Raw genomic sequence first — 144,179 nt, 5'->3', positions numbered from 1 at the left:
TTAGTAGGCATGCACAATACATGCCAATTTCGACCCTTCTCCCTTCTTATTTTTTATTTTCCTTCTGCAACATATCCTAGATTTCGGTAAGGACTTAAATCAGTTTCCATCGGAAATTTTAGTAAAGATATAGTTTCCATTTCTACTTAATAATTTTTGTTCTTGTAGACAAATGTCTTTCGGAATAATCAAACCATTAAGATTTGGTAGACATTTCGAACCAACCAATATGGTTCATCCTATTCCTAGCTTTCCTAATGCCTGCCTCTAAAATTTAAGTATCTCGGCAAAATTTTCCCTTATTCATTTTCTTATTTTCTTTACTTGGATAATGTATTGACAATTAAGTCATCATGGATGTAGGTGAGCATCAACACGTTCTCTGTCACATGAAGATTAACTTATCTTGCATTTGAGGTTTTCTGTCTTTCCTACCTTTTTTATGAACTCGTTGTTACCGAGGAAATTTTCTTAATCGTTCTTACACAAGAAATTGCTATTCATAGATGGGATGTTTCCACTGTTTCCAAGTGTATAACCTAATACTTGAAATTATATAAAAACTATTTCTTATACGTGAGTGAATTGAATTCTCACCCAATACCCATTACAACTAGTACACCTATGAGATATTGTTTGTTTAATTCTTAGAGTCTCCTGAGCGAGTACTCTTAATCCTAAATATATTCATTTTAGTATTGTAAAGAAAAACCCTGTTTGTTGATTCATTTATTGTTAATATTTGACTGTCCCTTCCCTCCACTAGGACTTGTACAGTAAAACAATTCATCATGGTAGTTAATAGGATAACTTGTTGTAATTCAAAATTACAAATTCATTACGATCATAACTATTGTATCCAATCTTTCTTATCTACTCAACTCATGCAAATAAATATCTCTATCCTACCCATATATAAAAGGAAACTGAACACATATAAAATTCATTTATAAAACTTATATGTACACAGATAACTAATATACATGTTTGTTATTTAACACGTATAAAAACCATAGTGACAGTACATTCATTAAGTTATTAATTTTACCCATCACTGAATATCGTATTCATCGACAGATCTAAGTCAACGAAAAATAGATCTAATTCTTTTTCCAGAATTTCCCAGAATTTCCCATAGATAAAAAAACGGGTACTATGAGATGACAGTAGTTAAAAACCTCAAACCGAAATCCTGGATGGAAAATTCCCTTAGGAAAATACTCTTCCACCCAACCTTGAACCCAATCCTCTGTTTCCCCCCGAGCCAAGAAATCCTTGGTTGGAATCTGAAACCTCTTGAAAATTCCCAATCATGTATTATATACATTGATTCTCAACATATGCTTCTTTGATAGCGTCCTGCCTTCCAAGGTTCTTCTTATCCCTTAGCCTAGGCTGTTTTTTGTTTTTTTTTTTTAAGAATCTGTTTTTCTCTCCCATAGATCTTTTCCCTTAATGTTTATCTTGAACTCAATGTTTTTTCCTTCTTTTTTATTTAAGAAAAAAGAGTTTATAATAATCTTAATATTTTTGCAGATTTGGAAGGCTTCTCTTTCCCATCATTTTCTAGCTTTAACTCCTAATTTTATTTATTCAAAATATGATTTGAACATCCAATTTTTTCCCTATGGTTTACTGGCCACCTACTAAAATAGTCTAATAATAACCAAAAAAGAAAATATTTACATAACAATGGAGGGGTTTTACAGGCATAAATCTAGCATTGAAACCTCAACATCAAAAGTAATGGTGGTCAAAGTTCAATCAAGAGAAATGATAAAATTCGAGAGACTCGTCAAGACAGAAGTCAAGAGGCAAGTAAAGTATGCTAAAGTGTTTTTATTGTAACAAATGAGAGCATCTTAACAAGGATTGTTGGAAAAGAAAGGAGCAAGCTACCAAAAAGGACTCTACAAAGGAAGCTAATTCAACTTAAACAAGTGTAGGTATTGTTGACAAGGTATTTTCCACTTCTACTATTTCTCAACTTCATCGAACTTGGTTGTTAGATTCAAGTGCTTCCCATCATATCTTCCTTCATAGGATATTTTTTTTCTTCATACCAATCTATTGATGATGGTGTGATTTTCATGGGTAATGATGTGATCCATTTGACTCCAGACACATGCAAAGGTCCCAGAGGACTCAGAAAAGATCAAAATTCAAAGTGGTTAGATTGCTCCCAAAGTAGAACTAGATGAAAGTGCCCGTCGCCCTCATTCCAATGGTGTGAATGGCACTCAAATCCAAGATCATATGAGGGAGAAAGAGCCAGTCAAATTTTTGGTCAAAGTTCGGTTGTGGGCTAGGTTTAAGTGTCCTACAAATTCAACGTCAATAGGTGTGGCAACCTAGATCCCAAAAAAGGGCGAAATCGTGGCCTCTTTAAGTTGCCCAATATCCCTTATTTTCAAAAGATTTGAAAATGACTATTGTTATTAAAAAAATTAAAAAATATATAAAAATATGGGTGGCAGGCCAACACCCCCACCACCCACCGATCTATTATTATATATAAAACTAAATTTTAAAAACTAAATATGGCCAAGGGGCCATGACCCCCATCAGCCCCCCAGCAACCACACATATTAATTAAATGGGGTGCGGGCCATCCCTGGTGGACCCGCCACCCAACCTCCGCATGCAACATAAACCATTACATATTTGGGTCAATGAGAATCGAACCCGCCTGGCCACATGGTTGGCCTGCTCCGCGGGTGGCCCAACCAAACCTAACAACCTTCCACCATTTAATACAAAACCAAAACACAACCAAAAAACTCGTCGAACTTAACCGCATGTTGTTTAAAATATTGCGTTGTGTGTATTTTTGGGAGAGGCGGGATTTAATCCCTCGACCTCTCCGCCTCTAGTGTTCTTCCTAACAGCCATGCCACGAGTGGAGGCTTTGTAAAGTCTGCCACCCCAACACCATATAAACCTTCTTTTCATTGCAACAAGGGAGAGGTGGCAGAATGGAGAGAGGAAGAACCATGAGCGATGAGACAGATGGCGAGGCAGAATGCGGCATGGAAATCAAGAGAAGATATTTTAAATATTTTTTGTAGGTGGAACCATTAGCTTGGAAAGGAGCAGGCAGAACCTTGATTGAGCCGAATTTTCAGGGGAGCAAAATTGTTCTAGTGTCAAAGGGTGAAATTGTTCGAGTGTTGAAATTGGAAAAATTTTATGTCTATCCTACACCTCTAAGTGACATGAACCTGATGACATGGATAGAATTTTGATCGGACTAGCAGATCTCTAGACATCCCAGAGGATGGAATCTTTGAGGAATCTAGGGGGAATCTAAAAGATTCTTGTAGCCCCATATTCTCACTTTGTCAAAATTCAGAAATTTGACAGTCGATTTTACACTTTTCGACGCCACACATCTAATGTTGTAATCAGACTTTCCATTTTTATCATACCATTTTTCGGCCACTTTTCAAAGTGGAGTGCAAGTGTCAGAATTCAATGTGCAAGTAGTCATTTCAATTATATTCGATGCCGCGAGATTCATGATGCAACCAGATCCAACATTTTATCATCCTCATCTTCAGATAACTCCTTGATGTGAGGTATATGCAGTGTGATCATCTACTTCTTTATCTCTTTTCTTGAGATGCATTGTGATGTATAGATCCTTGTTTGATGTTTGATGTGGGACTTTGTTTTGTTCTTGGTGTGAGATGTACTTATTGTCATGTTTTGATTGAGATCGCTTTGTCGCCATGTTGACGGGATACTCATGTGTCACCATGTATGTTTGAGTTCAGATCCCTTTCATGCCATGTGGGTGGGATGCTCATTATTAACATGCATGAAATTATGTCATGCTGATAGGAGTCCTTTTTGAATGAGAGTTCCTGTAGCGGAACATCTCTTGGAGCCACTCCTACATGAGGGAATATTCCTTGTACAATAGAGAAAACACATGCATGTACATCATTACTCTCTCCATCACTTAATGCAGCGGCCTACACCATCTTGACATCGGGTCGGAAGACGTAGTCCCTCCTCGACGAACTCCACTATCAACATCTTGAGTTATATGTTTATGATTCTTGCCATGTTATCTCTTCTTTATAGCATGAATATTTGTTCCTTTATGCTCTTTTAAATTCAATTTTAGTCACATCACAAAAGAAAAAGATCTTGGATTTAAGTGTGTTCTTCCTTAAATTTCTTCCTCATTAGTATTTATTCTGCCTTATTGCTCTTCTTTTATCATCATTCTTCAACCCTGATGATGGATCCCACTTGGGATTTGAAACGTTGGTGTAAAAATGTTCATACTGTGGATTCTCCGATCACTGATTCAAAAAGAAAAAGATCTTGGTTAAATCTGGGAGTTGAGTCAACTCGGATCAAGTTTGGTATCATAGTGGTCTTTGCGTGGATGTGAATTGCGAGCGTTAACAATGGAACGTGCAGTGATGGACGATGACAAAGTGATGTACAAGACCATGCTCATAATTTCCCAAAAGGTCGAAATAATATATGAAGGTCTACAAAAAGAGACAGAGGAAAAGGAGCTAGTGCATCTTCAGTTGCAAGCCACAAAAGAGGCCCTTAAAGAACTGAAGCACAACATCCAAAATATTCAAATAGATAACGTTGAATTGAAAATGCATCTACAAGAAGAGAAAAAGGAGAAACATAGATTGCCACAAAAGTTGCAAGCTAAGGATGAGGCCTTGGAAACGTTGTAGCGTGACCCATGTGAGGTAAAAAATAATTCTCTGAATTCATGTATGTTTATTGATTATGATTTCATTGTTTTTGAAAATCATACCAGAGGAATTGGCTCCAAACTATTGAAGAAAATGGGGTATGAAGGAAAAGGCTTGGGCATTAATGGCCAAGGCATTGTCAATCCCATCAAAGTAGAAGAATTACCCTATCGAACATGACTTGGGTATGTTGGAAAGGAAGTTGGGAATGTGCCACGACAGCGAGTGAACCACCAAAAATAGATGACGAGAAGCCCTCATCAGTTCTTTCCAACTCAACAGTGGAAGTAAAATATGTTGATTTCCCTTCAGTTTCATCTTCACATAGTATGATTTCTATTGGAAATGTGGAGATATGAATTACAGGGACAAACATGAGGCTCCTTACCAGAATGTGGTACAAGGAGGAAAAAGAACTTGGTGTTAATAACCAAGGCATAACTCAACCTTTGGAGGTTGTGCAGAGACCTCGATTTGCGGGCTTGGGATACGCTGAAGGAGAATGCTCAAAGGTGTAAGATTTTTCTGAGACATCGTTGAAGTCGTCGAGGGAAGAGAATGATGGGAACATATCACCATCATCCCATGGAAGTGCCCATTACAATGAAAGAGATGAGGCAAGCTCTCATCACCATAATGACACCAGAGATAGCAAGGAATGGTATAACCAGTCTCGATATTTGAACGTTCATTTTGATTACAATCATGAACGTAAAACATCGAACTGAAAAACATGTACCTTCTGTGGATTACATAACCATACATTTGTTAAGTGTTGGAAAATAATAGTAGTAGACAAAAGGATGAGGTGTGAAAGACCCTCTCAACAACAGGCAAAGAAGAAGGTAAAGCAGATCTGTTAGAAGAAGACGTATCATAGTCATTGAAACAGAAGTGGCCATCAAAAAGCTACTTGTTGGAGGCTCCATCCAGAGTAGCACCTTAAAGACAAAGCATCCATAAATGAACCAGATGAAATGGATATTCGACCAACAGATGCGCCACAAGGAGGCGACCAACGAATGCACCACAAGGAGGCGACCCATTCACCTTGATAAGTGATAAATGGTTTCTAGATATGTTAGCTTGTCATGGTCGTACTTTTGTAAATCATTTGTAGCATTTCAAAGTGTAAAAGTGATGATGTGTTTTCGATCACTTGTTAACAAACAATGATGTCTGGTCTTATTCTGTGTTGCATTTTACACTCTAAAAGTGATGTTGTGTTTCCGTCACTTGTCAAAACAAAAATAGTGTTTCGCATTATTTTTGTAAATCATGTGTTGCAGTGTTGATGTGTTTGCCATCACATGTTGAAGCAACAATGATATGTTGGCCTTGTTTTGATAGTTGGGGTATTGTTTCCATTTTGATGTAAACTTGACCACCGATTATGTGTTATAAACTTGTGGCATGGGATGCTTGGTTCATTAGTTGGTCATGTGAATTAAACATAGGTTTGCAAAGAGTGCAGGTTTTGGCTCATCACTTATGGCTCTGAAGGACAAAGGTGAAGTAGAAGGAAGGCTGACATATCAGATACTTGTAAGTGCAGACAGGGTACAAAGAACTGGCATATTATTTTCATGCTTTTGGAGGACCAAAAGCTCCTCAGTGGGGAGGATTGATCCAAGTGGCTCTAGACACATGCAGAAGTCCCAGAGGACTCAAAAAGGGTCAAAATTCAAAGTGGTCATATTGCTCCAAAACTAGCACTAGATTGAAGTGCTCGTCACTCTGATTCCAACAGTATGGACGACACTCAAATCCAAGCTCGTATGAGGGAGAAAGAGTGAGTCAAAGTTTTGGTCAAAGTTGGGTTATGGACCAGGTTTAAGTGTCCTACAAATTCACCTTCAACCAACGTGGGAACTCAGATCCTGAAAATGGGCGAAATTGTGGCCTCTTTAAATTTCCCAATATCCCTTACTTTCAAAATATTTGAAAATGACTATTGTTATTAAAAAAATAAAAAATATATAAAATTATGGGTGGAGGGCCACCACCCCGGCCACTCACTAATCTGTTATTATATATAAAACTAAATTTTAAAAACTGAATATGGCTAACTGGCTGTGACCCCCGCTGGCCCCCCAACAACCACACATATTAATTAAGTAGGGTACAAGCCACCCCTGGCAGACCCACCACCCAACCTCTGCATTCAACATAAACCATTACATATTTAGGCCGACGGGAATTGAACCTGCCCAGCCACGTGGCCAGCCCGCTCCACCGGCGGCCCAATCAAACCTCACAACCTTCCGCCATTTAATACAACACCTAAATACAACCAAAAAATGCGCCACACTTAACTGCATGCTATTTAAAAAATTGCGTTGTGTGTATTTTTGGGAGAGGGGGATTGATCCCCTGACCTCTCTGCCTCCAGTCTTCTACCAAACTGCCATGCCACGGGTGGCGGCTTTGTAAAGTTTGCCACCCCACCACCATATAAACCTTCTTTTCAGTGCAACAAGCGAGAGGTGGCAGAATGGAGAGAGACAGAACCATGAGCGATGACACATATTCCGAGGAAGTACGTGACATGGAAATCGAGACAACGTTTTTTAATTAATTTTTGCAGGTGGAACCATGAGCTTAAAAAGGAGCAAGCAGAACCTTGATTGAGCCAAATTTTCAAGAGGGCGAAATTTTGCCAGTGTCCAAATTGGACAAATTTTATGTCCATCATACACCACTTAGCGACACGAACCTAATGAAGTAAATAGAATTTTGATCTGAGTAGCAGATTTCCATATGACACGGAGGAGGGAATATTTGAGGAATCTAGGGGGAAACTAAACGATTCCTGTAGCCCAATATTCTCACTTTGTGAGAATTCATAAATTTGACAGTCAATTCTACACTATTCAATGCCACAAATATGATGGTGTAATCAGATTTTCCATTTGATCATTCCATTTTTCGATCACTTTTCAAAGTGGAGTGCAAATGTCAGGATTCAATGTGTGAGTAGTCATTTCCATTATATTCGATGCCACGAGATTGATGGTGTAGCCAGATCCAACATTTTATTATCCTCTTCTTTAGATAACTCCTTGATGTGAGGTATATGTAGTGTGATCATGTACTTCTTTATCTCTTTGCTTGAGATGCATTGTGTTGTATAGATCCCTGTTTGATGTTTGATGTGGGATCTTCTTTTGTTCTTGATGTGATATTTACTTATTGTCATGTTTTGATTGAGATCCCTTTGTCACCATGTTGATGGGATACTCATGTGTCGCCATGTATGTTTGAGTTGAGATCCCTTTGATGCCATGTTGGTGGGATGCTCATTATTAACATGCATGAAATTATGTCATGCTGATAGGAGTACTTTCTGAATGAGAGTTCTTGCAACAAAACATATCTTGGAGCCACTCCTGCATGAGGGATTATTCCTTGTATGATAGAGAAAACACATGCATGTACATCATCACTCTCTCCATCACTTAATGTAGTGGCCTACACCATCTTGACACTGGGCCCAAAGATGTAGTCCCTCCTCGACGAACTCCATTATCAACGTCTTGTCTTATATGTTTATGATTCTTGTCACGTTATCTCTTCTTTACAGCATGCATCTTTGTTCATTTATGCTCTTTTAAATGCAATTCTAATCACATCACAAAAGCAAAAGATCTTGATTAAATCCGAGAGTTGTGTCAACTCAGATCATGATGTTACATGCAAAATTGTTTGGATTGGTGATATTAGGATTAAAGTGTATCATGGTATTGTTAGAATGTTAACAGGGGCGAGGCATGTGCCTGAGCTAACAGAGAACTTAATATCTTTGGGAGTGCTAAATTATGTTGATTATAAATGTATAGTTCAATGTCGAGTGATGAAGGTATCAAAAGGAATCTTGATTGTCATGAAAGATAAGAGGTTTGGGAACTATCATAAGCTTAAAGAAAAGACATAAACTTATCATGCAATATTAGCATCTGAAGGTGCATGTGACTCTACTCATTTATGGCATCAAGGCTTGAGTGATATGAGTGAGAAAGAGTTGAAGGTACTTGTTGATCGTAAGTTACTTTCGAGCTTGGAATCTCTAAATTTGAAATTTTGCAAACATTTTACTTATGGAAAACACTATATATTGTAGGCTTTAACCTCGTACGGAAATTATTTGCATACGAATTCTAAAATGCAGAAGATAAACAATAGCAAGAGCATAACACATAAAACAAATATACACAAATATTTTCCTGTGAATACCATAACCGGGACTACCATCTTGATTTTTCATTATGTTCCTTTAAATGTTAAAATACATATATATACATGACGAAGCATCCAATACCATGGACCAAAAACCATCGCGTCCAAAACCATGTGCGAAAACCATGAACAAAACCATAGGTAGGTCCACCCACCTAATATAGGGTCTAAAAAAAAAAATTCCCTGGAGCGCTACCCCGTACCCCATAGAGGGGGGCTAACCACCCCCCTCAAACCCCTCATAAAAGGTGGCATAGCTCCTCCCCTATGACCTCCCTGCTGTGCAATCGACGCAACGATGTGTGGGCTCTGCCCCCCATCTAAGCCCCAGGTTAACTAGGGTAGCTAGTCGTGGAAAGAATATAACACAACCCAACATTCTCCCACTTATTGTTTTCTTTCCACAGGAGATCTTAGACATTTATCCAACACTACAACACCCATTGATTCTCTAAACCAAGAGAAACTCTTAGAGCTCACAGATTTTTTCAATGCATCTGCAGTATTCTTCAAAGTGTCCACCTTTACCAGAAACACCTTTTTGTCTTCTACCATATCCCTCACAAAGTGATACTAAACATCAATTTGCTTTATATTTGAATGATAAGCAGGGTTCTTTGCCAAGAAAATTTCACTTTGGCTATCACAGTCTATCCTTATAGCTCCCTGTACTAACCCCATACTTGAACACAATCTCTACAACCAAACTACTTCCTTTCTTGCATGAGTGGCTGCCATGTATTCTACCTATGTAGTTGATAATTCCATTACAGATTGTTTCTTACTCATACAACTGACTACACCTCCAAATAGGTTAAACACATACCCACTTGTAGATCTTCTCTGATCCAGATCTCCAGTCTAGTATGCATCAACAAAGCCATGAATGTCCAAAAATCTATTCAATCCTGGTCTTCCCTGGTAGCACAAACCATAATCACTAGTGCCATGCAAATACTTGAAAACCTGCTTCACTGCTATCCAATGCTCCTTCCATGGTTTTGACATAAACCTACTCAATACTCCCACTGCATGTGCAATGTCTGGTCTAGTACAGGCTATTGCATACATCATGTTACTGACTGCACTTGCATATGGAACACGGGACATGTGCTCTTCCTCTTCTTGTGTCTCGGGACACTGTTCAATAGATAACTTTACACCTACACGAATAGGAACCTTCACCGGTTTACTATCCAGCATATTAAACCGCTACAATATTTTCTCGACATACTTCCTCTGGTTTAACTAGATCTTCCTCTTTACCCGATCTCTTTTAATTTCCATGCCCAAAATATAATTTGCAGCACCAAGATCTTTCATGTCGAATTTGGAGGACAATTGGGTCTTCAAATCCTCGATAATTTCTTTGTCATTTCCAACTAGCAACCTATCATCCACATACAAGACCAAATAAATAACATGGTCACCAATTAATTTAAAATACACACAGTGATCTGCTTTGCTTCTAGTGAAGCCAAGTCCTGGTATAAATGTATCAAATTGCTGATACCACATCCTTCGTGACTGTTTTAACCCATACAAAGACTTCTTTAACTTGCATACCAATTATTTCTTACCCTTCACCGCAAAGTCTTCAGGTTGCTTCATGTAGATCTCTTCTTCTAGATCCCCGTGAAGAAATGTTGTCTTCACATCCATCTGTTCTACCTCAAAATCAAAAGCAACAACAATAGATAAAGTGATCTAATACAAGATACCTTAGCAACAAGAGAAAAAATATCACCAAAATCAATTCCCGGCACCTGGGAATAACCTTTTGCTACCAACCGAGCTTTCTATTTCTCCACCTGTCCTTTTGCATTTTTCTTCTTCATGAACACCCATTTGCTGGCAATGGGTTTCGTTCCAGCTAGAAATTCCACCAGATCCCAAGCCTTATTTTTGTGCAAAGGTGCCATTTCATCAACCATGGCCTCTTTCCAGAGTTTTCCATCCTTTGAATCTCCTGCCTCCTTCACAGTTCTAGTATCATCATCAGTAATAGATAAAGCAAAATTTGAACAGAAAGCAAATGGACTATACTTTTCTGGTTGTCTTCTTTCTCGAACTGATATTCTCACAACCAGAGTTTGTGGATGTTCATCTTCTGATTCCTTTTCTGCTATACAGTCTGATTCTTCCTCGTTTAGCTCAAACTCTATCTTCTCAGGTTCCTTTGGCTGGACTTCGTGTTTAATAACATATTTCACCTCTCTGAACACCACATCTCGGCTGTACACAACCTTCCTTGTTACTCGGTTCCAAAGTTTTCAACCCTTTAAACCATCCTTATACCCAATAAATATGCACTTTTCATATTTACTATCCAACTTTGTTCTTTTCTCCTTTGGAACACGTACATATGCATCACATCCAAATACTCTCAGATATGAGAGAGAGGGTTTCTTACCAGACCATACCTCTTGTGGATTCTCATGTTCCAATGTTGATGAAGGTGATCTGTTGACCAAGTTACATGTAGTCTCCATCGCCTCTGCCCAGAATACTTGTCCTAACCTAGCACCACTCAGCATGCTTCTTTCCTTTTCCATCAACGTCTTGTTCATTCCTTCCGCAACTCCATTTTTCTCAGGTGTGTATGGAGTAGTCTTCTACCGTGCTATGCCACACTTCTTACAGAATTATTCAAATTCCTTCTTGTAAAGCTCTCCACCATTATCTGTCCTCAGCACCTTTATCTTCTTCTCTATGTAGTTTTCTACCAGAGCCTTAAATTCTTTAAACTTGTCAAAGACTTTAGATTTCTTATTAAGGAAATATTTCCATGTATTCCTTGAGAAGTCATCTATAAATGATACATACTACATAGACTTACCATGTGATGGAACTTTCACAAGTTCAAACACATCACTGTGCACAAGCTCTAATATCTGTTTCGCCCTCTTACCACTAGAGGGGAAACTCACCTGATTCTGCTTCCCATATACACAATTTTCACGAAAATCAAAATCCAGAGAGCTATTAGTCATACTTTTTACCATACCTTTACGATGAAGTATTCGAACGCCCTTCTCTCCAATATGTCCAAGCCTTTGATGCCATAGCATGGTCTTTTCTCCAGAGACCACTAGATTTTCTACTCCACTTTCAGGAACCACAGAACTGTTGCACCCATCAACAATAGTGTTTCCTTGTAGCTTGTACAGAGTTCGAATCCGAACTCCTTGCATCAATACCAGTGCTCCCCGAACCATCTTGTAGGTATCTTTCTTGAACACTGTTTTTACACTCGCATCATCCAGCTTGATTACATAAATCCAATTTCTAGCCATTCCAGGAATATTCATAACACCCAGAAGTGTTCTAATCCTTACACCTTGCAAATTCAACTTAACTTTTCCACGAAAACGATTTTAGCCTTCCTGTCATCCCCCAAGAATACATCACCACCATCATATTTTTCATACTCGCAGAACCACTCTCTATGGGGAGTGAAGTGAAAGTATGCACCTGAGTCACTCAACCATGCCTCATGATCTACATGTGTACTTGAAGAATCCAAGTACACATCCCCACCTTCATCTGAGGTGGTTTTCACCTCTGCAGAAGGAGCATCATTAGATCCCTTTCCTTTGTCAGGTGCTTTGGATTTACAGTCCCTTTTGTAGTTCCCTTCCTTTCTGCATTTCCAGCACACCTTTATAGGTTTTCCTGGAGATTTAGATCTCCCTCTAGATTTACATCTCCCACTCAATGACTTATTTTTGTTTCTATTCTGGGACCTTCGTCGTACAAACAAGGCATCGCCATTCTGGCTCTCCATATTTTTCTATCTCCTCTCCTCCGTCAGCAAGGATGAGACTATTTCAACAAACTGCAAGGCAGTTGCATTGCTACCTATTGCAATAACTAGACTATCCTATGAATCTGGTAGAGAACACAACAAACTGATGCACTTATCTTCATCTGAAATTTTAATATCAATAGATAATAACTAACTTACCACAGTATTAAATGCATTCAGATGCTCTGTCACCTAGTCTCCATCTTTCATCCTCAGGTTATACAACTCTTTCCGTAGGAACAATTTATTCAATAGAGACTTAGATTGGTGCAAAGTCCCTAACTTGTCCCACAAATCCTTCATCGTAGCTTCCCCTAATACATTCAGCAATACTGAATTTGAGACACACAATCGTATTGTGCTATTTTCCTTTCGATCCAACTATTTCCATTCTTCATCGGACACTCCCATTGGTTTAGTACTTGGATCTACTGCAATCCACTGATCTTTATCCACCAACAGATCCTCCATATTTATTTTCCACTACTAAAAACTCTGACCACTAAATTTCTTGATTTCTATCTTTCCACTGCTCGCCATCTTCTTTCACCACCAGAATCGATCCCGCAGATCTCCCACTTAACAGGGTCTACCACAGGGCGGAGTGAAATCCTTGAGCAACAAAGGTGTCCCCTTGAAGCCAAAAAACAACTCTAATACTAAATGTAGGTTTTAACCCTATACAAAAGCTACCTACATACGAATTCTAAAACACAGAAAATAAACAATAGGGAGAGCATAACACATAAAACAAATATACCTAAAGATTTTCCCCTGGATCCCAAAACCGGGACTACCAGCTTGATTTTTCATTATGTTCCTTTCAATGTTACAATACATATATATACATGCCAAACCATCCAATACCATGGAACGAAAATCATCGCGCCTAAAACCATGTGCAAAAGCCATGCACAAAACCATAGGTATGTCCGCCCACCTAATACAGGGTCCAAAAACATTTTCCTTGGGGTGCTACCTCGAACCCCGTGGAGGGCGGCTAATCACCCCGCTCAAACCCCCCGTACAGGGGGGCCTTCCACCCCCTGCTACACAATCGACGCAACGAAGGTGGGGCTCCGCCCCCTCTCTAACCCCTTGGTTAACTAGGGTAGCTAGTCGTCAAAAGAATATAACACAACCCAACATATACGAAGGTTTAAAATATGAAAGCATGCTAGTAAAGGTATCCTTGATTACATCCATTCAGATATTTGGGGACCATCTCCTAAAGTCTCTTTTGGAGGTTATTCATAGTTTCTAATATTTATAGATGATTACTCTAGAACGGTGTGGCTCTATTTACTAAAAATAAAAGTTAATGTATTTGATACTTTTAAGAAGTATATACCTTTGGTTGAAAGAATACTCACATGTCAATTAAATATTTGAGAACTGACATTGGAACTAAGTTTACTTCAAAGGAATTCAAAAATTATTGAAAGGAAGGTGGTATCGAAAGACATAAAACCACGATATATAGTCCTCATAAAAATGATCTTGTTGAATGCATGAATAGGACTCTTCTAAAGAGAGAAAGAATTATGCCTGGTAATAGTGGGTAACACCAAGTTGCAACAAGAATTGTGGGATAATTTGTTCTTACAACATTCTATCAGGTAAACCATTCACCACTAACGGCAATTTAATATAAGACTTTAGAAGAGGTATGGATAGGTCAAACTTGTGATTATTCAAATCTTAAATCTTTTGGTTTTGATGCCTATGCTCATATTAAAAATCAATAATGTTCTAAGTGAGATCCAACATAAAAAAGACTCATCTTTGTTGTATATGGTGATGTAATAATAGATAGATACAGTGGGGACCCACTACCCACAAAATCATCATTAACAAAGATTTTATATTTGATGAATCACCATTCATAAAATCATATGTACATGGTGAAATTAAATAGGCAAAAGTACCACAAGCTTAGCAATTTTAATTGGAAAACAAATCATCTTCTATGAAGGAGGCTCACGAATATGTTCATGAAGAAACCCTTGTAGAAGCATATGAGTATACAAAAATTTCTCAAGAAACTGAGGAAGTAATGCAACAAATTCTACAAATATCTACACAGATCAGATCTTTTTCTAAAGATTATGATGATTTTTCTACATCTATTTCTTTAGCTTCTAATGATGGAAAACCTGGTAATATTAAAAAGTAATGGAAGTATCCAATAGTGATAGATAGGAGGTAGAAATGAAAGAGGAAATTGATTCCTTACAACAAAATATGACATGGGATCCGGTGTAACTTCATAAGGACAGGAAGGTTGTAGGTTACAAGTGGGTTTACAAGTTCAAGAAAGGTGTCTATGATACTATTTAGAAGTACAAAAAAGTCTAGTTGAATTAAAAGGATATTCTTAGAAGGAAGTTATTTATTTCCATAATATTTTTTCACCAGTTGTTAAGATTGTTTCAATTTGATTTATGTTAGCATTAGTTGCATTACTTGACCTGGAGTGGGAGCAACTAGATGTTAAAACAACACTCTTACAAGGAGATTTGAATGAGGATATATATATGGAGCAACTAGAAGGATTTGTTCAAACTCACAACAAGAGTTTAGTTTACAAACTCAAGAAATCATTGAATGGCATGAAGCATTCTCCCAAGAAATGGTACAAGAAGTTTGATTCCTTCATGATGAGACACAATTTTACCATAAGTGAGTATGATAATGGTGTTTACTTTCAAAATTAGGAAAATAGAATATTTATTATTTTGGTGTTATATGTTGACGATATTCTTATAGATATGTGGGTAACTTGGTCTTGGTGGAAATCGGGTTTTGGGTCTTAAGTATTGGAAGTATCATTTGAAAGTTATTCTATAAGAAGAGAATTTTGGTTGGGTTTTCCCCTAAGAGGGGATTTTCCCTAGCTGAGTTCCTACATCTTATGTTCTTTCCTATGTGATCTTCATAGCTTTTGGAAGTTGTTTGATGATGAAACCATACACATTAATAATACATAATCACAAATAATTGCCATGTAAAGAGAATTCAAGTTAACAAATGTTCTAACACTTCTCTAAGGATTTCTCAACATGGTATCACAACAAAGGAAAATGGCATAAGGGAACTAGAAGATCATTTTTTGAAGGATAAAGGATTTTGAAATATATCATAAGAGTATTCTTCATTCTTTCCTCAAAGACCAAGCCATATAATAGAATTATTGAGCTTAATAACGTAATTTTGGGTTTGATTACAAACCAAAATTATAGTGTATAAGCCAAAGACCTGGGCTAGAAGGCTGAACATAGTGAAGATGCCAAGAAGCATTATCTAAACATCAATTGTCATCACTTTCAAAGAACACGAGAAGCCTAGACAAAGGCTAAGCATCTTGTAAAGAAGTATGAATTCATGAACATAGAAGCAAGTGTCTTGAGATCAGTATTAGAAATTTGAACATATAAGTTCCTATGCATGCTTGTATAAGGAAGATTGAGATATTATAGTTACATAAAAGCCTACCTTAATCCAAGGATAAAAGTCTTCTAGAAATTTGAAAATAATAGGAGTCTTTGAAAAGTGGATAAGGCTTATTTGCAAGATTTACCCCAGTGCCAAACAAAGAAACACTATTAAAGTGGAAATATTAGCTTGAAGAAAAAAGTAGCAAAAAAAGGCTATATCTGTCTCTGATATTTAGTAGGTAACATACATATTAAGAAATTTTATTAACACTTGAAACCATAGAGAAACAAGGCTTGAAAACATGTACTAGTATCTACAAGTAAGCCTAACCTTATTTGGAAAAGAATAGTAGATATTCTTGTTTGGAATTGGAAGGTGTTGATGATATTAGAACCCACCAAGAAGCAAGGCAGTCTCCTCGATGTGAAGCCCCAATCAAAATTTGCACCGTTTGGTGTAGGAGCACTTCCATAAATAAGGCGCGACTACCATTTTTCGTAGAGATTTTCCTTGGCTGTAATAGTTATCATAAGAGAGTAATCTACAGATACTTTTGAATGAACAAGTGAGTATGCCTTGTAGAATGTTCAATTGTAGAATGTATCGAGGTTATTTCAGTGGAGGGGCTCGAAAGTGACCCTTTAAGAGAAGAGTAATAGTACTAACTTAATAAAGACACAAAAGCATATATATTGAAGAATCATTAATCAACTAGAGAAATAGTTTGCATACAAGCAACAATCATATAAATAAGTACAACACACATTCAATAAGATAAGCATCAAAGCCATTGAAATAGTTCAATTTCTTTAATACAAATGTAAACAACATATATCACAAACATTAAAAGAATGGTCCTACAAAATTTACAACATACACATGAAAGTTTGTTTGCTCAATGAGCTTAGACTATTAATCAAATGTTCCAAGATACATTGATACAATGAGCACCATTAGCTCCTATAGTGGAGTGTTAGAGATACCAGTTGTTGTCCAAAAGAACTATATTCCTCTCTAATCCCTATTTGGAGAATCCAAGGTGAAAAGTCCTTTTCTTGAGCTATGAGGGTGTATATATAACAAATGAGGTAACTCTCCACAGCCCTTGTGACTCTTGGAAAACCCTCATGACTCTTGAACTTCCATATGTCCCTTTGTCTTCTACATGACTTTTGACATTCCATAGGTGACCCTTGGAATTCTACATTACTTTACACTTCTCATATTATTGAAAATTACATAATTACATCCACAAATAAAGTGGAACATGATGACTCATATGACACCTTGAAGTGACACTTTGACAAGACATGACTTGACACTAATGACATGGACTTGTTGATGATGTGGCAATTCCTAGCCAACCTTATCTTTATACTATCTTTGTGTTATTCCACTTCCTCTTTAAATAGGCTTGAAAATAGAGAGTCCTCACTATGATATTGATCTTCTAGCTTCCATCGCAATTTAATCGCCCCTCTTATTCTTGCTCAAAGATCATCTTGTCTTCACAGATTCCCAAGTGTCTTCTAGAATAGTCACTTTCTCATCTTTTTTGAGTATCATATTTTCATGTCAATATGTAATACATGAAAATGAAATCAACTCATGACAAGATGACATCTTTCTGAAAACCTCCTAGTCTAACTTGCATCATGAAAACTACTAATTGAGTTGGAACTAGGTATTGGACAAGGGGGAATGCTCTGGGATTGCACAATGCATAGTTCCATAGGCCAAGAGTAAGGGACTGAGGTCTACAACTACACAATGTGTAGTTATGGAGGCATGAAAGGAAGGATTGTGTAGTTGAGGATCACAGTGAGGCAAGTTTTCCCACTGTAACTACGTAATGCATAGTTCTGCGATGAAAGTAGGTAGTGAGACTATGAAATTGTGTAGTCCAAGGATCTAGGGATAAATGTTTTAGACTGGTATTGCAAAATTCGCAGCAAAGGACTGACTAGGAGGAAATATTGTCCATTTCTAGACATCTAGAGGCCAGGATTGAGTACTATGACTATGTAATGTGTAGTTCTAGGAGGTAGTTACTACAGATTGTGAATTTCAAGGAGGCAGGGATGTAGCTCTTATGATTGAAACTGTGAAATGTGTAATTCAGAAGGACATAGTGAGCTCAAGTTGGTCAGGCATGAAAACTTCCATAATTTGACTAAGTGTGAGATTACTGAGGCAAAGATGAAACCAAGATAAGACGTGAAAATGATCTTACACTAAGAACCATCGATGATACAATATATAACACTCAACACTCAAAAACATCATGATCCCGTTAATGCGACAACAGAACAACACTTTCCTCCAACTGCGACACTTAAGATATACTTTGTGATGACAATCACGACACTGCATAAAACTTTGGGAATGAGTCAAGTATATGTCTATGAGCTAGATAAGATACATCCATACCAAGGTTACCTCTTGAAATATACTAGAACATTGCTTTCACAATGTACGACACTTCCCATGCCAAAATATGACACTTTGGTTTTCTTCTAAAAGGGACTAGAAAACTTAGAGGATCTACATGGGATGACTCTTACCACTAGAAACAACATGAAAATTTAAATTAGGCTCCAAAATTAGATGTAGGCCAAAATTTTAGATGGTGTTGTAGTAGCGACAACACATGGAAACACATCGGTATAATTCCACCTTCTCCACCTTGGTCTAACTCTATGTACAAAGATTAGTTCTTCAGGAAGTATTTTTTCATCGTGTTGATTACTCTAGATTTCCCACTTAACCTGATAATAGATTTTGTCCTCTCCATTCCTTCTTGATTTAGAGGCCATTGATAGGAAGAGAATCCATCTTCCCATACAAATATTGGAGGCGATAAGTATGGTAGCCAAGCTTGTCATAAGCTACAATATTCAATTGTAAAAGCTCATGTTAGAGATCTTTTAAATGAAAAATTAAAGGAAGTGGCCAACCTTCAGGGCTTCTTAGATTGTGATAGAGATAATGAGTTTAATATAGAGCCTCTCATGCTTTTCTAAAGAGCTATTAGTTATAGTATTTATTATTGTGTGTATGTGTGATTGAAGAAAAGGTCAGTTGGATAATTTCCTATTGGATAAGATTTGTATTTAGACAAGTTACCTATATAACTAGAAGTGTGTATTTTGGTGCATACTACTAGGATGGAAACTTGTCCATAGAGATATTCAATTATCAGCTATTCCTCGGGGTAGTTAAGAAATGTCAAGGGTATGGTTCAAATGGAGATCAATTGGTGACTCATCTGGTCGTGAAAAAAAGTAATGTCTACAAGATCCCAAAGTGAACGTAATTGCTGTTGAAGACCATATTATACTTATATGATATATATGTAATTTTTTACTTATGTAATCATGTAAGAATTAATGGGAACTTGGAATACATCTTACTTTATAAAATAAGTAAAATTGGTTCGTTCAGTGGATTGGATAGTTGAGATATATTTTCCACAACAATCCATTATTTAAAAAATATTGAATCTCCAACAAAAATCCCTTATTTTAAAAATAGTTGAATCTTAGTAACACAATAAATACACCATATCATATGATTGAGTGATTCAATGTAATAGAAATTATTTGTTTGTGTGTGCACCTCTATGTTTTTCTTGTTACAAATTATTAGTTTGTGCGTTGCGCACATCTCTCTATTTTTCTTGTCACTGGTCAACACTTTTGGGGAGTTGTAGGGGAGAGACACATTAATCGGACTTTATTTGAATGGATGTCATGCCCTAGCCATAGGACCTCAGTTCCTTCCCAATTTCCTAGGAGGCAGGGATTTCACCACCAATTTGTTGGATGAGGCAGAGGAAAGCTGCCTGTGATGGCTGAATTTGCAACGACCAAAATCTATTGTATACGTTTCATTTGGAAATGTGGTCATTTAATCTCAGGAACATGTTATATACCTAGGGCGGGATAATATGGGATACAAAGGGAGGTACCCAAGGGAATAATGTAATAATGGGATGGGCCATAGTAATAAATAAGGTGGTTAACTCATATCATGTAAGGGACAAGTAGTTAGTAATTATGTAATGGGCCCATGGTATTAGTTCGATGGTATGAGGGAACCATGGTAATGACCCATGGTATTGTATGTATGAGGCCTATATAGAGGCTAGAGACTCCACTTGGAGAGATGTCAAGGATTATTGTATGGACAAGTATATGGCTTGTGGAGTGTTCTCCTTCCTTAAGGAGTGAATGTATGGTGTTGCCCTACCTTAAGGGTTTAACCAATAAAGTGAAGCATTTCTATATTCAGATCTTGTTCTTTCTGGGTATATTTGTATTCTCATAAATTTCTAGGTTAGATCTATAAAAATTGGTATCAGAGCTATAACAAATGGTATCAGAGCACTTTCTTGGGTAAAAGTGGAGAATTTTTATTTTTTACAGGATTTCTGGGGCGGCGAGTTTGTAGATCAGATCTGTACATTTTGGGGCAAAATCTACAAAATATAATTGCATATATGGATTCTTTGTGAAAAAATACCAAATTTCAAAAAACAAATCGGCCGAATCGGAGTCCGAATGAAGGAGATATCGCTGATCTAAAAATCAGTGGTGTTGCAGACATTTTAGGGGTAGCTAGTTTGCGGTACAGATTTGTACATTTTGGGGAAAAATATGAAAAATATAATTGCAGATCTGAATTCTTTGTGAAAAATACCTGATTTCAAAAAAAAATTAGTCGAATCGGAGTCCGGATGAGGGAGATATCGTTGATTTAAAATCATCTCTTTTTTTAGAAATTTTGGTGACGGCGGGAGAGTTGCAGCGCAGATATGAAATTCCAGTGCCTGGCTCAAGATTTCTATCACATGGGCAGATGTAGAATGGTTGTTCCATTTCTGAAAATAGGTCATGAGATCCTGAGAAATATTGACGAAATTATGGCCATTTCAAATTTTCGCCAAGTAAGTGAATTTTTCTCAAACCCTCTTCATGGAAAATTTTACAGGAAAATATGATAGCCCTACTATTGAAGAATTCATACAAAAAATAAAGAGCATATATGGGGTATTTTGGAAGTCTATAGTACCAATTGGTTTGAAAGAAGAGGCCGCTATATGGTGGAACTCACTTGGCATCAAAGACTTGTCCAAATTTTCGAATGAAGAATTGGAAAAACTCCTTATGGACAAATGGTCTCAGGCTAGAAAACAAGCTGAGGGGAAACATGTGGGGTTATTTCCTACTGGTATATCCTTATTACAGGTTCATGGATTGATTCAAAAGGAGAAGATCATTGTTTCTATAAATCCTAGTTGCAAGCATAATTTTATCAATGTTAATTTGGCAAAAAAATTACAAGTTCCAACAAAACACCTTGAAAACACACAGGTGGATGATGAGGATGTTCAAGTGTATAAAGATTTGAAGATTTCTATGGATAAGTATGTGTTGCATGGTGATTTTTATACTTTAGAGATGGATAATATGGATGTTGTTTTGGGATATCCTGGAATGGAATCTGTGGGTACTATCAATATTAATGTGCAGAAGAAATTCCTAAAGATATGGTATAAAAAGAGGAAAATTACATTACAAGATATTTCCATCAATAAACAGGTAGAGTACATGGAGGTTGAAGCAAAAGATGTTCTAGGGACTGACATATCAGATGATGAGCCAGTGATGATTGACAATCAAACACAAACAGAGGCTGAAGCAGAAAAGGTTACAGGTGCTGATACATCATATGAGGGCTCAGTGGTTGAAGTAATATTGCAAGATAAGACACCACAACAAGCACCACAACATGCACCAGATAACAGTCAAGCTCCAGTAAAGGGTGAATTAAAGAAAAAGACACCGTGGGTTAAAACTTCAACATATCATCACCCACATCACCCCGCAAGAAAACAACCAACAAGAAGGAAACCAATTAGCCACAAGGATAACAACCCCTACATGACAGATAGAGAGGAGCGAAGATCCACCTACTACACATCAACATAGAAGAGCTGTCACGGTCAACTTCCATCTCAAGCGAGCGAGACACCAGCGAGATCGAGGGTTCACCTTTCTCTTGGATGGCTAGATGCACGTGCATGGTACCAATGGACTACTCTTTTGAGTAGATCTTATTATTTATGCTCTTCCCATGTTTCGGGGACAAAACATGCTAAGGGGGGTGGAATGTTATATACCTAGGGGGGGATAATATGGTGTACAAATGGAGGTACCCAAGGGAATAATGTAATAATGGTATGGGCCATAGTAATAAATAAGGTGGCTAACCCGTATCATGTAAGGGACCACAAGTAGTTAGTAATAATGTAATGGGCCCATGGTATTAGTTCGATGGTATGAGGGAACCACGGTAATGACCCATGGTATTGTATGTATGAGGCCTATATAGAGGCTAGAGACTCCACATGGAGAGACATCAAGGATTATTGTATGAACAAGCATATGGCTTATGGAGTGTTCTCCTTCCTTAAGGAGTGAATGTATGATGTTGCCCTACCTTAAGGGTTTGATCAATAAAGTGAATCATTTCTATCTATATTCAGATGTTATCATCTCTTGCGTTTATTTCTATTATCATATATTTTTGGGTTAGATCTATAACAGAACAACTGATGCAGCTGGTGCTAGGTCTAGAGGGCTGTGGGCATCATTTCTTGTGGGTTCTCGGCAAGGATATTGTAGAAGGGAAGCCTGCAGTTTTACTGGATGGGTTTGAAGAACGAACCAAGGATCGGGCACTGCTTGTAAGGTGGGCACCATAGGTTAAAGTTCTTTCCCACACATTGGTTGGATTATTCCTCACTCACGCCGGATGGAACTCTACTTTGGAGACCATTGGCATGGGAGTTCCCCTGGTGGATTCACTTGCTTTGGCAAAAAAATTGTCAACTGTAGGTTTGCCAAGGATGTGTGGGAGATCGGTCTGGATTTTGAAGGGGTGGAGGTGGATGATGACAAGGTTGTGAAAAAGGAAGAGGTGGATTATATCATGAAGCGAATGATGGAAACTCTAGAAGGATAACCTTTAAGAGAAAATGTTGTCAAATTGAAGGATTGTGCAGTGAGGGTCATCCTTCCAGGGTTCTCTTCTTTCAAGAAAGACATGGTGCATTGGCGAAGGAAGCATCAACGTAAAAAGATATGGCAAGGGCTAACTAGCCTGCTATCGGGCCTTTAATGCGTCCTATAACGACCATTCACCATACATGAGCATGTTATGAGGCATTAGTGGATGTGACGGGCTGATGTACAAGTAAACATTGTTTGTTGTTTAATACACATTAATACCATGCCCATACACAGTAATACCATGCCCATACATCATGGTGGATTTGAAATTTCAAATTCAAAATTTGTGCGCCGAATTTTTGTAAAACAATATTTTGAACAGGTTATTTATTTCATTTTCATCCTGGGATTGATCCATGAACTCGGCCTCTTGTGCACCAGTGTCAGAAAGTAGGATGTTGCTTAAAGGATGTTGCAAGCTTGTGATACTCTGCAAGGATCTTCTCAAGGGTAGTGTCGTTCAGATCAAGCAAACCTCTTGTCATCCTCAGGGTTTTCTAAACAGTTTGGTTCCTCCCACGGGCAGGTTCATTTTCCACAGGGATTCACTTTCTCTAAGAATATACACAGAGCAGCTAAATGGAATTACACGCTGATATAGAATGCAATAGCAATTCCATCGGTGTAATCCATCATGATTCTGGGAAGCTTGGATTCTATTTTATACGTGGGGACCAATTAGAGGAAGCCTTTGCGCTATCAAATGTGATGATAAAATCGCCACAAATGTAAAAGGCCATGGTTTTGAAAGCATTGGATAGGGCCATGTCTTGAAGCAGAGATATGATAAATGCTTGAAATTCCTCTAAATTTAGCGATGTTTATTTCCCTTTGCTGAGCATTTTTAGCTTCCTTAGTGTGCGGTCCATTTGGAGCAGGGTCAGGTGCTGAGGTAGCCATTTCTGCTTAATTTTGAAGCACAGGGCTTGGCGACCAGTTACTTATCGCCATCTTTATGACATTGAGAATTAAAGATGAACCATTTTAATGGTTATACTTTCCAAATAAAAAAGCAGTTTTGTTCGCTTACGGTTAGGTGAACTATTTTAATGGTTAAATATTAAAATAAAAAAACAGTTTGCTCAGGGTTGGAGATTTGAATTCGGGAGATACTTTTACATTAATTGTGTTTGCAATAATTCCATGTCGGTATGTTTTTGAGGCTTTGATACTTGAATTGGGGAGATGTATTTATGTTAATTGTGTTTGTAAAAAAATGTCATGTCCGTATGTTTTTCATGATATCATTTTCATAAGATATAAACTGATAAGGATGGATATTTTTGTTGAATGAATAAATGTAATAATCAGTAAAGTCGGCAGATACTTTTATGTTAATTGTGTTTGTAAAAAATGCCATGTCTGTATGTTTTTCATGATACCATTTTGATAAGATATAAACTGATAAGGATGCAAATTTTTGTTGAATTAATAAAAATAACAATGAGTAAAGAAGGTATCGATTTTCAATTTATTAGTTCTTTGTTAAATTTTATTTAAATAGAAAAAAAATAGAAATGGAAATATATTAATTATTATTAAAATTAAAATATAATTTTATTAATATTAATATTAAATTATTAATAAATTAATTAAAAATTTATCTACATAAGTTAAAAAAAGAGAAATGACATTATATTATTATTAAAGCTGGGACAATACACATACAAATTAAAAAATTAAATGAAATTATATTATTTAGGACTCTTATCATTAAGAATGGGATAATAGAGTTATGGCCTAGAACATTTTTACATAAAATATGGGAGGAATATCAATACCATTCATGGTAAAATTATTAAATGATGTTTAAATTTACTAAATAACCTAGTAAAATGATAAATTTTGCATTATCTTTATTATATATTTAATTTCGTATATATAAAAGCTTTTAGAAATAAATATTTTGAAAAATAAAAAGATATCATTAGAAAAAGTGTGAGTATCTATATCACATTACAAATAGAATATTAAATAATAAAACATGACATTTAAAATGTGATTATGTATATTATATCATGACTAGAATACTAGAGAGTTTTTATATCTATCTTTCATAAAGAATAAAATATGGTATTTAAGGGATATGACTATATATATTATATTAGTGATACCTTACACACACACATGTACACCCCATTCATTTTTTTTTGGGATTGCAAGAAGGTATTTATATTATTATTATATCTTCATCTTATCTTCTTCATTATATTATATACCACTAATTTTTGTTTGCGATGACCTATGTTAGAATAATAATGGAGAAATTTTATAAGATCATTATTTAGACATTGTTATGAGTTTTTAAAGATTTCTTTTAATTGGATTTGAGATTATATTTCGGAGGATAGTGTTTAACTTGTTGAACAATAATGTTCTTCTATATATTTAACCAAATCTTATATTGATGTGGTGAGAAAGGAGTGTGGGCAACCTCTCAGAGTGAGTAGTGTCTCACTCATGAGAGCTACATCTCACCATTTCCAAAATCATTATCTTCCATTAATTTTAATTTGGTATTAGAGCCTAGTTAGGGAGGCATTGAGCTTGTATTGATACATTTGGAAGTCTGTGAAGGTTGTTTCAAAATCGTTGGCAAAACATTGTATGGTGCCATGGCATGTAGTTGAAGAGTGAGCCAACACAAAGAGTAATGACATGTCTGTAGTGCTAGACACATCTATGGTTCCTCTAAAGGTGATTTCCCTACTTGGCTATCTTCAAAAGAGTGTACTTTGTGGTGGAAAATAACTTAATGACTAACATGTTTTATGTTGAGTACTGTTGCGGGATGGTGTGAGCTAGTCCGAAATCCAACTGCCTAATATTAGTTCAACTCAAGCAAAGGTTTTTTGTTGAGGAGGAACCAACCGATGTTGATGCAGGAGTAACCATCTCTATGCAACACATTTTGACGAAACTAAAAGGGGTCATGTAAATTTCCAAAGGGAGAAACAAATTTACTCCAATTGTAAATTTGTATGAATTAAAATTAGCAAAATTCAGTTATAGCCAAGTGTCCAAATTCTAGAAGAATATGGGACTGACAGGTTATTAGTCAGTTTGATGAATGGTTATATGGGGCCAATAGGACCTTTGCAATTATAATTAGAATATTCTAATGTGTTATATAGTTTTAGAATTTTGGACAAATGTCTCATTCTTGTTTGTTTAGTTGAGATATTTTCCTGCACCAATCCTAATGTATAGGGGTATGTGTGTGTTACAGGGAGAAGCAAGCTCCTTGTACATTACAAAAGCAAGATTTCAGACAGAAGGTTTGCAAGGGTCTTTGTACATATTCCTTGATTTATAATGAATACTTTTTTTTAATCTCCTCTATGCACTTGTGCATGATTCCACTACTAAAACTATTTGTAAATATAGTTATGTACATTTGAGTTACACATGAGAATTATTGATTTTATCTCGTTAAATAGACATATGGTCTCTACTACAGATATGGTTTTATCATATATGAGACTACTTAATCTATTCTCGGCAATTTACATTGGTGGAAGGGAGCGAGGTGAAGGGTTCAAATATAATTGGATCCTTGTTTGATTTCTAGGTATAATTACCAATCAATAGAGAAGGAAATATTGACATAAGAACCTTCTGATTACCATCTTATGAGCTTAGTGTTATATTTGCAGAGGAAAATAAATCCCCAAACAATTTAGTATTGTGCATGTAATCAAAAGTTACCACACGACCCTCTTGAAGGTGCAGAATGAGCATATGACAAAAAGGCGAGTCACAGTGAGGCCAGAAGGTTGCCATATATAGTTTTGTTGCACATTAGAGAGGAGTAGTGGAGGCGACTAGTTTAGAGACAACCGTTGTTGAGAAGAATGTGGGTTAAGGGCCTACAACATGAAAACTACCAAGAAGACACAAGTCGAGGCCAAGACTATTCTACAATAGTAGGGAGTCAGCTCCATGGGTACTGAGTTTTATAAATAAAATACATCATCGGCCTCTGACCCATTGTGTGACTAGCCCTAGTGAGATAAATTTTTCTTAAGTCAGAGATTATTGTAGTTGGGGCTGAGGTGAGTCCCTTATTGCTACTAACTACTACTAAGTGTCCATTACATGTGGTCTTATTTTTTCTTTTATTAACTTTTATTACATGAAATTTTCACCAGGGCTGTTACAAAAGCAAGAGGGATACCAATAGCCAAGTTGAGGTGAGGTGTTTATGTAACAAGTGAGGTGAGCCTTGTTATAGGGCTAGGTTGCAGCTCACGATGAACATGGAGGAGAAAATTTAAAGGAAGAGGATGACCATTGCTGATCATGATGAAGGTTCAAGTAAAATGCATAGTAGAGGAGAAAATGATGCTAAGATAAATGGCATGAGGAGGAAATTAAGCCAAGATGAATTTGATAAGGAGATCGTTGAGCTAAAGGAGAAGCTTAATTTAGTGAAGATGTTACTAGAAAGAGAAGACCAAAGCGAGAGATGGAACCTCAGGAGAAGGTTCAAATTATAAAATAGACAAAAGGACTTTAAGAAGAAATTCCCAAAAGTTAGAGAGTTGGGTAAAATAAGGGTAAGACCTTTAAGGAAATCCTGGATGGAGGAAGTAGAGCTCAAAACAACTGAGCCTAAGGAAGGTGTAGTTAACTATTGTGAAGTGGAAAAAGGACCACTCCGTGAAGATGAGGAGAGGGGACTTGTGGAAGGTCCAAGGAAGAAAGAGAAGATATAATATGTCCACCTTTGTAGACATGAGAAGGGACCATTGCTTGGTGAGGAGGATGAAGAGAGAAGACTAGTGGAAAGTCTCATGGATCGTGAAAAGTGTCCAAACCAACAGGAAGAGTTATTGGAAAAAGAGGATGCTAAAGAGCCTTGTGTTTTTAAAACCAATTGATTGTGTGTGGATGCAAGTTTTGCAAGTAGCAAGGGATGAAAACCATTAGAATTTTTCATAATGGAGGGAAATAGGTACCTAAGAGAAAAAGAGAAATAGGATAATTCAACTAGTAGAAGGAAGAGAAGTGAATCTACGGTGATAAAGGAGAACGAAATTCCAAGTAAACCTACAAAGAAGGAAACTGTATGTTAGAAGGTAATGTATTTACCTTTAGAAAATATTTTTTTGCTAAATGATTGTAAAAGTATATTCTTAGGTGGATAATTTGGATAGGCTTTCCCAAAGGATGAAACTCTCGAGATGGCTTTGCAGATGCAAGGGCATGAAGAGAAAAATTTGTCTCTCAACAACCATCAAATTGAGCCCTACAATAGAGGAAAAAGAACCGTGTCTGTAACTAAATTGAAGTTGATTAATGAAGGTGATTACATAGAAGATCAGGGAATACTCTTTAAAGTTGTTAAAAATAGAGGTAGGGGTGAAAAACAGATTCATGGAGGCACCAACAATGAGAAAAAAGAGATAATGCTTAGATGTTTAGTTGTTATAATATGAAAAGTATTTAATAAATTTATAAGACTGTTTGGACAACCCTAAGACTGAGGAAGACTGCGTGAAATGTAACATCGTTAGCTAGATGATTCATATTTTTATTTCTTTTATAATGACCAGAAATGTAAAAAGTTAGGAAAATACTGTTGAGTCCCCAAATTCCTTCCATTATTCCTCGTTTCCTTCCATTATTCCTCACATTTATCCATATTATATTTCTCCATTCAACATTTATCATACCATTTTCATGCTAAATATGGGTCTCCCTTATTATTTTCCAATTTATTTATTTTCATGCATTTTAAGTGAATTTATGACTAAAAGTTCGGAAAATAACATGGATTTAATTATACCTAAAGGTGGAATAAGTTTGGTGACATGTATAGGTGATTTAGCAGGTTCAAGACACTCTTATGTGGCCTCCAAGGTTCAATTTCGAATTCTCTTCAACATTGGAAGAAGATTTAGGATAGGAGTCAAACATATCTCATGGGAGAAAAATCATGGATAAATGGATATGTGTCAAATTGGTTGAGAGAAAAGTGGAGTTGTATTTATGAGTTTCTTATCTCATTTTCAAAGAAAATCATGTATAAATATGAGTTCTCTCTCTCTATTTGAGTATGTTATGTTATGTAGGTTATGGTGGAGAGGATTGTAAGTCAGTCTGATGTAATAGATTGAGATTTCTTTATTGTGAATGTGAGCACACATGTGTTTGGTTTTGATATTTGTTATTTATCCTTTGTTACTTTTCACATGTTGATTTTCTTTTATGCAATTTCATATTTATAGCTTAATTTAGTTTATGCAATTCAATTTTAGTCATGTGTTTAAATTCATTGGCATGTTTAATTTCAGTTGTGTGCTTCAATTTCAAGCATTAGATTAGGCTAATTTGGCTTCAATTCTGTATATCTTATGCATATGCCTCATTATTCTATGAAATCCTCAGCTTGCTAATTAATGATTTGGAAATTATTAAAGGACAATATTTTCGCCCAACAAATACAGTGATTGTAAATATTTATAATTTTAATATAAAATATGCACATCTCTGTTCTGAATAAAATAAAAGTCATTGTGTATTCCTAACACTCCTAATAATGGGTTAAGAGTTGTTAGATGGAGCTAACCCCTAATTGTCAAGAAGAACAATTATGCCTAGGAAAGGGTAGAAGCAAGAAAAGAGAAGAGAGACTAGAAAAAAATAATCACCATGGTTGGAGATAAATGCCATGAAATTGGTTCCGTTCAAGAAAATATTGTGCGAAAGAAAGACAATGATTTTCCAGTTATAACAAGTGGGAGATAAGACTAGTGGAAACCCAAAAGGAAAATAGGATGTTGCTTAAAGGGTTTAGGAGAATTAAACTTCTATAAAATAATTTTATGAAGTTGTTTCTCTAACAGAAAGGAGTAGAGATCAGGGGTAGATGGTTGAGAAAGAATCAACTTGTTATTGGGAGGACTGTGATAACTCTTAACCCATTCTTTGGAAAAGAACAGATAAGTGACTGATTATGTTTTGGACAACAAAGAATAAATGAAAATGAAAGATAGATTAGACAACGATTGTATGATCTATGTGAGAGATAATATTGTTGAATGTCTAGAATGTGTTGGTGGGTCACACTGACTGAATTGAAAATCCAACCACGCTGACTCACCTCAGCCCCAACTACAATACTATATAACTTAAGAAAATGTATCTCACTTGGGCTAGTCCCACAATGGGTTAGAGGCTGACGATGTATTTTATTTATAAAATGTAGCACCCATGGAGCTAACTTAGTACTACTGTAGAATAGTGTTGGCCTCGACTAAAGTCTTCTTGGCAGTTGTGATGTTGTAGGCCCTCAACCCACATTATTCTCAACAATGGTTGTCTCTGAACTAGTCGCCTCCACTATTCCTCTCTAAGGTGCAACGAAACTATACATGGCGACCTTCCGGCCACATTATGCACCTTCAAGAGGGTCGTGTGGTCTCTTTTGATTACAATCACAATACTACATTGTTCAGGGCTTTACTTACCTCTGAAAATATAAAACTAAGCTCATAAGATGGTAATCACAAGGTTCTTATGTCTGTCTTTCCTTCTCTATTGAGTGGTAATTATACCCAAAAATAAAAATAAAAAGATCCAATTATATTTGAACCCTTCATCTTTCTCCCTTCCACCAATGTAAATTGTCGAGAATAGATTAAGTGGTTCTCATATATGATAAAACCATATCTACAGTAGAGATCATATGTATAGTTAACGAGACAAAATCAATAATTCTCATGTCTAACTCAAATGTACATAACTATATTTACAAATATTTTTAGTAGTGGAATCATACACAAGTGCATAAAGGATATTACAAAAAAAAGTATTCATTATAAATCGAGGAATATGTACAAAGAACCTTGCAAACATTCTGTCTGAAATATTGATTTTGTAATGTACAAGGAGCTTGCTTCTTCCTGTATTACACAAATACCTCTATACAATAGGATTGGCACACAGAAATATCTCAACTAAACAAACTAGAATGAGACATTTTTCCAGCATTCTAAAACTGTATAACACATCAGCATATTCTATTTATAATTGCAAAGGCCTTATTGGTCCTAGGTAATAGTTCATCAAATTGACTAACAACCTGTCAGACCCAGATTCTTCCAGAATTTGGACACTTGGCTCTAACTGAAGTTTGTTAATTCTAATTTATACAAATTTACAATTGGAGTAATTTTGTTTCTCTTTTTTGGAAATTTACATGACCCCTTAGAGTTTGGTCGAAATGTGTCGCGTAGAGATGGCTACTCCTGCATCAACTTTGGTTGGTGCCTCCTCAACACAAACCCTTTGCTTGAGTTGAAGTAATTTTAGGCAGATGGATACAAACTCTTCAACTACATGCCATGGCATGATACAATGTTCTGCCAACGATTTTGAAACAACCTTCACAAAATTCCAAATGTATCAACACATGCTCAACGCCTCCCCAACCAGGCTCTAATACCAAATTAAAATTAATGGAAGATAATGATTTTGGAAATGGTGAGATGTAGCTCTCATGGGTGGGACACTACTCACTCTGAGAAGTTTCCCACACTCCTTTCTCACCACATCAATCTAAGATTTGGTTACATATATAGAAGAACATCATTGTTCAACAAGTTGAATAGTCTGCTAAGAAATATAATTTGAAATCTAATTAAAAGCAATCTTAAAAAACTCATAACAAAGTCAAAATAATGATCTTATAAAATTTCTCCATTATTATTCTAACATAGGTCATCCCAAACAAAAAATAGTGGTATATAATACAATGAAGAAGATAAGATGAAGATATACAACTAATATAGATAATTTCTTGCAATCCCCAAAAAAATGAATGGAGTGCATATTTGTGTATGTAAGATATCACTAATATAATATATATAGTCATATATCTTAAATACCATATTTTATTCTTTATAAAAGATAGATATAAAAACTCTCTAGTATTCTGGTCATGATATAATATACATAATCACATTTTAAATGTCATGTTTTATTATTTAATATTCTATTTGTAATGTAATATAGTTAATCACACTTTCTGATATTATCTTTTTATTTTTCAAAATATTTGTTTGTAAAAGCTTTTATATATATCAAATTAAATATATAATAATGATAATGCAAAATTTATCATTTTACTAGGTTATTTAGTAAATTTAAACACCACTTAATAATTTTACCATCAATGATATTGATATTCCTCCCATATTTTATGTAAAAAAGTTCTAGGCCTTAACTCTATTATCCCATTTCTAATGATAAGAGTCCTAAATAATATAATTTCAATTATTTTTTTATTTTTATGTATATTGTCCCAACTTTAATAATAATATAACGTCATTCATCTTTTTTAACTTATATGGTTAGTTTTTTAATTAATTTATAAATATTTAAATTTAATATTACAAAATTATTAATAAAATTATATTTTAATTTTAATAATAATTAATAAATTTCCATTTCTAATTTTTTTCTATTTTAATAAAAATTTAAAAAAAACTAATAAATAGAAAATCTATACCTTCTTTACTCAGGGTTATGTTCACTAATTCAACAAAAATATCCATCCTTGTCAGTTCATATCTTTTAACAATGAAATCATGAAAAACATACACACATGGCATTTTTTACAAAACAGAATTATCATAAAAGTATTTCCCGTCTTTACTCGTTATGACCTTTATTCATTCAACAAAAATATCCATCCTTATCTTTTTATATCTTATGAAAATGATATCATGAAAAACATACAGACATGGCATTTTTTACTAACACAATCAACCTAAAAATATCTCCCGAATTCAAGTATCAAAGCCCGAAAAGCATACCGACATGACATTTTTTACAAACACAATTAATATAAAAATATCTCCCGAATTCGAGTATCAAACCCTGAGCAAACTGCTTCTTTTATTTGGAAAATTTTAACCAATAAAATAGTTCACAAAACTGCCTTTTTATTTGGAAAGTATAACCATTAAAATGGTTCATCTTTAATTCTAGCTATCACAAAGATGCAGACAAGCAAGTGGTCGCCAAACCCCGTGCTTCAAAATTAAGCAGAAATGGCTACCTCAGCGCCGGACCCCGCTCCAAATGCCCCACGGACTAAGGAAGCTAAAGTTGCTCAACAAAGGGAAATCAACGTCGCTGAATTTAGAGGAATTTCAAGCATTTATCTTATCTCTGTTTCAAGACATGGCCCTCTAACCTAAGCTTCCCAGAATCATGCTGGATTACATTTCTGGAACTGCTATTGCAGTCTATATCAACGTGTGATTCCATTCAGCAGGTCTGTCTATTTCCTTAGAGAATGGGAAGCCCTGTGAAAAATGAACCTGCCCGTGGGAGGGACCAAACTGTCTAAAAAACCGTGAGGAGGACAGGAGGTTCGCTTGACTTGAACGTCAGTGCCCTCGAGAGGATCCCTGCCGTGTATAACGAGCTTGCAACATCCTGCTTTTTGGTGCGCGAGAGGCCGAGTTCATGGATCAATCCCAAGATGAAAATGAAATAAATAACCTATTCAAAATCCTGTTTTAGAGAAATTCGGCGCCCAAATTTTCGATTTGAAATTTCAAATCTACCATGATGTATGGGCATGGTCTTATTGTGTAAGGGCATGTTACTAATGTGTATTAAACGATGAACCATGTTTACTTGCACGTCAGCCCGTCACATCAACTGATGCGCAATAACATGCTCATGTATGGTGAATGGCCGCTATAGGGCGCACTAAAGGCCCGATAACAAGTTGTTTAGCACTAAAGATATATCTTCATTAGATTGAGGTAGACAACGCCATCATTTTCTACACTGCTCGCGACCGTACACTGCTCGCGACCGTACTATGCTATAGGGAGCTGGTAGTGGACTGTGGCAGCGCCTAACCAGCCATATATTGCGTATTCAATGCACCCGGAGATGCACGCGACATAGCCCGTTAACACACAAATTGTCTTTTTTTATTTAGTGACGAATTTTCAAATTCGTGTGTTAACGGATTATCTCGCGTGCATCTCCGGGTGCATTGAATACGCGATATATCGCTGGCTAGGCACTGCCGTGGACTGTGGAACATCCAGATTCCAGATTAACAGAAGACTGTGGAACATCCAGATTCCAGATTAACAGAATAAAATATTGAAGGAAAAAGTTATATTTCATATATACAGCCTGGATATCTTAACCCATATTACGGTTTGAACGGTTAATACCACAATACTTTATATACTGACACAGCCAATAAAAGCTAGCAATCGCATGCATGTTTGACAAGCAGTAGGATGGGTTATTAGAAGAGCTTTTTGTGAGATTTTCGTTTCCAATGTTATCCTGCTTCTTAATTCAATTGCTTCGTCGACTTAAGCTAGTCAACTTATGTTATTCCTGACAAAAATTGACGAGAACAAAATGTGGAGCACACGATTTTCATTTTACTATTACAAATCACTTAAATAAGAGTACATTGGAAATATCACTAATAAATGACTAGAGTCAAACTCGATTAAATTGGACTTAACTGAAATTGAACTGAGACACTTGGAGGGATGGTTTTGACACCTAACAAGTGGTTGGGATTAGATTCTCCAACACTCCCATTTAATTACAACCACATAAAAATTCAATTAAGATACCTCTTGGTTTATGTCTCAGCTAGGTTTACAATTTAAAAATTGACCTCAACTTTTCTTCTTCTCTCTTTCCAGATCCTATAGCCTATAAATTGTTTCAACTTTTTCTCTTTGTTGTATCCTTCAAACCTCAGTGTCTTCATTTGTTGGTGCAGGTCTTTTATTCTTTCAGGCTGTATAAGAATATCCTAGACTTCTTCAAAAAATGACTTTATGTGGGTTGCTGCCACATATTATTCTTTGTAGTGTTCTTTTCATCATTAATCCGCTGCAACATAAGATTATAATAAAATAATATTTCTTTAGGACTCCAATAACTGAAAATTTCATTTATTTCTTCACCATCTAAGTTGTCTTCAAGGATCATTTCTGCAACGTCTATGGAGACTTCATCTAGACATGGTGTTGCAAGCCATGCTTCAAGAAAATTTAACTGTTCTTCAAAATCATTCTGTGTGAAAATAAATAGTAAGTTTAAAAACATCTAGAGAACCACATTGGATATGTTCTTTCTTCTCTGCAATGACAGCATTTTCATGTTGTACTTCCAGCTATGCTTTTGCATCTGTATCTGTTTTCTCTTTATGGGCTTCCTTCTTTGCCTCTTCCTTTTCTGTCTCTCTTTCTTCGACTTCTTTACTAACCTGTGCTGCTGCAAACAAGTTGTCTTCCACTGTCTTGCATCACCTGCAACCATTCATCATTAGCCAATGATTCTTCATCAAATTTTACATCAGCAATATTATTTGCCGAATTCACCATAGCATTGACTGTTTCAATGGCAGTTTCATTGTCCCAAGCAAGCTCTATTGTTGGAATCACCAAGTTTTCATCCACATGTGTTGTGCACAGTGGCGTTCATGAGAATCTATGTGCTCCTTCTCATTTTCTTCTCCGACATCTTCACAGACATCATCTTGGTGTGACGGATCACAGTGAGATTCAACAATCCTTTCATCTCGTTGTAGATCTATTACTGTAGATCCACCTTGATCTTCAACTTCAATACCTCCCCTTGGACCAAAACACCTTTCAAGGGTATAACAAGCCTCCTTGGTTGTCTTGGTTTCTGGAATCAGGGGTAAAATGCTGTCATCGACGGATTCTTTTATGCATTTCAATGCAAAGTCATCTTTTTTCCTCTTCACTTCCAGATCTAAAAAGATCTCAAACATTTCTTGTTGTTGTTTTGACTTCTTAGCCTCTTGGCTTTTCCCATTTGATATTGTTGAGGGAATGCGACTCAACAAAGAAAAGAATTGTTTTTAGTGCCGCTCAACAAATATAGCTACTATATCTCTTAAGTAAACCTTCTTTAAAAAACTTTCACAATTTATTTTTTTGAAAAAAATAAAAAAATAAAATTTCTTTAAATAAAAAATAACTTTTGAAATATAAACCATAATTCCTTTTACATCCTCTGGTTCAAGCATCTTTCTTTTTAATTCCTTTTAAAAACAACTCTTTTACACAATATAATGGCCTTCTCAAAATAACACAATGGCACTTCAATCTTTGAAGCTTTTAACACACGTAGTATTTTAATAAAATGCTTTTCCACCCAAGTTCTTTTACATATTAACTTTTTAATATGACACCAGCCCTTTTTAAAGAAAATTCACCTTATGCCTTCAATTTCCTTTTCACCATGAATGAACCATGTACGAAAATGCCTATGATTCCCTTTTCACGATGAATGAACCATGCACGAGAATGGAATTTTGGTACTTAACGCTATGTGTGTTGAGCAGAGGTCGCGTTACACCGGAAACGCGTTTTCACGCTAGTAGTAATGCTAACGCGTTTGCTGAATTTCTGACTGCGCTAATACGCATTGGTTTAACATCTCTAATGCGTTACTGTGGAGGCATTTTGATTTTAAAAAAAATCTTGGTCTTCATCTTTCTCTTTAGAACAAGCTCTCTCTCCGCTGCTTCTTGGCAGACTCCTTCAAATTTTTGCTGCTCATAGGTTTACACTTTCTCTTTACTCACATTGCTGCGCTCTCACGGAGTTTTACACAAATTCATTTCTTGTTATCAAAGAGTCTTACACATGCTGTCTTATTCAAACTCGTCTCTCTCTGTTGCTGAATCTTACCATGATAACCTGAGATACCATGACAAAAATTGAAGAGAAAAATTTTTACTATTACAAATCAATTAAATAAGATTAATTAGAAACATAACGACTGTAATCAAATTCCACTAAACTGAAACGAGACACTGTTTTGACGCCTAACAAATAGTTAAAATTAGATTCTTCAACAATCCAAACAACAGTGCATGAAGGAAGGAAAACGTTATTACTGTGTTAAGCATAAATTTTCACGAAGGATCTAACTCCGCATATTCATGACCAGAGCTGTGGCGTTGAAGATAAATATGCTTTGAAAACAATCTATGGGAACGTGGGCGTATTTTATTCATATTTAAGAATATTGTTGGATATGCTGGAAGTTTATACATATTTAAATATATTTTTTAGAATATCGATTACATTAGGATGATTTTCGCATGACTGATTATCTCTGTTTACTACTCTAAATCATGGGTAAAAATGTCCCGTCGTGTACCATGAAAGAGAAATATTTACATATCTAAGTTATCCATATTGATTGCAACGAGCCCTGTTATTTTCTAAAGGCGGGATGGCCCTATAGGTTCAAGTGGACACAAAAACATCGCTCCTCATAAAAGAAATAAAACGAGCAAAGAACTTTATTTCATATATACATCATGGGTATCTTACAACATATTATCATTGGAACAGTTAACCACACAATACTTTGTATAGAGTCAGAGACAATACAATATAGCCATCGCGTGCATATTTGACAAGCCATACAATGGCGTATTACAGAAGTGAACTGCAGATTTTGCTTTCCCAATATTAGAAAGCAGTTCAATGAATTTATCAGCTTTTGCCATTCAGTGGCTCAATCCAGGTGGATTATCGTGACCAATTCCAGGGCTGTGACCTAACGGTTCAAAGCGCAGAACGGATTTCTCCACTTCAGGTTGAGAAACATTCAATTTTAGAGAAGGAAGGATTGTCTGGAGATGTGCACCATAACGCTGATCTGAATCCCTCGGCTTCGAAGATGCATTGGGCATGAAGTTAGTCTGTGACTCAGGATGCTTTTCAAGGTTCACTCTTCTGCTCATACAATCGTTCAGCTTCAGGACTGCCATCTCAGGAGCCCTTTTCTCCACTGACGTATAACTAACTGCAGGAGTAGCGCAGGTTAGTAGCGCTAACCTGCGAATTGGTATTGAGAGAGAATGGCTTGAAGCCGAAAATCCGAGCAGCCTCACATAACGGGGCTGCAAGCAGCATTAAAATAATTATAGCAGAGTTCTTCATCGTTGAAGTAATTTAAGGCAATTTTTCTCTGTAAACCCAACGCTATTATCACAATAAACGCATAAACACACACTAATGTATTATCAAGAGATAATACAATACTATGACCAATAGAAGAGGAGAGACTACACTGAGATGCGTCTCTGCACAGAGGTACAGAGCAATAGACGGGAATTGGAGTGGTGAAAAGCTTATGGCTTGCCATCGTATTTATATGTTAGCTCTAAAGTCCACTCCATGAAAAATCGATCCCAGTTATGCAAAGAGGAATTATTTAATAAGTTTCAACGATAGCCACTTTGAATATGACTGACTCCTGTAACAGTGGAATGGCCAGAGGAACTTAAAATAATATGGCGTACAGTGGGCACAGCAGGCCGACCATATCTCGTGAAGTGTTACGATGGCTTTCTTAATTCCCAGATTCTTGAAATGCCTTCAGTTGCAATGCTAAAATATTATCTTGCGCTTACTTTACATCCACCATTTCTTGCTTTCTAAATTTCATCATGACAAGTGATGGCCTCGCGCCACCTTTCCACTACCTAGAATAAACGAGAATTGTTTAGCGAAGAGATTTTAATAGAATTATTCATTTGGAGAATTCAAAGTGGAAAATTTGGTTTTCCGACCAACTTTTGTCTGAACGTGGAGTATGACGGCCGATGACAACCCATCTCACTGGCTTTGCATTATACTTATGCAAAATACATTATTCAAAACCATTATTGTGGTCGAACTGTAGTAGAGAAAAATAATGATATGTCTGCTTGATATCGTCTCTTGTACATTGATCTGCATCCCTTTAATACTTTAATATCAAGTGTTCTATTTTGGTTTCGTCCACACGCCCACTTCCACTCGATTCGATTGGTTTCCCAGCATCTCCAAGTTCTCCTTTTGCTTTTAATTTTTCGTTAAACCGCGAACCCACGAATTCATGGCAGACAACCTATAACCGCACCCACCGACATGACAGGGGTATCTTATTTGTACCCAGACTTCAACTCCTACAAGGAAAGGGGAAGATCCAATTTCAAATTTGATTGTCACTTGCACTAGATTTTCTTGCATGTTGTCTTGACTCATACACAGATGCGTGTAGATGCTCCTTACGCTAGATTTTCTTGCATGTTGTTTAATATCGTTCAAATCACTCATGACGGACCGTGAAATTCCAAGAACTAGTTTAACCACCGAAAGAAATGCAACTTGAAAATAATGCAAAACGAACTTTTGGAGTCCATTTCTTTCACAGTTTATCAGATTTCCGGAGTAAATACAATGGATTTAACTAGAGATGAGGCATTTTTCTAAATAACCATAAAGTTGAGTGCGTTTTTTAAATCATCGTCGATGTCTATGAATCTAATTCGATGTCTATGAATGTAATTATTTACCAGCCAAAGCAGAGAAGAGAGAACAAACGGCGTGGACTTTTTATTCGAGGCGTGAGTTGTGTCAATGTCATCCATTGCAAATCGCATCTGAGAACAAATTGAGCGGATGCAAAGTAAAGCAGGAGGTTGTTCAGTAATTTTTTGGTAGGAAGTGTTTTATTTTAATGGCGCAGAGTAAATCGCACTCAAAAGAAACCACTCGCTGAGGAAAGAGATATCTCTATGAACGTGTAGGTGCTAAATGGATATAATATAACGAACATATATAGAAAAATGGAAATTTGGAATCTACATTTTAGTATCTTTTCTGAACAAAACTGTTAGTTTATTTGGATAATTAATATATATATTTATTAAATAGATAATATTTATCAAGTATTTACTAATTTTAATAATAAATTATATATTTTTGACTTAATATTTATACTATTATATATTATATATAAGCAAAATATTTGAATCCTTGAAAAAAATAAATTGATTTTTTTTTTTAATACAAATATGGAATTATTATATATTTTAAATTAATACAAGGGCTAAAACATTTTTTTTGAGTTATTTATGTAATTTAATTTTAAAATGTTTGTGAGACATTTTAATGTAAAAGTAGTGATTGAATTCGGCTTGGAGTATGCCGTAAATCTGCTTTTGCTTGGCTAAGAGCTCGTCTTCCTCGGACGTAAGGAAACAGGTTAATGGCCCAAGACCCAGAGGCATCTGGCAGGAGTGAAAGCCTGCTCCCTTACGGACCACCAGCGGGTTATTACAGGTGGCGTGGTTTTCCTTGATAACAATGATGAGTCACACCGACATTCGCAGATAGCAGCCAGAGATGGCTGTCCACACTATTGGTTTGACACCTGAGTTTGATAGGTTTTGCCACCTTTGGAAAAAAAAGAAAAAGAAAGTAGTGATTGAATGTGCGGTTGAGTCAAATAGATTAAAATGGTGAAGTAAGTTTATATACACATATAAGAGTGTAAAATCACACCACTATCTTCTTCTTCTTCTTCTTCTTTTTTCAACCCACAAAATGTTGTAGAGTGATTGATAGGGTTTGTGTTTAAGAAATCCTTCTGTAAAGATAAGAGGTTGAAATATGGAATATCTAGGAGCTTTAAGAGTTGGTGTGACATAAACACAATAAGATCACACTTGATTTTAATGACTTTCTATTAAGGTACTTCTTTTATTGAAACAAGAAACCATATTAAAAACTTCCTCGTATAGACGAGTGATTTTCAGGGAGTAATTCCCAAGGTTGTGGAAGTTACTCGAAGAGCCCTCCCCTTTAATGTGACTCAAGTGAATCGAACTTGTGCCACATTTTTGATACCATGTTGGGGTTTTCCATTACACAAAAATTCGTAGGCATTACTAAACTTCCAAAACCATTCCCTTACCTTTAGTGGGAAACTACTCTCATGTTCCTGGGGTTGGAATTAGTCCACATGATCAATTCCCAAAAGTGTGGTGGCTGGTGAGACAATTTGAAGAACTGCATATAGTCAACTTTACTAGCATCTCAATCGCTTGTACTCGAAGAAAATTCCCAAAAGTGTGGTGGCTCGTGAGACAATTTGAAGAACTGCATATAGTCAACTTTACTAGCATCTCAATCGCTTGTACTCGAAGAAAAGACTATTGACATTTCACACATTTAGTTTGTCCTTTAACTGAAAAGAATTATGTTTGCTTTTTAAATGAGATCTATCTTCCATACTTGGATATAATTCTCTATATTGGTGAATCATCCATTCAATATCTTTGCAATCCATACCTCTATCCAATGCTCCATGCCATATATACATATTTGATAGCTAATAACTATTCATATAGGTGAGAGATTAATATGCTTCTACTAGATGTTCATGTCATCGTCTATGTTGTTATAATGCGATAAATGAGAATGTATCTGATAATGTGATTACAAATTTGTCAAAAAATATTCAACAACATTTTATAAATGATCGGGAGATTATGAGATATAGTTAAATTCAAGGTGCTAAAATCAGTTATGTGCTACTTTCCTTTTGCAAGAAATGGATGCACAAATTATTAAGACATTGATTGTTAAACAACTAGAAATCTAGAGTTTTATATGCATATAGAACTATGAAAGCACTCATTTTGTTTGTATATATTAAATCATCATGTTATATTATTTAGTTTTTGTTAAAAATCTTTCGCTTCAGTGTAATGGAAATAGCATATTACTATAATTGTTAAATTCATCTTTCTATTTCTCGGTAGTTACTTAGTCAATATTTGTGGTAGTGTAGTGCATTCATTGCACAAGTAGTAGTTTGCAATAATGAGGTATACCATATCAAACAAGGAGTAGATTGAGCTAGACAAGTATTCACTATGTAACTGCTTTTTGATGCAGTGTGGAAAATTTATTCCTTAATGTCAAAAGAGCTCCATTGGATTTTTTATCACGGTAGCTCTATGTTTTACTGTGTTTTTTTGCTCTTCCTCTTAAAATTATGACATGGTATCATAGCAATAGCTTGATCCATCAATATGAAAGGAGCCTCAAAAAAAGGAGGTATTGTTATTATGTTTGTTTGGAGCCAATCCATTGATCTTACAAGCCATTGGTTAAGGAACAGTAGCTACCATGATTCTTTTTGTAGGGGTCTCCATTTTTGTTATAATCATTAACAAAGTGATGTCAACAGAGGAGTTGCAATGAATTTTTTCAAAGGAGAAGACCAAGAGGGGCCGCCAAAGGCATAAGTTGACCTTAATGAGTTTAATAGATAAGGACTCCCACGTTGGTATTTTTCTAACATGCCTTGCATCAAGAGACCCGAGAGAGTGTTGTAGCTCAATCTCACCATCAAATATACTCACATGGAGATTTTTTTTATGAAGTTGTCATTGTAAATCTTATTCAAAGACTTATAGGAGTAAACCTTAAACACCCCAACATTTCATTGTAGCTTTTAGAGCCATCGTTATAGACTAGCTACACTCACACCAGTGTTTTAAGACCTATGTTAGTATTCATGTGATTGAAAATATTGGAGAAGCCCTGAATCCATAGTAAGGACGATTTATTAACGAATTCAGTCATGTCTTCAATTAGTAATAAGAACACATAGGGTCCCATATTAAATGGTGGAAATTATGGAATGTGGGAAATTGATATGAATATATTTTTGATAAATTTGTGTTGTTGGGAAGCAATAGTCACAAAATATGAAGAAACTAAAGCTGCAAACTTAGCAACAATGAAAAATTCCCACTGAAATGCTTTAGTAAAGAGGAAAAGAAAGGACTAAAGAGAACTATAGAATCTACACATTGGAGTTGAAGAAACCATATTCTCAAAGACTGTAGCATTAGTTAATGCTCATCAAGCTTTGGAAATATTTGAAAAAGCATATCAAGGAATAAAAAAGGTCAAGAATGCAAAGCTCCATGTCCTCAAGAAGAAGTTCAAACCTTTTCAAATCAGAAATACTAATGTAGTAAATCATTTTATGATTCAAGTCATGGAGATAGAAAATCAACTTAAAACTCAGGGAGAGGATGTCACCGATCAAAAGGTGGTTGAGAAACTTCTCAGATGTATGCTATATTCATTTGACATGATTACGATAGATCTAAAATAAAGTAAAAATATGGTCTAGCTTTCAATTGAAGAATTGACATAATCAATGTTAGATCATGAGTCAAGAATTAAATGTAGAAATGACTCATTATAAAGTTCTTTTCAAAATCTAATGACCATTAGTAGAGGAAGAGGTAGAGATAACAAAACTAGAGGAAGAAGATATATTAACAACAAAAAAAAATTCATCAAGTCAACTTGAATAGCCATGTGCTTAGCCTTAGAATAAAAGAGGAAGAGGAAGAAAGAAAAAAGGAAATGGAAGGATGGACAAGTCAAATACAATATTATTATTGTAATAAGTACATGCATTTTGAATGTGGATGTAGGAAGAAACCAAAAGATTTAAACAAATGTAGTGAAAATGTTTCAAGAACTAATGAAGATACAACATATTATGTATTACTTTATGGTTTGATATCATAATAAAACACCAATGAAGATATTTAGTTACTAGATAGTGGCTACAATAACCATATGACATGTAATAAACACTTTATTTCAAGTTTTGATGAAATAGTTAAATGTCATATTCATTTGGTTGATGATTATCTTGTTAATTCCTTATGAAAACATATTGTTAGAGTTGTAAAAAAGAATAATGAAATGAAGGACATTCATGATGTCTATTATGTACAAATTCTAGAACACAATGTATTAAGTGAAGGAAAAATGACTAAATTTTTTCTAAAAGTTAAGTTTAAATTTCCTACCTACATATTTCTTGAAAATACACCTTGCAAAACAATCACAAAAAGGATCCAATTGGCCAATAAAAGGACATTTCCTATAATCATAAGAAATCTCAAGCAATCATAATCATATTCTCAATTCGTAACAAGTTCCAATTAAACTTGTCTATGGCGTGCTAGATATGGCCATTTAACATTTAATAGTCTTGGTCTTTTGCAAAGAAAGTTTATGGTCATAGGTCTAATTATTATACATGTCGATCATAATCCATGTGAATGTTTAATCCTTTCCAAACACCAAAAACATAATTTTCTAAATGATGCTAGCTATAAAGCCTGAATTCCACTTGAGCTAGTACAAATACACCTTTGTGGTCTAATGTAAACCTAGAAATAGGAGGAAGCTTCTAATTTCTAACCATTATTGATGATTTCAATAAAATTGCATGGGTCTTATTTATCAGGAAAATAATGATAGATATGAAAAATTCAAGAAATTCAAAGCCATTACATAGAAGCAAAGTGAGAAGAAAATTAAAGTCTTAAGATCAGATTGAGGACGTGAATATGGCTGTAGAGAATTTCTAGCATATTGCATCGATAAAGGTATCAAAAGGAAATTTACAACAAGGTACACCCCCCAACAAAATTAGGTAGCCAAAAGGAAAAAACAAACCATCATGAATATGTCTAGAAGCAGGTTGAAGGTAAATAGTTTTCCAAATGAGTATTGGGAAGGAGCTCTGGTGTGCAAAATCTATATTTTGAATAGATTGCCAACAAAAATAATCAAAGGAAGATTTCCCTTAAAATATTGGAGTGGTATGAAGAAAAGCGTATCACAAATGAGAATCTTTGGTTGTTGCATATGCATATGTTCTAGAAGAAATGAGAATTAAATTGGGTGATAAAAGTGAAAAAAGCATATTTGTGTGTTATATTTAAGAATCCAAGGCCTATAATTTATACAATTATATCATCAAGGAAGAAATTATTTCAAGTGATTCTAATTTTTTAGAAAATCAAGCATGGAATGATAAAGATAATAGAAAAAATAGAAATCAAGTTTATCTGCATGCACACAAACCAAGTGAAGTAACATAAGTGGAACAACCGAGAAAAATACTTCTTGAGAAGGTTTGATCTTTTTACTTTTGCAATCTGCTGCAATCTAACAATGTTTATGACAACTGAAGTACTTTCCATCTCCTAAGGGTGAAAATGATATTGTTGATGAAATAGTTTTTATTGGCACATTCTTTGGTCCTAATTTTGTTGTTGGCTTCCTTTATTGCTACTCTTTTCCAATTTCAACTAAGAGGTTTTCTTATCTAAATCACTTCTTAATAAAACTACTTCAATTCAAAGCCTCCACATTTATTTTCATTTTCTTTAGACCACCTCCTCATTCCCTCTTCAACTCTCCTTCATTCTTCAATTTTGGTTTTGAAGTTGGAAAATTATTCTTTAAAATATTACTCTATTTCCTCAAATATTTGAAGGAAATTCTTTAGATCAATGTTTTCCATTGAGAGCCTTTCTATTTTAACCAATGTTGAGTTTTAATTAATTTGATCTCCAACCTATTTCTCCTCTCGATTGTCAACTACTTGTATACTATGAGAATAGATCACATTCAGATGATCACTTTCATTCAGAGCGACCTTTTTCTTCTACTTATTTTTTGTCTCATTTCCTCCACCATTTCTATTGGTTTATTCTTCATTTAGAGCTCGTAACCTATCCAAAATCTACTTTTCAGACTTGAGGACAATGACTTTCTCGAGGCTTAAATTGTGAATATTGTCGTAAATTGCACACTTGTCCTAGTCATCCCATTACTAAAATTGTTTTCAAGTTATTTTCCATGAACATTTATCACTTCCTTCCAAACTTGATATCCACAAGTAGATATTTCATAATTTACATTCTCTCTCCATTCTTTAAATTTTATGGCATTGAGCAGTGGAGAATGCTAATGATCCATGATTAATCCAAATCTATCTTCCAACGATTAAGCTACAACAAAAGAAAAACTCTTCGATACCAATTGGTGGAACCTTAGTTATACTGAGAGTGGAGTGGGTTGAATCAGTTTAACATTTATTGAATCATCAAAACCAAAATTTTCCAAATAATTAATGAAACAACTTAACACATAGATAGCCAATATCAGAATACATAAACTACATATCTAAACATGCATGCATCTTCAAAGACTCAGAGCATAAGAAACAACACAGATGGACACCATGAATTTTTGGTGGAAACCCTCAAGGAAAAGAAAAACACACTTCTACTATGCTTCTCTCTTCTTTTATTATTCAAAAATATCTTTTACATTGTTTAGTTGACCCATACTAGCGAGGAAGCCCCATCTCCTTGTACATCTATTTTCTTGCCACCATCATATAGGAAGCCCCAACTCCCTATCTTAACAAGACACCACTTGTTGGAGGCCCCAATATCCTCAATGTCAACTCGCTAGCGACTCCAAAATAGTAAGCTTCAACCCCCTGTCTTAGCAAGCCACCACTTCCAGAGCCTTTGGCCTCCTCAATATCAAATAAATGTTCACCACCAGCTAGGAAGACCCAATACCCTATATTAGCAAGCCGCCACTTTTCGAAGGTCCCAAGCTTGTCAAACCCCATGGACCATGATTTCATTCATTTTCATACTAAGTCCTCTTCTACAACAATAACATGATAATGAACTTCTCGTAATTAACAAAATTAACAACACCAAATACTCACACAACCATACTCTAAGGGAATCAATACAAGCCTTCACTCGGCCATACATCACAATAAATAATTGTAATTTAATACAAGGTAAGATACATGGAATCTACAGTGATGTGCTAATATTTTGCAACATTAACTCCATATCTGATTACTAGTATAGGTATATCATTTAGCTTCATTATGCTTAGCAGCTAAAACAAGTTTCAACCATGCCATGATATATTTGTACTAATTTTCTCATCATCAAATTAGACCAAATCAACACACTAATTACACACCATTTCTCTTGATGATAATATCAAATAGGGTCTTATCAACATGTCACCATTTTCACTAAATACCATGGGAATGCTCGTGGTTTTTGCTTTTGCAACCTTCGAGCAGTGTTGTGGTTACACAACAATGAGATGAATAAGATTTCCAAGGTCAAGATGAATCGTGCTTGCACAATTATGCTAGTGTCATGGGTTTCTTATGCTAGTGCAATCCATGGTGTCCATCTATGTTGTTTCTTATGCTAGCGCAATCCATGGTGCTCATCTGTGTTGTTTTTTATGCTAGTGCCATGGATTTTACGTGCAAGCCAATGCAGTTTGTTGTCAATCATCAATATTTTGTCTTCCTTCTCATAGATTTGCAACCACTGCAACAACATTTCTATAATAATCTTATCAAATACCTGTAACACCATTCTAACCATTTACAACATCATTTAACCACCTGAAACCTTGATTCACCAACAATCAAGCCAAACATATCTACCACACAACTCCATGAGTTAACTTGTCAACAGAAGCACACTAGTCTCTAAAAACATGAAAAAGACAATCCAAACCATAACATATGAAGGTTGACATCAATGCCAACTAAATAATATTGTTACCAACATAATTTCCTCTCATGGGCTAGTTGGAAAATATTATACCTTTTTCCTTCCATAGATACATGTTTCACATTCATTCTTTTATCTCTCAATAGTTGGAAAACCTTTTACCACATCTCGATACATAAGCTTGAGAAAGATTTTTAATTTAAAGTGGAAAAGAAAAAAAAATCACATAATCCCAATGAAGAAATTTTGGAATTGACATATAATATCATGCATTGTAGAGAAACTTTACTTTCCATTCTTAGTATCTTTCCATCCCCATATTCTCACATTGCTATTTCTAGGTTTCCTCTTCCAAAATTTTCTCTTCCAAACCATTTTGTATTTGGGTTGATGTCAAATGAGGATATCAATGTGATTTTCATATTGTGTTTACAAGTTTTGTAATTCTTGGTACTGCCCATCTTATTTGAATTATTTGAAAGATAATCCTTTGGAATGTCATGAATTTGTCTCATTCACTTCAATGTAAGGTGAAATGCTTCAAGTGAACACCAACAATCATAGAAGTACAAGAGACCTCTTGGTATATGAAACCAAGTATCACACCAAATGTATTTGATATGTATGTAAATAATTAATAACTTAGAAAAGTGAGACACCAAGAGATGATATTCTTGCCAAATACCATTGGTGAATTGGAAGGGATAATTATTTCATGATAAAGCTTCTAGATTCAATTCTAGATAAGCTTGATGGATTGGAGATAAATATCCATTGTGAAAAACATAAAATCTTTACTGGAGAGAAAGGAAATCTTTTATGAGAAAAAGTCTTGCGGGAGAGAAAGACAAGATTTTCTGGGAAAAGCCTAGGTAAATGGATAAAAAGATCCATAAAAGTGGGGCACTGCTAATGGAAACCATATCATGAAAGAGGGTATTAAATACCCATTACAGAGATCAAGAGGAGGCAGTTGATCCATGGCAAGAACTCTCAGCTTCGGGGTGAACTGGGAGAACTAGTTCTAGGTTGGGTGGCGGTGCTCAGTTTTCCAAGTGACATTATTTCAATTTCTCCTATCAAATTCCATTGCATGGGATGCACTGTATGTTGTTGGACTCACCTTATATTTTGTCGAATTATCTTAGCATATGTGTATAGCTGCATTGGTGATCTTGGTATAGAAAGATGATTGAATAATTATGTATGAAACAACTATGTAGGATGAATAATATTTTTTAAGGTTTTCATTGTATAGTTGGTGGTTCAGGTCATCCATTCTAGGACTTTTGCACCATGAACTGAATCTACTAAAGGTCGTCTTAACTGTTTACTCATTATGATTCGTATTGCGTAAGATATATTACAATAATACTTGGACTATGAAAGTAGGACTATGATCATGATTCGTGACCATGCTATAGACTCAAGATAAGGTTTCATTAATGCTTGTGTCGAATAATAAAAGAATTTGATTGGTTGCATACCATGATTAATTCCTTTCTCCAAATTGTAATTTATGCTTGAGGGTTGATCTAACATATAAGTCTTATAAATGAATCTAAAAGTCCACATCATGGATCTCGTAAAGAATAGGAGTATATAGTAGTGTGCCTAAGGAGTATGGTTCATTACCCTTAATGTTGTTCAATGGTTAATAACATGAGTAATAACTGTTCATGAAATGATGGAATAATTATATTTGAGATGACGGTCGAATCTTATCTTTAACCAAAGAAAATTTAAAGAATGAGAGCCTAGTAGGAAATTCTCAAAACAGGCTCAGAGGTTTGTTACAAACACATGAGAAAAAGAATATCTAATCTCATTGATATGCTTTGGGAAATTGTTTCTCCAATGGGAGTATTTTTTTTTTTGTTAATGAAGTTGTACCCTTTCTTGCTTCAGGCTTTGCGATCTAAAAAGTAATTTGTAAATGGTTATTGCACCATGCAAAAGATGTGAAATGGAGCATCGATATTTAACCTTAAGCAATAAATGGAATTTCAGCAAAACAAATATTTACAATGGGAGTGCAGGAGAAAGTGTCTACTAGGAATGGTGTGCAGAGAAAGGGACACAACAGTCCGACACTTTGCACACACCCTTTCTCTCCATAGAAAAATAGTAGCAATTTGATATTAAAGTAATATAAAAATTCTTCCTTTGCATATTTTTCACCCCCGCCCCCCTGTGCACCAACCCCTTTAAAGTACTTGAAACAACGTCAGTTATGACATCATTGGACACACTAATAGCAGTGTCGGAAATAACAGTCTCATGGAAAGCCCACTCATAAAATTAACCTTTTTTGTATTTTATATTAATTTTTTAAGAACTGACAGATATAAAAAATAAATCTCCCTCCACCAAGGAAATTATGTCACATCAAAACTTGCTCAACAAACAAAAAATTAAAAATAAAATTTCCAAAATTAAAAAAAATAAATTTTAATTTACCAAAAAAAATATTCACCACTTTAGGAAACTTTGTTTCAAATTGTTATAAAAACACAAACTAATCAAATAAAGGACTTTGACCCCGATTCTAGTGTTATAGTGACTAAAAAATTAATTGCGAGATCTTCCTATCCAAATATTAATGTGCGTTGAATATATTGTCCCACTATGCAATTCAATGCCTCTGGATAGAACATTACAAGCATGTTAAAGATCAACTATCACTAAATATCTACTACACACATTCGAGACTATATCTATGAGAACTACACTTGAAGATAAATATGATGTGAAAGTAATATATGTGTTGGGGAATATAATTCTAATCACATGTTAGGTGTGGTGTCTCAATTCAATTTTAGTTTAGTTTAGTTGAGTTTCACTTTAGTAATTTATTAGTGATGTTTCTAATATAATCTTATTAGAATAGTTCTCTGCTCCACGTTTTGTTTTCTTAGTCCTCTACTCCACGTTTTGTTTTCTTCGTTTCTTATCATGATATTAGAGCTTGGTCTATGTAGGAGTCCTGAGAGCAAGAAAAAGGAGAAAAGGTGAGGTTGCATAAGACTCCCTAGAAAAGTAGCGACGTGAGAGCAATGTTTGAATCCTATTGCACCAAAGAGATGAAGAGATTTAGAAGGATAATGAAAAAGCAAGCTACGGCTAAGCCAGTGAAGGTGAGGGCGAAACAGATTGAGAAAACTTCACTCAAAGTCAATTTAAAAAAAAAAGAAATTGTTGTGATAACACTATATTATTTGGGTATATTGAGTTACTAATGCAGGTTAGCACTCTACAAATCTATGTTATTGTTATTAACACAATTGAGAAGGTTTAATAGTTGTGCTAGTTTCAAAATCTTGCACCATTGACGTCGCATGCACCCACAAAACCTAAAAAAAGTGTTAGCGGAATTTTGTTGACACCACCACAAATTCCATTGAAAAGCATGAAATCATGAAGAGTGGATCTTCATACAGTAGATCGAACACCCTCTTCAAAGTTTGAAAACCAAATATGTCGAGCACAAAACTGATTGAACACCCTCGTCAAAGTTTGAAAAACAAATATGGCGAGCATGAATCCGATTGGGAGAATGACACACCAAAACTTAAAGCCATCGCTCAAGTGGTTCTTGAGTACTTTTCTTTTTTACTCTTTAAAATTCACGAGGAATGGTTTTATTTTGAAAATTTTGGAATGAAAAAGGTACATTAAATGTTGTTTCGTTGAAGATAATGGAGAATATCCTAGAATAGGTAGAGTTGGTTCACGTAGCCTCAGGATAGGAATTAGTTTCTATTTCTAAAGATGTCATTCTAACATCCCTAAAACCATGTATTTTATTTAATGTGTGATGTTGATCAACAATGTAGAGCATTTTGCAGAGCTAGACTCTCCTGGTTCAGACTCTCTTTCGTAGAGCTGACCAGTGGGTTTTATTTTCATTAATACAAACATTGCCATTTTTATCATGGTATCAGAGTGTCAGGGCTAAGGAACTTGTACGCTGGTTGGTGGGTGGTTCTTTGAACTGAAATCTTCACAGGTTTTGAGTGGATAGCCGTGACGATCACTAATACACTTCCGAATTATTTTTTTATATCGTCGTAGTTTTCCAGTGTACAGCTGTGATGGTATCAGAAAATTGATGTTTTTCTGCGACAGTCTCGCATATTGGGTGTATATCTGCGACTAGTTTCAGAAAATTGGTGTATTTCTACGACCATCTCAGATATTGGGTGAATATTTACGACGATCGTGTAAATCAAGGAAATTGCAAATGGAGCCAAGAACAAGGCTGTAGCTGTCAAAGAATCTGAGTGGGGAAGCTAAGAACAAGTCTGTAGCTGACAACAAGAGGTTGTCTGGAGGCTGAGAAGGAAGCCACAGAGATCTACACGTGTGCTGTGAGATCCAACAACAGTGATTTATCTCTGTCACAAATCTGGCGTAAATTTAATATTTTTTACCTGTCGATTTTTTTTTTTCTAAACCGCCAAGATGAATAACAACATATTTCAAGCATGCATGAATGAGCATAACAAGATCAATGGTTCCAATTATGTCAACTGGAAGTTTAAGATGCAAACTCTGCTAGAAGCATAGAGTGCTTGGACGATTGTGAATGGGGATGAGCCGAGGCCCGCGGCTAGATCAACATCGGTCCTAGATTGGGAGAAATGTGAAGGCATAGCAAGGAAAATGTTAAATATGTCAGTGAAAGGTTGTATTATACCACACATCAGAGAAGGTAAGTCAGCTAACGATATCTAGGGAATTCTGAAGGAACTATATGAGATCAGAAATTCAAATCATCTTCTATTACTTAAGAATAAGATCATATCCATGAAGATGGAGGAGAATGAAACGATTGCTTCATTTGTAGCAAGGATCAAGGATCTGAAAACCAAATTATTATATATTGTTCATACAATGGATGATACAGATGTTGTAACCATTATAATGAATGGTGTCACTAATGATTATCAAATGTTCATCACTGGGATTAATGCCAGAGAAAAGATCCTGCATTTTCAAGTGCTGAAAGGTATACTGAAGCAAGAAGAAGAGAGCAGATCGACTCTGAAGCCCCAGAGTGTTGATCTTGCATTGGTGGCGAAGAAGAACTTCTACAAAGGGAAAGGAGGTCCACAACAGCAAAACGGAGCAAGTTCACAAAAACGACCAAATCTGACCCAAGGTATGCATCCAAATAAAAACTACTCTGAAACTAAATGTTTTTATTGTGGAAAATTGGCTCGTATTGCCAAGGAATGTAGGAAAAAGAAGTATCATGAAGAGCAGTAGAAGCCAAAGAGACATGCAGGTCATCTTGCAAATGGTGATAAGGTGCAAAATTTAAGATTGTTCATGGCAGAACGTGATGAGAATGTTTGCAAGCATCTGGTATGTAGATTCAGGAGCATCAACACACATGACAGGGAACAAGCACTGGCTGGAGGATTTTAAAGAGATCAATGAAGGCGCATAGATTTACCAAGGAGATGACAGAAGTCATCAAATCAAAGGATGTGGGAAAGTTTCTGTTATTCTAACTGATGGTAGTATTAAACAAATTTATAAAGTAATGTATGTGTCTGGCATAACTAAGAACTTGATTTCCGTATCAATGATTACAGATTAAGATTTGAAATTTGAATTTTTAAAATCTAACTGCTACATTAAAGATCTGCTAATTAGCATGAAGATAATTGCTACAGGAATCCCAATAGGAGGACTGTATAAGCTGGATGTGAGACCTGCACCGGTTCGAGCATTGATAGCAACGAGCCTGACTACAAAAGAGATTTGTCATCAGAGATTGAGCCACATCAACTACAATGATTTACTGTTACTACAAAGGAAATAAATGGTAAGAGATCTTCCTATGCTAAAGCAAGTACATAATGATTCTGATGCTTGTACTTTAGGAAAAATGCATAGAGAAGAATTCCCTCTTAGAGTAGAAAAGAAACAGAGGGATATACTGGAGTTAGTGCACACAGACCTTTGTGGTCCCATGGAGACAAAATCATTTGGAGGTGCAGTGTATTTCCTACTGTTTATCGATGACTGTACAAAGTTTTCTTGGGTGTATTTCTTAAGTAAGAAGAGCCATACATTTGAATACTTTAAGAAGTTTAAAAATATGATTGAAAGACAAACAGGGAAATAAATAAAAATTCTTTGCTCTGATCAAGGGGGAGAATACAGGAAAGATGAACTCATCAGAGATTATGAAGATCATGGAATTTTGTAGCAGTTTACAGTACCCCATACTCCACAGCAGAATGGAGTAACAGAAAGGAAGAACAAAAATCTGGTGGAATGTGCTAGAAGTATGCTTAAAGGTAAGAATCTTTCAGATGGTTTTTGGGCTGAAGTAGTGAATACTACAGTTTATTTAAAAAATAGGAGTCCTACAAGAAGTCTTGAGTCTAAAACTCCTTTTGTGGCACTATATGGATATAAACCTACAATAAAACATTTAAGAATATTTGGATGTAAAGCAGGAATATAGAAGAAAATTAGACTCAAAATCCATCAAATGTACTTTTATAGGGTATTGTTCGTTATATAAAGCATACAAATTATTTAATCTCTCTACTCACAAGATCTTTGTTAGTAGAGATTTCAAATTCCATGAGCAGGATAATGAAGAACCTGATGAGCATTATGATGGATGGGACATTCCATACTTTGAGGATGAAGAAGTAGAGAACAATCAGGGTCAGCAGCAAACAAAGGCAGAGGATGAACAACAACAACAAAAACAACAACTACAACAACAGCAACAACAACAACATCAACAACAGCAACAACAATAGCAGCAACAGGAAGAAATAAGATTTGAAACCACCACCCCACCACTCAGGAGATTAGGTAGCAAATCTCAAATGCCTGTAAGATATAGGGAAATGCATTTATAACTAGTATGATGAATGTTGTTGAATCGTCTAGTTATAAAGAAACAAACGAAGGTAATGAATGGAAAATATCCATGGAACAGGAATATGATTCAATAATCAGAAATAACACTTGGGAATTGGTAGAACTTCCTAGATGAAAATAGGTCATAGGTTGCAAATGGTTATATAAACCGAAAGTTAATGCAGATGGAACTATAGAAAAACTGAAAGCTAGATTGGTTGCAAAGGGGTACACACAAAAAGAAGGGATAGATTATGAAGAAACCTTCGCCCCTGTAGCTAAATTGAACACCATCAGAATGTTAATTTTTTTAGTTACTAAGAAACATTGTCTGATGCACCAACTAGATGTAAAGTCTACATTTCTGAATAGAGAACTGAAAGAAGAGGTTTATTTAGAGCAACCGGAAGGGTTTGTCCAAAAGGGAAAAGAACATTTAGTTTGTAGGTTGAAGAAAGCACTCTATGGACTAAAACAAGCTCCTAGGTCGTGGTATGAGAAAATTGATTCATTTTTTCTACAAGCTGGCTATAATAGAAGCAAGAGTGACCCTAATCTTAACACCATGAAATATGAACAGGGTGTGTAGTGTTGATCTCATTATATGTAGATGATTTGATAATTACAGGTGATGCTATGTATCTAATTGATGAAATCAAGCAGCAGATGTCACAAATGTTTGAGATGAAGCATCTCAGTGAACTCAGATACTATTTAGGTCTTGAGATCTAGAGAGATTCAAGTTAAACATTTCTGTCTCAAGCAAAGTATGTCAAAGGCCTGTTAGAAAAGCGTAGAATGGATCAGTGTAAGCCTACACTGGTACCATTGTAACAGGACATCAAATTGCAGGGTGAGGATGGCTCAAAAGTGGCGGATGCAACACTTTACAGATAACTGGTTAGGAGTTTGATCTACCTAACCACCACTAGACCTGATTTGGCTTATGCAATGAACGTGTTAAGCCAATTTATGTCTAAGCCACTTGAAAGCCATTGAAATGCAGCGAAGAATGTTTTGAGATGTCTACAAGGTACTGTAGATTATGGAATTATTTACACTGACTCTTCTGATGTTAGATTGGTAGGATTTGTAGATTCAGATTGGGGAGGAAATATAGATGATCGTAGATATATAATAGGTTATGCATTCAGTCTTGGATCCAGGCTGATCACATGGAGTAGAAAGAAGCAGAACATAGTCTCCTTGTCCTCAGCAGAAGCAGAGTATCAAGCCATGTGTGCAGCAACATGTGAGGCCGTTTGGTTGCAGAGACTTCTCTAGGATGTTGGGGAAGAACAAATAGTTGCAACAACAATCAGATGCGACAATCAAAGCTCAATCAAGCTGGCCAACAATCCGGTGTTTCACAAAAACACTAAACATATTGATACTCAATTTCATTTTGTAAGGGAGAAAGTGCAATCTAAAGAAATGCATCTGGAATATTGTAATACATGTGATAATGTTGCAGACATTTTCACTAAGCCTCTTAGAAAAGTTAAGTTTCAAATGCTTAGGGAGATGTTAGGCATATATGTGAGCCCATTCTCCGTTGAGGGGGATTGTTGAAGTTAATGAAGAATATCCTAGAATAGGTAGAGTTGGTTTACATATCCTTAGGATAGGAATTAGTTTCTATTTCTTAGGATGTTGTTCTAACTTCCCTAAAACCATGTATTTTATTTAATGTGTAATGTTGATGAACAATGTAGAGCTTTCTACATAGCCAGACTCTCCTAGTTCAGACTCTCTTTCGTAGAGCTGACCAATGGGTTTTATTTTCATTAATACAAACATTGCCATTTTTATCATGTTTTAAGTTGTAAAAAAATGGGCATATGCGAATTCTTAAAAGGCTTCGTGAGACTTATTTTCTTAAAAGTCTTCGAGAGAATTATTTGAAGAATGTTCATGTATTGTTTAAAAAGGGGGCTTTGTTCATTTTTTTTTCTGTTAAAAAGGAAATTAATTCAGCATTGTAACATTTAAAAAAAAAATATTTGTGAAAACTGAACAGAGAAGTCATCGCTAGTCGATTTTCTTATTGAGCCACAAGAGTGTGGCATAGTTAATGAATGGGAAAATTTAAGAGGTCAATAAGATCAAAGCGACAACACGAGATGTTCGAAATATTTTTTGAAATGTAAAGGTAGAAGAATGTCATTCTTCCCCTCATTTTGGAAAGGAAGCTTGGGATACCCTTGAGAGGTGTTTTGGTGCAAGGGGGAGCATTGAAAAGTTTATTGAATCCCTCTATTTTAAGTCACAAGTGGATGGTGATTGTGAGGAATTTGCAGAAGAAGTAGACAAGGAGCAGGTAGATTCTTGTGAACCCCACTGTGCACAAGCGCAAGTGGATGAAAATTTAATGATTCCAACAACTAAGGTTGTTGATGACAATTTGATGATAGTGAAGCTGCCATTAGAGCACTGAATGATATGGTGAATCCACCAATTAATATTGTTGTTGTAAATTTTTATGAAGAATTATTGGCTAATGATGAATGGTTGTAGATGATGCAAAAAAATATCATATAAACATGATGTTATTTAGTGAGAAAAGCCCACTTGAGACACTGGAAGACAAGTTGTTTGCAATAACACAAGTTAGTATAGAAGTGGAAGAGACAAAGAGAGAAACAAAGACAAAGACAAAGATAGAGGCAGAGGCAAAGAATGAAGCACAACATGAAAAAAATCTCATGGTAGAGCAGAAGGAGTAGAACGAATGTGGTTTTGCAAATATTTTTAATTCTAAAATTTATTTCTAGTGTGCAGGTACACAAAACGGTTATGAAGAAGAGTTAAATTTCCTTGAAGCATGGCTCGCAACACCATGTCTAGATGAGGTTTGCATAGAAGCTACATAAATGAACTGTGAAGACAACTTGGATGATAAACAAATCAATGAAATTTTCAGGTATTGGAGTTCTGAAGAAATATCTTTTATTCTATGTTGCATGAGTTTCTGGAACGTGGGAACATTGGGAACTTGGGTAAGGGCGTCGGAAACGGCTAGAGGTTTCTTCAAAATTTACAGGAAACGGCTAATCAGGAATGATAATATTATATAATAAAAAAAATTAAAAATATAAAAATAGAAATATATAATTATATAATAATCAAAATTAATATTAAATCAAAATATTCAAATATTAAAATCAATTTAAATATATAATCTCTCTTATATATAAATATATTCTCTGGGTGTCTCTCTTCCTGAGTCTCTACCTTTTATATATATAAAATATTAAAATGTCAAGTTCATTATCAGTGCTCTCACACATGACCAATATTTGAAACAATCTGCCTTAAAAATACAAAGGAACAATTTTACCTATGTTTCTCCAGTTATTCTTAAGATAAAAAGTAAAGTGACTCTAATGGTTAAGCATTGACTACCACATACAATATGCACACAATCTTCTGCGATACATATACATAAACAAAAAAATAAATACTCATCAGCATGACATCAGAGATATTGCCCTTACATTGAGGTGTTACACGCTTCCTTAACCCATCAAAAGATTGCTCTAGTTTCTCAATTAAGTATATCGGTGTTAAGGATGTCTTTGGCCTTTCTTCCCGCGAAGGTTTCAACAAAGCCTCATGTTTTGTGGGCATTTCAACATATTTGTCTACATGCTTTGTATTCCCCAACCCCAGGGAATGCGGGAACTCCAAAAAAAAAATACTTCAAACTTCCCGGAACTTTCCCAAGCTCCCATTGCAGCTCCCACAGAAAAGGGAACGTTCCCATACAGTTCCAAACCTTCTGGGAGCACGGGAACCACTGGAACGGGTTTCCCACCACTAGGGAGTGGTTCCCGTGTAACAGAGCTTTTATTATAAACTAATGTTGCAACAAATTGATGATGAAGATCACAAAACATAAGATAATATGTGGCATCATCCCACATACAAGCTGATTTTTGAAGAAGTCCACGACACGCTTAGACAACCTGAAACAACTGAAGACTTGTACTAACAAATGAAAAAACTGAGGTTTGAAGCATACAACAAGAAGAAAAATTTGAAACAATTTAGAGGCTACAGGAGATTTGGAAAAAAGAAGAAGAAAAGTAAATCTAGTTAAAGTCAATTTCTTTAATTGTAAGCCTAGCTGACACATAGACCAGCAGACCTCTTAATTGAATTTTTATGTGGTTTTAATGAAGGGGGAGTGTTGGAGAATCTAATTCCAACCCCTTGCTAAGTGCCAAAACCCTCCATCTAAGTGTCCCACTTCAGTTTGAGTTAGTCTAATTTAATCGAGTTTCACTCCACTGATTTATTAGAGATATTTCCAACGTAAACTTCAGTTTGAGTTAGTCTAGTTTAATGGAGTTTCACTCTACTGATTTATTAGAGATATTTCCAACTTAAACTTATTTAACTGATTTGTAATAATGAGAGAAACAATCATGTGTTCCACATTTTGTGTTTCATTCTTTATCAATATCAAATTCAGCTCCACTTTTTATTTTTCATTTTTTGTGAGTTTCAGTTAGTGTAGTTTAATCGAATTTCACTCCACTGATTTGCAATAATGAGAAAAACAATCCTCTGTTCCACAATTTTTTTTTTCATTTTTTATCAATATCCACTTTTTATTTTTCATTCTTTGTGCATATGGAGGTGTGGGTGTATTTTATTTATATTTACACATATACTTTAAAATATCGAAGAGATTTAGGATTCGGATAATTTCCCCCCATAAGTTGAACTCATCATTTGGAATCACTATGTGTAAATGCCTTGTACCAGGGAAAAAAAAATGATTCAAATAGCTATATTGATTGTGAGGCTCACTATGTAAAAGACAGTGGACAGTGAAATATGGCTACTAGCAGAAGAAAACGCTAAGCTGTGTTTCGTATATACAACCTACATACCACACACCATATTCGGATTTGGACTCAATTATTGACTGCAGAATATGCGTATCATATGATATGCGAGAGGATACAAGCTAGTCATCGCATGCATGGTTGACAAACAATACAACGTCTTATTATAAAAGTTAGCTATGAGATCTACCTTCCCACGTATTCCCATGCGATTCACTATCATCGCCAGATTATACCATTCAGTGCCTAAACCCAGGGGGTTCATCGTGCCCAATCCCAGGGCTGTGGCCAAGGGGTTTAAAGGGTGAAATAGTTTTCGTCACTTCATGCGAACCGCTTCAAATTTTAGGGAAGGAACTAATTTCTCAAGAAGCCCATCAGAACGCTGATCTGAAGCATTCGACTTAACAAATACAGCTGGCTTCAAGTTGGCGTCTGAACCAGAATGCTCTTCAATGTCAGCTCTTCTGCCAAAGGGTTCCTTTAGCTCCAGTAACACCTTTGCAGGAGTCCTTTCCTCGACCCGTGGATAACTAGTTGCAGAAGTCGCTTTAACCTGAGAATCGCTATTGAGAAAGACTGGCTTGAAGCCGATCATCCGAGCAGCCTCACCTAATGGTGCTGCAAGCAACAATATGATAATCATAACACAATTCTTCATCAATCAATTGATTTACGTAAGACAACTTGTCTAGCTGCACCCAACGTGATTATCACAAGCAAAACAAACGCGGACAGGGTAACTTATTGTCCACGGAGGTTACGATACTCGGAAAAAGGGAAGAGAATACAAGAAACTACACTGAGATGCGTCTCTGCAAAACAACTACACGCACAGCTATAGATGAGAATTCGAGTCGTGAAATGTTTAGACCTTGCCATCCTATTTATCTGTTAGCTCTAAGGTCCAGTCAGCCAGAAATACATTCCTACCATGCAGTGTGGAATTATTTAATAGATTTCAACCGTAACACTACAATTTGAATAACATTTATTCATGTAAAGATGGAATGACCACACGAAAATCATAAAGTAATAAAACCCACGCTTGGGACGGCACGCCGACCATATGTCTAAAAAGTATTGCGATTGCTTTCCTGTATGGCCAGATTCATGAATTCAGTTACCAACCGCAATGATTACCTTGCATTTACTTTCTTGACTTGAGAAGTACTGCTCTATTCACTTCTTTTTCTGACCCAGGCTAAAATAAAATTGTTTAGGAAAGGAACTCTAACAAATCACTCGACATTTTGAATGTTTGAGGAGAATTAACATTCGCTTCTTTTGTCAGCAGTGTAAGTATGTTAATGGTTGAGAACAGGGCTGGCCAGCTTTAAATTATACTAGATTCTCAAAAGACTTGAAAATAATTATTGGTCTGGAACTGTACTTGATTAAAATAAAAATATTGCGTTCACTTTTCTCTGTTGTTCATGTATTTTTAGATTCTCTTGTACTTTGGTCTGGATCCGTATCTTCCTGTGCGTTAATATCAAGACTTCTGTTCCATGCACACCACAAGTCCTATTATATTTGTTTGGCTGCATTGTTCTTTTATAGTTGTTTGTCAATCCACGAAACCACCAGTTGATGGCAGACAATCTGCGCAGAAAGGGCAGCCACCAACATTGCATGTGTTTCTTGTTTATAATTAGTCTCTTATAAGCAAACCACCACCAGTTCATGGCAGACAATCTGCGCAGAAAGGGCAGCCATCCACATGGCATGTGTTTCTTGTTTGTAATTAGTCTCAACTCTTATAAGCAAACGAACTTCCAGTTTCAAATTTTATAGCTCTCACTGTGCGTTTAGCCGCCTTATGATAGTTTGCCTTGAGTGTCGTTGAATATTATTCAAATTCCTCACAAATATGTCGAGTCATACAAGATTGCCCATGTTTCATAAACTAATTTTACGACAAAAAGAGGTTGTCGCTACGTTGAGTGGTTGGGATTGCTGGTCATAATACCTTTACTTGCATTTGAAATTTTGTTTATTATGCTTTTGGCTTTTTATTTATTATGCATTGTAGAGTAGCGTATGAAATCGGAATTTTTTCTATGATTTGCAAATTCGCATATTAAATTGGAGATTGTTTTTTACAATAACAGTATATGTTGATTAATGAAACATAATTTAATTTAAAAGAAAATTGAAAAATAAGTTGGTTATCACGTTTTCGGATTCAGCTCCAGCTATCTTGTGCCTGCCTGCCTCCAGGTTTCCCGAGACCTACTGCTCACGTCTTATGCTGGTAGGCATTGTGCAAAGGGGGAGATATTTCTGCAAAGGTGGCATACTCATACATATTGGTTAGGCCTCTGCTAGACTTCTGTCCATTTGGTTGGCTTGGATGTGGGAGTGGAAGGTTCCGGACGAAAGTGAAATGTTGCACATGGCTGGTAGTATACAACCGCATCCTAACTTGGGACAATCTTGCCAATCAAGGCTTCATGGGCCGGGTATATGCCCTCTCTGTAGATCCGTAATGAGGATGTGGCACACATTTTCCTGAACTGCTCCTTTGCCCTATCCGTTTGGGACGAAATAACAACATTCCTCAAGATCAATAGATCCGTGGACAGAGTATCTATGTTCCCGTGTCTTTGAAGCTTGTCTGCCCACCACATGGAGTACAAAACCATTCAACTATACATTTTCTAGGGGATTTGGGGCTGCGAGAATGCATGCATATTTGAGCATGTTGTCTTGAGATCTACTACCCTCAAAATCGTTGGTTACATTATGGGGACTGGGCCTTAAAAACATATTAGCTCTAGTCGTGGTTGGTCTTTCAAATCCCTTGACCATATTTTTCCTTTTGGTTTTTTCGATGGTGATTTTTTGGGTGGTGTGTGGATGTGGATCAATCATCTCCCTCTCCCCCTCCACGCATTATCACTTCTTTTGATCTGGCTGATCGGGCACTAATACGAGGGCTAAAGTGTTTGCTTTTTGGGGCGTCCTTAGATGCACTTCATGGCTCGCTATGGATCTGATTGTTATCTCAAGAGATTCGAAAGTGACCGTCAACTAAGCTATGAGGAACCTCTCTTTTGTTGGGTCGTTTTTGTGTCACTGTTTAGAGAAAATCTCTTCTATGAAGGCATGCTTCCTCTATGTTTCCTTTTACCATATATTTGGGGAGCAGAACACAATAGCGGACCAGCTCTCCAAGTGTGGGATCTTTGTGTTGCCTCGACCATTTAAATACGAGTGTCTAGAACAAGGCTCTATCATAGCCTCATGCTTCTTCTCTTTGTATGATAGTTTGATTTGTCTACCTTTCTCTCGTTTGGGATGCGATGATGGTTTTTGTTTCTAATTTATGCATTCTTTGTTCTGCATGTTGTCTGCATTCGAGATGTTTTCATTTTTTTGGGGATCTTCCCGTCCACGTTGGGAGGTATATATGTACTCCGTTGCATGGACCCGAGTTTTTGGCTTCCAGGCCGTGATCACTTTGATTGGTCACTAATGCACTTTGAAATATGTAACAAGTTTTGTTTTTTTCAAATAGAATTCTGTTGTTTTTCAGTTTGAAAAAAAAAAGTTCGTTGTGAGGCTTCTACATTAAAATACTATGGATCCATTAGATAGTCATTAATTCAATGAGCTAAACATTGAGGTAAGTGATAACCATTGAAATATTTGAAGGATAGGCAAGGAGATCTTCTTCAAGACAACAGTTGCGGAGATTAAATCATAGTTGACTTCCGCAACTAAAATGGAGCGGAGTAACAAACTGTAAAACCCAATAACTGTTTGTTTTCATACGCCCACCGAAATTTTCTCACCTTGAACTCTCAGACTTACCTTAACTACACAAAAAAAAAGGTTTTTCCACTTCCTTGTTTTTAAAAATATATCTTTTTAATACATTAATTCATGACAAAGTCAAAACATTAAGACACAGGATGGAGGATTGTGAAAAAATGATTTTCTATTTTGCTAAGTACATATATCAGTGGGCAATAAATGTTTGACCATATTATTTTACCAACCCTGCATTAAATGCTCATTTGAATTTAATTATTTGATGTGTTGTGGAATGGGGAATTTGTACTCCTTCTCATAACTTCATTTAACCCATGTCCTTTATTCTGCAAAACAAAATCCGCAACCTCAAAACAAAATATACTTGTTGATTTACAAGTATACAACATGTATTGTTGCTGTCATTTTATTTAACACGGTGGTTGGGATTAATTTTCCAACATTCCCCCTCAATCAAAACTGCCACTGTTGACATTCCCAAACTAGTTGCAGTGTTTTAAAAACTAGATGTTTAATATAGTTGTTACTTATTAATATTTGTTTTTAACAAATTAATAAATTAATATCACAGTTTAAATATTATTTTTCAAAAACTAACCGTTTTTTTTTTTTTTCTAGGTTAAGACTAAACTAAGTACCCATAATTGAACCAGTGACCTATCGCAAGGAGTGCCTTAACAGTGCACCCATTCACCGTCAATAAAGCCCCGTGGGCAAAAACTAACCGTTTAATATAGCCGTTAGATATTAATATTTTAATAAATTAATAAACTAATAACATTATTTAAATATTATTTTTCAAGAACTAGTAATAATTGGATTTAATAAATTAATTGTTGAACCCAGGCTTGTGTGATCATCGTTAGGACAAGTTGAAGAGATCACATGTAGAAAAACTTTGTCCACGTGTTTGAACCCACGAGTGTGGTTCATCGTTAGGACAAGTTGAAGAGTCAGATCAGGGTTGCACATTAAATAGGGAGAGCAGATCATCCAAACGGCTAGGTGGGACCATTAACAGCTATATAAAAACGGCTAGATTATATTATAATGTTAATTATGAGTCAATAAAACAAAAGGTAATAACTCATAGTAATATAATATTATAATCATAGTAACTAATTTTCTACTTAGTAAATAATTCAATATGTTATATATATTAATCTTATCCTATTTCATTTTATTTATAAATTTTATTTGGTTATTAAATTAATATATTTAATTCTTTTTAATTTATTTAATCATTTAAATCCAATATAGTCAATCTAGGTCTAGGTCAGGTAAAGGTTTTTTTTTTTTTTGAAATATACTAATAATCAAATGGAACTAATAAATCATTAAATATTAGTTAAAAAAAAAATGTTTTTATTAAGGGTAAAAGCTTAATATCAAAATTATAAGTAAAGCCATCTAATGGATCTAGGGATGTTAGTACAAGCCCAGATTGATAAATTAAGATATTAATGATATGGTATTAGTAAAAAATATTAGAACGAGAGACAAAATTCTAAATACAAGAAGGTCAAGAATAGGACAAAAAAATTAAATAAAGGAGAAACCTAAGGAGGAAAGAAAAGTCAAGGTTCAAAGGAGAAGTATACGAGATAATACGGGGAAATACGGGGAAAACACGAAAGCTAGAAAATGCCAAAAAGAGGAGGAGGGGGGGCGGGGGGGGGGGGGGGGGAAGGCATGACTAGGAAGAAAGGGCAAGGATTAGCAACTACTGATCTTCCAGTTGTCATCTCTATTGATATTGTTTGGCATTCTTTCAATTTCAATAGCTTCCCTGAATTTACGGTGATGGAACTATGCAACCTTGGTAATAACCTTGGCATCCTAAATATAGACATGATGCTTGGTCTTTTCCGCATGCTCTACTAATGCTGAAGACTTGGTTCTTCCGTGCTTTAGGTCAGCTGCGTGTTCGTTGATCCTTTGATCGATGAAGCGCCCTGTTTCCCCGATATAGGGGGTCCCACAAGAACAAGGAATCATGTAGACACCCTTCATGTCCTTAGGGTTAATAGGATCCTTTACCGATCGGAGGGATTTATGAATGGTGTTGAGGGACCTAAAGGTTGAGGGAATATTATACTTCTTAAGAATCCGAGCAATTTTGTCCATGATTCCCTGGACATAGGGAAGATGGACACCTAGGAGACGCTCTTTAGGTTCTTTTTTAATCATTGAATTCTTGGAGGCTTTAAGAAAAGCCTTCTGACCAAGGCGTCTACTATAGTCATTCTCCACAAAGACATTAAGGAGATGGGATTTCTCCTTATCAAAGCTCTTATTATCATAAATCCTAAGGGCACGAGTAGCGAGGGTCTTAAGAACACCCAATTTTTGAACGGGGAAATGATGGGAATTAGCATGAAAATACTGCTTAGTATGCGTTTTCTTCTGAAACACTGAGTGGGAGAGGGAACTGTCATTATTCTTAGAGATAAGAATATCAAGGAAGGGGAGGCAACCATTGACTTCTTTTTCCATGGTGAACTTAATGGCAGAGGATTGACAGTTGAGGTGATTGAAGAAGAGATCCAACTCGTCTTGGCGATGGGACCAGATGATATTAGTGTCATCTACATACCTTTTCCATAGCTTGGGTAGGAGACAGGCCGAGGTTAAAGCTTTGGCTTCGAAATCTTTGACCTAGACCTAGATTGACTATATTGGATTTAAATGATTAAATAAATTAAAAAGAATTAAATATATTAATTTAATAACCAAATAAAATTTATAAATAAAATGAAATAGGATAAGATTCATATAGATAATATATTATAATATATTGAATTATTTACTAAGAAGAAAATTAGTTACTATGATTATAATATTATATTACTATGAGTTATTACCTTTTGTCTTATTGACCCATAATTAACTTTATAATATAATCTAGCCAATTTTATATAGCCATTAATGGTCACACCTAGCCATTTGGATGATCTGCTCTCCCTATATAATGTGTAGCCCTGATCTGACTCTTCAACTTGTCCTGACGATGAACCACACTAGTGGGTTCGAAACGCGTCAACAAAGTTTTTCTAGATGTGATTTACGCCGAAAATCTTCTTAAAATTAATTAATTTAAATATTATTTTTCAAAAACTAGCTGTTTAATATAGCTTTACCGATTAATATTTTTAATAAATTAATGAAATAATATCATTAATTAAATATTTTCAAAAACTAGCGCTTTAATATAGCCATTACATATTAATATTTTAATAAATTAAGAAACTAATATCATTATTTAAATATTATTTTTCACGAACTAGTAATATTTGGTTTTAATAAATTAATTTAAATATTATATTTCAAAAACTAACCGTTTAATATAGCCGTTACCTATTAATATTTTTAATAAATTAATGAAATAATATCATTATTTAAATATTTTTTTCAAAAACTAGTCGTTTAATATAACCGTTACTTAATAATATCTTTTTTAATATATTAATAAATTAATATTATAATTTAAACACTATTGTTCAAATATAGTTGTTACTTGAAATTATGTCTCTACATTGCTCTCTATTTAAGCCTTTGCCATGGTCTGCCTCTTCATCTAGTCCTTATGATGAACCACACTTGTTGGTTCGAAACGAGTCGGCCAAAAAATTTTCTCATGTGATTTCTACCGAAAGACATTGTTTAATTCATTATGGATCACAAAAGCTTGAATACAGAAATTTCACCATTGTTAATCAATAAAATGACATTTAGCATCAATGTGTTTGCTCCTCTTGTGAAAAAAAAATTCTTTGATAGTGTAATTGCAGAATTGTTGTCCCAGAAAATAGTGCTTGTTCCCTCTTTTTCATGGCATAAATCCCTCAAGATCCTTCTCATCCCAACTGCTTGACACGTTTATGGTGTTGTGGTGACATACTCAGCTTCTACTGTTGATAATGACACTATTGACTTCATCTTGGAGGCCAATGAAATGGCTTCGAAGCCTAAATGAGAAACATATCCTGACGTGCTCTTTCTATCATCAACACTTCCTATCGAGTAACTGTGATTGTAACCAGCCACCCTAAAATCATTTGTTGCGGTGTACAAAATACCATCCTCCTTTGTCCCATTGACATACTTTAAAATCCTTTTGGTTGCTTGCCAATGTGTCTCCTTGGGTGTATCCATGAACCTTGACACCAGGCTTACTACATACATTATACCAAGCCTAGTTGCTATCAAATACATCAAACTTTTTGATCCGGATTTAAACAGGAACGCAAAAAATTACAGAGATAACCATAAACACAGATATGCAGCGGAAATAATACTGCATTTCATTAATGTAAAATACTGAAATATGCTTACAAATAGTAATGGAAAAAAACAAGCTAGGGCGATGGTAGCTTATCTCTGAGAAGAGATGTGGCAACTACATGCTTCTGAACTGTGTTACAATGAGGCTCGAAAGCCTATTTATTGTTGAGAAACAATGGAAAACCCTTCCCATCTCAAAACCTAACCCTAGAAGATGAAACACCAAATTGTGGGCCTCGTTTGGGTAAATTGGTACATCAATTTGTCGGGGTCGTAAAGTTGGCATACGATCTCCGTTTGACGTGTACAATAGCTCGTTAGAAAGATCTATCCGAGCACTACCACTTTGGGAAGGGCAACATCGGTCCATGGACCCATGTTACCCCCAGATTTCCCAAAAAATGTTGTTTAGGGCCTCAAAACGGCTCTGAAAGTTTAGGACCCGAAAAACTGCTAAAAATAGTAAATTGTGCTACAAATAAGGAAACTAAAAAGATGAAAGAGACAGTTGTGGGGGCCCAATGGGATAGGTGGGTGGCCACCAACATCCACTTGGATCATTCCTCCCCCCGTAGGAAGCAATGGTCCCCATTGCGTTGAGTTCCTCCCTGAGATGAGGAAGCTTCTGCTGAGCTGGGTCTCTGGTGAGCTGTTCTGTAATATCTGATGTGTCTAGTAATGGTGGGAAGCATCGTTAACGACGGTCCACATTGAACACTTGGTGCAGGAGAAGGAATGGAGGAATGCTGTGCTCCAAATCATTGTTCCCCACGGCCTTGGTACTGCTGTAAGGACTATGTCAGCATGGTCAGAGCTTTTGATGGGCTCTTGTAAGGCGTTCCTTCTGTAGATGCAACCAGACTTTGTTGCCCACCTAAAGCTTGTGTGGTACCCCTATGGGTGAGGAGAAGTTGTTCCTATGTTCTGTCATGACCGTATTCCTTTGCTGCTGCTGTTGCGTGGATGAACCCTTAGTGCGGGTCATGGATGTGGTGACAATCTTCCCCTTACTTTGGGAACGAACCAGACAGATGAATTTCCTAGTCTGGGAGATGAGCTTGTTGCCTTTCTTAGCAGTGATGAGAGAGGTAGTGGTAGGTGGGGCTACATCTGGTATCTTGCATAATGAATTACACAAAGAAATAATGATAGCACGAGGCCTTGACTCATACACAACATGTCGCCTCCACAAGTATGGTTGGCCTAATAGTACATCACAAACATCCATAGGTGTAACATCACACAATAACTCGTCTGTGAAGGACTTGATGCTGTAGGGAAGGCGGCACTGTTGGCGAACTTTGAGATCTCTTCTTTCATGAAGCCACCCGATACTGTATGGCTGTGGGTGTCGTGTAGTCAGTAGGCCCAACCACTTCACGACCTCTAGTGAAATGAGGTTCTTTTGGCTTCCACTATCGACAATGAATTGCAGCGGCAAACCCTTCACCCACATCTGTGAGTGGAAAAGATGTTCCCCCTCCTCTAGATCTTCGAGCTCAATTTTTTAGATCTTAGCAATGGCAACAGTGACACCGAGCTCCGCATCAATGATCTGCTTCCCTTTTCCACTCCCCCTGTTGGGTTCTGGCTCATGGTCGGAACATGCATTTTGTTTCGGAAGCCTTCAACTCGGCCACCAGCGACTGCTTGGTCCGACACTCACTTGTGTTATGAGTGGGACTCTTGTGGAACTCACACCACTTTCCTGTGTCCTTATTAAGCTTCGTGGTGTTGTTCTTTTCTTGCAGCTTCAATGGGTTGTCCTGGGTCACCCCGCCTTGGCTTTGTCCTTTAGGCTTCAGATTTGCAGATCCAAAGTCTTGCTTCTTCTATTTGAACATTTTCTCAATTTTGACAGCGTATCGGTGCATTGTGCCGAGCGAGGAGATGTTCAGGAACTCCATCTCTTCCTGGATGTATCTGTGTAGGTAGCTGTGGTATTTGAGTACCAGGTGCGACATAGAATCTTTGATACCCAACTGTGTGCGAAGGGTATGAAAAATGTTTGTGAACTCTGGCACATCTTGGTCCCTTCCCTCCCGCAACATGGTCTACTTTATGTATTTGTCCTCATAGCTTTTGATAGGGTAGTACTACTCCTTGATGGCATCCCAGAATGAATCCCAAGTGGGTGTGGGTGAGAATAGTGAGCCTGTGCTTTCATCCTTCTGCTCACAGTAGGTTTCCCACCAGTCCTTGATGTGGGGGGCTACTTTGAAAAGAGAAAAAACAATCTTTTGCCGACTCAAAAATTCATGAACAAAAAAATAACCCTCTAGTATATTTAACCATTTATCTACGGCATTTGCATCCATTTGACCCTCGAAGATGGGGATTTCAAGATTAACTTGTACCTTAAACGGTGTGGCGTTTCCAGAGTAGCTATTGGAAGCCGATGCATCGCCTCTGGGTAGTCGCTAAAGGACCTGGGCAAAGCTATCCATCATCGCATTCCTTTGTCGCTCAAGGGCTTCTTCGAGCAAGATTTTGATAGGATCTCCTGCCCCCTTGTCTTTCTTCTCGTCTGCAATGGGAGGCCGTTAGGATTTGTGAGGCTAGTCTTGCAAAGGTTCGACCAGTTCAAGCCCTAACTCCTTATATCCCAACCTCATTGGTGACATGCAAAGAAAAAAGAGAAAAAGCAGACCACTCTAATACCACTGATCCAGATTTCAACAGGAACGCAACAAATTACAGAGATAACCATAAACACAGATATGCAGTGGAAATAATGCTTCATTTCATTAATGTAAAATACTGAAATATGCTTACAAACAGTAATGGAAATAAACCAGCTAGGGCGATGGTAGCTTATCTCTGAGAAGAGATGTGGCGGCTACATGCTTCTAAACTGTTCTGAACTGTGTTACAATGAAGCTCAAAAGCCTATTTATTGTTGAGAAACAATGGAAAACCCTTCCCATCCCAAAACCTAACCCTAGAAGATGAAATGTCAAATTGTGGGCCCTGTTTGGGTAAATTGGTACATCAATTTCCTGGGGTCATAACTTTGGCATATGATCTCCGTTTGACGCATACAATAGCTCGTTATAAAGATCTATCTAAGCAATACCACTTTGGGATCTGTCCATGGACCCATGTTGCCCCCAGATTTCCCAAAAAACGTCGTTTAGGGCCTCAAAACGACTCCGGAAGTTCAGGGCCCGAAAAACTGCTAAAAATAGTAAATTGTGCTACAAATAAGGAAACTGAAAAGCTGAAAGAGACAGTTGTGGGGGTCCAAATGGGATAGGTGGGTGGCCACCAACATCCACCTGGATCACTTCCCTCCATACTTTTTTATAATTTCGGAATGAAATTATTGCTACAATCTTATTTTCTCAACTTCAACCCCATGACAGTTGGAGTTGGTGCGGCCATGTTGTTATACATATTAAACCTCTCCAAAATGTATCCTACATAGTTTTCTTGGGAAATAAAATTACCATTTTCTGTTTCTTTCACTTCTATGCCCAAAAACTACCTTAACAACCCCAAGTCAATCATTTCAAACTCACTTTTCATGACTTCTTTGAAATCCACAATGAGGAGGTCATCACTCATTATAAAAATCAAATCATCTACATATAAAACAACAATAAGAAGCTTACCATCACTCTCTTTGACGTACAGAGTAGGCTCACCATCACATTTGTCGAAGCCATTGTCCATTATGTAAGCATCTATCCTGCTATACGATGCACAATGTGCTTGCTTCAGCCCATAAAGAGCTTTCCTCAACCTATACACCTTGTATTCTTGGTATTATACCTCATAACTAGGTGGTTGCACAACATATACTTCCTCTTTTAGCACTTCATTCAAGAATGTTGATTTTACGTCCATTTGATATGCTTTCTAGTTATGTTGCACACTAATCGACAACACTGTATACACTATCTCCATCCTCCTCACTGGTGCAAATGTCTCCACGTAATCTCTTCCAAGTTGTTGCTTGTATGCCTTTCAATATTTCCTTCAAAGTTTCTCTTGGTCTTATCGACCACTTCACTCCAATGACTTCTTTTCCTTGTGGAAGGTTCACTAACTCCCATGTGGCATTCTTTTCTATTGCTTCTATTTCTTCATCCATTGGCACAACCTATATTTCTTCTTTTACCACATCCTCAAAATTTATTGGGTCATCGACATGACAAAATAATGCAAATAAGGAATTTAGACCAACGCTACTATTAACTTCATTTTTCTCATGAATTTCACTTAAATTTCTGATTTTTTGTCTTCTTATGCTTGCAGAAGATGGGCTAGACATATTGCTTGATGTTGGGCTTGAAGTAGATGAGATTGCGGGTATTTGCAGTGTGCTTGTAGTATTACTTGCTTGACTGTGCGACACTATCCTATTATTTATTGATGGTGTCACTTGCTGATTGCTTTGTTGCGCTTGAATAAGAGTAGGAGTCACTGTTGAGGAATTACTTATTGTGGTCAATTCCTCTTTGTCTTCATGTGGTATACTTGTTTCCACATTGATTGTCTTCTCTAAACTTCCATGCCATGCTTCCTCTTGTATAAAATGCACACCTTTTTTCATTATGTCCTTCTTGGTTGATGGATCGTAGAGCTTGTATGCCTTGGACTCATCAATATATTAAAAGAATATGCAATTCTCCCCCATGTTGTCCAACTTCTTCCTTAATTCATCTGATACATGTGCATAAGCCAACATCCGAACACTTTCATGTGAATGATACTATGCTTTCTTCCACTCCATGCCTCTTCAGGAACTGTATTCTTGATATGTGTTGTGCAAGCAACAACATCAGCCCAATAATCATTTGGAAAATGATTTTCCTTTAACATACTCTTTTCCATTTCCATAATGGTCATATTCTTCCTTTCTGCGACACTATTTTGTTTAGGTGTATGCCTTGTTGTAAATTTCTTGTGAATTCCATGCTCCCTGCAAAAATAAAGGAAGTCATTTGAGATGTATTCGCCACCTCTGTTATTCCTCAAAAATTTGATTTAGTGTCAACTTTACTTCTCAACAAGGGATTTGTATTGGTGAAAGCATTCAAACACTTCACTTTTCTATTTTAGGAAGTAGACCCATGTCTTCCTTGTATAATCATCTATGATAGTCAAAAAATAATAGCTCCCACTAATTGATGGTGTCTACATTGATCCACATAAATCTAAATGGACAATCTCCAAAGGTGCATTTTCCCTTATTAACTCTCATGCTGGAAATGTCTCTCTATGTTGTTTGCCCAAGATGCATCCTTCACATAGGTTGTCTGATTTTTCTATGAGAGGCAATCCTTTCACCATGCCTTTCCTATGTAGAAAACTCAAACCATCAAAATTGAGGTGACCAAATCTCAATTGCAATAACCAGTTTTCATCTTTCACCTCTGATTGAAAGTTCACTTGTGTGACAACAACAAAGTTACTTTTATCCTCTTGTGAATTCATTGACAGTTGTGCTTGTGCTCATTCTTCCTTTAAATCTAGATTTATGTTTAAGAAAACCATTCTATTGCTTGTCATCTGAACTTTTGCAATCAGTTTTATGCTTGGAGACTTATCCAAAATTAAGCACTCATCATTTTTGAAAAAGACATTGTAGCCCTTTTGCATGAGTTGTCCAATGCTTATCAGGTTATGCATCAAACTAGGGACAAAATAAACATCTGAAATGTGCTTCTTCTCCCCCTTCTTTGTTAGAATATTGACTCTTCTTTTTCCCATGATAGAGACGTTGCTATCAGCCCCTAATGTCACTTCATATTTCACACTTTCATATAAATTGGAAAACATTTCTATGTTCCCTATCATGTGGTTGTTTCACCCTAAATCTAGAAACCATACATCCCTTTGTTTTTCTTGTGCTACAGTACAAGCTAAAAACATGTTATCTTGGTTCTGATTTTCTTTTGTGAAATTTTCGCTTGGTTTTTTACTTATTTCATGTTGTTTATTTCTACATTCATTTGCATAATAACCACACTTCTTACAATAATGACATTGAACTTGAGACTTATCATATCTCTAACGTTGTGCTTGATTTTAGCTCAGGCCATGACTTGGATTTTGATTGTTGCCCCTTCCACTTGAGCTTGAAGTGTTGCCTCTTCCACCTTTGTGTGGTCTTATTCGTCTTCCTCTAGTATTTGATCTTCATCTTCCTCTACCTTTACCAAATGAAACTTGTCTCTTGAAGGCATGCTCCAATGAGAATTTTGTCGCTATGTTCAGTCTATGTTCATGAGAAATCAGTGATGCGTGAAGCTCATCCACTAAAAAATTGTGAGAGATCCTTTGTCTCTTCTATGGGCACAACAATAACATCAAATCTTGTTGGCAGACTTCTCAATTTTTTCTCAACTATTCTCCTTTCCTCAAATGTCTCACCATCATACCTGATTTGAGTAGCTAGTCCAATTACTTGTGTAAAAAATTAGTCTACATTCTCAGACCCTTTCATAAAAATTATCTCAAAATCTCTCCTTAGCATTTGTAGTTTTATTATCTTCACTTCTTCCACGCCTTGGTAGGCTGTCTGGAGGACATCCCATGCTTGCTTGGCCTTTGTTTTCGCTTTAATCCTTGGGAAAATACTTTCATGAACTTCTTGAAAAATGTAGAAGTGCGATTTTGAATCCCTCTTCTTGTTGTCCCTCAGCAAATCCTTTTCTGCTTATGACAAGGCATTGTATGCTGCTACATCTGTTGGTTCTTGGAACCCATTCTCCACCAAATCCCAAATATCTTGAGAAGAAAAGAGAGTCTTCATCATTATGGATCAAATATCATAATTCTTTCCATTAAATTAATGTATTTGAGGATTAGTCAATGTTGTGCTTGATGCTGCCATTTTAACTGCTAAATTTTGTTTTTTCTTGCTTGTAAATACACTCCAAAAAAATCTCCCTTCAAAACAACCTTTTAACTCCGAGTAAAAACACTTTCTCTTACATGAATAAAATTTCACTAGGTAGGGAGATCTTCCTCAAGATAATAGTTGCAGAGATTAAATCAGAGTTGACTTCCACCATTAAAATGGACTTAAAACTCAAGAAAATTTAACGCACAACCAAACAGAGTAAAATTAAAGTAAATTTGGGAGCAACACAATAAAACTTTGGATGATTGACACTTCACTAGGAGTTGCAGAGTAACAAACTATAAAATCCAGTAACTATTTGTTTTCACGCACTCACCAAAATTTGCTCTTCAATTTTCTCATCTTGAACTCTTAAACTTACCTTCGCTACAAAACAGAATGTTTTCCACTTCATTGTTTTTCAAAACATATATTTTTAATACATTAATTCATGATAAAGTAAAAATATTAAGACAATGGATGGACGATTGTACAAAAATAATTTTCTCTGTTGCCAAGTACATATATTAGTTGAAGAATAAATGTTTGACCATATGTTTTTACCAACCCTGCATTAAATGCTCATTTGACTTTAATTATTTGATGTGTTGTGGAATGGGGAATTTGTACTCCTACTCAGAACTTCATTTAACTCATGTTCTCCACCCTGCAAACAAAATCCGCAACCTGCAAACAAAATCTACTTACTGATTTACACATGTACAATAAATATGGATGTTGTCATTTTATCTACTTATTGATTTACATGTGTACAATAGATATAGATGTTGTCAGTTTATTTAACGTGGTGGTTGGGATTAATTCTCCAACAATATTTGCATTTTATTTCTCACTGAAAGGTAATTTAATTGATAGGAGAACCTAATAATTATTGATGAGCCAAAATGGAGAGATAATTACACTAAAATACCTAATAAAGGAATGAATTACGTCGTTATCGTTAAATTTAGAAGGCAAGTGACTCTCTCAACACAATCTGAAAAAAATAAAATAAAAATGAATAGAGGGGATTCTTAATTCATTTTAGGCTATTTATGTTTATATCTTAGTAGCCAATAGGGAGAGGAAATATCGTGGACAAATATCACTTCGTGAGGAAATAAATATCTTTATAAACCTCAATGTTCTAACCAAATATAACGTATGTTTCCACGAAAATTTGTTAGCAACCTTGTGGAGAAAACACTTTTAAAAAAGGGCCACTGCATGGCGGATGTTCCTCCCAACAATGCACCTATAGATAGAAATATTAATTTAAAAAATTTGAGGTACACGTCCCTCCACGTGTTCAATACATAATTTCGTAATGAGACGTAGTCGATTTCTTTAGCTTTAGCTTGGTACATGTTTAGGGCCATCTCTGCGACCATTTTGAAGCGAGCATTCTGTGTACTGTTGTTGGTGGTGTTGTTCGTGGAATCAAATCATTAATTCATGAAAGGTCAGCTAACAAAATTTCACCAAAATCAACGAAGGATCAAAGAAACGAGAGAAAATTGATTAGGCGAAAGGTTATCTTTCACATAGAAAACCAAATCATTAATTCATGAAAAGGTCTAGAAAACCAAATCATTAATTCATGAAAAGGTAAGCTAAAAAATTTTCACCAAAATCAAGGAACGATCAGGGTAAAGGGATCACGGGAAAGGTTCCGGTAGGAAAAGAAAATTTCTTAGAATTGATCATTTTGTTCCCCCATTGTACCAATCAACCTATTTATCATCATTCTTTTTTTTCCCATTTTATGTTCTTTATCATAGTAGTTGCCAATTATTTTTCTGTGTTTTTGGATAGTAGCTGAAAATGGCTCCTATGTTTCGAGTTGTATTTTCTGATTTGAATTTAGGAAAAGCATATTTCCCGGTATTTTTGGATAATAGCTAAAACCAGGTCTTATAGTTCGAGTTCTTTTTTCTAATTTGAATTTAGGGAAAAAAAGATAAAATAATGCTTTTAGCTTTAATTATGTAAATAATTTTCTATTTAAATGTATTAAAATTGTGGACAGATTTAGCAAATCTGACAGGTTGCTATTTATTTATGTAACTCTCCATAAACAAAAAGACATAAACAAAAAGAGAGTGGGCAGAATGGTTGGATAATGTATGCATGTGAGTTGGATGTTGTGAATCTTTGTTGAATAATAAAAATATCCATTATCATTGCTTCATGGATGTTTCACTTACAAAGAATGTTTTACCATGTAAAAATCTTTGTCCATTTTTGTGTTTTATTAGTACATTATCTTGTTTATTTCCTATTATTTTATGCGATTAAATTATGCTTTCTATGTTCAACTCAACAAATGGTATCAAAGATTTTGGGAAACATTTGTGTTAATGGTTAACATGTAGAATGCAAAGCTTGAAATCGAAAATTTTAGTGAGAGTAATAGATTTGAGCCATGGAACGTTAAGGTCTAGGATATGCTAGTGGAGCAAGGAGTGGAAAAGTCTGGGAAAGACAAGAAACCGACAAATTTGGATGAAGAAGATTGGGAGGACATGGATGCAAGAGCCCTCGGTGTTGCTCGTCTATGCTTGGCACATGACATGCTGTTTAACTTCGTTGGAGAGAAAACAACAACAAGCTTATGGACCAAGCTATAAATCCTTGATATGGCATAGTCTTTGTCAAAGAGGCGATAATTATAAAATTTGCGGATGAAGGGAGGTACAAAGATCTTTGATCATTTGAATTTTTTCAATATTCTTTTATGTAAGTTGCCTAGTATGGATGTAAATCTCAAAGGGCAAGACAAGGAAATTACACTCTTATGTTATCTTCCTAAGTCTTGGGATCATTTTGTAACCTCGACCCATTATATTTCTACCGATACCATTAAGTGAGGAAATTACACTCTTATGTTATCTACCTAAGTCTTGGGATCGGAGCATTATTGTTTGAGGAAACTTGACAGAAATGTATCCTTCAAACCTCAACAAGAGAAGTAATGATGGTCAAAGGTCAATCAAAAGACGAAGGACAAAATTTGAGAGACTTTTCAAGTTAGAAGTCAAGAGGCAAGAAGAGTATGCTAAAGTGTTGGTATTGTAAAAATTGAGAGTGTCTTAAGAAGGATTGTGGGAAAAGAAAGGAACAAGCTACCAAAAATGACTCTACAATGGAAACTAATTCATCTTAAAAATGTGTAAAGTGTTGATAGTGTAACAAATGAGAGTGTCTTATGAAGGATTGTGGGAAAAGAAAGGGACAAGCTACCAAAAATGACTCTACAAAGGAAACTGATTCATCTTAAAGACGTGTAGGTATTGTTGACGAGGTATTTTCCACTTTACTATTTCTCAACTTCATCAAAATTGGTTGTTAGATTCAGGTGGTTCCCATCATATGTTCCTTTATAGGATTTTGTTGTTTTCATACCAATCTATTGATTATGGTGTGGTTTTAATGGGTCATGATTTTACATTCAAAATTGTTTGGATTGGTAATATTAGCATTAAAATGTAGCATGGTATTGTTAGAACATTAACAGAGGTGAGGCATGCTCCTTATCTTAGAAAGAACATAATATCTTTGGGAGTACTAAATTATGTTGGTTATAAACATATAGTTCAAGATGGAGTGATGAAGGTGTTGAAAGGCATCCTGATATTCATGACGGAAAAGAGGTTTGGGAACCATTATAAGCTTGAAGAAAGGAAAGAAACATGTCATGCAATAGTAGCATCTGAAGGTGCAACTTACTCTACTCATTTAAGGCATCAAGGCTTGGGTCATATGAGTGAGAAAGGGTTGAAGGTACTTGTTGATCATAAGTTACTTTTGAGCTTGGAATCTTTAAATTTGAAATTCTACAAGAATTTTACTTATAGAAAACAATCTATACAGATGTTTAAAATAGGAAAACATGTTATGAAAGGAATCCTTGATTACATCCATTCAGGTATTTGGGGACCATCTCCTAAAGTCTCTTTTGGAGGATCTTCATAGTTTGTAACATTTATAGATGATTACTCTAGAAAGTTGTGGATCTATTTACTACAAATAAAAGTTGATGTTTTTAAGCAGTATAGTCCTTTGGTTGAAAGAACAGTCACATGTCAATTAAATATTTGAGAAGTAAAATTGGATCTGAGTTTACTTCAAAGGAATTAAAAAATTATTGGAAGGAAGTTGGTCAAAATACATAAAACCATGATATATACACCTTAGAAAAAGAAATGTTGTTGAATGCTGAATATGACTCTTCTAGAGAGAGAAAGAACTATGCCTGGTAACACCATGTTCGAATAGGAATTTTGGGCACAAGAATTTCCTATAGCGTTCTATCTAGTAAATCGGTCACCATCAACTGCAATTAAATATAAGTCTTTCGAAGAGGTATGGATAGGTCAACCTTGTGATTATTCAAATCTTAATATTTTTGGTTGTGATGCCTATCCTCTTATTACCAATATAGAAAATACCAAGTGAGATCCAAAATAGAAAATACCAATATTTGTTGAATATGGTGATGTAGTTAATGGATATATATTATGGGGACCTACTACCGATAAAATCATCATTAACATATATGTTACATATGATGAATCATCGCTCATAAAATCATATGTACGTTGTGAAATGAAACAGGAAAAATTACCACAAGCTTAGCAATTTCAATTGGAAAATCAATCATCTTATAGGGAGGAGGATCATGATTATTTTCATGAAGAAACTCCTATAGAAGCACATGAGGATACAAAAAAATCTCAGGAAACTAAGGATGTAATGTAGAAAATTCTACGAAGATCTACAGGGATTAGATCTTTCCTAAAAAGTACGATGATTTTTCTACATCTATTGCTTTAGTTTCTAATGATGGAGAACCTAGTTATTATCAAAAAGTAATGGAAGTATCTAATATTGATAAATATAAATTAGAAATGACAGGGGAAATGGATGCCTTACAATGAAAGTAAACATGTGATCTTCTGTAACTTCATAAGGACATGAAGATTGTAGGCTACAAGTGGGTTTACAAATTGAAGAAAGGCATTGATGATACTATTCAAAAGTACAAAGAAAGACATGTTGACATGAAATGATATTCTTAGAAGGAAGGTATTGATTTCCATGAGAATGTTTCACCAATTGTTAATCTTGTTTCAATTCGAGTTATGTTAGAATTAGTTGCATTACTTGATCTGGAGTGAGAGAAACTAGATGTTAGAATAACACTTTTACAAGAAGATTTGGATGAGGATATATATATGGAGCAACTAGAAGGGTTTTTTTCAAAATCGCAACAAGAGTTTATTTTACAAACTCGAGAAGTCATTGAATGCCTTGAAGCATTCTCCCAGGGAATGGTACAAGAAGTTTGATTCCTCCATGACGAGACACAATTTTTGTAGAAGTGATTATGATAGTGGTGTTTACTTTAAAAAGTAGGAAAATAGAATATTCATTATTTGGTGTTATATGTTGAAGATATGGTTGTAGCAAGAAAAAACATGGTTGGAATCAACAATCTAAAGGCTTAATTAGCTAGGACTTTTGATATGAGGAATCATGGAGTAGAAAAACAAATCTTAGGCATGGAAATACATAGAGACAAGAAAAATTGTAAGTTGTGGTCATCACAAGAGAAGTATGTGGAGAAAATACTTCTGAGATTTGGTATGAATAATGTGAAACCTATATAAATTACTTTATCTTCCAATTTCTAGACTTCTTTAGGTTTGTGTTCTAGAAATGATGAGGAAAATGAAAATATGTCTTGTGTACCATACACTAGTGTAATAGGGTGCTTAATCTATGCGATGGTTAGTACAAGGGAAAATATTTCACATGCGATTGGTGTTGTTAGTAGATACATGGAAAATCTAGGTACAGAGCATTGGGAAATAGTGAAATGGATGCTTTGGTATCTTAGGGAACAAGTAATTATAGTATCACCTATAATGATAGTAATGATTCAGTGTGTGGTTGTGTTAATTTAGATTTTGCTGATGACTTCGACAAGAGGAGATCCACCTTTGGATATGTGTTTACTCTTGTAGGTGAAGCTGTTAGTTGGATTTCAAAGCTTCATAACACAATTTATCTATTCAATATTAAAGAAAAATACATACCTACATCACATGCTTGCAAAGAAGAAATTTTCTTAAAAGGTTTGTTGGGCGAGTTTTGAAGAATGCAATATGGGGTGAAAGTATTTTGTCATACTCAAATTACTATTCATTTAGCTAGGAATCTAACTTATCACATTAATACAAGACATATACCTATTAAATACCATGTTGTAAGATAAGTTGTTGATGAAGGTGGAGTAGTGGCTCTGGAAAAAGTCCATACAAAGAAATTTTTTGCAAAAGTGCTCACAAAGTTTTGTTAGAGACATTAAAATTGTGTCTGGCTTCTCATGGCTTGCAAGGGAGGTGATGAATATTTTCGGCACGATATATCAAGTAAATTGTTGTCAAGGTGGAGAATGTTACAAGTTTCCAACTATTTCCATTTATTCTTGGATAATAGTTAAAACTGGCTCCTATGGGTCGGGTTGTTTTTTCTAATTTGATTTTAGGAAAGAACACATAAATGAACAATTTTTCTTTTGATTGTGTAAAATTTTTCTTATGTAACTGTTTTATAGTTATGGATAGATTTAAGAAATCTAACAGGTTATTATTCATCCATTTTAATCTTGTCGAGACAGAAACACATAAAAAAAGGAGAGTGGGTCGAATGGTTGGATAATGTATGCTTGTGAGTTGGCCATTGTAAATATCACTTGAATAATAATAGTATTGATTATCATTTCCCCATGGATGTTTCCCTCACAAGAAGGGTTTTAGCACGTAAGACATCGTGTAAATTTTTTTGTTTGATTATTTTGTTATCTTGTTTATTTTCCATTATTTTTTGCAATTAAAACTAAATTTAAGTTATACTTTCGCCGCTCAACTCAACACTCTATAATATCTCCATATTTCAAATCTAAAATTTACCATAACAAACATTATCAAGAGAGAATTTACAAATATTGGAAGGGAAAATTAAATTATGTGTGTAGTGTTATAGGTTGGGAAAATTGTGAAACCATTACCCACAATATTTTCATAATGAACATTTTAGGAACCAAATAGTTATTCCATCTAACATTCCAAAAATGAACTTGAGGATAAGGATAGGATTGTTTTTGATTCGTTAGGGTGCAAAGTGAAATTTATTCCTAAATCATTTCACACAAAAGAACATTTTTTTTATGTGAATGAAAAGAACGCTTAGTGGATGTAATTTTAATGAATGTAAATGGCAGTAACCATGCTTACATGACAATGCTCACTATGCATCATACATCTTACTAATGAGGTTTTCATTTGCTAGAACACAACATTTTGTTTTTTCTTGGAAATTATATTTGGAAAGTCAGGGAAATGTAGAGTGCTGAGGAAAGGAGGAAAATAAGAATAGTTTAATTAATTGAACTTTCCCTTCATGGATTTATTACCCTTTTATTTGTAAATATTAGGGAAAATTTTAAGAACCCCCCCTAAATTTATATGTATAATAAATGGGCGAATCTCCATGATATATAGGAAAAATGGAAGGCGATTTTATCAATAATATAATATGTATATATAATTTTTTGGCGAATCTCTCACCAGGCATGGCGAATATTTTACTCAATTATAAAATCTTGTAAGATCTTGGCGAGTCTTTCACTAAATAATAAAACTTTGTAAGGTCCTAGTGAATCTTAGCATTGTGAACTCTTAGAGAATTTTTTGAAAAGGTATAAAACCATATATGACAAGAGCCACATGGTGGCAATATCACTGTTTTTTTTCACATTTCGACGACATGGAACTTGTTTATAAAATTATAAAAAAGCCAACCAAGTCCCTTATAATATGCAGGTAAGCTTATAACAGAGTCTGATACATCTACTATGCTTGTCTTCATTCAAGTGTCATAGCTGCTATACTTAACACTGTGAATCACAACTCTCTCAGAACTCAACTCTATAGTGTAATTAAAACCTTTGTAAATTGAATCTAACAACTCCATAAAAAGGATTAATGAAATAGAAGCTTTTGTGAATGAGCCCACTAATTATCACTGCTAAACAATCAATCTAGACTATGAAGTCTTCCATCTTGATCACAATCATGCTCACGATCAAGGGAGTGCGACCACCTAGCCTGACATAATGGCCATCATAGCTTCCAATAATCAACAACCACCTTGCAAGGACATCCTAGCTCATGTCTCATGAATTTTATTCATCAATCTTAATTGATATAAATCTTATAAAGATAATATTAGAATCCTCTCCGGATTCACTGTTAATACAAGGGTAAAGGAAATTTTCTAGCTCAAGGCACTAGCCAATACCAACTTTGGTATTTGTGACCCCTTTGTGGGGATGCGCCTACCCTGCCCCGTTGGGTTTCTGCATTGTAACATAGTTCAAGGATCACAAGACTTTCCAATCTTCCTACTCCATTAGACACACTTTATATGCTATACATAGTGAATGGAAAAGAAGCATTATAGAACATACAATTTTACAGAAGGAAGAAAAATCTTAGGCAGTTCAATATCAAAATCTTAACCACTGATTAATAAAGAATAACAAGTAGTGTAATGAATTGTTCCGAGTTATTTATTTACAAGTTGTAAAGAATGTAGTGGAATGGAAAATATTACTTAGGCAACCCTTCAATATTTTCTACTAATATATCTATGCATGTACATATGAAATTAAGAGCATTGTTGAATACAAAGTTTCCTTTTCTCTTGCCTCCATTTTGACAAATCAGTGTGAAATCAGTGTCACTTTGAATCTCCTTTCCTGTGTGGATGTTTTGACAAATCAATGTGAAATCAAAGTCACTTTGAATTTCCTTTCCTACGAGGGATCACATCCACAGTTGATTAGTAAAATATAATCTACTATATATTATGTTCAAGAAACTGACTACAATCTATAGTGGAAACGAGATCTCAATTCTTATTCTGAATTTGGATATCTCAGGACAACATAAGAGATAAAAATGCATATGGCCTTAGTAGCTAGAAAACAATCACTCCATCATTACAAGACCACCTAGATTTCAGCACTTAATCTAAATAATGGCACTAGTTGTAGTGCTTATTTCCATTAACACCATGGAAAAGCAACAACAATGTTTCAAAGCACACTTACTAGAAAAGTTGTAACATTCTGAGAATATTTAATGATAGCATCTGAACCTCGTAGCTATGGTGGGGAAACTAGGGAACCCAAATATTAGAAGATATCTCATACCAAATTTGAGAAAAAAATAAAAAAGGGAAAAAATCAAAATCTATAAATCAAGCAATGAATTGTTTACAAATCAAATACAATTCCTTTAACTAACAGTTAAATTGTGGTGATATATTTAAATATTTAGTAAGAGGGTAGCTTCAAACCATGGAATATTAACTTTTTCATTACTGTCATCCCTCAATGACTGAGATTACAAATCAATACTTATGGAAAGATTGTAAGAAATTCTGTGAAATAGTAAAGCATAACCTCTATTTTCAAGCAACAAAATCCAGAAATTGTTACATCAAGAGCCATAATTGATACATAATCAATGAATCAAGTCCTTGTATGGCACAAGCTTGTTTCACAACCTCTATTTTCTCAATAACAAAATCAAGACATTGTATGTGGTTATTTCCAAAAGGAAACTGCGTTCTAATTTGGAAGAGGATATTATCAAAAGACATGGATTTATTCAAAGCTACAAAGCCTAATGAGTTACTTTTAAATAAGTTGGAATATGGGATCATGATACTTAAATTGAAAAAATATGCTTTCCTTTCAGAAACATTACAGTTATACAATGCTTTTTGAAAGCATTAGAATTTGAAATTGGGCCCTTCTATCAAGACAAATTTTCATCAACAGAATGTACTTTCCTACCTGAAACATTGTAGATATCCAAGAAAAACTTGAAAAGCATAAGAGAACTTAGCATAATGTACTTTCTTTCCTTCCTTAACATTCTTAAAGAGTTGAGGTTCTCCAAGTCATCAGGTAAGTTTCGAAGGAAATGACAGTTATTAATAGTCCAATTCACAACTGAAGATGTGTCACAAATATGAGGGGGCATCTCCTCCAAATCCCAAAAGTGCTTGAGGTTAAAATCTAACATTATTGGAAGCTTAATGCTCAACTGGTTGTTATTGAACCCAAACATTTTTCCATTCTTCACTAAAATCTTAAAGATAGCTTCTCTAAGTTCTACATGAATTTACTATGCTCTTGAAGTGGGGGCACATGCAGGCTCTCCAAGTGAATAGTCCTAAACTAAGTGAAGATAAGGCCGATAGATCATTCAGTGTGGATCTCTTTAACCCATAATTGAATACTATGTCTCTCTTGAACCCATAATTGAAAACTATTTGGACTTTCAAATTTTTCATGGAACTCAAAAATGTTGGAAGAAAGTATTTGCTTTCAAAAAGAGTAAAACTAAAGCCTCTGCTTGAGGACAATTGATGTCACACCACTAACACTTCTCCATGGAATCTATATAGGTAAACCACAAATCCAGAATTCCATTAGAATATTGTGTTTATTGAATACACAAATGAAATCATTGCATTTCTTTAAAATATATTTTGAAATCAAAATTACCGAAATTACATATCGATAACCTAGTGGGTGTAGGATAAAATTCACCCGTGTCATTTACAGAAAGCATGAGAAAAAATCTAATACTATATATAAAACCAAGAAAAATTCAAATTCATCACTTCTAGGGACCTCGTAACCACCCTGCCAATACACAAGTATGTTCCTGTTTGCAGTTAGAAAAATTACCCAAATTACAATCTTTTTACTCCAGCATATGTTGGAAAGTTATAGAAGGATGACTAGTGCAATCAATCCATTCCTTTTAGCCCTGGATTTGTTTTAGTTTAAAACAAAATTATACAAATATACTTGTCCAATGTCTATGCTTTAACCATTCACCTTAAGATGTTTTTACAATATAATTTTCTAAGTCTATTTAATATCTTCATTATCATAAAAACCAACCTATATCCATCTTAACTCCACATCTACCACTCTTAGGGGGATGAAATCTATTTATCCCTCTGAGCACTTGGTAGACCCATAATTAAGATGGATCTAAGATGATAGAATTTCCCCTTTAAATAGTTTATGCTCACATGAATACCATGGTATTACCATGGGTCAATACCATGGGTTATCATAAACCTAGAGCTTAAAAATTACTATTAGTAATTTATAAAAATTAATAAAATTAATAGTTGAATTTTATTTTATTTTTTATTTTAACCAAGCTAAAATGTTTAACATACATTGAATTACAACATCCATTTTTACTCTTGATCCATCAAGCCTCGAGAGGGATCAAATATTTTTTCTCTCTATGCTAGTTTGCATATCACAATATTTGAGTAACGATGGATCTATGCCGGTTTAATTCCCCCATTTAAATAGGCTACATTCCAGGTGAATACCATGGGTCAATACCATGTGCCATTTTGGTGAATACCATGGGTCAATACCATGTGCCATTTTTATTTTTATTAATACTAATATTAGGGTTAATAATATTTTTTTGCATGGTATTAATAACAATCTAGTCTATGGTATTTGTCCCATAGTATTTTGCCCATAGGTTTCACCTAAATATAACACAATTTTTGAGTTTCGTAAATATAAGGTGACTTATGGAGTAAATATAAAAAAAAGGTTTTATTTGTTTGCCATACCTCTTGTTTATTTATATTTTTATTAATTTACCATACCTCTTTTACAAATGTGGTATTTGGCCCATAGGATTCACTTAAATAAAACCTCTTTCTTGACCCTTCATAAATAGAACGAGGGTTATGGACTAAATATAAAAAAAGGTTTTATTTATTTACCATACATCTAGTTTATTTATATTTTTATTTATTTACCATACCTTTTGAGTAAGTTTAAAAAGACGTTTTATTTATTTACCATACCTCCACTTATATTTTTATTTGGTTACACCCTTGCATGTATATAAGGTGACTTATGGAGTAAATATAAAAAATGTTTTATTTATTTACCATACCTCTCATTTATTTATATTTTTATTAATTTACCATACCTCTTTTATAAATATGGTATTTGGCCCATAGGATTCACTTAAATAAAACCTATTCTTGAAAATGGGCGAATGGAAGGTTGTAACTCCTAGTTTCAAGGGCTAAATTTACCTTTTTTACCCTCTCCCTTAAAATAAGGTGGGCTATTTGAGGTGATTTGTAAAAATGTGCTATGATACAAAATATTTGCCCACTAAAAATTTAGAAACCCCTTAATTTCACCAAAGGGAAAACATTTGCCTCTAAAATTTTCTATGGTAAATATGTATATTTTCCACAATCTATTCAAGCCAACAATTGTGGTTTATGTAGGCCTTGACTATATACTTGAAGAAATACATTGACTATATACTTGAAGAAATACATTGACTATAAACTTGAAGAAATACATTGTCATAATGTGTACTAAGCCCAAGCTAACAATTGTGGTTTATGTAGGTCTTGACTATATACTTGAAGAAATAAATTGTCATAATGTGTACTAAGCCCAAAATAAATAGAAATACATGTAAAGAAGAGATGTTTTGAACAGCCAAAATTAGGCTAGTTACTCAATCAAAAGATATTTTTTTGAGAAATTGTGATCTCGAAAAGTGATTTTGATGACGCCTTATTTTGTCTATGTTTGTTAACAAGTGAAGAGCACATGGAAGTTTAATTTTGCACATGGTGATATTAGATAGCACCATTGAATAATCATATGTTTTTGTCCAAGTTTCTTTACTTTCGAGTAGTGGGGTTCAAGCAGATAGATGGAAACATCATAAAAGGTTGATAACAAAGATTGCTAGAGTGGAATGTTTACATGGTTGACTCTCATTAGTTGAATATGAGGGTGTGATCATACCAATACTGTTCTAGAAGTTTGGTTACTGAGGAGAAAAGGATGACATCTTTCAAAAAATGGCCATCCAAGAAGTAATTCCATGGAAAGCAAGTAATTTATGAAAACAGTACTTCGAGAATCACATGGAGAAGGCCATGTAGGTGGACTTCAATAGTGTCAAATGCATGATAATCTCAACGATATTTTTGTAAATGAATTCTACACTAGGAGGATCCAATGCCTCATTTTTAAAGATGTATGAGGATTCACTACTATCCAATTTTCGACATCAAATCATACGAGTGCTAAAATGTTTGACAATTTTTTCAATAATGAATCGTGATTGATATCTTGAACGAATCTCTCTTATCATGGAAAATGATGAGACCTAGTAGATTACATGGTTGCAAAGACAAATAAAGAAATCAAAATTTTATGTAATACTTTACAAAAAGTCTCCTCATACAATAGTGGAATGGGAATCTTATGTAAATAATCACAAAATACTCTTCATACGATAACATAAGGATATGATGGATCACTTCTAGAAGTACAAGTTCATGCATGATATATGCATCAATATTTTGATCACAAACATGAGGCAAAATAGATTTATAAATTCCTCAAAATGTGCGAAGAGGAATATCCTTCCCAAATAGGAAAATGCCATAGCATTTCAAAGTTATATTTATGGCATTTGAGAAAAATGGGCAATCCACAAAATAAACAAATCCGTCCATAAGGAATAAAATTTTAAATTAATTCAATAAGATTGGTAGAACCTATTCTAAAAGAGGATAATAATAATTTATGTACTGTAATGATTTTGGGATAGGAAAAGAGATTATTGTAGCTATTCCTTTTTTATCTTTTTCGAAGGGAAGGTCAATGTAAAAAAAGAAGCACATCAGACAAATAGAAATTTTTATGACAATTTTGAAGCTATGCACTTGTGCAAACTTTAATGATAGAATAATGTTTTCATAAAGAAATGGAAATGAATGTGGAATTATGTTTTGGAAGGCATATGTCAATGGAAAAGTATATTTTGTAAGATGTGTAACTTCCATTTTAATAAGGCCACATGCAGTGTTCAAAAAATTATGAAATATCTTATCCAAGAAGCAAATCTTATTGGGTAAGTAATCCACGGTCACTTTATTGGATCATTATTTATTTTTGGTGTAAAATTTAAGGGGTAAAGTGTTTTTAAACCCTTTTAATGGTTCTTCATAAAATAGTGAATGTATGGTCCCAAAAAGTCAAGATATGTTAATGATCTAAAATTAATTGTATTCCTTTGAAAAGAGGCTAAAAATGGTGCATGATCATGGGTAGCAAACAAGTCAAAGTTAGATTAATGAGAAAAAAAAATACATAAGATTTTGATGTTAAGTTATTAAACATTATGGCCTATGCGCCTTATACTAAGCCCCAATAACTACTTATTATTATTTTAATTCTTATATGAGAAGGTTGGATAGTGGTAACATTTTATTATAATTGTACCCTTTATATATATATATATATATGTATACATATACATATACATATGTATATGTATACATATACATATACGTATATATATATATATATATATATATATATATATATATATATAATAACACACTTAGTGATAGAATCATCTATTGAAAAGTGTAACTAGTATCGGTATTCATAATTTCTACTTACATGAGGTATTTTTTATGTATTTTTCAAAAAAGAAAAAAAGAAAATGTAAAAGAAAATAATTTATTTAAGCATGGGTTTCATGTTCAAAGTTTTTGGTTCCTAGGTTAAAGCACTCATTCAGTGCTTCTAAGGTTTTTTTTTCTTCAAGCAATGTCACTGCCATAATGTAAAAGACCTCATTGGGCACCTATAACAAGAAAAGAACAATTATTTTAATATTTAGACGAGTCTAGAACCCAAGACCAAGTTGGTTATGCTACATAACGTCAGCCTAATGTACCCTTGAGGAGCCATGTGGAAGACTATAAATAAGATGACTTTGAGCTCCATTGTTAATATAATTTTTTCCTCCAAGTTTGATCTAAAATAGTATGCGAAGAAAGAAAGCAAAAGAAGGCTAGAAGATAAGGAAATTACCCCGACAACGGAAGAAGGAACCCTTATTAAGAAGGAAGCATGAAATCTTTGTTTTGACTCACATGTGCAAATTCAGAGGCTTCTAGGGTTATTTCTGATCCGAATTTAGAAGGCTGAAGTTGCAGACTTGGTTGGTGAGGCCAAAATGATGAGAAGCTACATTCTAGTAAGTTCAACCTAGTTGACTCATTGAAAATCTTATTCTTGGTCAAGGAAGATTGTTTGGGGGCTAACTTGGTCTTGGTGGAAATCTTATTTTGGGTCTCAAGTCTTGGAAGTCTCCTTTGAAAGTTATTCTATAAGAAGAAAATTTTCGTTGGGTTTTCCCCTAAGAGGGGATTTTCCTTGGCTGAGTGCCTACATCTTATGTTCTTTGCTATGTGATCATTATAGTTTTTGGCAATCGTTTGGTGATGAGAACATAAAATTAATAATACAAAATCACAAATAATTGCTATGTAAAGAGAAATAAAGTTAACAAATGAGATAATGCTTCCCTAAGTATCTCTCAACATGGTATTAGAGTGAAGGACAATGGCATAAGGCAGCTAGAAAATCATTGTTTGAAGGACAAAGGATTTCAAAATATATTACAATAGAATTCTTTAGACTTTCCCTCAAAAAGTTTTATCTAAAATAGTATGCAAAGAAAGAAAACGAAAGAAGGCTAGAAGATAAGGAAATTACCCTGGGAAAGGAAGGAGGAACCCTTATTAAGAAGGAAGTATGAAATCTTTGTTTTGACTCACACGTGCAAATTTAGAGGCTTCTAGGGTTATTGCTAGTCCAAATTTAGAAGGCTGAAGTTGCAGACTTGGTTGGTGAGGCCAAAATTCTGAGAAGCTACATTCTAGTATGTTCAACCTAGTTGACTCATTGAAAATCTTGTTCTTGGACAAGGAAGATTGTTTGGTGGCTAACTTGGTCTTGGTGGAAATCTTGTTTTGGGTCTTAGGTCTTGGAAGTCTCCTTTGAAAGTTATTCTATAAGAAGAAAATGTTGGTTGGGTTTTCCCGTAAGAGGGGATTTTCCCTGGATGAGTGCCTACATCTTATGTTCTTTGCTATGTGATCGTTATAGTTTTTGGCAATCGTTTGGTGATGAGAAAATAAAATTAATAATACAAAATCACAAATAATTGCTATGTAAAGAGAAATCAAGTTAACAAATGAGCTAATGCTTCCCTAGGTATCTCTCAACATGGTATTAGAGTGAAGGACAATGGCATAAGGTAGCTAGAAAATCATTGTTTGAAGGACAAAGGATTTCAAAATATATTACGACAGAATTCTTGAGACTTTCCCTCAAAGACCAAGCCATATAATAGAAACACTAGGCTTAATAGAAAATTTTAGGTTTGATTATAAACCAAAATTACAGTGTTTAGGCCAAATACATGGGCTACAAGGCCAAATATAGTGAAGATTCCAAGCAAAATTATCTAAACATAAATTGCAATCAATTTTAAAGAGCCCGAGAAGCTTATACAAAGGCTAAGCATCCTCTAAAGAAGTCTAAATTCATGAGGATAAGGACAATGTCTTGAGATCAGTCTTGGAAATTCGAAAATATAATGTCCTATGCATACTCATATAAGGAAGACCGAGATATTACAGTTACATAGAAACCTACCTTAATCATATAGGGCTTATTTGCAAGATCTACTTTAGCCCCAAAAAAACGGACATTATAATTCATTACCAAAGCTAGTAACATCCCGATCATTCATATTTTATTAGCACATTGAATAGGAATCAAAACTGTAATTTTGAGGAAGCATTTCTGACTGTTGAAAATCTTAGGTTAAGGATCAAAGTAATAACAAAAGGCTATAGGTGTATTTGATATTTAGGAGGTAACAAACCTATTAAGAACGTTTATTAACACTTGGAACCATAATGAAACAAGGCTTGAAGACCTGTAGTAGCATCTACGGGTAAGACTAACTAGATTTGGAAAAGAAAGATAGATATTTTTTTTGGAATTGGAAGGTGTTGATGATGCTAGAACCCACCAACAAGCAAGGGGCCTCTCCAATGTGAAGTCCCAATTATACTTTGCACCATTTGGTGTAGGATCCCTTCCAGAGATAAGTCCATGGCTATAAGTTTTCTCGGTGGTACCTGGATCTATCCGACATTTTTAGTGGAGGCCCCATCCCTCTCTGGATAATTCTCTAGCACCCTCATGGAAACCATGCCATGTCAGGTAAATCACCACATTTTTAATATCCTATCTTTTTCTTTTCCATTGTGGTTTCTAGCATATGCATAAGGGTTTTATTGTTCCTCTGTTCTATAGGTTTTTCCTCCAGAGATGGTAGTAATCCTTCTTCATGGTGGCTCACGGTCCTCATTCATTCTATAGGTATGGCTCTGCTATGTAATATGTTAAGCTTTGAACCCTTGTTTCTTCCATGACGTTGTTTTTCCAAGATAATATCTTATCTCATCTTGCTATGTGGCTTGGGTTTCTACGGAGATGCCTGCATTTTATGGGTGATTACCTATTTGGAGAATCTTTGCTACTGGAGAAGGATTTCACCATCTCATAGCAAGTATGGGTAAGTTATCTTATCATTGCCATTAAAGACCTTGTTCAAAATTTGCGCATTCGGTTATCCATTTTTTTCATTTAATGTTTCTTGCTTGGAATTTAATTTATGTTTCTTGCTTTAGGTAGATGGAGGGTAAACAACTCTACAATGGCTTCTATGAAGGTAAATCCATTATGTTCCTTTCTCACTGTTGGAGGTTTTTGGGTTCTATTCCTTCCAAGGTTTTCATGTAACATTTCACTCATAGGCTTTGTTTCTACGTCAAGTATTTTCAATGAAACTTCTTCTTTTGTGGATTCATCTTGAATGTGGTGTAAGGTTAATCTCCCTCCCCTCTACGTTGCTATAGGTGGGTACCTTTGCGTTAAACTTTCCAAGGAATTTAATATGGTGGCTTGTCCCCTTTTTTGTACCTTGTGATCGCTCTGGCTTTTTGGAAATAATAATCCCAACCACCGCAATAAATAGCTTGACAACAGTCATACTTGTCAGACGTATTTTTGCAGGTTGCGTCTCTATTTGAAGATGGAAGGACTGAAACTAGGTGTGAACCATTCTGAAACGCAGCAAGGAATTTAAAGCAGTCAATGTACCTTGGTAAATAGATATGGACAAGAATTCATTCAGATACTATTGCCCACACTCCAGAAACACCTGCGCAATTTTGATTACACTCAGCAACAACATCATATTAATTACTTTTATCTGTCATGAATTAAATGTAAAATCATATGTTGAGTTATATATGAATGTAAAAGTCATTTTGTAAGAGGTTAGATAAAAAAAGAGTGCAAGTTTTTGGGGAGAAAATGGTTGAGAAAATTTTGGTGGGTGTATGAAAACAATAGTTACAATGTTTTATTGTGTGTTATTCCGTGTGAAATTTTAGTTTTTACTTAGTGAATGAGCTACAGCCTCATGTGAATGTGTTTTCATGTTTTATAATTCAATACTAAGTTTTTATTGTGTTGCTTCACCTTATCTTATTTATCTTTGAGTCTGTGTAATAACTTCATGAAATCCAGGTCCGTGAAATCCAAGTCTATGAAATCATCTCCGCGGCGGGTGAAGTTAGCTACGTGAAAGTACCTTCGTGGTGCGTAAAGCTAGCTACCCAAGAGTAGCTTCGTGAAAGTAATAGCTCTCTACCCCTCTGCAAAAATTAATTTTCCTAAATATTTTTAACATGGTATTAGAGTGGGTTAAATATTGTTAGGGTAAAAACAAGTGTTTTTACTAGCAGTAAGAATTGTTTTGAGGGCAGATTGTTTTTAGCTTATTTACCAGCAAGTAGAAAGTTATTATTTTTTTTTTTATTACCCTCAGAAATGGTAACATCAAGAAAAAGCTTAACTAATCCTCAAATACCTCAGCTTAATGGCAAACATGATGATTATTGGGCTATTAAAATGAAGGCCATGTTTTCTTCTCAAGACATTTGGGATTTGGTGGAGAATGGTTTTCAAGAACCAGCTGATGGAGCAGCATACAATGCCTTATCTCAACAAGAAAAAGATTTGTTAAGGGACAACAGTAAGAAGGATTCAAAAGCCCTGTTTTATATTTTCCAAGCAGTTCATGAAAGTATTTTCCAAAGGGTTGTAGTAGCAATGAAGTCCAAGCAAGCATGGGACACCCTCCAGATAGCCTACCAAGGCATGGAAAAAGTCAAGACAACAAAGCTGCAAATGTTGAGGAGAGATTTTGAAACACTTTGTATGAAAGAGTCTGAGAATATAGACTCATCTTTTACACATGTAAGTGGGTTTGTTACTCAAATCAGGTCCCATGGTGAGACGCTTGAGGAAAGAAGAATAGTTGAGAAAGTTTTGAGAAGTTTCCCAGCAAGGTTTGAGGCCATTGTTGTGGCCATAGAAGAGTCAAAGGATCTCCCACAGTTCTCAGTGGATGAGCTTAATGCATCACTTATTTCTCATGAACATAGACTGAATAGAGCAGCAAGCTCCTCATTGGAGCATGCCTTCAAGACACAAGTATCATTTGGTCAAGGTCGAGGCAAAGGAAGATCATATGATAGAGGAAGAGGAAGAAGCCCACACAGAGGTGGAAGAGGCAGCAATCAATCCAAGTCAAGCTCCAAGCCAAAATCAAGCACAAGGTTAGAGGTATGATAAATCTCAAGTTCAATGTCATTACTATAAGAAGTACGGTCATTATGCAAATGAATGTAGAAAGAAGTAATATGACATTAGTAACAAACCAAGTGTAAATTTCACAAGAGAAAATCAAACCAGGATAGCATGTTTTTAGCTTGTGATGTAGCACAAGAAAAACAGAGTGATATATGGTATCTAGATTCAAGGTGTAGCAACCACATGTCAGGAAACATAGAAATGTTTTCTGATCTAGATGAAAGTGTGAAATCTGAAGTGACATTAGGGACTGATAGCAAAGTCTCTATCATGGGAAAAGGAAGAATTAATATCCTAACAAAGAAGGGGGAGAAGAAATACATCTCATATGTTTACTTTGTCCCCGGTCTGAAACATAATCTCATGAGCATTGGACAGCTCATGCAGAAAGGCTACAATGTCTTTTTCAAAAACGATATGTGCACAATTTTGGATAGGCCTCCAAGGAGACAGCTGATTGCAAAGGTTCAGATGACAAAAAATAGAATGTTTCCCCTAAAAATAATATCATATTCGCAGAAAGAAGGTGCACAAGCACAACTATCTATGAACTCACAAAGATGGAAGAAAAGACGCAGCTGTCACACAAGTAAACTTTCAAGCAAAGGTAAAAGATGAAAATTGGTTATGGCATTTGAGATTTGGACATCTCAACTTTGGAGGTTTGAATTTGCTGCATAGGAAAGACATGGTGAAGGGTTTACCACTCATAGAAAAACCAGATAGCATATGTAAATGATGTATCTTGGGCAAGCAACATAGAGAGACATTTCTAGCAGGAAAGTTAGTGAGGGCAAAGGCACCTTTAGAGATTGTCCACTCAAATTTATGTGGACCAATGCAAACACCATCAATTGGTGGCAGCCACTATGTATTGACCTTCATAGATGACTACTCAAGGAAGACATGGATCTTTCTCCTAAAATAGAAAAGTGAATTGTTTGAGCGCTTTCAACAATACAAGGCTCTTGTTGAGAAGCAAAGAGGACATTACATCAAAGTCATTAGGACCGGCAGAGGTGGAGAATACATCTCAAATAAGTTCCTTCAATTTTGTAGGGAGCATGGAATTCACAAGCAATATACAACAAGATATACACCACAACAAAATGGTGTGTTAGAAAGGAAGAATATGACCATTATGGAGATGGCAAGGAGTATGTTGAAGGCAAAGCATTTTCCAAATGACTATTGGGCTGAAGCTATCGTGTGTGTAGAATATATCTTGAATAGATGTCCAACCAAAAGCGTCCAGAACATAGTTCCTGAAGGGGCATGGAGTGGAAGAAAGCATAGTGTCACTCACATGAGAGATTTTGGATGTGTGGCTTATGCACATGTCCCGGATGAGTTAAGGAAGAAATTGGACAACAAGGGGGAGAAATGCATATTTGTTGGATACAATGATGAATCCAAGGTGTACAAACTCTACAATCCATTAACCAAGAAAGTTATAATTGGCAAAGATGGGTAGTTTATATAAGAGGAAGCATGGGATGGAATTTTAGAAAAGACAGTCAATGTCAAAGCATGCATACCACATGAGGACAAAGAGGAATTAACAACAACAAGTAATTCCTCAACAGTGACTCCCTCTACTCCTATTCAAGCATAGCAAAGCAGGCAGCAAGCAACACCATCAACAAATAGTAGGACATTTTTGCACATCCAAGCAAGTGCCTCTCCAAGCACACTGTGGAGCATGACACCAAGTGACATGCCAACCCATCTTTAGCAAGCACAAGAAGACCAAAGTTCAGAAATTTAAATGAAATTTATGAGCAAGATGAAGTCGATAGTGGCACAGGTCTGAATTGCTTATTTGCATTATTTTGTCATGTAGATGACCCAATCCACTTTGAAGATGTAGTCAAAGAAGAAAAATGGGCTGCGGCAATGGAGAAAGAAATAGAAGCAATAGAAAGGAATGACACATGGGAGTTAGTGAGTCTTTCGAAAGGAAAACATGTTATTGGAGTGAAGTGGGTCTATAAGACCAAAAGCAACATTGAGGGAAAGATTGAAAGGAATAAAGCAAGACTAGTTGTCAAAGGATACAAGCAACAAAATGGAAAAGATTATGCGGATATGTTCACGCCAGTCGCGCAGATGGAGACAATGCACGTAGCTATGGTGATTGCCGCGTAGCATAAATAGAGAGTGTATCGAATGGACGTAAAATCAATGTTTAGTGTTGAAAGACGAAGTGTATGTCATGCAACCGCCTGGTTATGATATTGAAGGCCAACAAGACAAAGTATAACGGTTGAGGAAAGCTCTTTATGGGTTGAAGCAAGCACTGCGCGCATGGTACAATAGGATAGATGCTTACTTGTAGGACAATGGTTTCGATAAATGTGATGGTGAGCCTACTCTCTACATCAAAGAGAGCGAAGGTAAGATTCTCATTGTCGTCTTATATGTAGATGATTTGATTTTTATAGGCAGTGATGATTTCCTCATCGCTGATTTCAAACAAGTCATGAAGAGTGAATTTGAAATGACTAACTTGGGATTGTTAAGATATTTTTTGGGCATAGAAGTGAAGAAAACAGAAAATGGCACTTTTATCTCTCAAGCAAAGTATGTTGCAGAAATTTTGTAGAGGTTTAAAATGCATAATAGCAGGTCCGCACCAACTCCAACTATCATAGGGTTGAAGTTGAGCAAAGAAGATTGCAGCAACAATGTCAATCTGACATTATACAAAAGCATGATAGGTAGCTTCATGTATTTGACCACCACTAGGCTAGATATAATGTATGCAGTAAGTTTGGTGTCAAGGTTCATGGAGACACCCAAGGAGGCACATTGGCAAGCAATGAAAAGGATTTTGAGGTATGTCAATGGGAGAAAACAATATGGCATTTTGTACATAGCAACAAGTGATTTCAGGCTAGTTGGTTACACTAACAGTGATTGGGCAGGCAATTTAGATGACAGAAAGAGCACGTTAGGGTATGTTTTTAATTTGGGTTTCGGAGCCATTTCATGGGCCTCCAAGAAGCATCCAATAGTTTCACTATCAACAACAGAAGTTGAATATGTCACAGCAACAGCAACAATGTTTTAGGCAGTTTGGATGAGAAGGATGCTGAGGGATCTTCATCATGACCAAGAGGGAGTGACAACTATTTTCTGCGACAACACCTTAGCAATTGTATTGTCAAATAATTTTGTCTTCCACAAAATATCCAAGCATAGTAATGCTAAATATCATTTTATTAGAGAGTTGATTAACAATGATGAAATTGTGTTGCAGCACTGCATGTCATAAGAACAATTCACTAATATTTTCACAAAGCCATTGGCAAGTGAAAGTTTTGTTTATCTCAGAAACTATTTGGGAATTGTCAATGGCAGCAATTGTGATTAAGGAGGAGTGTTGGAAATAATAATCCCAACCACTACAATAAACAACCTGACAACAACCATACTTGTCACACGTATTTTTGCAGGTTGCATCTTTGTTTGAAGATGGAAGCACTAAAGCTAGGCGTGAACCATTCTGAAATGCAACAAGGAATTTATATAAGTCAATGTACTTTGGTAAATAGATATGGGCAAGAATTCATTCCGAGACTATTTCCCACACTCCAGAAACACCTGCACTATTCTGATTACACTCAACAACAACATCGTATTAATTACTTTTCTCTGTCATGAATTAAATGTAAAATCATATGTTGAGTTATATATGAATGTAAAAGTCATTTTGTAAGAGGTTAGGGAGTAAGAGGTTAGAGGAAAAGAGAGCGCAAGTCTCTGGGGAGAAAATGGTGGAGACAATTTTGTTGGGTGCATGAAAACAATAGTTACAGTGTATTACTATGTGTTATTCCATATGAAATTTTAGTTTTTACTTAGTGAATGAGCCGCAGCCTCATGTGAATGTATTTTCATGTTTTAGAATTCAATACTAAGTTTTTATTGTGTTGCTTCAACCTTATCTTGTTTATATTTGAGTCTTTGTAATAGCTCCTCGAAATTTGTGTCCGCAAAATCCAAGTCTGTGAAATCAGCTCCACGGTGCACGAAGGTAGCTGTGTGAAAGTAGCTTCACGATGTGCGAAGCTTGCTGCCCAAAAGTAGCTTCGCGAAATTCATAGCTCTCTACCCCTCCGTGAAAATTAAATTTCCTAAATATTTTTAACATGGCCAAACTTCCACCAAGGATCTTACCCCTGTGTGCATCTAAGGTTTTAATCGTGGTGACACCTCATGAAATCTGTAGATGATAGATAGTTGAACAGAAGCACCAAAATGTGTTATATTTGGTTAAGAGGTAGGGTGAAAACATCTATGCCACTCACTATAATTTTGTTTCCCCAGTTCTTTAAATTTGACCCTTTAAGGATGGACTATAATAATTTATGTGACTTTTCTATATTTTACAATGATATTTTTGAGTTTACCTTCAAGTTGGAGTTACGTTCTCTTTTATAATGACTAGACTATATTGTTCCCATATTTGATTTTCCTTTATTACGATCATGGTGAATCGGGGCACGATTTTACCTTATATATGAAAAGATTAAATTTTTGTATATCGCCAGTCTTTTACTTTCAAATCTGTAATGATGAAATTTGTATATGTCCCCAGACTTTTACTTTTAAATCAGTATAGATGAAGACTAGTATATGTTTCCCAATTGTTTTTTTAACTCTTGTTTCTTTATGATGGTCATCACTTATGATACTGAACTATGGTTTCGTTCTCTGAATGAACTGTGCATAAGAGCTCTACCTTATGTGCATCATTGTGAATGTTTTTGTGCGTGACAAAAGAGTTGTAGATCTTCTTTTTTCGTGTTTTGTTATTTGGCATACAACCTCGGGGTTACAAAGACTTTGTGATCTGTTGGTTATTCTTAACTAAATTTTCTATCATAATTCCTTCCTGAAAAAAATTTGAATTACTTCATTATGTAATATCTTCTTTCTGGCGTTGTATTGAGTTCATGTTGCCCTTAAAATTTATAAGATTAAGATTCTCAACACTTCCTATTCTTTTTTATGGTTTCCTGAACCTAGATTTTGGGTTATCTTTGATAATAACTTATTGGATTTAGTAGGCATGCACAGTACCCGCCAATTTTGGCCCTTCTCCCTTCCTATTTTTTATTTTCCTTCTGCAACATATCCTTGATTTTGGTAAGGACTGAAATCCATTTCCCTTGGAAATTTTAGTAGAGATATAGTTTCCATTTCTACTTAATACCTTTTGTTCTTACTGTTCCTAGCATTCCTAATGCCTTCCTCTGAAGTTTAAGTATCTCGGCAAAATTATCCCTTATTTTTTTTCCTATCTTCTTTACTTAGATAATGCATTGACAATTAAGTCATCATGGATGTAGGTGAGCATCAACAAGTTCTCTGTCACATGCAGATGAACTTATCTTGCATGTGAGGTTTTCTATTTTTCCTACCTTTTTGATGAAGTCGTTGTTACCGAGGAAATTTTCTTAATCGTTGTTACACAAGAAATTACTATTCATAGATGGGAAGTTTCTACTATTTCCAAATGTATAACCAATACTTGAAATTGTATAAAAACTATTGCTTATACATGAGTGAATTTATTTCTCACCCAATACCCATTACAGCTAGCACACCTACAAGATATTGTTCATTTAATTATCAGAGTCTCCTAAGCAAGTACTCTTAATCCTAAATATATTCATTTCAGTATTGTAAAGAAAAATCCTTTGTACTGATTCAATTATTACTAATATTTTACTGTCACTTCCCTCCACTAGGACTTATATAGTAAAACAATTAATCATGGTGGTCAATAGGATAACTGATCGACTTGTAGAGTAAAACAATTCATCATGGTAGTCAATAGGATAACTTCTTGTAATTCAAATCTGCAAATTCATTAAAATCATAACTATTGCATCCAATCATTCTTATCTAATTGACTTGTGCACAGAAATATTGATATACTGCCCATATATAAAAGGAATTTGAACACACATATAAAAATTCGTTTATAAAACTTACATGTACACGGATAACTAATATAGACGTCTGTTATTTAACAGATATAGAAAAACCATAGCGACAGCACATTCATTTAATATCACATTCATTGAGATCTAAGTCAACAAAAAATAAATCCAATGGTTTTTTCAAAATTTCTCATATATAAAAAAAAATACTATGAGATGACAGTAGTTAAAAACCTCAATCCAAAATCCTATATGGAAAATTCACTTAGGAAAATAATCTTCCACCCAATCTTGAACCCAATCCTCTGGTACCCCTTGAGCCAAGAAATCCTTGCCTGGAATCTACAACCTCTTGCAAATTCCCAATCATGTATTATATACATTGGTTCTCAACAGATGTTTCTTTGGCAACATCCTATCTTTCAGAGTTCTTCTTATCCCTTAGCCTAGACTGTTTTTTCTTTTTTTTTGGGAATATGTTTTTCTTTCCCATAGATCTTTTCCCTTAGTGTTTATCTTCAACTTAATGTTTTTTTCTTCTTCTTCTTCTTCTTCTTCTTCTTCTTTCTTCTTTTTTATTTTTTTATTTTTATTTTTATTTTTTCTCCTGTTTAAAAAAAAATTATAATAATCTGAATATTATTGTACATTTGGCAAGCTTCTCTTTCCCATCATTTTCTAGCTTTAACTCCTAATTTTATTTATTCAAAATATGATTTCAACATCCATTTTTATCCCGTGGGTTACCGACGACCTACTAAAATAGTCTAATGATAACCAACAGATAAAATATTTATGTAACAATGGAGGGGTTTTACAGGCAGAAATCTAGCCTTGAAACCTCAACATCAGAAGTAATGGTGGTCGAATTTCAATCAAAAGGAAAACGAGAAAATTCGAGAGGCTCATCAAGATAGAAGTCAAGAGGCAAGAAGAGTATGCTAAAGTGTTTGTATTGTAACAAATGAGAGCATCTTAAGAAGGATTGTTGGAAAATAATGGAACAAGCTACCAAAAAGGATTCTACAAAGGAAGCTAATTCAAATTAAACAAGTGCAGGTATTTTTGACCAGGTATTTTCCACTTCTACTATTTCTGAACTTCATCAAACTTGGTTGTTAGATTCAGGTGCTTCCCATCATATGTTCCTTCATAAGAGTTTTTTTTTCTCTTCATACCAATCTATTGATGATGGTGTGGTTTTCATGGGTAATGATGTTACATTCAGAATTATTTGGATTGGTAATATGAGGATTAAACTATATCATGGTATTGTTAGAACATTAACAGGGTTGAGGCATGTGCCTAAGCTAATAAAGAAATTAATATATTTGGGAGTGCTAAATTATGTTGGTTATAAACATATAGTTCAAGATGGAGTGACGAAGGTATCGAAAAGGATCTTTATAGTCGTGAAAGATAAGAGGTTTGGGAATCATTATAAGCTTAAAGAAAAGACATAGACATAGCATGCAATAGTAGCATCTGAAGGTGCATGTGAGTCTACTCATTTATGGCATGAAGTCTTGAGTCATATGAGTGAGAAAGGGCTGAAGGTACTTGTTGATCGTAAGTCACTTTCGAGCTTTGAATCTCTAAATTTCAAATTTTGCAAACATTTTACTTATGGAAAACAATATATACAAAGGCTTAAAATAGGAAAGCATGTTAGTAAAGGTATCCTTTATTACATCCATTCAGATATTTTGGGACCATCTCCTAAAGTCTATTTTGGAGGATATGCATAGTTTGTAATATTTATAGATGATTACTCTAGAAGGGTGTCGATCTACTTACTAAAAAGAAAAGCTGATATATTTGATACTTTTAAGAAGTATATACCTTTGGATGAAAGAATACTCACATGTCAATTAAATATTTGAGAACTAACATTGGAACTAAGTTTACTTCAAAGGAATTCTAAAATTATTGAAAGGAAGGTGGGATCAAAATAAATAAAACCATGATATATACTCCTCATCAAAACAATGTTGTTGAATGAATGAATAGAACTCTTCTAGAGAGAGAAAGAACTATGACTCGTAACCCCAAGTTGCAACAAGAATTATGGGCATAAGAAATTCTTATAGCATGCTATCAAGTAAATCATTCACCATTAACTGAAATTAAATATAAGACTTCAGAAGGGGTATGGACAGGTCAACCTTGTGATTATTCAAATCTTAAACCTTTTGGTTTTGATGCCTATGCTCTTATTCAAAATAATCAATTTTCTAAGTGAGATCCAAAATAAAAAAGACTAATCTTTGTTGTATATGGTGATGTAGTTAACGAATAGATATTGTGGGGACCCACTACCCACAAAATCATCATTAACAAAGATGTTATATTTGATGAATGGCCACTCATAAAATCACATGTACATGCTAAAATGAAATAGGAAAAAGTACCACAAGCTTAGAAAGTTTAATTGGAAAAACAATCACCTTCTTGGGAGGAGGATCATGAATATGTTCATGAAGAAACCACTGTAGAAACATATGAGTATACAAAATTTTTTCAGGAAATTGAGGAAATAATGTAGCAAATTCTACAAAGATCTACACGGATCAGATCTTTTCCTAAAAATTATGGTGATTTTTCTACATCCATTGCTTTAGTTTCTAATGATGGAGAACCTAGTTATATTAAGAAGAAAAAAAAAGAGAACCAAATGCCTTCACCAAAACAAGGTAGAGCAAGTGGGGGCAGTCAGCAGGCAGCGGGGCTGTAGACAATACCCGAGCATCCAATGGCTGGATCAAGTGGTATTAGGCCTTCAATTTCGATGTGTATTCATCATGTTCGAAGAGCATGAAATGCTCTGAGACCAAGGTTTTGTTCTCTTTTTTTTCTTAATGGACGCATCTAATAGTGATAGATAGGAAGTAGAAATGAAAGAGGAAATTGATTCCTTACAACAAAATAATACATGGGATCTTGTGTAACTTCATAAGGACAGGAAGGTTGTAGGTTACAAGTGGTTTTACAAATTCAAGAAAGGTGTCTATGATACTATTTAGAAGTACAAAGAAATACTAGTTGAATTAAAAAGATATTCTTAGAAGGAAGTTATTGATTTCCATAATAATTTTCCACGAGTTGTTAATCTTGTTTCAATTCGAGTTATGTTAGAATTAGTTCCATTACTTGATCTAGAGTCGTAGCAATTAGATTTTAAAACAACACTCTTACAAGGAGATTTGAATGAGGATATATATATGGAGCAACTAGAAGGATTTGTTCAAAATCATAACAAGAGTCTAGTTTACAGCATGAAGAAGTCATTGAATGGCCTAATGCATTCTCCCAAGTAATGGTATAGGAAGTTTGACTCCTTCAAGATGAGACAAAATTTTACCATAAGTGAGTATGATAATTTTTTTTTCTTTTAAAAATGTAGGAAAATAGAATATTCATTGTTTTGGTGTTATATTTTGATGATATGCTTGTAGATATGTGGGTAACTTAGTCTTCGTGGAAATCTTGTTTTGTTTCTTAGGCCTTGGAAGTATCCTTTGAAAGTTATTCTATAAGGAGATAATTTTTGTTGGGATTTCCCCTAAGAGGGGATTTTCCCTGGCTAAGTTCCTCAATCTTATGTTCTTTGCTATGTGATCTTCATAGCTTTTGGAAATTGTTTGATGATGAAAACATAAATATTAATAATACATAATCACAAATAATTTCCATGGAAAGAGAAATCAAGTTAACGAATGACCTAACACTTCTCTAAGAATTTCTCAAAATGGCATCAGAGCAAAGGACAATGGCATAAGGGAACTAGAAGATCGTTTTTTGAAGGAGAAAGAATTTTAAAATATATCAGAAGAGAATTCTTCTCTCTTTCCTCAAAGACGAAGCCATATAATAACAATACCGAGCTTAATAACACAATTCTAGGTTTGATTACAATCCAAAATTATAGTGTATTGTCCAAAGACATGGGTGGGCTAGAAGGTCAAATATAGTGAAGATTCCAAGAAGCATTATCTAAACATCAACTGTCATCACTTTCAAAGAATGCAGGAAGCCTAGACAAAGGCTAAGCATCTTATAAAGAAGTCTGAATTCACGAACATAGGAACAAGTGTCTTGAGATCAGAATTAGAAATATGAACATATAAGGTCCTATGCATGCTTATATAAGGAAGACTAAGATATTACAGTTCCATAAAATCCTCCCTTAATCCAATGATAAAAGTCTCCTAGAAATTTGAAAAGAATATGAGTCTTTGAAAAGTGGATAAGGATTATTTGCAAGATATACTTCAGCCCCAAACAAGACGACATTATCATTCGTTTCCAAAGATAGTAACAACCTTATCATTCATCTTGTGTTGACACATTAAAAAGGAATCAAAAATACAATTTTGAGGAAGCATTTCTGAATGTTGAATATATTAGCTTGAGGATCCGCAACAAAATACTATAGGTGTCTGTGATATTTAATAGGTGACATACATATTAAGAAAGTCTATTAACACTTGAAACCATAGAGAAACAAGGCTTGAAAACCTGTAGTAGTATCTATAGGTAAGCCTAACCATATTTGGAAAATAACAATAAATATTCTTGTTTGGAAGTGGAAGGTGTTGATGATAGTAGAACCCACCAATAACAAAGCAGGTTTCCCCAATGTGAAGCCCCAATTAGACTTTGCACCATTTGGTGTAGTAACCCTTCTAGAAATAAGGCATGACTGCAATTTTCTTAGATATTTTCCTTAGCCACAATAGTTAGCATAAGAGAGTAATGTGGATATACTTTTGAATGAACAAGTGAGTATGCCTTGTGAAATGTTCTGTTGTAGAATGTATCGAGGTTATTTGACTGGAGGGGCTTGAAAGTGACCCTTTAAGAGAAGTGTAATAGTACTAACTTAATAAAGACACACAAGCATATATATTGAAGAATCATTAATTAACTAGAGAAATAATTCGCATACAAGCAACGATCATCTAAAGAAGTACAACACACATTCAGTAAGATAAGAATCAAAGCCACCAAAATAGTTCAATTTCTTTAGTACAAATGAAAACAAGATATATCAAAAACATTCAAAGAATGGTCCTACAACATTTACGAGATACACATGAAATTCTGTTGGCTCAGTGATCTTAGACTATTAATCAAATGTTCCAAGATACATCGATACAATGAGCACCATTAGCTCCAATAGTGGAGTGTTAGAGCTACCAATTTTTTTCCAAAAGAACTATATTCCTCTCTAATCCCTATTTGGAGAATCCAAGGTGAAAAGTCATTTTCTTGAGCTATGAGAGTCTATATATAACAAATGAGGTAACTCTCCACATCCCTTGTGACTCTTGGAATCCCCTCATGACTCTTCAACTTCCATATGACCCTTTGACTTGTACATGACTTTTGACATTCTATAGGTGACTCTTGGACTTCCACTTTACTTTACACTTCTCATATTATTGAAAATTACATAATTACATCAAAAAACGATGTGGCACATGATAACTCATATGACACCTTGAAGTGATGCTTCGAAAAGACATGACTTGACACTAATGACATGGACTTGTTGATGACATGGAAATGGCAAGCCAATCTTATCTTGTTTCTATCTTTGTGTCTTCATGAAATATGTTGCACGGTCTTCCCCTCCCTCTTTAAAAAAGCTTGAAAATAGTGATTCCTTACTACGATCTTGATCTTCTAGCTTCCATATCAATTTAGTGTCCCCTCTTATTCTTGTTCAAATATCATCTTGTCTTAATAGGTTCCCAAGTGTCTTCTTGAATAGTCTCCTTCTCATATTTTTTGAGTATCATCTTGTCATGTCAATATGTAATACGTGAAAGTGAAGTCAACACATGACAAGATGACATCTTTCTGAAAACCTCCTAGTCTAACTTGCATCATGAAAACTACTTATTGAGTTGGAACTAGGTACTAGACAGGGGGGAATAATCTGGGATTGCACAATGCACAGTTCCATAGGCCAAGAGTAAGGGACAGAGGCCAACAACCACACATTGTGCAGCTATGGAGGGATGAAAGGAAGGATTGTGTAGTTGAGGGTCATAATGAAGCAATTTTTCCCACTATAACTATGCAACATATAGTTCTATGATGAGAGTAGGCAGTAGGATTGTGAAATCGCATAGTCAGAGGATCTAGGGATAAATGTTCTAGATTGGTATTGCAAAATGCAGAGAAAAGGACTGACTACGAGGCAAGATTGCATAGTTGTAGACATCTAGAGGTCACGATTGAGTACTACGACTACGTAATGTGTAGTTCTAGGAGGTAGTGACTACACATTGTGAAGTTTGAGAAGGCAGGGATGTAGTGCTTATGGTTGAAACTGTGAAATGCATAGATCAGAAGGGCATAGTGAGCTCAAGTTGGTCGGGCATGAAACCTTCCATAATTTGACTAAGTTTGGGATTAGTGAGGCACAAATGAAACCAATGTAAGACATGAACAAGATCGTACATTGACAACCATCGATCACACAATATAGAACCCTCGACACTCAAAAATATCATGGTCCCCTTAATGCAACAACAGAACAACACTTTCCTCCAAGTGTGACACTTAAGATATACTTTGTGACAAAAATTACGACACTGCATAAAACTTTAGGAATGAGTCAAGTATATGTATATAAGCTAGATAAGATCCATCCATACCAAGGTTACCTCTTGAAATAGACAAGAAAATTACTTTCACAATGTACGACACTTCCCACACCAAAATATGACACTTTGGTTTTTTTTCTAAAAGGGACTAGAAAACCTAGAGGATCTACATGGCATGACTTTTAGCACTGGAAACAACATATAAAGCTATATTAGGCTCCAAAATTGGATGTAGGCCAAAATTTTAGAGGGTGTTGTAGTAGCAACAACACATGGAAACACATCAGTGTAATTCCACCTTCTCCACCTTGGTCTAACTCTATGTACAAGTTTTAGTTCTTCAGGAAGTATTTTTTCATTGTGTTGATTACTTTGGTTTTCCCACTTAACTCGATAATAGATTTAGTCACCTCCATTCCTTCGTGAGTTGGACACATTCACAAGGTGAGCTCTATCATAATTTTATTTTTTTTATTCAGGGGAAGGGTAATATAGTTCACTAGTTTAAGATAATCAAAGTATGAGTTTTCATCTCTAGTGGTGCTCCACTATTAGCGAGCCTATTAAGTACCCTGGCAGAGTCACCATAGGAACACAAGCATTACTTTGTTCCCAACAAGCATGGTCAGTACCCTGACAAAGTTTCTTGTTTCACCTCTAAATGCATGAAGCCTCTCTTCTTTCATCGTTACTCATTTTATTTATGAAACTATGCAAAGGCAATTATTTATTTCAATGGAGCAGAAGAGGTATCCTGACTTGTTCTGAGAAGAAGAGGTTGTTCCTTCAGAAAAGAATATATATAACCTTTGATATAAGTTTTCTCATTATATGTGTTCCCTTTGTCCTTCTCTATTAGTATTAGGTATCATTAGAATAGAACCAAGCTTAAAAACGAGGTTCTTAGAATAGTTATAGGTATCATTGTCCTACACAAATTTTTCCTCTCATAGGGATCATATTTTCCATCAAAACATCATTGACCAAAATATATGGACCAAGATAAGGAAGAAGGACTGATGGTTAGCCAAATGTTGTAGTGTCACAAGTCCTTTTCATTTTTCCACATGCATTGGAACAAAACACAAACCCTTCATGCAAAGAATTATTCATAAGGAGAACGCAAAAGATAGTGGGAAATACTAAACATAACACAAAGAGACAGACAAACCAAAAAAAAGAAAATAAATATGTACATCAGGTAGGGACACAACCCTATACTACTATTGAAAATTTTGTTTCAAATCTTGGCCATTGACAGGAAGAAAATCCATCTTCCCATACAAATATGGGAAGCGATAAGTATGGTAGCCGATGAGTCTCATCATTGAGTAATTACATGGGCCTTAATTGGCCTTAATTCACCTCCTAGCTTAGTCAAACCAACTATTCTCACAACTTATTGCATACTTATGATTATGTTTTGCTTATGTGATGAGTTAGAGTAGGATATTTTTCTTTGTGGTCTAATGTGCATGAAATGCAGGGATAAAAGGTAAAATCAAGGAACTATGGTGAAAGACCTTGGTAAAAACACAAATGGGGCAAGGGAGAGGAATTACGGGAGGTAAATCCTCCTCATTTACTGCCCATCCATTCGAATATCCTTCCATCATCTGAAATTACAAACAACCAAATATGAAGTACTAAAAGATGGTCAAGCAAGTGGAAGTACAAGTGACCTCCCTACTAAAAGGCAGCTGAGATAGTGAAAGTGAAAGGACAAGTTACCATTAAGTTGGGAGATGTACCTCCCTAATTTTGAAGGAAGTCATTGAGACTTCAAATGGATAAATATAGATGCTTAGGGCCTTAGTTTTTTTAAGCATTGAACCAATAGTTAGTTAGTCAGCTAGGCAGTTAACAAATAGTCAGTCAGTTAGCAAGTATTTAGACTTTTTTTTTTCTAGTGAAGACTTGTAAGAGTTTAATGTAATACAATGTTTTTGATAATGAAGATAAATTTTGATTTGGGTTAGCACTGAGTTTACTCAGAGGGCTGAAGCTCTTGGGTTAGGGCCCAACCCTGGCAACCAAAGCTCCTCTTTCTTGATTGTATTCTAGCATAGAATCCCGCTTTCTGTTCATTAACCTAAGTAGTTCATTTCCATTACAACAATAGCATAGATGCATGGTTTGATTGCTCATTTGGTTAAATACATGCATTTTCATTACAGTGGCTCAACATAGATTTCTGGTTTCCTACTCATTGACTTAAGTAGTTTCTTGTTTCCTATTCATTTCCTTGAAGAGTTGCAGTCCATTACAGTAGGGTAGAATAGAGTAGTTGTGTTTCAGTTTTTTCCATTTATGCTTTCATTTAATCAGTGGGTTGGTAAAGAAAAGATCCATCAGGATGCTCATAAGTGTCTCGGCCTCACTTCCTCCCTATGGGACCATGATGCGAGGAAGAAACACTGCAGCAATCCCAAAAAACATAGGGTTTTGGTTTTCACAGAGGGTTTGTCATTTAATCCAGGCACTGAAGTCATTTCATATTTCTCTATTCCCCTAACGGTCATCTATTCGTTTGCTCTCTTTCTATCATCGGACCCCACTCGTATATCCCTTTCATTCCCTTGTAGCATGAAAAGCTCATCAGAAGCTATTCATCCACGTTCAAATGGTTTTTAATCACCAATCGCCTTTCACATGCAAAACCAACCAATCGTTGCTCAATCCACTCTTCGCCTTTGACTTTTCGCCCTTTAAATCCCCACTGTCGATCTGCCTTGCTAGATCCGATGGTTATCGTGCACCCACACACCAACCTCCCTGGTCACATCTCAGCCGTAGATCTTCCTTGCCAGATTCGACAGCCATTGTGCCACATCGCGTGGATTTCTGTCCAAACATTATTGGGCTGAGAGAACACGAGATGGGCAGTTTGCTCGTGCTATGTGTTGACTGGGGATGCTAGTCACATGAATTTTCAAAATACAACTTATGGTTTTGAGGATGCACGAGATATAACTTATCGCCCTCCAAACCCACTTGTCATTTCCACACGTTTCTTTTCGCGCTCTGTTCTCCACCTTAGATCTGCCCTACCAGATCTGATAGTTATTGCATCACCCGATCGTTTTATCGCCTTGAACTGTCCACCGTCGATCTATCTCTTGATCCAATGGCTGTCGCTTGAACCAATCACCAAGCAGCTTGGCCGATCTCCATCGTTCATTGGCCGATCGCCTTCACGATATAATCCCAACCGTCCATCGTGATAGTCTACCATGTCCACCCATTTCCCTACGTATCCTCCTACTATCCAACCTCGACCGTTCATTTACCCTTCACCTTCCTAATCCAACGGTCCTCATGTGTCGTTGCCCATTATGTCCTCTTTTCACCATTTTGACCTCTGACCGCTTCTTCCACTTCAACCCAGACATAGCCTAGTTGCCTTTGCCTCCACCTTAGGATAGTTTTATGCCATTTTCTTCTGCAACTTAGATAGTTAGCATTAGATTAGTGTTGTTGAGCAATTCTACTTAGTCTAGCTATTTTCATGATTAATTAGGTTATTGTGATGTAGGTTTGCATGTTGTTTTCTTCATTTCTACAGTAGAATAGCTCTCCGTTAGACTAAGTTTTCTCTCCTTCGATCTAAATCAATCTTCTTCTGCCCCTGTGGAAGTCTGGCTTCGAACCCCTAGGGCCTCTTTCCAGATGAGCAGTGACAACAGGCAGTACTTTCACTTCTACTTGTGTATATAACACAGTCACCTCCAAGTTTGTACGAACCCCAGGTTGATAAGTAAAGTTGGTAGCCCTAGGAGTTACAACATTCTTGCTGCAATACCTAGGCTCATCAGTAGCCAGTGTTGTCATGAGCTATAGTCTTCAATTATAAAGCTCATGCTAGAGATCTTTTAAATGAAAATTTAAAGGAAGAGGCTAGCCTTCAAGACTTCTCAGATTGTGATAGCAATAATTAATTTAATATAGAGCCTCTCATGATTTTCTAAAGAGCTATCAGTTATAGTATTTATGATTGTGTGTATGCGTGTTTGAAGAAAAGGTCAGTTTCATAATTGTCTGTTGGATAAGCTTTGTATTTATACAAGTTACTTATATAACTAGAAGTGTGTATTTTGGTGCATACTACTAGGATGGAAACTTGTCCATAGAGATATTCAATATCTCATCTATTCCGCGGGGTAGTTAAGAAATGTTAAGGGTATGCTTCAAATGGAGATTAATTGGTGACTCATCTGGTGGTAAGGAAAGGTAGTGTCTCCAAGATCCTAGAGTGAATGTAATTGCTGATGAAGACCATATTAAAATTATATGATTTATATGTAATTTGTGACTTATGTAATAATGTAAGAATTGAGGGGAACTTGGAATACAACTTACTTTATAAAATAAGTAAAATTGGTTTGTTGAGATGATTGGATAGTTGAGATATTTGTGGGGAGAGATACAATAATGGAACTTTCTTTGAATGGATGTCCTGCCGTGGCCATAGGACCTCAGTTCCTTCCTAATTTCTTAGGAGGCAGGTATTTCACCACCAACTTGTTGGATGACGCAAAGGAGAGTTGCCTGCAATGGATGGATTTTCAATGACCAACATCTATTGTATACATTTCCTTTGGAAGTGTGGTCATCAAATCGCAGGAAAACCAGTGCAGTTGGTGCTAGGGCTAGAGGGTTGTGGGCATCCTTTATTCTAGGTTCTCAGCTCGGATATCACAGAAGGGAATCCTGTAGTTTTATTGGATGGGTTTGAAAAACTAACCATTTATTGGGAACTTCTTGTAAGGTGGGTGCCTCAGGTTAAAGAGCTTTCCCACACATCAGTTGGATTATTCCTCACTCATGCCGAATGGAACTCTACTTTGGAGGCCATTGGCGTGGGAGGTCCCGTGGTGAATTCTCTTACTTTGGTGACAAGTTTCACAACTACAGGTTTGCTAAGGATGTGTGGGAGATCGGCTTGGATTTTGAAGGGGTGGAGGTGGATGTCCACAAGGTTGTGAAAAAGTAAGAGGTGCATGATATCGTGAAGCGAATGATGGCAATTCTCGAAGGACAATAACTAAGAGAAAATACTGTCAAATTGAAGGAGTGTGCAGTGAGGGTCATCCTTCGATGGGGCTCGTCTTTCAATAAAGACATGGTGCATTGGCGAGGTAAGAAGCAACATAAAAAGATATGGCAAGGGCTAACCAACCTGCTATCGGACCTTTAATGTGCCCTATAGCAGTCATTCACCATACATGAGCATGTTATGGGGCATCAATGAATGTGACGGGCTGACATGCAAGTGAACATGGTTCGCCGTTTAATACAGATTAATACCATTCCGATACATCATGGTGAATTTGAAATTTCAAATTGAAAACTTGGGTGCTGAATCTCTGTAAAACAGGATTTTGAACAGGTTATTTATTTCATTTTCATCCTAGGATTGATCCATGTACTCGGCCTCTCACGCACCGGTGTCAAAAAGCAGGATGTTTCTTAAAGGACGTTTTAATCTCGTGATACCATGTAGGGATCTTCTAAAGGGCAGTGACATTCAGGTCAAACGAACCTCTCGTCATCCTCAAGGTTTTCTAAACAGTTTGGTTCCTCCCACGGGCAGGTTCATTTTCCACAGGGCTTCCGTTTCTCTAAGAAAATACACAATCCTACTGAATGGAATTACACGTTGATATAGATTGCAATAGCAGTTATAGCCTTGTAATCCACCATGATTCTGGGAAGCTTGGGTTCTAGTTTATACGTGGGGACCAATTAGAGGAAGTCTTTGTGCTATCAAATGTGATGATAAAATCTACACAAATGTAAAAGGCTATGGTTTTGAAAGAATTGGAGAGGACCATGTCTTTGAAACAAAGATACGATAAATGCTTGAAATTCGTCAAAATTTAGCAACGTTGATTTCTCTTTGCCGAGCATCTTTAGCTTCCTTAGTATGCGGTCCATTTGGAGCGGGGTTGAGCGCTGAGCTAACCATTTCTGCTTAATTTTGAAGCACAGGGTTTGGCGACCAGTTGCTGGTCTCCATATTTGTGATAGCGAGAATTAAAGATGAACCACTTTAATGGTTATACTTTCCAAATAAAACAACAGTTTTGTTCGCTTACAGTTAGGTGAACTAGTTTAATGGTTAAATTTTCCAAATAAAAAAAAGCAGTTTTCTGAGGGTTTGATACTTGAATTCGGGAGATGCTTTTACATTAATTGTGTTTGTAAAAAATTTCATGTTGGTATGTTTTTCAGGCTTTGATACTTGAATTTGGGAGATATTTTTACATTAATTGTGCTTGTAAAAAATTCCATGTATGTATGTTTTTCATGATATCATTTTCATAAGATATAAACAGATAAGGATGGATATTTTTGTTGAATGAATAAAGGTAATAATAAGTAAAGATGGGAGATACTTTTACATTAATTTCATTGGTAAAAAATTCCATGTCTATATGTTTTTCATGATATCATTTTCATAAGATATAAACTGATAAAGATGGATATTTTTGTTGAATTAATAAATGTAACAATGAGTAAAGAAGGTATCGATTTTCAATTTATTAGTTGTTTGTTAATTTTATTAAAATAGAAACAAAATAGAAATGGAAATTTATTAATTATTATTAAAATTAAAATATAATTTTATTAATATTAAATTTAAACTAGTTGTAAATTAATTAAAAATTTAACTACATAAGTTAAAAAAGATAAATGACATTATATTATTATTTAAGCTGGGACAATACACATACAAATTAAAAAAGTAAATGAAATTATATTATTTAGGACTTTTATCACTAAAAATGGGATAATAGAGTTATTGCCTAGAACTTTTTTACATAAAATATGGGAGGAATATAAATATCATTGATGGTAAAATTATTAATTCGTGTTTAAATTTACTAAATAACCTAGTTAAATGATAAATTTTGCATTACCTTTATTATATATTTAATTTCATATATATATATAATCTTTTATATATAAATATTTTGAAAAATAAACAAATAACATTAGAAAGTGTGATTATCTATATTGCATTACAAATAGAATATTAAATAATAAAACATGACATTTAAAATGTGATTAGGTATATTATATCATGACTAGAATACTAGAGAGATTTTGTATCTATCTTTTATAAAGAATAAAATATGGTATTTAAGAGATATGACTATATAGATTATATTAGTCATACCTTACACAGACACACATATACACCCCATTCATTTTTTTGGGATTGAAAGAAGGTATCTATATTAGTGGTATATCTCCATCTTATATTATTCATTACATTATATACCACTAATTTTTGTCTGGGATGACCTATGTTAGAAAAATAATGGAGAAATTTTATAAGATCATTATTTAGACTTTGTTATGATATTTTTAAGATTGCTTTTAATTATATTTGAAATTATATTTCTGAGGAGACTGTTCAACTTGTTGAACAACAATTTTCTTCTATATATGTAACCAAATCATAGATTGATGTGGTGAGAAAGGATTGTGGGAAACTTCTCGGAGTGAGTAGTGTCTCACCCACGAGAGCTACATCTCACCATTTCCAAAATTATTATCTGCCATTAATTTTAATTTGCTATTACAACCATGTTGGGGAGGCATTGAGCTTGTGTTGATACATTTGGAAGTCTGTTTTAAGGTTGTTTCAAAATCGTTGGCAGAACATTGTATCGTACCATGGCATGTAGTTGAAGAGCGAGCCAATAGAGAGAGTAATGACATGTCGCTAGTGATAGACGCATCTATGGTTCCACTAAAGACAATTTCCCTACTTGTCTATCTTTAAATGAGTGGACTTTGTGTTGTAGAATAATTGAATGAATGACATGTTTTATGTTGAGTACCATTGTGGGATGGTGTGAGCCAGTTTGCAATCCAACTGCCTAATATTGGCTCAACTCATGCAAAGGTTTTGTGTTGAAGAGACAACAACCGAAGTTGATGCAGGAGAAACCATCTCTATGCGACACATTTTGACCAAATTCAAAGGGGCCATGTAAATTTACAAAATTGACAGGTTGTTAGTCAGTTTGACGAGTTCTTATTTGGGGCTAATAGGGCCTTTGCAATTATAATTAGAATATGTTGATGTGTTATATAGTTTTAGAATGATGGACAAATGTTTCATTCTTCTTTGGTTAGTTGAGATATTTTCCTGCACCAATCCTATTGTATAGAGGTATGTGTGTAATACAGTGAGAAGCAAGCTCCTTGTACATTACAAATGCAATATTTCAGATAGAAGGTTTGCAAGGGTCTTTGAACATATTCCTCGATTTATAATGAATACTTTTATTTTTTTAATCTCCTCTATGCACTTGTGCATGATTCCACTACTAAAACTATTTGTAAATATAGTTATGTACATTTGAGTTAGACATGAGAACTATTGATTTTGTCTTGTTAAATATACATATTATCTCTACTATAGATATGGTTTTATCATATATGAGAACCACTTAATATATTCTCGGAAATTCATGTTGGTGGAAGGGAGTGAAGTGAAGGGTTCAAATATAATTAGATCTTTGTTTGATTTCTGGGTATAATTACCACTCAATAGAGAAGGAAAGATCGGCATAACAACCTTGTGATTAGCATCTTATGAGCTTAGTGTTATATTTGTAGAGGGAAATAAAGCTGCGAACAATGTAATATTGTGCATTTAATCAAAAGAGACCACACGACCCTCTTGAAGGTGCAGAATGAGCATACGACAAAAAGGCGAGTCACAGTGACAAATAGTGGAGGCGACTAGTTCAAGGACAACCATTGTTGAGAAGAATGTGGGTTGAGGGCCTACAACACTACAACTGCCAAGAAGACTCATGTTGAGGCCAACACAATTCTATAGTATTAGGGAGTCAGCTCCATGGGTATTTATTTTTATAAATAAGATACATTGTCAGTCTCTGACCCATTGTGGGACTAGCCCAAGCGAGATCAATTTCTCTTAAGTCATAGATTATTGTAGTTGGGGCTAAGGTGAGTCCCTTACTGCTACTAACTGCTACTATGTGTCCCTTACGTGTGGTCTTATTTTTTCCTTTATTAACTTTTATTACATGAAATTTTCACCCGGGGTGTTACAGAACCAAGAGGGACACCAATAGCTAGGTGGAGGTGATGTGTTTGGGTAACAATTGACGTGAGCCTTGTTCCATGGCTAGGTTTCAGCTCACAATGAACATGGAGGAGCACATTCAGAGAAGGAAGAGGATGACCATTGCTGATGATGAAGAAGGTTAGAGTAAAATGCATAGTGGAGGGGAAAATGATGATAAGCTAAATGGCATGAGGAAGTTAAGCCAGGAGGAATTTGATAAGGAGATGGTTGAGCTGAAGGAGAAGCTTAAGTTAGTGAAGATTCTACTAGAAATAGAAGACCAAAGGGAGAGATGGAACCTTAGGTTAAGGTTAAAATTATATGTTAGTCAAAAGGATTTTAAGAAGAAATTCCCAAAAGTTAGAGAGTTAGGGAAAATAAGGGTAAGACCTTTAAGGAACGCTTGGATGGAGGAAGTAGAGCTCAAAACAACTGAGCCTAAGGAAGGTGTAGTTCACTATTATGAAGTAGAAAAAGGAACACTCCTTAAAGATGAGGAGAGTGGACATGTGGAAGGTGCATGAAATAAATAGAAGATAAAAGATGTCCACCTTTGTAGACCTAAGAAGCGACCATTGCTTGGTGAGGATGACGAAGAGAGGAGACTATTGGAAAGTCTCATGGATCATGAAAAGTGCCCAATCCAACAGGAAGAGTTATTGGAAAAAGAGGAGGCTAAAGAGACTTGTGTTTTTAAAACCAATTGATTGTGTGTGGATGCAAGTTTTGTAGGTAATGAGGGACAATAACCATTAGATTTTTTCATAATGGAGGGAAATAGGTACCTAAGAGAAAAAAAAAATAGGATAATTCAAGTAGTAGAAGGAAGAGAAATGAATCTGAGGTGATAAAGGAGAATGACATTCCAAGTGAACCTACAAAGAAGGGATCTGTAGATTAGAAGGTAATGTATTTACCTGTAGAAAATATTTTTTTCTTGAATGATTGTTAAAGTATATTCACAAGTGGATAATTTGGACATGTTTTCCCAAATGAGGAAAGTGTCGAGATGGCTCTGCAAGTGCACGGGAATGAAGATAAAAATTTGTCTCTCGACAAGCATCAAAGTGAGCCTTGCCATAGAGGAAAAAGAACCATGTCTACGACTAAATTGAAGTTGATTAATGAAGGTGATTGCATAAAAGATGAGGGAAAACTCTTTAAAGTTGTTAAAACTAGAGGTAGGGGTGAAAAATAGATTCATGTAGGCACCAACAATGAGAAAAAGAGACAATGCTTAGATGTTTAGCTATCATAATATGAAAAGGCTTTAACAAATTTAGGAGACTGGTTGGACAACCTCAACACTGAGGAAGACTGCATGAAGTGTAACACTCTTGGCTAAATGATTCATATTTTTATTTATTTTATAATGACCAGAAAAGTAAATACTATTGAGTCCTCGAATTTTTGTATTTTCATCCTCTTTTCCTTCCATTATTCCTCACATTTATGCATATTATATTTCTCCATTTACCATTTATCATACAATTTTTATGCTAAATATGGGTCTCCCTTATTATTTTCCAATTTATTGATTTTCATGCATTTTAAGTGAATTTATGATTAAAAATTAGAAAAGTAACATGGATTTACCTATACCTAAAGGTGGAATAAGTTTTGTGACATGTGTAAGTGATTTGGAAGCTTCTGAGACACTCTTATGTGGCCTCCAAGGTTCAATTTCCAATTCTTTTCCAGATTGGAAGAAGATTTGGGATGGGAGTCAAACATATCTCTTGGGAGAAAAATCATGGATAAAGGGATATGTGTCAAATTGGTTGAGAGAAAAGTGGAGTTGTATTTATGAGTTCCTTACCTCCTTTTCAAAGCAACTCATGTATAAATATGAGTGTTCTCTCTCTAATTGAGTATCTTATGTTATGTAGGTTATGGTTGGAGAGGATTGTAAGTTAGTGTGATGTAATAGATTGAGATTTGTTTATTGTGAATGTGAGCTCACATGTGTTTGTTTTCGATACTTGTTATTTATCCTTCGTTACTTTTCACATGTTGTTTTTCTTTTATGCAATTTCATATTTCTAGATTAATTTAATTTATGCAATTCAATTTTAGTTGTCTGTTTATATTCAGATGTGTGTTCAATTTCATTTGTGTGCTTCAATTTCAAGAATTATATTAGGTTAATTTGGCTTCAATTCTGCATATATTGTGCATGTGCCTCATAAGTCTACGAAATCATCAGGTTGACAATTAATGATTGGGAAATTATTAAACGAAAATATTTTCGCCCAACAAATATAGTCATTGTAAATATTTATAATTTTCATATAAAATATTCACATTTTTGTTGTGAATGAAAGAAAAGTCATTGTTTATTGCTAACACTCCTAATAATGGGTTAAGAGTTGTTAGATGGAGCTAACCCCTAACTGTCAAGGAGAAACACTGTGCCTAGGAAGGGCTAGAATCAAGAAAAGAGAAGAGAGACTAGAAAAAAAAATCACCATGGTTGGAGATAAATGCCATGAAAATTGGTTCTGTTCAAGAAAATATTGTGGGAAAGAAAGACAATTATTTTCCAACTATAACAAGTGGGAGAGAAAGACTAGTGGAAACCCAGAAGGAAAACATGATATTGCGTATTGGGTTTAGGAGAATTAAACTTCTATAAAATAATTTTATGAAGTTGTTTCTCTAACATAAAGGAGTAGAGCGTAGGGGTAGATGGTTGAGAAAGAATCAACTTACAGTTGGGAGTACCATGATAACTCTTAACCCATTCTTTGGAAAAGAACAAATAAGTGACTCATTATGTTTTGGACAACAAAGAATCAATGAAAATGAAAGATGGATTAGAAAATGATTGTATGATGTATGTAAGAGATAATCTTGATGAATGCCTATAATGTGTTGGTGGGTAACACTGACTTAACTGAAAATCCAACCACGCTGTCTCACCTCAGCCCCAACTATAATAATATATCACTTAAGAAAAATTGATCTTGCTTGGGCTAGTCCCATAATGGGTCAGAGGCCGACAACGTATTTTATTTATAAAACTCAACACCCATGGAGTTGACTCCCTACTATTGTAAAATAGTGTTGGCCTCGACTTGAGTCTTCTTGGCAGTTATCATTTTGTAGGCCCTCAACCCACATTCTTCTTAAGAACGGTTGTCTCTGAACTAGTCACCTCCACTATCCCTCTCTAAGATGCACCGAGACTATATATGGTGACCTACTGGCCTCACTGTGACTCGCCTTTTTGTCGTATGCTCATCTGCACCTTCAAGTGAGTCATGTGGTCTCTTTTGATTACATGCACAACACTACATTTTTCGGGGATTTACTTCCAAATGGGATATCTAATTCCTACTTGTCTCAGTTGTGATTCTTACTAATTTCAGCAAGAAATTCACTGTCACACTTATTTTGCATTTTCTCTAATTCCTCCCATTCATTGAAAGATAAAATTCATAATCATCATTGAAAATATTGATTGCATCGATGGGTCATCCGCTTCCACTAGGAATTTCCCTCGTAGATAAGCCGGTGAAGGAAGATGTTATCATCCTGGGTATGCCTGGTCCATGGGTAGAAGACAAATCTGAAGCTTCTAGCCCTTATACAACTAGAATAGGTAGCCTGCTAGACTGGCCAATGGTAGCAGAAGAAATCAGTCGTGATTTTCTGAAGTGTGGTGGATCCAGGGATCCACAATGTCTACTATCTGGGGATCCACTAGATTCCTCACATCCGTGTCCTCGCCATTCATGAACACAAGTGCCGTGTAAATTATTGATTTGGCCCCACTAGAGGGTGTGGTGATGATGGCCCTTTTCCATATTCCCATGGTAATTACCATTCTGCAAGGCACAAACTCATTCGAATTCCATGGCCTTGTCAGTGACTAGATGTGGAGTCTTTCCTATGAAAAGGTTAATTGAATTCTGTGGAGTCAACATGGCGAACTACACAATGGTGAATGGAGAAAGTAGGCCGAGCGAGGTGCCTGTTGTGGAGCACTGCATACTCATTGACTTGATCGTGGTGAGGTTTCTTGGAGTGTGTCCAAGGGCATGGAGTGTTTGAACTGGACATAGAACATTGTTTGAAGCATTGTAGGAGAGTGTTTCTCTTTTGAATCTGAGCATGAGGTTCATTGCCTAACTTGGTTCATTGTGGTTTCATTCTGATCTTTTGCCTAAGGCTGGATTTGTGCAACGTAGATTAGCGGATGGTGGAGAGCTCACTGTGGTGTGACTGTTTTTTTGATAGTGATCTAATATCATCTGTGGGTAGAGATAGAGAAATTTGATGTTTGGTTAATATGAAAGTTATTTTTATTTCTTGGAATCATGGATAAAATTATTGTGCCTTATTGAGCCTAGTTAACTTAATTTAGGTAAAGTTCGCGACTCTAACAAATGACGGCATGTTAAGCATGGAGTTCCAAGATTTAATTGACAAAGATGCCCAAGATGTTAACTGAGTAGAAAAAACAATTAAATGATGATGGACAGCTATGTGAAAGTTAGTGTGAGTTTGTTTTTGTTTGTGGAATAGACTCTATTATATTGTAATGTGAAACACAGTTGTAATGTAAGCAAGTCTAGCATGTTTTGTAATGGTCTTTGTAATGTATGTACCTGGTAACTCCAAAGAGTTGGAGCTGTGTTTTAAGCCTTGTAAGGCACGTGTATCCCCATACAGTTCATGGTAATCTAAAAACCACTTTGTATTTGTAGTGTTAGTTTGTGGTAAGCTAGAAACCACATGTAAGATTGAAATGGGACAAAGATTCTTGTTGGCATGGTTTAGGGTTAGCCGAGAAAACCCTTGGCCTTGTTGAGTCAGGTCTTTGGTGAGCCTTAGTGGCTGGAGTGCCCTAGTGGCAGATTTGTGTCCCACAAAAACTGAGGTGAGCCTTCGTGGATGTGTTTAGCCTTGGTGGCTGAGAGCCCTTGGAGGCATGGTTGAGGGTGATCTGATAAAACCCAATGCATGGTTATGGGTAATTCGATAAAACCTAGGTTAACAATGATGGAGGGGGATTTACAGGTGTAGGTACATGTATGTAGCTATAATGGTTGAAAGAACCATGTACGTGAAGGACATCCTAAAAGACTATCGGTTGCAATAGTTGACACCGATGCATTCTAGTAGATGGTTGTTCCTTTATATGGACATTGACATATTCTTTTATTACGTTTGACCACAACTAGATTTTGTAGATTGATATGGAGACAAGTATTCATTAATGGGGGAGTGTTGGAATACCTAATTCCTACTTGTCTTTGTTGTGATTCTTACTAAGTAAAGGAGTCTATTCCTAGTAGTTAGGATCTATTTCCTAGATTGGTGTGTGGTTGAGATAATTTCTCAACCAATAGATTGTGTGTCCAAGATAGCGTACATATCTTGAGACTACACTTCTTGTGTATATGTAATTGCATTTCATTAAGAAATTAATCTAGATTCTCATATTCTATTACTTCCCTCTTCAAATATAAAACTAAGATCATAAGATGGTAATCACAAGGATCTTATGTAGATCTTTCCTTCTCTATTGAGGGGTAATTATACCCAGAAATCAAACAAAGATCCAATTATATTTGAACCCTTCATCTCGCTCCCTTCCACCAATGTGAATTGCCGAGAATATATTAAGTGGTTCTCATATATGATAAAATCATATCTACAGTAGAGATAATATGTATATTTAATGAGGCAAAATCAATAATTATCATGTCTAACTCAAATGTACATAATTATATTTACAAATAGTTTTAATAGTGGAATCATGCACAAGTGCAACGAGGAGATTAAAAAAAAAAAGTATTCATTATAAATCAAGGAATATGTACAAAGACCCTTGCAAACCTTTTGTCTGAAATCATTCTTTTGTAATGTACAAGGATATTTCTTCTCCCTATATTATACACATACCTCTATACAATAGGATTGGCACGAGAAAATATCTCAACTAAACAAACTAGACTGAGACATTTGTCAAGCATTATAAAACTATATAACACATCAACATATTCTAATTATAATTGCAAAGGCCCTATTGGCTTGAGATAATAGCTCATCAAACTGATTAACAACCTATTAGTTCTAGATTCTTTCAGAATTTGAACACTTCGCTCTAACTGATTTTGCTAACTCTAATTTTATACAAATTTACAATTGGAGTAAACTTGTTTCTCTTTTTGGAAATTTACATGACCACTTTGAGTTTGGTCGAAATGTGTCACATAAATATGGTTGCTCCCGCATCAACTTCGGTTGGTGCCTCCTCAAGACAAAACCTTTGCTTGAGTTGAACTAATATTAGGAAATTGGATTACAGACTGGCTCACACCATCTCACAATAGTGCTCAACATAAAACATGTCGCTCATCAATTATTCTCCACCACAAAGTCCACTCATTTGAAGATAGTCAAGTAGGGAAATTGTCTTTAGTGGAACCGTGGATGTGTCTAGCATTAGCAACATGTCATTACTCTCTATGTTGTCTCACTCTTCAACTACATGCCATGACACGATACAATGTTCTGCCAACGATTTTGAAACAACCTTCACAAACTTCCAAATGTATTAGCACAAGCTCAACGCCTTCCCAACTAGGCTCTAATATCAAATTAAAATTAATGGAAGATAAAGATTTTGGAAATGGTCAGAAGTAGCTCTCATAGGTGAGACACTACTCACTCTGAGAAGTTGCCCTCACTCCTTCCTCACCACATCAATCTAAGATTTGGTTACATATATAGAAGAACATTATTGTTCAACAAGTTGACAGTCTCCTCAGAAATATAATCTGAAATCTAATTAAAAGAAATCTTAAAAAACTCATAACAAAGTCTAAATAATGATTTATAAAATTTCTCCATTATTATTATAACATAGGTCATCGCGAACAAAAATTAGTGGTATATAATATTTTGAAGAAGATGAGATCAAGATATACCACTAATATAGATACCTTCTCGCAATCCCAAAAAAAGTGAATGGGGTGTATATGTGTGTGTGTAAGGTATCACTAATATAATATATATAGTCATATCTCTTAAATACCATGTTTTATTCTTTATAAAAGATAGATATAAAAACTCTCTAGTATTTTAGTCATGATATAATATACATAATCATATTTTAAATGTCATGTTTTATTATTTAATGTTCTATTTGTAATGTAATATAGATGATCACAATTTTTTCTAATGTTATCTTTTTATTTTTCAAAATATTTATTTATAAAATCTTTTATATGTATGAAATTAAATATATAATAAAGATAATGCGAAATTTATCATTTTACTAGGTTATTTGGTAAATTTAAACACCATTTAATAACTTTGCCATCAATGATATTGATATTCCTCTCATTCTTAATGATAAGAATCCTAAATAATATAATTTCATTTATTTTTTTTAACTTTTGTGTGTATTGTCAAAGCTTTAACAATAATATAATGTCATTTATCTTTTTTCAGCTTATGTAATTAATTTTTTAATTAGTTTCTAAATAATTTAAATTTAATACTGATAAAATTATATTTTAATTTTAATAATAATTAATAAATTTCTATTTCTATTTTTTTCTATTGTAATAAAATTTAACAGAGAACTAATAAATTGAAAATCGATACCTATATCTTCTTTACTCATTGTCATGTTTATTAGTTTAACAAAAATATCCATCCTTATCAGTTTATATCTTATGAAAATGATATCATGAAAAACATATACACATGGCACTTTTTACAAACATAATTAAAGTGAAAGTATCTCCTATCTTTATTCATTATTATCTTTATTCATTCAACAAAAATATCCATCCTTATCTATTCATTCTTATGAAAATGGTATCATAAAAAACATGGCATTTTTTACGAATACAATAAAGTAAAAATATCTTCGGAATTCAAGTATCAAAACCCAAAACGACATGGCATTTTTTAAAAGCACAATTAATGTAAAAGTATCTCCCTAATTCAAGTATCAAACGGTGACTAATTTTTTTATTTGGAAAATTTAACCATTAAAATAGTTCACCTGCCTGTAAGCGGACAAAACTGCTTTTTTATTAGGAAAGTATAACCACTAAATTGGTTCATCTTTAATTCTAGCTATCACAAAGATGGAGACAAGCAACTGGTCTTCAAACACCTTGCTTCAAAATTAAGTAGAAATGGCTACATCAGCACCCGACCCCACTCCAAATTGACAACACACCCCACTCTTAATGGACCGCACACTAAGGAAGCTAAAGCTGCTCAGCAAAGGGAAATCAACAACGCTAAATTTAGAGGAATTTCGGGCATTTATTGTATCTTTGTTTCAATATATGGCCCTCTCCAATGCTTTCAAAACCATGAAATTTTACAATTGTGGTGATTTTATCATCACTTTTGATAGTGCAAAGGCTTCCTCTAATTGGTCCCACTTATAAACTAGAACCCAAGCTTCCTAGAATCATGGTGAATTACACTGCTGGAACTGCTATTGCACTCTATATCAATGTGTAATTCCATTCAGCAGGTCTATGTATTTTCTTAGAGAAGGGGAAGCCCTATGGAAAATGAACCAAACTATTTAAAAAACCTTGAGGAAGATCGGAGGTTGGCTTGACCTGAATGTCACTGCCCTTGTGAAGATCCTTGCTAATCAAAAAATGATCCTCAAGGACTTTCTAAATGGTCAAAAATGAAATTCAAAGGATGCTCCTGGAAATAGTCTCATTGCATAGATCTCTTCATTCTGAATCTAATGCAATTTCAATGGGTGAAAACAGACCTCGGATGAAGAAGTTATTGTAAAATGAAATTTCCCATTATCCTTTGAAAATGAGGCAATTTCTTACTAAATGGGACTCAAGGGAAAATGTGTTTTTAAACATAAAATCCTTTAAAGGCCAAGAGGATTGTTTAAAGGACTGTGGCCTTAGGGAATTGCAATTAGCGATCAGTGCGATATAACGTGGACTATAGATCGGGCACGTAGATCAACGGTGAATATGATAATATCGCATCATAGATTTCGAAGAGGAACGGACCAAGACCCATGACCATTGCGATTAGCGAATGTGATGAAGCAGATCGGGGGATCAACAATCAGCGATTTATATCACATCAGAGCCATCCATTGGCGGAGGAACAGACCCCAGGCCATTGCGACTTGCGATATGCGATGTGTCGATAGCTCGATCGGTGATCAAGATAGCTAAAATACAAAGGGCCAATGCACATGCAATGGAGTCAATAACAATACGTCGATGCGATCGGTAATCAGAGATCAGATCGCAACAAAGCAGGATCAGAGTACCTTGACCCATGTGACATGCAACATGTGATGGGTTGACCGGCAATATTGGCAATCAGAGATCGGAAATCCCAAATACAAATGGACCATGACCTTTGGGTAGCACGATATGCAACATGCGATAAGAGCATGGACCCAATAAGGTTTATGGATGTGATTTCATATCATTTGAAATCCGACGTTGGCGCTCGATAGAGGATTTTGTGTGTATTTCCTGTGTATTGGTTTTATGGTTGTTTTTGGGATTTCGCTCGAAGAAAGGTCACTGATTCCTTTGTAATTGTCCTTGTTCTAAAATCATTATGCGACGCTATAAGCAGGTGTTTTGTAACAAATGAAGCCTTTGGAAACATTGATGTGTTTGTAATAGGAATGTGTTATGTAACGCACAGAGTGACAGAGCCAGAAACCAGAGGGCCAGACGTAGAGCCATAGAGCCAGAGAGCGAGAGGGCCAAACGCAGAGCCATAAAGCCAATAAGCCAGAGGGCCAGTCGAAGAGAGAGGGAGTAGAAGAATCCGTAGAGCTGCAGAGGAATGATTGCATAGAGATGAATGGACATGGAAGCCCAGAGTTGGAGGATTCCTAAAAGGCCAGAGAGCCAAGTGAAGAAGATAGTCTCCGTTCAAGGAGCTCACAGCAGGCTCCCTTCATGGAAGTTCTCTCTCCATAGAGTTCACGCTGTAACATCCCATAGCCACATAGCTGATAAAGGCATAGAGCCACTAGAGGTTGGGGGCGAATTGCCCAGGGATGATTCCTCAGGATGAGGAAGGGACAGAGAGCCCGAGAATTTGAGAATCGAGAGCAAGAAAGCCTAAGAGCTTCAGAGCTAGAGGGCTAAGCAGAGGCAGTGCCACCAGAGGTTGGAGGGAGAGCTAGACGGACAGAGCCAGATAGCTAAGAGAGCTAGAGCTAGATGAGCTAGAGAGCTGAGAGCGAGCCAATTAGCTAGAGAGCTAGAGCCGCGGTGCCAGAGAGCTCAAAATAGACTTCTAAGAGGCCTGGGTTGTAATGAAGTTGCAGAACAACAAAGAGATCAAATGATCAAGCTATTGCTGATGTCCAAAGTGTGCTGAAGATAGAAGAAGGAATTCCAGAGATAGTAAAAGAATTATGAGGGAGTTGGTGCAAGCCAGGAGCTCAAGATACTCCGGAGCGCTGATTAGAGGAATCTAGTCCAGAGAAGCCTAGATCTATCTGCAGAGTATGGAAAACCAATGGGATAAGATGGTATTCTAAACCCATAGGTTCAATTGTAAACCAATGGAGTTGAGTGTGGAACTTGTAAACTGACTATTGTTTGAGTTTGCAAAGGTGAAGGGAAAGTTGTTGACATCTAAGTCCAAGAGAGGACAAGAAGGAAGAAGGGCTGAAGGCATTCTTCTTATCCCAAAGGACCTCAAAGAAATCCTTGAAGCACAAGTGGTTTGTTGAAAAATGTTGCTTGAATAAGCTCTTTCATTATATTCATTTCAGCTTCGAAAATACAATGTACTTTAGCGAAAGTTGGAGGATGAAAAATTATATTTCATTTCAACTTCAAAAGTACAGTGTACTTAAGCAAAATTTGAAGGAAGAAATGCATGCATGAGAATGATGTGCATGAACACAGGGATGCTAATGATTTCCTTGTATTTGAACATATATGTGTGATTAACTTGAAGAGTTGATTGCTTTGTTTTTAAACACACATGTAATATCGCGCTGGTTATCTAGTCCATCATTTGTAAATGTAGATGTAAATACATGGAGGTGTTCACAAGATTTGAAATCTGTTTCTTTTGTTGAAGCAAGAGTTTAGCCCATCTAGTTGTTGTCTATAATTCTGTTGTTGTTGACAATATGTCAAACAGATACAAATGTAAATTTTTGTGAAAGATGTAATTTCACATTTGTTTGAGCCACCTTGGATCAATGATCAAATAAGAGAGGTTCAAACTACCTTCTGTAAACCTTCTCAGCAGGAGTTCTGCATGAAATCAAGGAGGAAGACAGTTTGTAACCAAAGGACAAGCACATCTAGCAAGGAAAGTGTTGACTATCTTCGAGTTTTGGTTCAGAGGCACTAGCTATGCAAGGCAAGTGTATAAAGACTGAAAGAAGAGGGTGCTATTACTCTCATCTAGTATGCAGATCAGTATATCAGTCTTTTGGGGTCCAAAAGATTCATAGTGGGGAGGAGTGATTAGAAAATGATCCTCAAGGACTTTCTAAATCCTCAAAAATGAAAGTGAAAGGATTCTCCTAGAAAAAATCTCATTACATACACATCTTCATTCTGGATCTAACGCAATTTGAATGCACAAAAACATACTTTGGATGAAGAAGTTATTGTAAAAAGAAATTTGCCCATTTTCCTTTGAAAATGAGGCAATTTCTTAGTAAATGGGACTTGAGGGAAAAAGTGTTCTTGAACATAAAATCCCTTAAGCTTTATTGCATCGCAACCTTTCATCGCATCAGAGAAAAGCCAAGTGGAGTGTTTAAATGATTGTGGCCTTAGGGAATTGCGATTAGCGATCAACGCGATATAACATGGACCGTAGATTGGGTGCACAGATCAATGATGAATATGATAATATCGCAGCGCAGATTTCCAAAAGGAAGGGACCAAGACCCGCAACCATTGCGATTAGCAATTATGGTGAAGCGGATTGGGGGATCGGTGATCGATGATGTATATTGCATCGGAGTTGTCCATTGGTAGAGGAACAGACCATGGGCCGTTGCGACTTGCGATATGAGATGCATCGAAGGCACGATCGACGATTTGGATCGTGACAATACAAAGGGCTAATGCACATGTGATGGAGCTGATAGGGATACGCCGATGCGATCGGCGATTGGATATCAGATTGCAACAAAGTAGGAGCAGAGTACTCCAAACCATGCGACATGCGATATGCGATGGGCCAATCGGCACTATCGATGATCAGAGATCAAGAATCCCAAATACAAATGGACCATGACCTTTCGGCGGTGTGATATGCGATATGCAATAAGAGCACGGACTCGATAAGGTTTATGGATGCGATTTCATATCATTTGAAATCCAACCTTGGTGCCTAATGAAGGATTTTTTGTGTATTTCCTGTGTATTGGTTATTATGGTTGTTTATGAGATTTCGTCTGAAGAAAGGCCGCCAATTCCTTTGTATCTGTCCCTGTTCTAAATCATTGTGCCATGTTGTACGCGGGCGTTTTGTAACAAATGATGCATTTTGAAACAATGATGCATTTGTAAGAGGAATGTGTTAGGTAACGCACAGAGCCACAGAGCCAGAAGCTAGAGGTCTAGACGTAGAGCCAGAGACCCAGAGAGCCAGAGGGCCAGACGCAAAGCCACAGAGCCAGTAAGCTAGAGGGCTAGTCAAAGAGACAGGGAGCAGAAGAAGCCATAAAGCCACAGAGGAATGATCGCACAGAGAGGAACGGACATAGAAACCGCAGAGTTGAAGGATTCCTAAAAGGCCAGAGAGCCCAGCAAAGAAGCTAGTCTCCCTTTGAGGAGCTCACAACAAGCTCCCTTCAGGAAGTTCACTGTTGATAGAACTCATGTTGTAACATCCTATAGCCGCAAAGCTGATAGAGGGATAGAGCCACCAGAGGTTGGGGGCGAATTTCCCAGGGATGATTCCTTAGGATGAGGAAGGGACAGAGAGCTTGAGAACTTGAGCACCGAGAGCAAGAAAGCCTGAGATCTTTAGAGCCAGAGTGTAAGGACCTGCGGTCCTTGGCGCGTCTGCCCAAAATGCGACCGCGGGTGAGCGCGTGGTTGGGCGTGCGAAGCTACAGTGCGGCGAAGTTATGCGAGCTCTCTTGAAGTGCGATGATATAATGCGACGATATGGAAGCGAGTTGGCATGTTTATACCATACTTAGAGCGTGGAACAAATAGTTGAAGGCCGACTTGTGGATGGAGGAAGGCCGACACATTTGTTGGGCATTCGAAGGGGTGTGCATAGCATAGGTTGGGCGGTCGGCTGGACAGCCCACCCACAATTGCGATGTGTATATATTGGAGATGCGTTGAGGCATTTCCACCATCATCCAACTCGCTCATCGCTCAAAAAGAAGTGCGTAGGAAGGTGAAGGCGTAGCAAAAGGGAGGTGCAGATTGGTGATGCGCCTGTTCTTGGGCGAAGCCGCACGGAGGAACGCACATCTTGGACTTGGGTGAAGGGCGCGGGCAGGGTCGCCCGCCGGTTGGAGAAGGGCGTGCACAGGTGTGTGGCACCCGCATTGTGCGACGACTTGGCGTGGGTGTCTTGGCGACTCGGGTGAGCGCCCGCCCATTGTGCAAGTGTGCACGGAGACTTGTTTGTGTGTTGGGTTGTGAACGGTAGCGTGTCTCGGGTTGAGGCGCCCGTGTGTGGCGACTTGGAGGCGCGCCCAAGTTGGGCAAATGACACGATCGTGAGACAAAGGTTGGAACCGGAGGTCGTAGAGTTGGGCAGGCAGTACTACGTGCTGTTCACATGATTTGGGCATTTGTCAAAGGTTGGTAAGTGGGACTGCATGTGGGCAGGTGTACACGGTTTGGGCTTTTGCGACCAAACGAAGAGCGAACCGGCAAAGATGTGCGACGAGGTGAACGACGGGTTGGTGAGTCGTGCGACGACCATGCGGAGGTGCCGACGAGCTGGGCAACCGAGTCTGCCGAGGTTGTGAAAATTGACTAAGTGTAAATTTGGGGTTTCCCAAGATTTAGCATGTACATTGTAAAAGTGAAGATTATATAATATATTGATTTGGGCAGACTCATATTGCAGGGAGTTGCCCCTCCCTTTATACTGTGCAATTGTTGTTCTCTTTTATAATTGCTGATGATAATGAATGAGTATGGGTGTTCATTAGTATAAAGGATAAACATAATATTGCTTGGTTGCGAAACACAAACTAAGTAAGGAAAAAGTGTAATAGGCGTAGTCCACGAACATTAGTATTGGTGAAAAGAAAGTGTTCGGTGGTGCCGCACCTCGCTATAAGCGGTTGAAAGACTACTGCAGGTGTAGGGGCGTGATAGGTTGTATCGGAGCTCGGTTGGAGCTGGTGAGCAAGGTTGCTCATGACGAAGTGACAGTGGAAGCAGGTACTCGCAGGTGAAGGAAGCTAGTTTCACATACAAGTGGAACAAAGGGTTGGTTCATGATTGCAGGGAACTTGGTGAATGAAACAGGTTTAGTAGGGGTGAAGCTTAGTGCTTGGGCCAAGCTGAACGACAAGGCATGGCAAGTTTGGAAGAATGCAAAGAGAAGCTCTTGCTTACCTTATACAAGTTGAAGAGGTTGAAAGGAGAGAATCCCCGGATTCGAGAGAAGCTTAAAGTCTTGGAAAAGAATGTTGAAGAAGAGCTTCTTCAACTTGGATGGACAATGGAGCAAGATGAAGTTGTAGATTGTTCTGACAAGGAAGAGGAAGCCGTGATGATTGAATATGTTGCAGATGTGACAACGATGGAGGATGAACTTGAGATTGATCAAGTTGGACCAGGATCGTGCAATTTGTGGACATGGATGGATGAGGATACTCATATGGAGGAGCCTCATGATGATGATGTAAGTACTATTGATACTTGTGTTTCACTTGAGCATTTGGTAGATGGACCGTATGCGGGGAAGGGCAATGTCAGTTTGCCAATGCTAGGGAGTATCTTACCATGGGTGTCTATGATGAGACCTTGCATGGAGAAGCAAGGATTGTTGATTGTTGCAGGACTTGTTGGGGTTGTTTGTGACCTTGTGATAGAAGGTGCAAAGGCTCGTGACAAGGGAGGAACATGATGATCGTTGTGGAGGATTGGGTCATGCTTTAGCCACTTTGGCTAAGTGCCCGACATGACTCATGGACAGATTGAAGGGCACACACTTGAGTTTCTTGGGTGGACTTCTCATGGCCGAGACCAAGAGATAGTCTTGGTGGGACCTTCAGTGGAGGAGCTATGATGGAGAGACTCATGTGATGATGATATGGTTGGGTGACGGAGTTCACTAAACTGAAGATTGCAGACTTGGATGAGGATGACCGATTGTTGTGATGGGTCTACTTGGTTGGACTACATGGGAAACTTAGTCATGGACATCAGGTTGGAGACATGGAGCATGGCAGTCTTATGCAGGGACATTATACGGGAGCACTTGTAGAGGTGTCACTTATGGGCATCTAATGAGGAGTGCCAAGGCAGGATGTTGTGCAGATGGATTTGCTGATGTGACATGGAGACTTATTACTTATGAGCCGATGGAGAGGTTGTGCACTCTTGTACAACAAGGCCATGGACTTGGATGTAGTTGTGAGCAGACTATGGAGCATTCCTACTACATGGGGAGCTGAGGCATCTTGTAGAGACCTTTGGGCCGAGACTTGTATGATTGCTGAGATGTTGGTTGGGGATGACTTATGGAGCTCATGATGACATGATGTTGTGACTTTTAGGGACTTCATACATGGTGGACTTAGAGGATTTGATGCATTGAGGATCTGAGGTCAGAGACTTTGATGCAGGATGGGGTGCATACTTTCAAGTACATGTATGGGAATGGCTTGAAAGAGTGACTTGATGTGGAGGATCGATATGAGACACTTTGGAGTGATGGAGTTACAATGATGATGATGCCTTGGTGGCAACACTTGGGCATGGGTTGAGCTGAGACTCAACTACTTTTGACACATGGGAGTTGATTGATTTATGATCATGGGCAGCACATGGATAGATGAGACATGTGTATACTTGTTTATATGGCAGACTTGAGGAATGACACATTGCAGAAATGATGGAGGTTGCTTCATGGACCTGGATGTGGCACACCGAGAGTTGGAGACTGATGAGATGATCTCTTCATATGGAGGAGATACACATATGGATGATGATGTTGGGATAAATGTGGTTGATTTCATGTAGCACATTAACACCAAACATCATGGACATCATGTTGCAGATGAGATGAGGACTACTTCATGAACCTGGGCATGGCTTACTTGTATGGAGATGGATTCTTGATCGAGTTGAGGATGTGACGGGATGTTCTTAGAAACAACTGATGGTGGCATGAGGATGTTCACTCTCATGGTTTGAGCGTGATAGTTGGACTGATCACCCGACTAGTTCAAACATGGGGTCCGGAAGTGTACAGAGATGTGTGGTGGGCTCCAGTATTGTAGCAATAATGCTACAACTCCTGGAGCTTCCTTCTCTAATTTTATCAACCCAGTAGTTCGTAACAAACTTGGAAGCGACGGTGCTGTATGCACAAGTACTAGCTCTTGCTGCAGCTGTCACTTGGTCAGCTGGCACAAGTCCGCTAGGGCTCAAGCCAACTTCTATGAGCTCTTAGAACAAGCATTTTAACCGATGAACGAAAGCTAACTCAAAGGAAATTAACCTACTTGCAGAAAGGAACTAAAAGCCAACAAGAAACACAAACCCTAGCAAACCCTAATTCTACCAGCTACTGATGCAAAGGTGGGAATGCAAACTACTGAAAGAGATGCCATTACTTCTATGAAGGTGAGATGCATGTGTCTAGACTACTTTTATCTGAAGAGAACACATTTTTGTATTTTTGTTCAACGTTGTTGGAATTATTATGCATGTGCTTCTAACTGGGTCTTACTGTGCAGGGGTAGATCAAGGGGAAAAATGCTTGGAAGAGGTCAGGAAGGCATCAGAGAGTTTCACAAAGTTTGGATGCCAAGCAACCGTGTTTATGAGCTTCTACAGGAAGTCTGCAGGGGTTCTACAGGATGTTCAGAATTTCTACAGGAAGTTCAGTAATTCCTACAGGATGTTCTATAATCAGATTTTTGGGTGATGGGTGAGTGGAAGAGGCTGCATGGATGGATAGGGAGGTAGGAGAGGAGTTTGTGATGACTCAGTGACAGAGAGATGAGATGAAGAGGGGGTGTGCAAAGCTAGGTTGTCTTGAAGAGGGTAGAGGGAATGGAAGGCCGAAGAAGGTAGAATAACGAGGGTGATAGAATAGTTGAGAGACAAGGGGTCTAATTGGGAGATGAGTAGTTGGCCTAGGCATGGCTTAGAAGGACAAGAGAGTGAGGGAGTAGCACTGCACAGTGTAAACGAAACAAATCATCCACGTCCTGCACATAACCGAAATATCATTAACCTATTCTAACTGTTTAATAACCCAAAGAACAACAACGTTATTTCTAAGGAAAATCATGCATGGTACTGAAGCAAAGAATCACTCCAAAAGATCTGAACGTATGGACACTTCTACAAACAAAAATATTGCATCAAAGATTGCATGAACACGTAAACCAATGTTTTTGGTGGGTAGCACTGCCTGCAATTCCAGCCCCTAGAAAGAGGTGAAAATGAGTGTGCAGTCAACCCTTTTTCTGGAACCTTTATCAACTCCAATCTCTTTACTCTATTCTAAATTGCTGAAGCAACTCTGTCTCATAAGACTAACCTACTTAACCACACCAAGAAATCTAACTCAGTCAAACTGCGTTTCCGAATGCATGTAAAGGGAAAAGAAATATAATGCTGAAAGAAGGATAACAATACAAAGGAAGGAGGCCTTAGGCTCTCAGGTTGGGCCCAACCCCGAGAGCTATGGATCCTTTAAGAACTCAGAACTGAACTCAAATCTGCCTGCTTTCCATTAAAATATAATAATCATAAGTCAAATAACATGCCAATAATGGCTACAAAAGAGCAAAACAGAGCTAGCAGCTCGTAGTCCAGAATGTGCAACAAGGTTTCAAAAGTCCTTTTTGAAGGCTACAACCTCATCATTTATACATTACGAGGTCCCAAGCTGGCCTCCTAAATCAGTGGGATTTGGCTGACCAAACTAGGAGTGAACTGCTGCTTCCTCAAAATCCGTTTGGTTGCCTTCTAACTCGGTTGTGGTGGCTGTCAGAGCTCGGAGTTGGGGGTGAAGATCACGAGGAAGGCCATTCAAAGCTGTGGACAACCTTCCTACAAAATCTCAATCCCATCTTGGCTATCTCCTAGCCCACATCTGCGTGGTTTTGCTCCATTAAATGTCAAAAAAACCTGAAATAAGCACGTGTTAGCCACCTAGGAATAGTGACTGCCCTTATTCGTACAAATGACATAAATATACTAAAGAAATGATGCATAAGTTATGAAAAATGAAGGGTTGAGCAAGGGTAGTTAGGCCAAATGAGCCCAAAATGTTACCAAATTTGGGGCTCATCATCACCCCCCAGCTAAAATGATTGCTCATCCTTGAGCAACTAATCCAGCTCCTTGTCCTTCATTTCCTTCACTGCCACCCTCACATCCCAGACTTCTGCAGTAGTGTCCTCCTCACTGACATGGAACCCAACCTTTCTTTCCACCTCTTCCCACTGTTCATGCTCATCTTTCTCTGTGCTGCCTTCCATCAATCCTAACAGCAGAGGTGGGCTTAGCTTGAGGCCAATCCAGCTGGCCTGGAGGTTCTACATGGACTTCTTATAGAGGGCCACCCGTACTAGAGCTTCCCTCAGTCAAGTTGGAGTGTGATATTCCCTGATTTTTAGACTATGGGCCAATGTGTTCCATCGGCGGGTGCAAGCTTGAACACAGTTGTCCCCTAATAGTCTCTCCATATCCTCAAAATGCGCTATGGCCTGGGCCTACTGATCCATATATTTCAATAAAGCTTGAGGGTCGATGGATAAGTCTTGGTGTGCTGATATTAATGCAGTTGGATCCCCTGGCTCTGCTCTAATTAGTAGTGGCTCATGCAGCTCTCGGTTCATGACCTCTTTGACTTCTGCTGCTCTCTTGTCTTCATGGTTCAACCATGAGGCAAATGCCATCAACTGCATATCCCCTAAGACCGTGTTGAGATCCCATGAAGTCACATTAGGAAGGGCCAAATTATGGAGATAAAACTTCGATAGTTTGGCCTTATCCTCTGATGAACTGGTATTGCATAATTCTGTGAATTGCTGCGGGTCTTGGAGTTGGGAGATAACCCTCTGCGCTAATGCATTGATTTGAAATTGCAGCCACTGGTCTCTTAGGTACAGGCCATAGGATTTGGCTGGCTGTCTGCATTGTATAGCATCCATGGCCCAACTGGCCATGCAGGCCAATTGTGCCTCTTTTTGCTGCAACTGCTGTTTGAGAGCTTGTATCTCAATTTGTGCTTGCAATTCTTTTTCCTGTAAATGAGAGGTTGGCTCCCCAAGACCGACTTGCAGTCCTTCTTTGCCTTGTTGTTCTGCTGTGATGTCCCTTGAGGATGTGTCCGTTCCTCTCTTTAGTTCCTGTAGCTGCAGTTTAAGCTTCTCGTTCTCTTCCTGTAGGAACACCCGCTGGAAGTTTGCCACGTGTTTGGCCATAGCTAATTCTTTTCATGCCTCCTTGAGTTGTTCCTCCAAGGGGCCTATATCTGCCACGCCTTTTGATTTAGCTATTTTCATCCACGTGTGCGTTCTCACTCTTTCTTCCTCCAACGCAAAGAAAAGTGGCACAGTGAATTTCTGTGGTATAATTTTTCCAGCTTCTAAGAAGTTATAATATGAGCTCAAACTTGGCTGGGGACTAGGCTCCAGAATATGCTCCTTCTCTTCTTCTCTTGGTGGCTCTACTCCATCTTCCCTCAGTGGTGATGAGGGTGCCTCTCCCTCCATTCTCTCTGTCTCCTTAAGCTGGGCTAAGGTTTCCTGTAGAGCGGCCTCAGTATCCTGTAGCCGGGCTTGTGAAGCCAACCTGTCCATCCTCTCTTTCCAAGTAGTTGTCTTCGGGCTCCCCCGCTCATAAGTGACTGATATTTTTGAGGGGGACCTTTCCCTGGGCGAAGTAGGGGTGTCCTCTATAGTAATTGGGCTGCTGGATGGAGGCTGTGGCTTGCCTGTTTTGATTCTCACGCTTCTCCGGGCTTTAAAATACAGAGGGATCTCCCTCTTTCGCTTTTCCTTCGGCTTAGGAGGTGTACTAAGGGCGGCCAGCACGGCGGCTGCCTCCCTTTCAAGAATTTCGGCTCTCTTTTCCTTCGGTTTTCCTTTCTCAGGGCTTCCTGTAGAAGGCCCTGTATCAGCTGATTTCTGGCTTCCTGTAGAAGCCGTTTTTGGTTTTCCTGTAGAAACAGGTGGCACCGTTTTAGCCTGTTTGGCTGAGGGTGTTTTGCTTTTTGACTTTGCTGATGCTCCTTTGGAGGCCCCTTTACTGACGTGGACTTGCTCAGACCTGTCCACCCTACTTTGTAACCTTTTCTCCCTGGGCGTCAATATGGATTTGTCATCCTTCTCTTTGGCAACCTTTTTCTCTTGTTTCCCCTTTTGCTCTTTCTTCGGTGCTTTGGCCGTGGGTTCTTGGCCTTTTCCTTTCTTCTCTGTGTGTACTGACTCCTTCTCCTCGCTGCTGGAGGAACCAAGCTCTTCGGTCAACATTTTTATATCGCCATCCTTCGTCAGATTCCGAAAGGCTTCCCACGAGAGAGGGACTTTGTATGTGTGGAGTGCATCCTCCACGAGGAGCTTAATGAGCCCATGATGAGCTACCTGGTCTGGTGTGCCCTCTCGTAATTTGGTGGCACATTCAATCATAGACTTTAGGAGGAAGTAGGGAATGCTTAGTTTGTTTTCTGCAGGTAGGTCCATCTGATGCCTTAATTCTGTGAGTAGTCGGAAATGGTACCCATATACAATGCTGAACCGTCCTTCGCACATGATGTATTTCATAATTTGGAGGTTGACCTCGCTCCAAAGTGACAGTAAGCTAGCTCTGCGAACCTCGTTCTTATCCTCTGAGAATTGCTCCTCTGGTGGAAATAACTCCTTTTTAGCCTTCTGGCTTAATTTCCCACGGTACCCCCATTGGGAGCTCAGTGACTCGGCTGATGAACTTTGGGGTGAGTCTGAGACTCAAACCCCTGAAATTGACAGTGGCCAGCGTTTTTGATTTCGGCTTCAGCACTCGCAAGAACTCCTCTGCCACCTCATCATCATAACCTTGAAGTTTGTCGATGAACGACATCCATTGCGCACGAGTGAACAGTTCCACCACCTCAGGGTTCTCCCTTAGTTTCTTTGAATCTGTCGGTTCCTTCCTGATGAATCCACCCGGCATGGTGAAAACCTGCTACGTTAGCTAGAGGTGGCGGGTGCGTATCAAAAGCTGGCCTTTCAGATTTCTTTGGGACAGAGCGTAGAACTACGCCTCTGCCACGCACACAATTCGCGAAGATTATCTACAGATGAGCCTTAACAGGGGCTTGATTACAAATCACATCCTGTAGAAAATCCCACATATACTTCGACGACAATTCATGCAAAATGAAGACGACGCTTGCAATTTTATGATCAGACTGTAGTTTTACGTTTTTGAGAACGTCGACTCTGCCACCCTCGAAACCAATTGCATGGGAGGAACAGGTTCAGGCTTACCTTTTCCAGTTCGCCACCTTTGACGTGAAGAGACCAATTTTCCTCATGGCAGTGAGCTTCCTGTAGCGTAGCTTTCCTGTAGAAGGAGCGCACGGGTTCTGGAGAGCACGGCAGTGGTTCTGCGCCTTCTGTGCCGCTACCAGATGTTCGAACAAGCCGAAGACTTGGAGTAACGAGCTTCAGAGAAATTCGGACGCTCACTCGACTCCAAAATGGTTGATGATGAATGCGGGGGGTGGCGATCTAGCCGAGGGATTTGAATCCCGGCGGAATTCGTGGCGCGGGGGTGAGCTGTCCCTGCCGGACCGTTGGACGACGTCACCCACTCATTTCCCTGCAAGTTTCCCTGACTGCCGCATCATTCTCTGCAGATCTGCCACCGTCATTTCTGTTAAAACGCCGCTTCTCCCCGACTGGACACCTCTCACGTGTCTATTACCCGTTTTGCTTGCCACGACCGCCACTTTCCAAATCCGACTAGACCATCTGACTGGTCGTCATGGCCAGTTGAATGGCCATTCGACTGCTCAACCCATTCATTCCCACACTTGCAAACATTTCATAGTATTATTCATGTAATTTGACGAAAGAAGGGTGAGGCACTTACCTGTGCGGCCGCGACATGATTTCCAGGTTTCAGGACGATGGTGATTGGATTTACTTGTTGCTGCTTCGTGCACAGGCACGGGGGTTCCTCCTCGCAGACTACTGCCGGCTACGAAGCTTATTACCTGGCTGCGGATGGTGCATGTGCCCGCTCTCTGTTTTGCAGGCGTCTTGATAGTGTACACTCTAGCTGGCTGAACTGCTACGGGATTCCTGTAGGATGTCCTGTAGCAGTTTTTCCTCCTCGGGTGCATGCTGAACGATGAAGACGGTGGCATCACGATCACAATCGCAGGGCCCTTGGATAGCTGTGATAAGTATTGCATGGCATCTCTGCATCTTTTTTCCATTTGAGAATCGCTTCCTCTGATAATTCAGTGTTCTGATTTGGCTGTGCAGGTATTTCCATTGCATGGAAATTGGGGTGGTAGAAGGAGGCGACAGCAGTGCGTGATGGAGAAAATAGTAGCTTGCATGCCTCCATGCCGGACCTCGGTCGTTAGATTTACTCACAAAGTCAGTTCTGGGCCGTCCAAAGCTTCTACAGGAAGTTTCCTATAGAAATACAGGACTTCCTGTAGAAAGTCCTGTAGCTTCCTGTAGGAGGCTAAACTGTGATCAAATCGTGCCCAGACCTTGGAAGAGATGAGTGTTTCTGGAGGGAGTGCTGGTGAGGTCACCTGGTAACATAGTAGGGACCCTTGTCTTTGAATTGAGGGCCTTTTTTCCTGCATGGAATACCTGCAACCTGCATGCATTGCCACATTGTGAACTTGCTTTACCTGCTTTTTTTTGTTTATTATTATTATTATTATTATTATTATTTATTTTTTTTGAAAGACAGCAGGGGCGCCTCCATGAGGTTTTCACCCTTACCATCTGCCTTGAGCGCCTCAGAGAGGTTTTCACTCAAGGGTCTTTTTCAAACCCTTTTTTTGAAAGACAGCAGGGGCGCCTCAATGAGGTTTTCACCCCTACCATCTGCCTTGGGAGCCTCAGAAAGGTTTTCACCCAAGGATCTTTATTTTTTTTTTTTTTTTTTTAAGATCTTCAGGGTATGCCCAAAACAGAGGCAGAACCCTTCTCTATGACCAGCACTGATTTTTCCACAGTTTTGATGAATTCTTGCCTTGACAGAGGCTTTCTGTAGATCTTCAACCGATGCCCATTGACAAGCATATGGATGGCCTCCTCATCAATGGTCCGAATAAGAAGAAATCCATTGTCATTACATTTTTCCACTGCATATGGTCCCAGCCATATGGTTCTCAGCTTTCCCTTGAAATCTTTATGCCTGGAATCATACAACAGCGCCCAATCTCCCGGCTGAAATTGCTTGTCATTGAGGTGTTGGTCATGCCACACCTTCCTCTGAAGCTGAACCACTTCTGAGTGAAGAAGGGCCTGCATTCGGTGCTCGTCCAATCCATTCAGCTGCAACAACCTTTCTTGTTGGGCATGGCTGAGATCTAGGTCCAGCTGAGCTGCCATCCTCAAGGTGTTGTACTCGAATTCAATTGACAGCAAAGCTCTCTTCCCATAGACCAGCTCATAAGGTGTGAAGCCGGTTGTGGTCTTCCAAGTGGTGTTGTAAGCCCATGTGGCCTCAACCAGGCGATCTGCCCAGTCTTTCCTGCTGCTGCTCACCACCTTAGTCAAGATCCCTTCCAATGCTCTATTGGTGACTTCCACCTGCCCATTTGCTTGAAGAAGATAGGGGGTGGAAGTCCTATGCTTGATTTTGTGATGAGCTAGTAGTTCTTCAATTAAGTTGGAGGTGAACTGGCTTCCTTGATCGGTGACTAGCTCTCTTGGGTAGCCAAATTTGTAGAAGATGTTTTCTCTTAAGAACTCAGCCACCTTTTCTTCTGTCGCTGCTTTGATTACCTTGGTTTCTGCCCACTTTGTCAGGTAGTCCATGCACACAATGATGTAAGACCTTTGCCTCGAAGGAGGATTGATTGGACCCACAAAATCCATACCCCACTACTCAAATGGCTCAAGAGTCACTTGAGGTTGGAGAGGCATTTCATCCCTTTGAGTCGGTTTCCCCATCCTTTGGCATCGGTCACATTGGCTGATATACCTTCTGACATCTTGATGAAGCGTGGGCCAATAGTAGCCTGCCTGCAGGATTTTGAAGGCAGTCCTCTTTGCTGCAAAATGTCCTCCACAAGGCCCATCATGACAGGTGAGGAGGATATCAAAGACTTCCTCCTCCCTTACACAATGCCTTAAGATCTGATTAGGGCCAAGCTTGAACAGGTTGCCCCCGATCCAAGTGAATGAGGCACTCTTCCTGATGATTCTGCTCTTCTCTCTTGAGGATAGGTGTGGAGGGAACTGTGCTGAGACAAGGTAGTTTGCTATATCAGCAAACCATGGAGAGAGTACTGAAATAGCAAAAAGATGTTCATCGGGCATCTGGTCATCCACTGTTCCAACCTCATCTGCAGATAAATCCAATCTAGACAAAAAGTCAGCAACAACATTTTCTTTACCTGGTTTGTCAACGATAGTCAAATCAAACTGCTGCAACAAAAGTAACCATCTAATAATACGAGCATTCACATCTGGTTTATTCATTAAATATCTAATTGCAGCATGATCAGTATGTACAAATGTTTGATAGCCAGTGATATAATGTTGGAACTTGTTCAGTGCATGGACCACGGCCAAGAATTCTTTCTCAGTTACAGTGTAGTTCAGTTCTGCCTTGGATAAGCTTTTGCTAACAAAGTAGATGGCATATGGAAGTTTTTGTTCAACTTGTCCTAAGGCTGCCCCTATGGCTTTGTTCGAGGCATCAGTGTGGATGTGGAAAGGTAGGGCCCAGTTTGGACCTCTCAAGATTGGGGTAGACACCAACTTGTCCTTTAATTCATTCAGAGCCCTCTGACAGTCGTCAGTCCATTTAAACTCAACATCTTTTGCCAAGAGGCCAAACAATGGCGAGGCTAGCTTGCTGAAGTCTTTAATGAATCTCCTATAATACCTTGCTAATCCTAAGAAACTTCGAACATTTCTTACCTTCTGAGGAGGTGGAACCTTCTTGATGAGAGCAATTTTGTTAGGATCTACTTGTAACCCTTGGCAAGAAATGGTATGGCCTAGCACGGTCCCTTCAGTCATCAAGAATTCACACTTTTCAGGACTAAGGGACAGGTTCATCTTAATGCACTTGGTTAGGACTTTTCCCAGATTGGACAATGCTTCCTGGAAGTTGGACCCATAAGGAGTGAAGTCATCCATATAGATTTCCACTGAATCATGGACCAACTCAGAAAAGATGCTCAAGACGGCTCTCTGGAAAGTGGCAGGAGCATTGCATAGTCCAAAGGGAAGAACTCGGTAAGCAAAGGTACCCCAAGGACAAGTGAAGGTGGTCTTATCTTGGTCTTCCGGGCTGATTTGGATCTGGTTATACCCGCTAAACCCATCCAGGAAAGAGAAAAACTTCTTCCCTGCCAGTCCATCCAACACTTGATCTATGAAGGGTAGAGGAAAATGGTCTTTCTTGGTAGCTTTGTTTAGTTCTCGGTAGTCCACACAGATTCTCCACTTCCCATTTTTCTTGGGAACCAACACCGGAGGGGACACCAATTCGCTATCCGAGATGGGGTAAATGAATCTGGCATCCAACAGTTTTTGCAATTCTTCCTTGACGATGTCCTTAAGGGCTGGATTCATTCTCCTCTGGGGTTGCCTAACTGGTTTACAATCCTCTTTGATGTAGATGTGATGGGTACAGACCGAAGGATGGACTCCTTTCATCTCCTTGTAGCTCCAAGCAAAAGCATCTAGATGACTGGCCAACAGACTACACAGCTCCTTTTCCTAGGAAGGAGATAGGGAGGAGCTGATCTTTAACGTTCTCTCAGGGCCGAACTCCACATTTTTGACTCTGGGAGTGACAGGGTTGGTCACACAAAGGTCCACTAAGGTGCTAGCTTGGGCATCCTCCACCAATTCCTCTAAGGACAGTGCACTGGGAGGTGGATTCTGGATCAAGGTCTCAATCAAATCATCCTCGGTTGGAGGGTCTCCCCTAGTGGTGTCTAGGGTGCACAAAGGTGCTGAGTACACCTCATCCTCTTCTCCTTCCTCCAACCAAAGTGGTAAGTCATGCTCTAATGAGGGTTGGGCAGGAGCGTACAGGACTATCTGCTTGGACATAGGACCATTTTTGATGGTCATGTTTCCTGCACGGTAGCTTATGTAAGCATCTGCAGTGGCTAACCAAGGCCTTCCCAAAATAAGAGGGTATCCAGTAAGTTTTGCCTTTGGTTGCAGAACCAAGAAATCTGCAGGGTATTCCCAAGAGTCAACAGAGACCAAGACATCCTCTACAATCCCTTCGGGAGTCACGGTGGAGCGATCTGCTAGTTGTAGGACTGTCGAGGTCTTTCTCAAGGAACCCTGAAGGTTGAGTTTGAGCATGGTATCTCTGGTCATCACATTAATGGCAGCCCCCAGATCAATCAAGGTGTGAGGTATGATGGTGCCATTGATGTGGACATCCACTACAGGACTCCCAGGATCCAAATACTTTGGGCAGATGACTTGCCCCAACATAAGATCAGACAGTTGTCCTATGACATTGATGGTTGAAGCATCTCTCTTTCGCCTGCCTGGGTGTCTAAAACACTTTTCCTTAACCAGTTTGCTGTATATCGGTACATCGTTGATGGCTTGGAGAAGTGGTATTTTCACACACAACTGCTTGAGCTCTCCCAGAAGCTCATCCTCCTCTGGGTTGGGTTGTGTGGTGGTTGTTAGTCTCTCAGGAAAGGGTGGAATGGCCTTTGGTTCACTTTCCTGTTTATCTTCCTCGTCCTCTGGGGGAGGAGGTTGGTGATCTGGAAGAGTCTTTCCAGATCGCAGATTGATCTGCTGGATCTCCACAACATAGGTAGGGCATGATGTTTCCCCAGTATATACCTGCTGGGCCTGTCTGTTGTTGGGGTTCGGTTCGGTTGAGCAGGCATTTGAGGTTGCCTTGGAGGAGCAGGAGGTAATGGTTGTGGTTGAACTGGTGGTGGAGGGAAAATGGCGGGAGGAGTATTGTACTGGGGCCTCCACCCTGATTGAGGTGCATTCCACTGAGGCTGTGGCTGGGCATGTGAGTGATACGAATGAGCAGTGGGTTGAGTATGGTACTGAGGTGGGTAAGACCATGGAGGAGGCATATACCAGGAAGGATGAGCAGGGGGACCCCAGGAAGGCATAGGAGTAGATTGGTTGGGGCTGTAATAAGCTTGGGGTGTCCCTTGCATCCCCTGCTGGTAAGGTCTAGGTCCTTGTGGCCTCCTTTGGTTGAGGAAATAGAGTGGTTCAGTGGGGGCTTCTGTCCCTTGATACATGGCTTTAAGCCCAGGTAAGGTTGGACATTGGTTTGTGGGGTGGTCCTCCTCACAAACAAAACATACTTCAAACGAATGTAATGGGAATTCGTTCTTAGGGTGTTTCCTTGTACACCTAGGGCAGAAGATAGCCAAGGCCCTCTCAGCTTCTTCTTTCTTCTGCTGGATTCGGAATGTATCAAGTTGCATGGCAATGTTCTGTCTCACCTCACTCTTGAGGTCATCAAATTGATTTGCAAACTCATGTTTGGAGAAAGGAATACCAGCTGAGAGGAGGTTTCCTCTACCTCGTTTCCGGGCTGCCCTAGAGTGGTTTATAAACACAGTCTTTATGTCCTCATAAGGTAGTTGGTAAATATCTCCTCCAGCTAGCATGTGAAGGGTATCTAAGATGTCTTCAGGGACTCCTCGGAGCAGAACCAACTTGAGGGATTCAGGGTCAAGTGTGCACCTGGCCCGTTTATAGCTAAGTTGGAACCTTTCCTCGTAATCCTCTAAGGACTCATCATTCCCCATGGTCATCCGAAAGATTTCTCCCTTGGTTTCCTTGGACCTACAGTAGTCCTGGTATTTGGTATTGAAAGCTTGCTGCATCTGAGCCCAAGTAGTGATACTGTTCCCAGGTAATCCCATGAACCAACATAATGCTGCATCCTTAAGGGTTGAAGGGAAGAGTTTCAGCTTCTGCTCATCTTCAGTATAGTCATAGGTTCGACAAAGGACAGCAAACTCAAACAGGAAGGTATCAGGGTCCTCAGTAGTCAGTCCATGGAAGTGAGGTAAAGCGGAGGGACTGATGTTTTTCATTTTCATGTCTCCATTGGTCTCTCGGATGGGGA

This window comes from Pinus tabuliformis, chromosome 1_2 (genome assembly GCF_031772625.1).
Source record: "Pinus tabuliformis cultivar Carrire ecotype Pingquan chromosome 1_2, CPIR1, whole genome shotgun sequence".
Taxonomy (NCBI): Eukaryota; Viridiplantae; Streptophyta; class Pinopsida; order Pinales; family Pinaceae; genus Pinus; species Pinus tabuliformis.
The sequence above is the reverse complement of the archived record's forward strand: the minus strand, read 5'-3'. Positions refer to the sequence as shown.